We start from the raw sequence: 144,179 nt of genomic DNA on the forward strand, positions 1-144,179 counted from the left end.
GTAGCATATGCAGGACAATAGATCAAGAGAATGCATGTGAAGTGTTCACAAGCATCATAACAGTCCAAGTACAGATCACAGTGCTATCCCAGTCCTCAACTAAACTCTATTCTTTTCACAAACTGGTCTGAGTAACTAAGCCTTTTAAAAACACAATAGACTCATTAATAAGTGAGCAATGTCAGAACTCATTTCAGAGGTTATTGTGAGGAAGATTCAACGTCACCATCCAAACAAAAGTGCCCGGCATCTGTACATATAGTACCAAGTTGCAAGGTTTCTTAGTGCCCATGTATGTTGCAGTCCTATAGGCTTTGTGGTTTTAATGGATGCAGTTTGCTGATATAGCAGGATACATGATGTATTCCCAGGAAGTGATGATTTTTCACTTCCCTCTCCTTCTCCTCTTTGTTTTGTGTGTAGTTTGCCTACATTTATGTCTATGTGTGCACTTAAACACACGCATGCACATGGAGGCAAGGAATTGAGCCTTGGTGATTGATTTTTCACTTTATTGTGCCTAGGCAGGGCCTCTTGCACAATCCAGAGCTCACATACACTGATACAACTTGCCTTGTGGACCAGGTCTGTGCCTCAGAAGCTCCCCAGCTTAGAGATTGTAATCAACAAACCTTGTTTGTCAGGCTTCATGTGGGTGCTGCTGGTCTGAACTATGGTGCTCATGCTTTATCACTGAGCTACCTTCCTAGCCCGACTCCGTCTGTTGAATGGTCCAAATTGAAGACAAGAACAGACATCTTTAGCCCAAAGTGCACTTTAAAGAATCCTAGTCTGGTGCTCATTGGAAGGTGTGTCACAGACTTCAGCCTTAGACACAGTCTCATTGAACATTATGCTGGGTCTGCCACTCGGCAGTCAGGTCTAAGCTGTTAGCATTTGACAGAACCAGAACAAACCAACAGTCTTCAGTTTTACACTTAGTGCCAGTTTTGCCTGGAGCATTAAATATTTGACAAAGGCATTCTTCATTGTATTCACTTGCTTCCTCTAAGCCTTATTAAATGATACCAAGGTTCTCTCCATCAAATAGAAGGCTCCAGTGGCTCTCCTAGAAATCTGACTATTTTTGGGGAAATTCATAAGGAAGAAAATTTTCATGGAGTTGTTGTTTTATTTTCTCTCTGACTACATTCAAGTGTCTTTGCAAAGTTTATTTCACATTTCCTAGTGACTCTCAGCATCATAATTAGGGCTCAGATTGATTGATTTTCTCAAATGGTATTTTGCCTGCTTCAGTTAACAGTTAACATGAGAAACAATTTTAAAATATTTTTGATACGAGATCTCTGTCTTCCCCAAGATAAATTAGCAAAAGGCCACATTTTCATTGAAACATTTTTGAAAAAGGGAATTGATTACAAAATATATATGCTTGATGACATGAGCAAGCCTCTGGAATATTTGGGACTCAAGAGGAAATGTCTTGAGGAAAAAGTAAATCCAATGAGGTGTGCACAACAGTCCATGGTCAGTCCGTTCCTTTGAAGTATTCCAGAAGCTGCAGGAAAGATGCTGAAGTAGACAAGAATGTGCAGAATTCCTAAAGAAAGGAAGAGCTGGGTACATACCTTAGCAATACCTATGGATTGAGAACACAAAGGTCAAAATTTAGAATTGCTAATAGTTGAGGGTTGAGACATGTGCTATCGGCAATTCATCTCAAAAATTTTAACTGTGATTTCTCTAGACAGTAACCCATAATCCAACGGATACCCTACCAAAAAGCACACAAAAACCTGAGATTTCAGCAACTATGGTAACGAGGAGACAAAGCTTGATATTTAGGGTTTGGCAATTTGGAACCCCTGGCCCTGAAGAATATTACTTATGTGGTTAGTTTCTTTCAGTTTGTGAAAATGCTTCCATCAGATTGGCCTGGAGGGATGTCTAAGGATGCTTTAATGTTTAATGATTGATATTGGAAAGACCAGGCCACTGTGGTTGGTGCCACCCCCAGACAGGTGACACTGAATTCTGTAAGAAAGCCATGGCGATCAAGCCAGTAAGGAGATTTTCTTCAAGGTCTCTGCCTCAGTTTCTCCCTTTAGGTTTCTATTTTGAGTTTCTGCCCCAACTTCCACTAATGATGGACTATAAACTTAAAGCTGAAACAAAGCCTTTTCCTGTTCAAGTTGCTTTTCTTATGGTATTTATCAGGACAATAGAAGCAAACTAGAACATTACCTTCCAGTGTGGACCAATATAGAGCTACATCCCAGAATGGCAGGATATGGGAGCAGCTATAAACATTTTAGTGATTAACAGTGAACAGAGAAACATGCTAGATTCTGTTAGAAAATTCAAGTTAAAAACCATAATGAATTAAATACCTATGGATCAGAATAGCTTAGCCCAAAACACAACAGCAAACAACACTGAAAAACTGAAATCAGTGGAAATGCAGAGCAGCTAGCAATCTGCTCTGATAGAGTGTGAAGCAGCTCAACCACTTTGCAGAATGGGTTGGAAGCAGCTAGTGATGCTAAACAGACATATGACTGCAATTCAGTAAACGAATTCCTATTCAGACACCACACAATATACATATTCATGTTCACCAGAAAGACACATAAGAAAAACATAACAGTAACAGAAAGTGTATTTCTATCAGTAATAGAAAGGATAAATCATTAGGAATTTGTGTGATGGACATGATACAATAACAAGAGGATAAAGGCTGGGCTTCTTAAACACGAGAAAGAACAAAGAAAGCCTCTGTTCTCCCATTTGGTTGCTTCTCCAGGGAATTTCCCCATGAAGTATACACTAACTAAAATACCACTTCTAAAGCTGATCTAACATTTACTTATCCAGTTGCAACTGATCTCATATTGTGAGATGTTTATTTTTATTTCATCATTTGAAATCATTTTGTGTATTCCTTTAAAAATGGTTTTAAAGTGAATTTATGTAAAATGGAAAAATGAGAACACAACAGTACAAAATCAACTCCAATATGCAGCATGGAACTTAACCCCATGGTCTCACCAGCACTAAGGACTATCTCACTAAGCTATGTCAAATTGATTTTAAGAATTATGTCTTACATTAAATCATAATCGATTGGTTTCTGGTGTATTTGCTGTTTAAAATTACATCTGCATTCAGCTTCCTATGAGTTATTGTTTTTTTGCTTTCTTCGAGATGTCAGTTTTTCTTAATGTTTTCTAAAGTATTTTTATATAATAAAGATATTGTATTTTGCTGTTGCAATTGTAATGTTAGCCAGTTAACAACTAGTGGTGGGAGGGGCACATAACTAAGTAGTAGGAATTGAACCTAGGTCCTCACCAGTCTAGTCAAGCACCCTATCCATAAACCACACTACTGAGCCAGGACAACTCAATTTTCAGGTCATTTATGATGTTGGTGACAAGAAAATTTTCTATGTTTATTAATCTGAAAAATTTTCCCCTTAGTTTTCTTTTATTGAACTTATGCTTAGATAATGTATAGCCATTTCAAACCACCACAATATATGTTAGGGTTAGCTGTTGTGTATCAATTTTTTCTAGATCACAGACTGCTCAGATACTGTGAAAACAAGTGTGGTGTGTGTGAGAGGTTTGGGCGGAGAGAAAATGACTTTGGGGATTCTGGATGAGAGTACTTGAATTGGGAGACTGAGTAAGGTGGATCAGAGTCTCCATTGTGTGCAGTGCTCAGGAAATTCACTGAAGATATGAACAGAACAAAATTAACAAACAGGTTTTCTTCCATGCCTGCCTGTCTCTAATATGAGGCCTGCTTTCTTACTTTGGACTCAGAATCAGATTGCTATTTACTGGGTATCTAACTTGTCAATGGCAGAATTCAGGGTTCTTTACCTCCACAACAGTGTGAATTCAATCTTTATGAAAGATACATGACAGTTGATGGAGGAGGTCCTTTTGTGTATATGCTTATCTTATTGGTTGTTGAATAAAGCACTGTTGGCCAATAGAGGAGCAAGATAGGTGGGACTAGGAGTCGAGGAGGATTCTGGGAAATGTAGTAAACAGTTGTCTTGTGATCCAGGTAGGAAGTGACATAGCAGGCAGACTCAGAATATAAGCAGGGACAAGCAGAAATTCGCTCTCTTCCTCTTCCTCCTTCTCTCTTCTCTGGAGCCACCATGTGAGCCAGACAAGAGAGGATGCATGCCACCAGCGTCATTGATCAGATAAGTCTTTATAAAATATGTAGATTAAGAAATCCTAGTCATTGGCCAGCAGCATTATACCTAATATAAGTCTCTGTGTTTTGTTATTTGGGGCAAACACGTGGTGACGGGTCTCGGGTGGCTGGCAGAAAGATTTATCGTTACAGATAGATAAATGATAGATAGTCAGACAAACAGATAGATATAGATAGGCAGGCAGACAAACAGATAGATGATATATTGATATATAGATAACCAGACAGATGACAGACAGAGAGACAGATATATAGAAAAAGATACATAAGATAGATAGATTAGATAGATAGATAGATAGATAGATAGATAGATAGATAATACTGGTTCAATTTCTCTTGAGAAACCAGATTAATACAATATCCACTTAAATTTTCTTCTAAGGTTTCATTGTTGCTCCTTATTTAATTCTTAACATGACCCAGAGGTTTCAAAGCAAAGAGGACATAAATTTTGTTCCTTGTTTCACTGAATAACTGACTCTACCCTTCTGCATTTGAAAGCAAGCCATCTATTGTCTCCTCAGTGTCATCATTGCCCCTGAGTTTGTCTCTCTCCTACCCCTCTTTTCCATTGCTCAGTCCTCCTGTCTCCACCAAATATTGGCTGAGACCCTTGACCTTCTCCTAATAGTAGGTTTTCCTTTGGGTATGTATGTAAGAATCAGTGCCCGACACCTTTTCTTCTGGAAAGGCCCTGGCTGTCACATGGGGCTCACACATGGGAGATTTTATGAAGTCAGAACTGTTCTCAGCATGTGTCCATGGACAACTCCACTGCACTGATTAGGTTTATTGCCTGTTTTTAACTGTAAGTCCTTGCCTCCCTCTCTCCCAATTCTGCTCTATTGAAAAGTTCTAGGCTTATAATGGCTGTGATAATAAGCACCACTGCATAGCCAGAGGCTTTGGTACAGTCATTTAGAAGGTGTGAAAACTGCAGTAATAATTCTTAACCACATTAAAATTGTCATGCTGTTAATTTAGGAAATGGATGGAAGATAGACTTCAACAGATAAATTGCAAAACTACACAGTAAACTAAAACTTCAGGTAAATAAGGATTTGGATGCCTAGCCATCAGAACCTTGGACAATCATAAGATCAACCTAGGCACCATAGTGAGACATTTCTGTCTCATAAGAAAAATTTAAGGGTATGTTTCAGTGATCATTTGCTGGCATAGCAGGCAGGAGACCCTGGGTTCATGCTCCAGGATCAGGACTACAAAATCAAAACAACATCAACCACAAGCCCATATGTAGTTTTAAATTGCATGCCCCATTCAGTTTCTGGTAATCCAAATATGACTGTGTGTTACACCCAGAAAAGCATTTACCAAATAAAAGTAACCAACAAGATGAAAGCAGAGAGGAAAAGCATGGTTTATCATTTACCTTTTATTCTGTTTTTCTACATTGAGCTTCCATCACCTGAGTAAGCGGCAAAGGACCTTTGTTTGATATATATATATAATATATATATATATATATATATATAATATAATATGTGTGTGTGTGTGTGTGTGTGTGTGTGTGTGTGTGTGTGTGTGTGTACATGTATATTCATGAATCTAAATCTGTAAGTATATGCATATACTTTCAGATTTAGATTATTATAGATACATACATACATACATGGGAAGGATTGCATCACACAATTATAGAGGCCAAGAAACCCTACAACATGCTATCTGTATGTTGAACAACAAGGAAAGCTGATGGTATAATCCAAAGCAGTTCAAGCAGACAGCAAATTCACCTGGCCTCTGTCTTTTGTTTTATCCATCTCTTAAAGAATTGGATGGCTCCCACTCACTTTACTCCATCAGATGACTGCTACAGCTAAAATGGCCTCCACAGACACACCCAGAAGGAACATTTGACCAGTTACACCATCATCCCCTTAGCACAGTCAAGTTGGTACATACAACAGATTGACTATTACAGTTACTACCTTTCCTCCCCTCACAACCTATATCCCTCCCAAGAAATGGAGTGATGATGATAAAGGGAGTTGAAGTGGAGGAAAGGAGAGAGAAGGAATTAAATTGTCTTTCCCCCAAATTCTCAGCTGAATCTGATCTTGTGCTATCCTCTTGCTGATGGTGACAGCTGTGCTGCCCTAGGCAATGCTGATTCATTCTCAAATTAAAACAATAAAATTTACTAACAACTCTACAAGTCCTCCAGTGAAGAGATCTATAAACTGTTTTCTCTTTCCTACAACTCCCAGAAAATACTTCTCCATCTCCCTTTCCTTTTAACTACAGGATTTAAGTACTCTTCTAAAATCGCACAACTCTATTTCTTCTCCCAGTTGGCTCTTAGCTTTGGTCTTGCTCAGCTTTTATTATGATTTTTTTCCCCAAACTGCCTGATTTCCTGAGAGAAACAGAGCCTGGAACCTGACAGACATGGGCTCTGATACTGTTCTGTTTCTCACTAGCAATGTGTGTGTTAGAGACTCTCACCCAGTCCAATGTTGCTATCTGCACACAAAGACCTAACAGCATTGACATACAAATATTTTGATAATGTTGCAATCGAGGTTTTCTGGATTACTTTAGATGGGTTCAGGTTTTAGATACAGTTCTCTTTTGAAAACTAATTATCATTGAATCCTTGCATTATGGTCAGAGAGACAGAAGAAACAATCCTAGTGTTGGAGAGTGGTCAAAAGTCACAGAGTCCCGAGGGAATACAGGTACACACACACACACACACACACACACACACACACACACACACACACACACACACACACACACTCAACCACAGCAGGGCCTGCCTAGAGATGAAGTTGACAGAAAATAGGGCTTTGCACTTATCTGGAGATGGATTCTTAAAGCTACCCTTTTTGTATGACAACAGAAATCCTGTCCTAAGACACTGTGTGGTGTATTTGTAGTATTTGGCCTTTTTGATAGGCACGCACACGGATAAGTTTATAGTTAATTCATGAAGGACACTAGGAAGTACTTTTGGCCTTCTTTAACAAGTGAAATACCAGAAGCTTCAGGGAGGAAGTGTGAAAGGCAGTGTTGTTAGGAGGTAGCCAGCCCAAGAGCAAGCTCTCTGTTCACATGCACATAAAATGAATGTCACAGGTAGAATGCTGGCTCGGAAGAAACACAATTCCAGAGACGCTTGAGACTTTGTGTACTAATTAAGGGCTCTGTCCTGCCGTGATGAAATCCCCCATGGCTAACTAATATATGCCATCCATATTTAGATTAATTACTGGAAAACACTTAAATCCTTCATACATCATTCATTCATAGGAGATTAGAAGGGCAGTCTTATAAGTTAGAGCAATAATTATAGGCAGAGATGTGAAAACAGTGACTTCTTAGCCTTGCACTGCTCTTATCGGGTGTAGATAAGCTACCAAAATCCTGTAGGTCTCCTTCTTTGCTTATAATAAAAGCAAACCCAGCTTTATTATGATCACAATGAGAGCAGACACTCAATAAGCAAAATATCTCCACCAATATTTATCTACAATTCAAAAACTATTTTCCACTTGCAGTCATCCTACCCTAAATTCTGATATCCATCACCTTGTGGCATCTATGCACAATTTTAGTGAAACAGAGGTGGAAATAAATGCATATGCTTTGACCTAAAGAAACAATAAGGAAAATGGAATTCTCCGAGTCAAAGAATACAGTTGGGGATTTAACTTCTATTTTAATACCTATTGATGAATCCACTCCAAATCCACAAATACTACCATTCAACATTTATTCCTTAGATGAAGTGCCAGGCACTGGGCATGAGACACAGACTCTATTTCCAAGGTCTTTCTCAGAAGCATTAATACCTCCATGAAATTTATATCTTTCAGAGAAGGCCAGCACCAAGTATCATAGCACCATAGCAGATGAAAAGTAAAGAAGGGGAAATCCCAGAGACTCTGCCTGGAAGATTCTCTGAAGTGTGGGCTATCATGTCTTATAAAAGTTGTATTGGAAATGGGAGCCGGCAATGCAGAGTTTTGTTTGCGTAGGTGTCATAGATACTAGGTGAGCAAGATAGAGCAGAACTAAGAGTGCCTGCTTCCAAGCCTAAAAAATTTGACTTTGAATTCCTAAACCATGTGTAGTGGAGGGCAGGGGCCATTTCACTTAGGTTGTCTTCTGACCAGGACCAAACCCACTTACCATGCACAAGAAATATATAATTTGATAAATTTTTAAAAGTTAGGTACCATACCTCACACCAAAATTCCAATAGGCACTCTTCTCCAAAGAATAAACAAATAATAAACACTTGCCTGTTTATCTCTTTTCCTGGAACCTTCCACACTTCTAACTTTGGAGGATTCTTAATAGAATTGCTGTCTGCCTTTTCCATGAGAGAAGCTAGAAAATTGAGTTTTCTTGTCTCTTTTACAAGAAAGGCACAGCTGTCAACAGTGTGTGACATAAACAAAAAACACTATCACCACATGGTATATTTGTTCAACTTTTCTCTACATTGAAGTTTTACAAGTGAAATGCAAAGCAGTGAGCAAATATTGGCTAGTGATTCAATATGAGCCATATTAGCCAGTTCTTTTGTTGCTGTGACTGAAGATCTGAGAGAAATCAACTTTAAGGAAGGAAGGCTTGGTTCTAAATTTTGAGTTCTTGTTTCTTGGCTCTGTTGCATTTAGACCCATGGCAAGGCAGTTCATCACAATAGAAACACCTTCCAGGTAGACCATGCTTCTTCCAGGATGGGGGTAGCAAAGAGAAAAGGAACTTTTATAACAGAGCTCCTTTAAGTTATGATCCAGGGATGGTTCAATTACTCATAAGGGTAGGACCTTCATGATCCAATCACCAACCTAAGACCTGCATCTGAACCCTTCTGTGTTGGACATCAGGCATCAACACACAAGCTTTTGAAGAACATTTCAGATACAAATTTTAATAAGAGATCAGCCACATGAAAGAACAAGAACAGGTGGACCCAACCTTCTGGTAAAGTTAGAGGGTTGCAGCATTAAGGTTTGTTCCATCATTGATCCCAAGGGCAGAACTTGGACCCAGAAGTGGGGTGAACTTGCACTGTAGTATCCAGTGTTCAGGAGCTATGGAGTAAGAATCCCACCATCCAACCACCTCTCCAACGTGATTGTGACACTGATTAATGAACTAAATTCTTAGGGAGGCAGAGAGAGGCTGACCATTGGAGACGTGGCTTTAATGATGAAAAAAGTTGGGGGAATGCATCTCTTCCAGTTTAACTAAAGCAAAAAGGACCCCCACATAGTCTATAGGAGACTATGTACAGATCTGCTATCCATAATGACAGTGACTCCACTGTAATCCAGAGAGGAGAGGAGATCTGTTGAGACAGAAATGTGTAGAGTGTAAGGGAGGTTGAAGATGACCACACATTTACTGCAGTACAGAAAAGTGGTTTGGAAGTTCTGGAATTTCTGGAAACTGCTGAAGATTCAGAAGTATCTCCAATCTATAGGTCATATATTTTCCCAGCAGCACATGGCATCCTCAATATAGATTCAAATAATATAGATAATTAAGTTCACCTGGGATGGAGTTCTTGCCAAATGGAAGCAATGAACAGACAAGCTAGCAAGATAATTTATTTCTTAGAGGTCTGATTTTTGTCTTTTGTAAAGGTTAAAAGTAGAAAGAGCCTTCAATCTTAACATTACACTGAAAAGAAACATTACAATTTTAATTGTTCATTCCTTGAAAATCTCATAGATAATAATTGTGAAAGGCATTCATTAGTTGAGAAAAACTATATAAATTGCAACTCATGTAGCACATTAAGCAAAACTGAAGTCTGCATTTTAAATTCCTGTAGTCGGGAACAACAGTTCAAAGAATAATGAAATAAGTCATTTTCTTATATTCTTAGCACGTATTTGTTATTCTCCAACTCTTAGAGAAAGCAGCCTATGCAGGTGAATTTGAGTGCTTTTTCATTAGTATAAATAAAATGTTAAGTGGTGTAAGGAATTGCTGTAAATACTGTAGACTGAAACACTTTCAGCAATGTTTTTCGTGAACAAAAGTGGCAGTTAAAAGAATATTTCAGGACGTGTTGTGATGATGACAACAGAAGAAGCAAAATCTTTTGTCTTGGGACACACATGACTTGTACAGTTAGAAGAGGAAACTGTGAAGGGGATTTTTCATTCTTACCCAATGCCCATGGGGTCCATGTATGTTTTAAGGAAGGAGTTTTAGCATTTCTTTATCTGCTTCCCTTCGGCCACCTATGAGCCAATCTGCCTAACAGTCCTCTAGGACTTTGTTCTCTTCTTCTATGTGTTTGCTTTTTTGTTTTGTTCAGGAGATTTTTTTGTTAATCATTTGTTGTTGTTTTTTAAGTGTGTGTGTGTGTGTGTGTGTGTGTGTGTGTGTGTGTGTGTGTGTGTAAGCCAAAGGTCAACAGTCAACTTAAGCTTTGTCCAGCAGATAGAGGAGGAAACCATGGCACCTACTGTGTAGAGGTCAGCTGTATAGGCTCTGGGTAGAATTTCTGTCATTCTTCTTTCTTACTGTCTAAGGCTCAATAGCCACTCAGTTAACATTCATGAGTATAACAACACTGTCATAAGGCAAATGAAAAGGTATCAGGCATACAAATGGTCACATGACACAATTGTCCATCATACTATTAGTTAAAAAAAGCATTTGAATCCAGCTCATTACATTGTTTCATTGTTTTTTTGTTTTTGTTTTTTTTATCACAGTGGCTTAGTATTTCTGGAATTCTACATCATTTTTTAACCAATTATCAACATGGGGTATTGCGTTCTTTGTTTTGTTTATATTTTACTTATTGGAAGTTCCTGTCCCTGGGATGTCCATGGAATGGAAATACTAGCATTGTTTCCTTGTGTCCTAGCATGGAGAACAGGCTCAGTATGAGGGATATACTGAGATCACATAGATTGTGACTAGGATGTGAATGAATGGACTCTTCCTAGAACTGGAGTTACAGATTTGTCTTTCTGGGCCCACTGGTGCCTCCTGATCTCCCCATCTTCCACAGCATATATCTGTGTCTTTTACAACATAGCCTGTGAGCAGAGTCTACCATTGACTGAAGTAGTTCTGATGGCCAGGCTCTGGAGTCTAAGCAGCATGTAAGTCTCATCTAGGAGCATCCCTGCTCTAGAAATTCAGTTCAGTAACTTGGCTTTCTGAGGGTGTACAACTCTGTCAGGTGGTTTTACATTAACAGCCATTTTGAGGAAGAGACAGCTTGGCAAAGCAAAAGGAATCGAGCCCTGGGAAGAACTCATCTCTGAGATTAAATCTTCGAAGATTCTCAGATAGCCATTATTGCTCTGGCTCCCTTCCAAGTGAGAGAGTCAGCAACAAGATCAGTGACTTATCTCCCAGGTTAAGGATACTCACAGCCATTTCTTTTGGAGTATATAAAATAAAAAATTTACCGAGTGGTTACTTCCTGTGTTTGGCAGTTTGAAAGATACACAGGATATGTTTGGAACAGAGAGGAATGCCAATAGCCAGTTTTCACACACTAGAAGACCCCATGGGCTTTGTCTATAAATGTATGTATGCGCAACAATGTTTTTCTTAGTTGATGGAATTGTTGATTACATATGTGTATGCACTGGATTTCCAAAGCTAGCCCAAGTTTCTAGCTAATTTAATAACAACATCCACTAACACACTAGATGTATGGAAGATGTTCCTTTGCAATGATACTTCTAGATTAATGACAGAAATTCAACTGTTTCAAGACACATACATACATATATATCCCAATTCACTGTATTTTTACATTATATTAAACTTGAAATTATCTCTTCTTGTAGTTGAGGGGTGAACGTTGGCCTTCAGATGATTTTATTTCTCTTTCACCTTTCATTGTTTATACATAGATGATAAGTTCCTTGAAAGTAAAGTGTGAATTTAAAACTTTTCTTGTTAAAATCTGAGTTCAGGAAAGTGATCTTTTCTTTTCTCATGAAGAATTGGTAAAAGAATTAGGATTAGAAGTTGGTCTGTTGATATACTAAAACCCCCAAGATCCTCCAAATTCCATATACTAATATAGAATATATTTAGATGTATTTAGATTTCACTAAACCCCACTGGTGGCACCATCCATGAACCATCTTTGCCATGTGTCTGACATGTGCCACACACGATTGTGCCTGTATCCTTCAAAAGATTTCAAGACATCTGGTTCATGGTTTCAGTGACTATTCCTAAACTTTGTGCTATCTTATTCCAAATAAAATTACAAATAAAACTGTCTGCTTCTGGGACAGTCTTTATCACACTAGAAATATTGTCTAAAATTATTATAGTAGATTAAGGCAAAACAGTGACACAAAATAAGAGAAGTTCATTTCTGCATAGTCCTGGTGGCCAGAAATTAAAAATCAGTTTCACTGGGATGAAACCAAAGTGTTGGCAAATCCAGGATTTTTACTGAAGACTTAGGAAGGAATGTTTCTCCCTGCCTCTTGATACCATTGGCCCTGAGAATTTCTTGTGTTTGTTTACATCATCTGAATTTTGGTCATAACAATTCCTCTTCTTCTCTGGAAGACTTCATCTCCTTCCTCTTATAAAAACACCTGAGATTGCTTTCAGAGCTCACGTGGATAATCCCAAGTTGCATCTCTAGCACAATAAATCAATTGCATATGTAAAAACTCTTTTGTTCCAGTGATTATGGTCTTGAACTATTTCTGGCAATTATTTAGTACACCATACTAGACAAGAACAGATATTTCATGAGTAGACACATCACTCTTTTAGTCATGTGTTTGAATCAATCTCATCATTGGTGGAGGGTAGAAAACAGAGGTAGAGAACCATCATATTTTAGGACTAGGGGTTTACTCAGTCAGTAAATGGCTTACAGTACACTCATGGTACCTGAGTTTGAGTCTCTGCACCCAGATATAAAAGCCTAGCACAGGACGGCGTTGGTGGCGCAGCATTTAATCCCAGCACTCGGGAGCAGAGGCAGCTGGATCTTTGTGAGTTTGATGCCAGTCTGGTCTACAGTGCGAGTGCCAGGATAGGCTCCAAAGCTACACACACACACAAATAGCACAGTGACTTATGCTTCCGATCCCAGAACTGATAGAGACAGGTAGATGCTCCAGGACTCCCTGATCAGCTGGCCTAGCCTACTTGAGAAGTCCCAGACTGATGAGAGTCCTAGTTTTATAAATATATTAAGGTGATGGGGCCTGGGCAATGAGACCCTAGACTGACCTCTGATCTCCACACCAAGATGTACACACATGTTCATATATACATGTTTATTCTAGCAGTGCCATGGTTATTTTTTTCAAAGAGAACATGTTTGTGAGATGCATTTTATGCTATATAATTGTGAAAAGTACATTTTGAAAGAATTAATGTCATACATAATGTCTTCAATACTGGAAAAGGTTTGCTTTTTGAGGTATCATCAGCGATGAGTTTTTGGAAGTCACTGTGCCCAGATGTCACAAAGGATGGATGATGCAGCATCAAGAGTTACTGGCTGAGCAGCGCTAAGCAAGTGGCATTGCTAGGTGGCGGTGGTGAAGAATATCCAGTCAGAAGATTCTTTATTTCAATAAAAAAATAAAAATGACCATGAAGGATTCCTTGTCTTCCACCCTTCTGTCATGAAGAGAGCTGAAATTCTTCCCAAGTGGCACACTGGAAAACAAAAGCTTGTTAGAGATAAATAGGAAGATATGGTCCTAAATTATATAAAATGGCCCCCTTATCCACTAATTGGAACATTAAATAGTTCATTATTTTTCTATTCACTATCCCCAAACTTTATTAATATTATATAATGACTGCATGGGTTTTTTGAATTTTTATTTGAATTAGAAACAAGATTGTTTTACATGTCAATTCCAATTCTCTCTTCCTCCCCTCCTCCCCTGCCCCCCCCCCAACTAACACCCTACCTATCCCATACCCTTTCTGCTTCCCAGGGAGGCTGAGGCCTTCCATAGGGGGTCTTCCGAGTCTGTCATATCCTTTGGGATAGGGTTTTATTTTTAAATTAGTTATGATATATAGGGGCCTCAGCAAAACTTTATGTGTGGCACCACAGTTCATAGAAACAGCTCTGACCTTTCCTGTGTGTCATGTACAAGGGTAGGTGATTAGCTGGTGAAATTTAGGTAGAAAATTTTTTATCCACTTTGCTGGTTATTCCATAAGTACTAGTTTTAGTCGCTACTGCTAGATTTAAATTTACACTAAAATGTAAAGGAGTTTGTAAGGACAAGAATTCTTTTTAAAAGGTTATGTGTGCACATTACCTTTCCAGTTGAGTTGGGCATTCTGAAAGCACTTCAATGATCTCCAGTATTACAGAATAACATCTATACAAACTGGTGTCCATATTCCTCTGTGAAAGTCTGTAAATCAGTAACACTCACATTCTGGCTTGTAAATATGTTCACATGCATCACATCCTGAAAAGGCTGAAATGTCTAATTGATCAGGGAGTTGATTTCCCTGTCCATCACTCTTTATCTAGTCATATTGTTTGCTCCAAACTTGGAAATAAGAGCACATCTGATTCTACCACTGCAAATATTGAGTTCAACATTTTCTGACAAGTTTCCACAGATTGTGGCTATAGGCATCTCCAGGAGTGGCCACTGCTGGGGAGAGCTGCTATACTTCAGAATGTGGTATAGAAACAAGTGGGCTGTCACAATAGTCACAGTGAATGATTGGCATTTGGAAAGCATGAGCCTGAAGCTTGTGACACAATGGAGAATAGTGTTGTACCCTAGATGATGTTCTTACAGGTGAAAGGAATATGCTGTAACTGATCTAAGATTGAGACCTGAATCCATCATCCATGTTACATGTAAAATTCTGTGGTTATATGACAATATAATTTTAGTCTACAGTGAGGCTTATAAGATTGTAACTTCCATGCCAATTCAAGGAAGTATTTGCTTTCCTTAAAATGTTCACAATCTGGTAAGCATTTTGGAAAATTACATCATAGAGGGAAAAATCACTTAGTGTTTGATACACACCACATGTAGCAGTTTATCTGTAGCCTCCATATCATTCATAAATCTACATAGAGAGGCAAGCATCTAGTGTCACAAACACAGCGAATCCTCTAGCATTGTTAAATCTTGCTATATTGAAACCCATAGCATGTATTATATAGTAAGTATTTCTGTTATCATTGTACTAGAATTCTGGAATCCTGCTGCTTTTATAAAATGCATTTGTAAATAAGTAGTCTGCATGACTTTCCACAGGAAAAGATGGTACTTTTGGATAGACTTGGGGAAGCATTAGTACAGACATCTACAGTGTAAGCCTCTGTCTATTGAGCCAGAGCCTAGGTTGGAAAGTTCAAGAATACTAGTAACAGTTGGTTTGCTTCACAGGAAAGAAGATACACTCAGGAAACTGGTTTCCTTTGGTGTTCATTTTTCCTTGGATGTCCTTATGGGTAACACACACCCAATAAGAAAAGCAGAGGGGAGATTCTACTAGCCATAAGGAGTTGACTAAAGAAACTCCAGTACTAAGTAACCTTTATACAGCTGAGTCTATTCAGAGCTAAGTAGGTGACACTGCTGTTAGTGAGGAAACAATCTATGTCATTTGACTTAATTTGTATCCTCTTGAACACAGATTAGATTCTGTTGAGGGGAGAGTCCTGAGACAAACAGATTCACTTCAGTAACACTGGAATGTCTGTCCTATGAAGGAGAAGTCTCTATATTCTCATAAGCATCACCTTCCAGGTTCCTAGGAGAGACCATTGGTACTGAAGCCACTAAGTATCACTTGCTAATGGATGCCCACCTTGGGTCTTAATTTTCTGAACATTTCTGTAGCATGATTACCAATTATTTTTATAGGTCTAAGCCTAAGTGAGATGTTGAACAGACTGTGTTTTGATGGTGGCAGCATCGCAGAATGAATTTTTTATAATTAAGTGTGGTTATAAAAAGCACAGTAAGGTTTTATGCATAGAAGAATTAATAACTCACCCAAAAATATGAACTGACTGGCAAGAAGGCCAGGAGGAATGCCTGAAGCAGCCTCCATCATACTGAGTTCTTGCAGGAAAGGCTCCACAGTCCAGAAGTCTGCCTCAATGGTTTCCATCAGAAGTTTATTCAGAGTCTATTTATTATTTAAATAGAAGGAAAATTCAGCCAAATCATGAATCACTATCATTAATTATTCCCTGGGATTAAGGAATCAGTTATAACCATGTCTCCCTTTAATCCTGTTTTATTAATTTATATTCTTGGCAAACTCTTCTACTAAACGGATTCCAGCTTACCACAGGGACCCAGAGGAGAACGGAGGTCCCTGGGGTCAGAGAGCAGCATTTGCTTTAATTTGATAAAATAAATTAGCATGGGATTATGGGTGCTATTAGCATAAAATCCTCACTGCTGCTGATCTGGCCTTCAGGAGAATGCTGAGTGATTGTGTTCACTCTTGTCTGGACGTCTATCAAAGACAGATTTCCAGAACAGCTGTTCTAACGTGATCAGGAGGGTGGGAAGCTCTGGGGTCTTTGGGAATGTGTGTGTTGAGAGAACAGTGTGCACCCTGGCATGTGGAGAAGTTAAGGCTGATTTTAAACTTAGAGAAACCCCCTCATCGGGTCACCAGTGGCACACCTGGCATGGCTTTTCCACTCTGGCCATGGAATGTGGAGGAACAGATTCCCTGACATAACCTCTCCAAAGGTTGGACTGAGCAGGCACGCCGTCATAGTTTATCAATCAACATTGCAATTTAGTCTTAGATTTCTCTCAGCAACAACCAAACTCTCTGTCTGTCTGTCTGTCTGTCTGTCTGTCTGTCTGTCTGTCTGTCTGTCTGTCTGTCTCTCCATTCAAAATCAAACAGGCCTTTATATGTGCCTGTGCCATAAGAAGTTTCCAATTCTTCACATGTTTACAGTGAACTCATCCTTAGTTCACTTACTAGGGGCTTCCTCCACTCCCCACAACATGTAGAATCTGGAAAACAAATGAGTCCAAATTCATTTTCTACCCTCTAAGAATGGGGCAAACTTAAGCAATGAGCTAATTAATCTCCTAGAACAGTCCATGCCTATGGTAACATAAATATCAAATAGATGCCATATAATTGACAGAGATTGTCTAAAGCAGAGTATGTAAATTTCCTGACAACATGGGAAAAGATGCATGACAAACACTTCTGAGACAGTCTTTGCCTTTGGCCCCAAACAACTTATTCCTGACCAGTCACTTTGTTCCTGGAGCAAACTGAGCTTAAGATGTGTGGCTGTGATCATCAGACCACCTACACAACAGAAACTCTAGTAGCTGAAGCATGTGCAAGGATTGGGTGAGTCTATGAAAATGACCCTCGTTTTCTGACTTCCCTGTCCTCTCTGATGGCAACTACGACATGTGGAAATAAGAAAGTCAGCATGTCAGACCCAAGAACTTTATAGAGTTAGATGTTGCTGTTATGTGCATGTTTGAGGATTGCAGTTTTCTCTACCAGTATCTTTAAAACAGATATGCAATTGAGTAAATGGAGTCATTAGAGCTTAACAGATTGCTCAAAATTAATGTTAACTGGGACATTGTTAAAGAGTATATTATATCTGAAAAATATATAGTTTGTATATATTACATATCAGAAAGTAAAGGTCCTTTATACTGTAAGGGGAAATCCTATTAAAAGGGAAGTAATGGTTATTCTTTTAATTTAATTAGAGGCATCATTCAGCCATCCATGTTTTTTTATTGTGTGTGTGTGTGTGTGTGTGTGTGTGTGTGTGTGTGTGTGTGTGTGTGTGTGTGTTCAGCTTTGCATGGGTGCAAAGATGGCATCAGGGTGTGTGTGTGTGTGTGTGTGTGTGTGTGTGTGTGTGTGTGTGTGTGTGTGTCCCCAGCTTTGCATGGGTTCTGGGGACCCAGACTTTGTTCCTGATGCCTATGTAGCAGGTACATTAACCACTGAGCCATTTCCCTAATCTCCAAAGGCAGTAACTATAATAGAATCTCATAGATTAAATGGTGGTTTTTCTTCTCTTCTTTTTCTGTGTGTCTCTCTTTTCTGCCATCCCAATATAGTTGAGCATAAGCCTTTGAACTTTGTGACACTTTGGCATGGCATGGGCTATCCTGCCCACCAACAACCTGAGAGCAATAGAGTCATGGAGTGAGGCTATCACCAATACCTTGTTACTCTGGAGCTGCTGTTATAGGTTAGCAAATGAAAATTCTAAGATTGCTCTGCAAAAGTGAGTTATTTCATTTCATGAAATTTGTATATGGGCTGTTCAAAGTTATTTGATATTAAAAATGCGAGAGGGAAACTCCACTGGGAGTCACAGTGCAGCAATAACATTTAAATAAATTACTGAACCTGACATTCAAATCGTTTATTTTAAAATACCCCACCACTCTTCATGATAATTCTCAGTCATAACCATCATGCGTTAGGTACCAGCCTGTTTATCACATGTGGGCATACTACCTGTTAGTCTTTAATCCCGTTCCAAGTGCTTTATATTAAGAACTTGAGAATGGAGGTGCAAGAAATTCTCCTGGTCCAGTCTGCTCATACTTGGCTCCTGCTCAGTGTGATGCTGCTGCAATGTTAGCTGCTCAGTCAACTTCTTCAAGGCCAGAGATGCTTTCAGTCCTCAACCCTGTAACAAAGAAAATGAAATAACTGGAACCCTGTCCTTCTTTCTTTCTTTCTTTCCTTCCTTCCTTCCTTCCTTCCTTTCTTCCTTCCTTCTTTCCTTCCTTCCTTCCTTCCTTCCTTCTTCCTTCCTTCGATCTTTCCTTCCTTCCTTCCTTCCTTCCTTCCTTCCTTCCTTTCTTCCTTCCTTCCTTCATTCCTTTCTTCCATTCTCCCTCTCTCCTTCACTCCTTTCCTTCCCCTATCCATCCATCCTTTCCTTGTTTCCATCTTTCTTTCAGACAGGGTCTTTTTATGTAGCCCAGGCTGTTCTCAAACCCACAATCCCCCTGCCTTGGTCTTTCATATGTAGAGACTACAGGCATTCACCACTACTCCCAGGATCACCCTGAAACTTGGTTCCTCTGTGTGTGCCATCTGAGAGTGGGCAACTCACCTCAAGGACTACTCTTCCTGTCAATAGTAGGTATTGATCTCAGATTCTCCTCTGAAAAACTCAGAATTATATGTCCACTCAGTTTGAATTTCAAAGTGAATAGTGACCCAACTGAGTCTGGTATGTATACTACACTCAAGACATTTACTTTTTGTACAACCTATGAATGAAATGTAGGCTGGAAATGAATAGTCTTCCATGTATCCAATTCCACCTCCATGTCCACATAAAATGTGTGTGCCAGGAGAGGAATGAGGAGCCTGTGGTCATGCTGTTTCCTCTGTCTTGGTTTCTGGAAAGAGAGTAGAATGGGGGAAGAATCTGGTCTAATAACTCAAATATTGAGGCTGCACCAAGTCCACCCTATACATTACTATTGCTTGTTTCCCTGTGTAATCCATTTCCTTATCTGTAATGTATTGTGCTTATACACACAGATCCAGGTTGCACTCAACCTTTGTCAAAGCAGCTTTATTTTGCAGTGGGCAACAGTCATCAGAGAGATGTATAACTGTCAGAGTGCTGAGAACAAGGAACTCAGTGCTCAGCTCTAAACAAGACATCTATATCAGCCCCCTCACACTAAGGCTCTGGGCAGGAACATCTCAGAGGAGGAGGTGGAAAGAATTCTAGACCTAGAGGATGGGGATGAGTGCTATGAGATGCTGCCTGATGAGACGTGACAAGACCATCACACTCATAAAGCCACAGCAGCTGTGGTTTCCTGCACAAGACTGGCACAAGATGAAGCCATCTAAAATCCCAGCATAGATATTTTAGATGATCTCCAGGCCCCACCCCTTACTGATGAGCTACTGGCAGTGGACAGTTGTTGAAGGGAGGAGATTTTGTATTTTTTGAGGGTGTGGCTGCTGGTAGCCACATGAGTGGGGGATTGTAATGGGACATAGTGGTGGATATGATCATATTTCATTGTATGCATGTATAAGATTCTCAAAAATAAAGAAAATATTTTTTAAAAAAGATTAGACTAGTCAATGTTTGTCCACTGAGGTGGACACCAATACCAATCAAACACAAATTAAAAAATACCTTCAAGTTATTATACGAATTGTGACCTCCTGGAGTTCAGCTTACCCTGACAAAAACCACATTATTGAATGTTGAATTTAATTTCTTGGGAGGGAAGAATAAACAAACACTTGAATGCACACACATGTGTGTATACTTATATACACACACACATATGCACACATACATATGTGTTTTTCCCTCATAGGAGTGACATTGGATAAAGAAAAGAGCTTGACATACACTAAGCTAGATATTCCCCGGCATCATTGGGTTCCTTGAGCTACTGGATTGAACAGGATTTGGAAATTGCTGTGTATGTTGTGACAGGGAGTGAGTTACATGAAGTGATACCTAGAGAGCTTTAAATTGCAAACCTAAAACTGGAGGTTGTGACTGAAACTGCTGTATGGCCTCTATGAGATATGTGATATTAGGGTGTCAGTGGTACCAGGAACAAGAAAAAGTGAAGTTTAGGATTTTTTTAGAAAAATGATTTCCTTCTATACCAAACTATTTTGAAATGTAAACACTTATTATTCACAAATCACATGGTGTAAAGTCAGCTTTGCATAAAGACATATAAGCACTGTCTAGATCCCAGTGTGTGTGTGCGTGTATGTGCGTGCATTCATTTGTGGAGGTCAGAGGGTAACTTTGGAGAACAGCTTGTCTCCTTCTAAGATACAGACTAGAAAACAAAGCTAGGTCTTTAGGTGCATCTCCTTGCTAAGCCAATTTTTTTTTGTGCCCGATTTAACCTTTCTTTTATCACTAAGTTTAAAAATAAGCCAAACAAACAAACAAACAAACAAACAAAACATAAATCTTCAATTTTAATGTGTATTTGGCAACACATTTAGTCCTTCATGCTGTTATGACTCCTGGATCTTTACACTTTGATAAAGCCACTGTAATCATTTTAGAGCTAAAAATCTCTCTGCCGACAGCTCATGGGTCTATGAGTTGGAAGGTATGGATTTCAGATCTCCATTCTTCAGGTACTTAATTAACTTTCCCAGTGCTTTCTTTCTTCTTTTGTCCTTCAGTTCTTTTCACAAGATGAAAGGAATTTTCTTAAATTCAGTAGAAGGCAGATGTAAAGGCCGCTTGGGAAGATGTCATGTGCTTTGTATGATAAGAGCATTTTAGACTCTTGCTCAAGTCTCTCATCTGGGGCCTTCCATTTCCATGTAAGATTTTTTTTCCCTTAAAAACAGTGTGTCAACCAACTGCACATACCATGCAGGGAACTGCTGTATAACTTGGATAAACATGGATTCTTTAAGATGGCAATTATGACTATCACATATCTCATACATGATTTGCTTCCATTGACTTTGGCTCCTAAGAGGAAAATACCCAGCTTTTGCTTCACTACAGCATTTTTGTAGTCTCTTCCTCAACAGTAAAAATGGTTTCACTCATGCCCCTTAATCATGTGACTACCATTGTTTAAAACATTCCTATACACTCTTTGCATTTAAAATCTCCTAAGTATGGGGCTGTCTAATTCTTTTCTTAGAACATCTTGGCAGAAGGTATTCAAAGGAAAAGGCATGATTAATCTATAGTTCTTATCAGGATCTTTCAAGTACCATTCAAAACACAAGATAAGCACTGTAATAATGATGGAGCTCCAGACAGCAATTGACTGGCCTGTGCATTGGCAATCTTCCATTGTGGTCAATGCAGAAGCCCCTGCACTTCTGGAAATCACTCTCGTCTCCTGAGCATTACTTTACATCATCTAAAAGCAGAAATGATCCCCTTACTCAGGCCTTTTGCTTGTTTTGCATCAGTAATGTTTAGCCTCTTCTCACTTAGAACTGTTTCTTTGAGACAGTTACACATTTCAGTGAGAGAAGTTACTGTGCTGAATTCTTTATAGAAAACTAGGACTTATTGCCATGGTGGGTGGCTGGCTAATGGAAAGATGCTACAACAGATTAGGTCTGTTAGTGTCCCACCCTACCCATCTTTGGACATTCTCTCTCTCTCTCTCTCTCTCTCTCTCTCTCTCTCTCTCTCTCTCTCTCTCTCTGTGTGTGTGTGTGTGTGTGTGTGTACTCTATTAATCCTGAATGCATTGTATCTATGTATATTTGTACTCTGACTTCTGAAGGAAGTATGTCTGTGTGTGCATGTGTTTGTGCATGTGTTTTTTCGTGTGTGTGTGTGTGTGTGTGTGTGTGTGTGTGTGTGTGTGTGTGTGCGCACTCACTCTGACTTCTGAAGGCAGTGACTTTCAATTCTTGACCTACTCAGGCCAGCTGCAAGACCACTTTCTGAGCTTGGTTTGACAATGTATTGGGTATCTTTGCAGCAATATTGACCCATATCCTCTGTATGGAACTATATGTGATGAATTTGATGGTTCGTTAAGTGACAGATTGAATTTGTATATATTCTTAGACAGATTTTTTTTTTATATAATGAGTTTCTCACTTTAATATACCTAGTGATTCTATTACCACTCTCAATGGAAAAGGGTATATACTCTCAAGGTGACCAGATTAGTCAGATGGTACTTACATTGTAAAAACATCTACTTTTGCTCCTCTTTCTGAATTTGGAAAAATATCCACTGACCTGCAGGTGCATAGGACTGTAAGAATGGAAGAAGCCTAAGATTTCAGCTAGTCCAACTTTATTATGAAAGTGAGAAAGAGGTCAAGGTGCAGAAAAGCCTGACCAGCCAGTGAGTGCTGACGCTAGGACACATGGGTGCTATTTAAACAATTACTTTCTTATCTACCTAGGTCAAGGGAGTTGATCACTGATTTGTAGTCTCCTTCATAAATAAAGGACTCAAATTCCCTTGAAAGGCTGTCAATAAGCTCCAGGTGGATTTTCTGCATAATAGCTGACTCTTTTATTTATGCACAGAATGAAACTTAATACATGCCATTCTATTGAGTTTAAGTCAAGCACGGGTGCTTCTCAATCTCTAATAGAGTCATCTGCTTACAAACTGGCTGTCTGTAACCTGCAGTCCTGCTCTCTGTTAATGTGTAGATGATCTCAGCTCATGTTGTATCAGCACACAGTCCAGAAGCAGTTCAATTCCATGTGTGTACAAAAGGATACAAATTAGATATTAGTTACAATATAATAAACACATCACCTGCCATTGCAATTAAAATATGCATAAAATAACTTGTAAAATTGGCTTGATTTATAGAAGGAAGTTGTGGCTAGAGTCTTACAAAGACACTTGTTCTTCATTCCGTGGTGATGAGAGGTGGGTGGTAGAAGGCTGAATTCACTGTGACTTTATTTCCCAGCTACCTTCTGTGTCAGCAAGATCATAGGACTAGTTCTAGTGACTGTGAGGTGAAGTGATGTGAGCTGCATGGGAGGTGGGTCCTTAGAGAATCTGTTCCACCATCTGCTTTCCATCATGCAACTGAATACAGAATCTTCAGGCCCTGGAAAGCGGCAGGGAAAGTAGCAGATACCCTAATTTCTAGATCTCCACATGGAGGAGACCTACTTCACCCTCTTTGACTACTATTCGTGTGGCAAGAAAGTTGAATCGGGTAAAGGCTATGAAAGCAAATGGTAGATGCATTCCAACACTGGAGATATTTCTATGCCAGAGTCAAACTAAAAATAACCAGATCTACTCTTAACAAAAAAAATTAAAGGAAGATACAGATTCTATAAGAGATACCCAATTGTACCAAGTGGCGTGAGTACCAAACAAAGAGTTGTGTATCTCATACTCTGTCGCTGAGTTCTATATACTTAGAGTCATGAACTGAGGATTGTAATTGAAAGGTCAGATTGATGAGACCAGCAGCAGAGATAAGATTTCCATGACAGGTTGATGGATACTCTACTATCAGGGTGTACTTTTAATCATAATCTCATTACTATACTTCTGGATGGTTGGACTCACCTTGCAAGAAGAATATAGTTCTGAGAATGGACTGCAGGGCCAAGGGAAAGGTGAGTGGGGAGAAAGAGAAAGGAAAGGTGAATGGCAGAGAAAGGGAGAGGGAGGGAGGGAAGGAGGGAGAGAGGGAGAGAGGGAGAGAGGGAGAGAGAATGAGAGAGAGAGATAGAGAGAGACACACAGAGAGAACAAATACATAGCAAAGTACTGTTAGTAGGGCAAAAGAAGATGAGGGGTTAGAAACTTAATACAGTGTCTGGTACAGTGTGTGCAGATGTCTCCATGGGACCAGGAGGAAGCCATCCCAAGCCAATAAGCATGTCATGGGGAGAAATGAGGATTTAAACTTAATAGCAAATAGATCTAGCAATGCAGCTTTGTAGAGCTGTGGGGGAGTTTGGTTCTTCGCCCAGAGAGAGCTTAATAGAAGTCAATAATGAAATCATCAAGATGCGAGCATTAAATGCTTAAATGTGCTGTCTTTGCCTGATTACAAAGGCTTTGTTTCTCTCCGAGCACAAGCACATTCTTCACTCAAAAGAAAACAAAGTACTTGCTTTACAGAAAAAAAATAGAGTCATATTGTCTTAGTGCATTATCTCTGTCTTCCTGGAAGGAAAACCAAAACCAAGGAAGCTGAAATAGTTAAGGGTTGGAGACAAGCAAGAACACTGGATATAAATAGAAATGAATGTTTAAGTAGCTTTTCTTAAATCACCATCTAGTTAGAAATATTGTTTACAGATTCCTTTCATCTGAAATTTAACAGCAGTGACATCCAGTTGTCTGGTGCTTTCAATGCAATAGCCTCAGTGCTTCACCAACATTTCTGTCTTAAATACCAATATACTCTAGATAGAAATGTAAGTATATTGCATTCACATACAGCTAAGTTCCAATGTGATTATTTAGTCACATGGCAACTCATACTGGTAGATATCACATCTGGTAGTAATTGTCTTGGGGGAGGGCCTCATGAGGAAATCCTCTCTATAAAATTAAACAGACTAAAATCATAGCCCTGAGGAGTCAGAACTATACTATTAATTTTAAGTTAGAGAAAAGGCATGCCATCCATGTACTTATTCATTCCAATACACCCTATTGTACTTTTCTGAGATGCACAATTTTTGCAATGGTTGTAGACATGAATCTAACACCATTTCTACCGTTCAGAAGGTCAAATAGGACTATTTTACTCTGTTCTTCAATTAAATTTCTAAACAAATAGGAGGGAATAGAGGTGACAGAATCATAAAGAAAGTTCGCATTGAATTTTGCAAATACAGAAAATGACTGGATATTTTTCAGTAAAAACTTAATCTGATCTGCTGTAAGTCCAAGTATCTGCTCTGCCATTAAGTCCAAGTGTTAGAAGACACGGGGTAAGTAAGAGTCTTCAAGATTCATGTTTTGTGAGTAAGATTCTTTGAGGGTCTGCCAATGGAATGTAAGCTCGTCCATCTCTTTTCTAGGCTTTCTCTTTTATGGAACACATGCAGAAAGTACATTGGAAAGGAAGCTGTGCTGTACACAAATACTCAGGATGTTGGAAATCACAATAGGAATTGTATTCTGTCCTGGGTTTCTCAGACAAACACTTCAAAATAAACATCTGGGTTCTAAACTTGGGAGTCCCTGCATGGGTCAACCCACTGGTGTCCTAATAGCTGGGCAACTAAGACAATAATGAACCTGTGCCCAGCCTGTCATGGACAGACTTAGGCAATGTGGTTTGTGAGTTGGAGGTGGGAGCCACATTCAGAAGGGGATAGAGGCACTGAGCAGATGTCTCTAGAGAAGTATAAACCATCCTCAACAACAATAATTTTAACATCCCAGAAAGTATCCTTTTCTGTCTTATCCTTTTTTTTTTCAGATCAGAGTCCACTTTGATTTCTGTCCCTTTAGCCCTCTGTTGATGATTCTAGCATTTGCTATCAATGGAGTCACATGATATGTAGTGCTTTATGCCTGTCTACATTTGCTTAGCATAACATGTTTGAGAGTCATCAATGATATTGACTATCATTTAATTGGAAAAATACCATCATTTTTCAATAGTCAGCTGTGGGTGAAATTTGTTTTGCTTTAATTTTTTTCTTTTATGATTAAATTTGATATGAAAATTCTGGTTAATTTTTTATATATACAAACATTATTACTCTCCTTGTAAGTATAATTTCTGAGTCACAAGATAGCTCTATGATCATCTGTCCATGTTAAGTAGGTAACTACGTAACAATCCTATCAACTTGGAAGTTCCAGTTCTTGGGGAGGAGACTTTCAGATCAGCTCCAGTTTAGTTCCTCCAAGTCTTATGTCTGCAGTGTGTGTCTTCAGCAATAGGGTCTTACCTTCAAGTTCTGGAAGGAAACCAAAGAACAATAGCATTATCCTATGTTTTATTTTTGTGAGTCTCTAGACTCCCATGGACAACAACTTGAGTGAGTGAGATTCCCAATGTGTTAGTCTTTTATTCTTAGAAGCAGTATTATCACCCAAGTGATATACCTTCATTAATCTGTGTATATACAAGAATATATATACACACATATATAGTTTATACATTATACACAGTGTACACACACACACACACACACACACACACACACACACATATATATATTCATAAAATGATATGTCTCCCTTTGGTGTTTTCAAGTATCCTTAGGCTTATCTCTCCAGCGTATCCCCCTTCTTCTGTAGTGCCCACCCTCCCCTTCCCAGTTGAAGTCCTCTCACCCCTGTTTCGTCCATTTTTCTCTTCATAACACCCGTGTCTTTCTACCCCCATCTCTAGAGCTCCTTCTATCACCATGGTCCCTTTTTCCTATCCTGGTATCTGTAGTCACTCCAGACTGTATACTATCATCTGAAGATTTGGAGGTAAGATCCACGAATAAGAGGGAACCTGAGCCACTTTTCTTTCTGGGTCTGAGTTACATAAATCAGTATAATATTTTTTGGTTCTGTCAATTTACCTGCATATTGTAATCTTTCATGTTTCTTTACAGGTGAATAGAATTCTATTGTGTAGTGTGCTATCGAGCTATAAAACTTACAAACCACAACAATGACTGCCCTGGCAAGAAATTCCCACTTGTGCAATGGTGTCTTATATATATCTTAGGAGTAACCAACTATTTTCTATTTAGACTAAAGGCTAACTCAATACCTGGTATTGTAAACTTACCTAAGAACCTATGACTGGTATGGTCACAGACCCTAGATGACAACCAAATATTGTCAATTTCTTTGTTTTTATTTTTGGGTGTTTTTTGTTGTTGTTGTTGATGTTGTTGTTGTTTTTGGTTTTTCATGACAGGGTTTCTCTGTATTGTTTTGGAGTCTGTCCTGGAATTCGAGCTGTAGCCCAGGCTGGCTTAGAACTCACAGAGATCCACCTGCCTCTGCCTCCCAAGGGCTAGGATTAAAGGCATGTACCACCAACGCCTGGCTTCAATATTTATTCTTATAGAACAAATAAACATGGCTCTCACTCCTCGTCAGAGAATTTTTATTTATTTACTTTTTTCCACAGATAGATATCATTTCAGAAATTTACAACTGATCAAAAATGCAAACAACTACAATACAAACCCTACACTTAAGGTTCAGAAAACATTGCAGAAGAGGGGGCAGAAAGATTGTAAAGAAGACTGGGATACATGCTGTGAGATTGTGTCTTCTAGAAATGACAGGAGTTGTAATTTTGAAATCTCAACCATGTAGCTGAGTAAACAAGAGCCACACATGGCAATACCAGGCTTCTGGGGAAAACTTCAGACAGAACCACTCCTGATGAAGAGATACAGGCTTCTAAGGTAGGAAGAATCTGTCTCCTTCAAAGATGAGTCCCTATATAGTTATCCCACCCAAATGGTTACCTCTAAACACATACATATGCACAACACGATACTAAATGGATTCAACAGATGTTTGTGTGTGTGTGTGTGTGTGTGTGTGTGTGTGTGTGTAAAACAATAGTAATAAGAGTAGAGATTGTGAATTTGAGAGAGAAAAGATCAGACATAAGAGGAAACAGCAGGAGAAGAGGAGTTATATAAATAGAGCACACACGTGAAATTCTCAAAAAATATAGATTAATCAAAATGAATATAATTTTCAGTTCCCATTCTTGCAAACATTTAGATTTGTGAATCTTTCTCATTGTAGTCCTCCATTTCTTGGGGTAGGGTGATGGGGGAAGTACTTCTGTGTATGCTTATCTTATTGATTGTTAAATAAAATACTGTTTGGCCAATGAGACAGCAGATTAGATGGGACTAGGAGTCAAAGAGGATTCTGGGAAATGTAGTAGAGAAGTGGTGATCCAGGTAGGAAGTGACATAGCAAGGAGACTCATATTTAAGTGAAGGAGAAACAGGAAGGGTCCTTTTTTCCCCCTCGGCTCCTGCTCCATCGGCACAATGTGATCTACCGGCAAGAAGGGACGCCAATAAGGCGTCTGATAAGATAAGTCTTATAAAATATATAGATTTATGATAATTAAGACTGAGCTAACAGATGAGGAATCCTAGTCACTGGCCAAGCAGCTTTGAACCTAATACAAGTTTCTGTGTATTCATTTGGGCCCTAATTCAGGTGGGTGGCTGGAGTAAAGCTCACACATGGTGGGGGGGCTCAGGCGGCTTTTGGTGGAAGATTTATCGTAACAGTAGGGCTGTAGTTGAGGCAAAGTCTCACTTCGTCCATCAACTGGCTTGCCTGAAACTCACTATGTATGGCAGGATAGCCTCAAACTTGTGACAATCCTCCTGCTTCAGCCTCCTAAATGCTGGGATTACAGCATGAGCCATATGGATTTTTAGCCTAAGTGTGAAAGGACTTGAGTAACATCCTAATTAGTATCCAATAAGTTTATGGAGACTGACAGAAAAATTGATCAACAATATGAAATATGCAAATAAGAAGATGGGTTCAGTGGCCTGGAGGGAGATAGATTTATGATACACATGCACACCTAAAAGCCTTTGTTCAAAAATGAAAATATAAGTGGGAATGTGTTGCTTAAATGGAGTAACTTAATTCCTCTCAAGTCACTAAGGTGTGAAGGTAATTCTGACTTATATCATATAGCTGCTTTTACTCTTCAATCTCTCAATCCCCCTGAAACTACTCTGGGAGGCCCATTTACCCCTTCAATCATTATTTTAAGCATGTCAATTTGATCACTAATATGGTCCCTGATGTTGCTTTGAATTTTTCTACATTTTCTTGCAGGTGGGGGAAAACACGGTGGAAGGAGTTGGTAGGCAATTCTTAAAACTGTTAACCCATCTTCATTAATCATTTGAAAAAGCACAACAGAAGAATTTGAAGACTATGAAAAGTTTCTTGAACAAAATGGAATCATTGTGACTGTTATATGACAGGGTATTCATGCTTAAGGCAGGCAGAAATGTCAGTGAAACATGAAATACAGGGGAATTGGTCTTGCTTTAGAATCTCTCAAACACTTGACCTGACAATACAGGTTATGGGTACAGTGAATTATGCTTCTCAAACATATCTAACTGAAGATCATCTTATTAACGTCTCAAGTAGCATTTGCTTCCATCTTCAGGAACAGAAGTCAGCAGGCACAGTTTGAGGAATGGTATTCTAGTTAGTATCAACCTGTTCCGTTATTTATGAGCAACTAAACCTTATGAGCCCTCATCCCCATGGATGTCTGAATCTTCTCTGATCTCGTTTTCATCATCATACAACACTAATGAGGAAAGACCCAACAACAAAGGAAGAGATTTGATGATTTTGCAGTGGAATTTGGTTGGCCTCCCGCAGCCAACTTTCCTGCTCAAACCTCATCCGGCAGCCCCTCACCTAATAGCTTGTCAAATCACGATGTAATTCATTCCTTTCTCCCCCTTGAACCTGCTGGAAGAGTTAGTATGTAAATTTCAACCTATTTTTAAGGGTTATTTTCACTCAAGTGAAATCTATCAAGGAAGGAGGGTTATTTTTACAGCATACAGCAACTGCTGATCACCATGGCAACCGGCCTGGTGAAATGCAATAAAGCATCCCTCTGTTATCGTAAACACAAAAGGGAAACACTGAAATCTAAAAGAAAGGCAATTATTGTAGGGGAAGAAACAAGATGCCAATGGGGCCTTTGCAATATTGTACGATGTGCCCACACTACACTGGACTGGATTTCCTACCCTGACCAGCCTTTGGCTCACTTGGTTTGGACTATAAAAAAATAAGGATTGGGTTAAGAGTTCTTGAAAGAACCTCAGTTGCTTTCATTTCTAATTGACAAAATCAGACATTTTTGTTAAAACCCATATAAACTTGTTTTTTTTTCTTTTTCTCATTTCTTAAATCATGAAATAGGCTTAGAAAAGAGAGACATTGGGGAGGAGGAAAAAATATGTCATTGTGATTTTCTTTAGGGGAACATTTTGTTGTTGATTGTGGAAATGTGGATAGAGAAAAGAAAGGGGAAGAACAATGCATATAGAACACATTCTTTTTTATATTTCCTCTCATAACTTAATCATCTCTTACTATGATTACTGGTATTTCTAAGTAGATAGAAGGCAGGCCTCTTTTAACAAATGCTCGGATTTTACATTTAGTAAGTTCTGAGATTCATGTAAAATCTGGGGCATCAGGAATGTTTGGAGCACACATATATATTGAGAAGAGATGAAGTATAAATTTTTGTTTCCACATTGTGGATTGAAGAGCTGGGGGCCCATAAACATTCAAGTGAATAATGAGCTAAAATAGTGGAGTGTCCAGGAATTGTGGAAAGAGCACATGGGTCAGGATTTAAGAGACTGAAGATGTCACAAGCCCCATTCATTTTTGAGGTTTTGTTTCTCTACCAGCCTGAAGCTCAAGAACCTGGCTGGATTTCTCCTTCTCATCAGAACTGTGTCCAGCTAGTATACTTAGGAATGAGAATGGACTGCCCCAAGTCTGCTCCCCAGGAGACAGCGACTTCAATTGTTGAATTCATTCTCTGTTTTAGTTCCTGCCTGAACATCACAGTGCATGCTCTGTCCTGATATGAGTCTGCCTTTCTGCTGTAAGCTCTGTAGAAGTGGGCAGAGCAATTTCCTCCAGACTAGTAGGCCGAAGTTGGGTTATTGACTTACTTCACGGTGTTTGCATAAAACGTAAGGGAAGTACATCATATAAAACAAGACAGTAAAACTGGCAGGTCATATATAACATTTATGGTCCAAGGGGATAGTGTCCCAGGTTAAAGTCTTCATGTATACAGTTCAGTTACAAAACTGGCTTTTTTGTAATTCATCCTCCCCCGCCAAAAAACCCCACTTTCCTCCTCTCTTTATCTTCTGACTTTCACTGTGCACCTCTCCATCTCATCCTCCTGTATCCATCAGTACATTCCATATTTATTAAGTGCATAGTATATAATAGACACCATCCACATGTTGGTGAAACCCAGAGGAGGAGTAGAGGTATCTATACTTTATAAAGAGAAACTGCATAACCCGATGGATGTAAATAGAAGATCCCTGGGGTTTGAGTTGAGAATATACTGCAGGAATACAGAGGCAGAGGTCCAACTTGGAGGTTATTAGAGTAACCTAGGTGAGGTGATGTGGCTATTCAAAGGTCACAGTGGATGTGAATTAATAATCTACCTATACCTAATATGCATGCATATATTTAAGATGTAGATTGTAAGAGATGGAGATGGTATTCTAAACCATGACTGTACCTAAAGTAATATCTCAATGGCTTCATAAGATAGTCTCTTTTTATGATTTTAATTTGTTTCAGGATTCCATATATGTGTAAGGTGTTTATATCATACCTTCTCTTCCTCTGCTCCCTCTAGTTCTTCCTGTGTCCCTATTATTCCTCCAGTTAGGAGTTTTTAATTATCTATTTATAACTCTTAATATGGGTATATTTGAATAAATTCAAAAATATAATCCATTTATTGTTTCTAGTTGAATCCCTTTCCTTTTTAAAAATCCAGATGACAGTGTCAATATCTCAATGATCAAGGCTGTTTTGTTATCACTTAGTTATTTAATGCTCATAGATAATATCAGTAAGAGATGTTAATTTCGACCTGTATCATCATACTTCAACATTAATGTGCAGGGATACCTTCCAGAACTCAAGCAAATGTAAGATAGAAACACTGGATGTCCAAGCCTGTCCTGGGATTGATGGCTCATATTCATATACCTTTAGATCACTGGTTCTCTCACATTCACCACAGTGGTGGGGGTACATTGTGAGAAGAGACCACAATGGTCACTTGTTGTTGCTTGGACTTCCAGAAGATACTGAAAGAACCACCAAATCCATGCTTCCTCTTTGCAATTCCCTGTAGAAACAAATTCACATTTCTTTCATTAAAGGAAGGGAAAGAAAAGTTAAAAGATTTAAAATTCTTTATTTCCAATTGGTTGAACAAACTGCTAATTTGGATTGATCTTTCACTGACTTTAACACTGTAGTGAAAATTTCTTCCTGACTTGGAGTTTAATATCAGGAAAGAGAGGCAGAAGAGGTTCTAGTGCCATTATTCTTACACTGCTTATTAAATGGTAGAGAGAGCCCATGGATTAATTTAGTACACAAACACTATCTCCATTTTTAACAACCACTTAACTGCCAACATGTAATTCAGAATTTCCCTGTTTTCCTTTTGCTATTAACATAATATCCAAGCTGGATCTATCATAAAGAAGAGGGTGTTTACTCAACCTTGTGTTTGGGAGGTCAAAATTCCATACTCCAAGCTCTGGAAACATCTTCACTGCATAAGCAGCATCAGTGTGGATGTCTTCATGTCCGGAATGAAGAGACAGGGAAAGGTTCTCAAAGTGAGGCAGGAAGCTAGAGGCCCCTATTGCTCTCCTATAATAGTCCCACGCTAACAAGAGCCCTGAGAGGACTGCTGTTACGTTTCTAAGGACGTACTTCCTGAGGTCTAACTGCCTATTACCTCTAAAGGTCCTACCACCTCTTAACATTGCAGCACTAACCATGAAGTCTCACAAAAAACACATAGAAGCACAGCCAATTTTCTCTCCAAAATAGGCTCCTGAGTGGTGGTTACCTGTAGAGATGGGCAAGTTGGTTGGCCCTTTAATTTTCTTTTCTTGGCTTATGCTCACACACACCTACTCTACTCCTCTACCCTCCCATGCCCCACAACTCTGCCTGACCTAGATTGATAATCACTAGTTAAACTAACATTCGGGAAGAGAAAGTCCATAGGGAAAGCCTTATCTCCTACCCAGGCAATAGTTTGTCCCCAGCTTCAAAGCCTCCTGGATGCACATACACTGTCTCTTGGATGTGTTCCTAGTGGGCAGTACTCCTCTGTCTATACCCTTCATGCTTCAACTCCTGTGACTCAGGCAGAGCTTTCCAGAAGGAGGCCTTTCTTCCCTCTCATCTGGTACACTGGTGACTCACTCATCTCCGTGGAAAACCATGTGGTGTTTCCAGGGATTCTTCTCAAACAAATGATAAAACACCTCAACGCTGCTTAGGGTTATGCTTGTTTGGTTTTAGCTTGCTTGGTTTTTGTTTTGTTTGTTTGTTTGTTTATTTCTACACTGAGCCACATCTATTCCTTGGAAAATATACAAGCATTCAGCCATTATAGTGAAATTTGGAATTTCACTCTTCCTTTATACATTTAGGCTAATCAAAAAGTCTTGCTTTTTACACAAAAACCCAAATGATTATTATCCCTTTTCTTTCAGATTATAATATAATTATATCGTTCTCCTCTTCCCTTTCACCCTTCTAAACTCTCCAATGTCCTCTTTATTGGCCTCTTTTTCTGAATTGTTGTGACATATGTATATATGAATGTCTCTCTCTCTCTCTCTCTCTCTCTCTCTCTCTCTCTCTGTGTGTGTGTGTGTGTGTGTGTGTGTGTGTGTGTGTGTGTGTGTGTGTGTGTGCATGGCTTTCCATTTTTCTCATTAATTCACTTCTTGGTTTTCTAAATTGATATATTCATCACACTTTTCAATCCACCCAAGTTTCTCCACACCTCTTAGCTGATGACATAACTTCTTACTTCACTCAGAAAAAGAAGCAACAGGATGGGAACTTACACACCCCCATCAGCAAGTGTACCATACAGGCTGCCTGTGTGCATGACGTGCACAAATCAAATCATTAAATATGGAAGATGTTTCAAGCTCTCTCTAAAACCAATTTTCCATTTGCTCTGGACTTCAACTTCTGTGCCTAAGGTGACACTAATTTGAAATTTCCTACCATGCTCCCTATGCCAGACATTTTCCTGCGTTTCTTAGTGACCTTTGTCGGTGTGCAGACTTGCTCTTTCATCGTCATGAACACACGTTTTTAAGCAAATGTTAAAAATACCTCTTTTGACTTCCTACTGCAATAAAATTGATTGTAAGGATTTCAGCAGCCACCAGGCATTGGTGGTGCACACCTTTAATCCCAGCACTCGGGATGCAGAGGCAGGTGGATCTCTGTGAGTTCAAGGCCAGCCTGGTCTGCAGAGCGAGTACCCGGACAGGCTCCAAAATAATACAGAGAAACCCTGTCTCGAAAATAAAATTCAGCAGCAGCCATGTCTTCAAATAATTTTGGCCTGGTCTAAAGACATTAGCCTTAGATTTCCCCCTCATCATGAGCCCATCTTCCTCGGCCCCATGACATCAGTCTGTCTCAACTTTCCCTCTTTCAGTGGCTGCTCTTTTCTCTGATCCTTGTTAGCTTTTCTCATCCCACTTGCTATGACCAAGTATAACTTATTTAACCTTTCGAACCTCCTCATTCCTAAATTTGTATTAATATAAGTACCTTATTTAGGAGTGTTAAAAAATTAAATGAACTGTTTAAGGTACTTAAAACAATGTTTAGAATATAGTAACCATTATGTGGATGATAGATTTTAGCATTATCATCATCAATAACACCGTTACCATCACTATTCACACTAGAATCATTATAACAAAATCACTGCCTCTAACACCACCATCATTACTACCAGCATCATCACCACAAACATTTACCACCACCTTCATCATCATCATCATCATCATCATCATCATCATCATCATCATCACCACCACAACCATCAATACCGCCATCCTCAACAACAACATCTCCGTCACCATCAAAAACATTACCATCATTACCACCAACACATCATCCTCATCGCCCTGTCAAATTAACAAATGCTTAGATGACTTGGCACTCAATTTCCAGTCACATCCTTAAATAATTTAATCAGTTTAGAGCAGTTAGCATCAAGAGTTTGGTAATTCCTATTTTGTCTACAATTTTATTCATTCTGTGATATGTAGATCAGTCTTTGCATTCCTACCCAGCATTCTCACCTGTTACCAAAGAGCCATTTCAAACTTCTTCCTCAAAAGCTTCATTCCCATAATATATACATTCTCAGCAAATTCCACTGATTAGGCCAAATCTTGATATTTTTTAGTGTCCTTTCCATTAACTATTTTGAAATCTATAATTGACTTTAGAATGTTACTCATAATAAGCGGGATGGCACAAATATTTAAACTACATTAATCTTGATTCTTGAATGTGGACACTGAGTATCCTACTAAAATTCTAATCCTAGGAGAGTCAACCAGCGTCTTATCAGCCAGGGCACCATTCCAGAAGTGGCCATTGGAAGCCCTTCTGTTATTCTTGTCTCATCAGACAACCAGCATTTGCTGATTAGCATGCTGGATGTCAAATTTGATTTTTATTGGTGAAACTAGCAACCTATTAATTAGCATGATGGATGCTAGAAATGGGCTGTCTTTTTATGAAATTAAAGCATTTAAGATGCAAGGATTGGCTTGAATAGCTTAGAGAGTCTCCTCACCTTTGCATTCAAATATTCTCCTGAGGCCTGTATTCTGCAGCTCTCAGGGATGGGTCCCTTGAGGTTGGACCCCTAATCAGTCTCTGTCCAGCCAGTAATTTAGGACTTCTGGTTGTGTGATCCTGGTAATTATGCAAAAATCCTTCCTCTTTCCTAGCAAAATTGCTGCATGGGGTCACAGTTCATTATTCTTACATTGTTTTAGAATCTGGCTTCATTGGAGGCACCTAGATGAGTACATGGAATGCTATGCCTGTAGCCAAAAAAAAATAAATAAATCTTGGGCAATAAATGATTCTCTGTGTCACAAACCTGGCTTGAAATCCTTGTTTATGATCATCAGATATTCTGTTTTGAGGAATTAGCTGTTGTTCATGACCAGAGGCTTCTTTCTTTCTTTCTTTTTTCTTTCTTTCTTTCTTTCTTTCTTTCTTTCTTTCTTTCTTTCTCTCTCTCTCTCTCTCTCTCTCTCTCTCTCTCTCTCTCTCTTTCTTGAGGCTATAACGATTTATAATGAGAATAATCTAAATATTGCATGTGACCAAGCTGATTTAGATCAGCTTAAAATGCTACTTTTTTCTCATATACCTCACTTATGTTGTAGGCACACTGCTTCAAAGTTTCAGAATTCAAGAGGCATTTACTTGACTTCTCTTATCCTGGTATTTAGGACTAGAGCATATAGTAAGTAAAGAGAATGTATTTTTGTTGTTAAATCAATATTTCTCATTCATACAGAATGTAACAACATTTCAAGAAATATTTTATATTTATATTTTTTACTAACTTTCAAATGATCTTGAATCAGTTTTGAAGCCTTCCCTAATATTCCTACTTGAGGTGTATGCCAGACCTCTTTTTGATGGTTCCCTAGAACCTTCACTTTGGAAAATTTGACAAACACCATAGATAAGAGACAAATTGTTCTCAAATTAACCTACAAATTGCAAGGCTGCACCTCTCATTTCTGTAATGGTATTTCCTTTTCCCAAGCAAAGTGGCATGAACTTCAGTCATCTATATCTTGGCCACAGACACACCATACCATATTTTGGCTCCTTGGGCCTGTCAGAGTCAGGAGGGAGATTTTAGCAAGCAGTATACTACACAATGTTTGCTCTCCTAGATAGTGATGACCTAGTGGAGTATGAAAAATACTTCTGTAGAGACTTGATTATTTCCTTGCATGAGGACTTTGTGTGGATTGCAGACAAAGCAGGACTTTGTGTGGACTGATGTAGAGGGGATGTCTTCAAAGGGAAGCTGATTGTTTGGAGCTCTGATAAGCCAGTAGAGTCTCCCCTCCCCTCCCCTCCCCTCCGATCCCCTCCCCTCCCTTCCCCTCCTCTTCTCTTCCGCTCTCTCCTCCAGCTCCAGTATAGTGTCAGAAACCTCAATAAAACCCCATTATAAAAATTAGTTGTTAATACAGAGCAAGTGGAAAAGGAGACTGGGAACTGAGGGTTTGGAAAATTAAAGTAGCAGTAGTGCCTTTGGCAAGTCTGGGGATGCTAAAGAAAGGTGTACATGAAGGAAAAGAAAGGAACGAATGAAGAAAGCAAGATTGAAACTTTCTAACAACCAGCTCTGTGAAACAGAGAGAAGCTGAGCTTTCCTTTAACTCTCAGCCCTGCCCAGTGCTGAGTGAGGTTGAACAACCAGAAAGTCTCGTGTTTCATTCTCTCTCTTCTCCCTCATTTGTCTGATTTCTCTGTATTTCTTTTTAATTTTTTCCAAAATATAAAGCAGGGGTTATGAAGCTTGAAAGAAGGGAGAAAGGATGGTGTGGGTGGGGTGCAGGGCGTCTACTGAATTTGCAGAATTCAGTTCTGTGGTACGAGCAGACATTGAATGAGGAATATGTCCTTCTATGCTGATTAATATCTGTCCCAGTTTTATTTCTATTTCTGAGATAGTAAAATGACTTACTGGAGAAGGGGTTTGTTAAGCTTACAAATGTGTGCAGTGGTGGTGATATCTTGTTTGTACAAAATTTTTCTGAATATCAGAGGATGGAGTTTGTCACTAGCTAACCATAGAGGTCTGGAGGTATGTCCCCTTAGTCTAAAGAAAGGCTGGGTCAAAGCACTGAATTCAAAGGAAAAGGTTCTCGGGATCCTGTAAGTTGCTGGCACTCAGTGGAGGGGAGGAGCAGAGAGTCAGGTGCTGCCACTTGACTGATTGAGCCCATGGCAGCTGGTGGCTATCTCCGGGCCAGACTGGGGCCCTCGTGGAGTGATTTGCCTTCGTCCTGCCTTAGTGTTCTGGCCATGTAGGCACCAAAATGTAAATGGTTTCTTAATTGTTCTAAATAATAAAAGCACGGAGTCAGACATAGAGGAAAATGCTGAGAGATCAGAGAGAAGAAGGAGCAAGCCAAAGCCACCTTCACCTCATTAGGCAGTCAAGGAAGGGGCTTAAAGTATCTAGTAGCATCCATAGTCAAGAGCAGAGAGAATGAATTCATGCATTCCTGCTAAAGCTCAGCTCACTTTCTCCATTTTTATATGGCCCATGACCCAAGCTCGTTAAAACACACTGCACATTTTTAGGGCAGGTCTTCCCACATGAATTAATGTAATCAAGACTGCCCCTGACATAGTGCCCAACAGGCAACCTAAAAGAATTATCACAGTGTGTATACTCAGTTTATATCTAACTCATGTGTAAGTCTGATTAGCTTTGCTGCACTTTGGAATTTAGTTACAAACTCTAGAAAGAAATGTTCCCAGGACAGAATCTTCAAAGTATAGTCCTTGTTCCTCGTTCATCTCTGGCATACCAGCTCTTTGGTTTTAGTGTATGTCACTTGCCTTAATCAAATTTCTGACTATTATTGCTCTTTTTCCATTGAATTTATTACTTTAATCTCCCTTTTCAGTTATTCTAACAGAATACACAGTATAACATCAAAGTAACAGTCTCTCTCTTTCTGTCTCTCTCCTACACACACATACACACACACACACACACACACACACACACACACACACACAAATACACACACATACACACACACAGAGAGAGACACAGAGAGAGAGAAAGACAGAGGATACTCCCTATAGTATTTTTACCAATTTCTATATGAAAATATTTATTACTTATATATTTATTTAAATATTTATTATTTATAAAATATTTATTACTCTCAAAACTATATGGGTTGGATTAGCTATCCATGCCCCCTTCCCTCTTTTTACTCCTTCTTGCATATATGTATTCTAAAGGATGTGATTTCACTAAGCTTATCTGAGTTCCTCTCCAGAATGGCTCCTTTAAGTGGTAGTTATGGTGTCAGATTACAGCTGCCAGATCTCCACTGCAGACTTCTTTAGCTCAATTGTTATTCAGCTGGTAATACCTTTCCTTTACTGGAAAAAAAAATCACAAGAGCGATGCTCTATCAGAATCAGGAGACATAATTTTTAAAAGCAACTAGGAGAGGAGGGGGAAGCTTTGGACATCCACAGCCATTGAAAGGGAATTTGACTAGCAGGAGGATTTGCTTTAGACTGTCTCACTTCTCTTTTGTATTTTTATCTAGGGGAAGGACTGTGTCCAACAAGCAAACTACAGGTCAAGCAATCACTTACTGGGTTTGCCCTGTTGAATAGATGACTTTACTGGCTAAGAAGATGACTAGTCCAGTCAAATTATGAATTAGCTTTTGATTCCAAGCGAATTCGATCTAACCTGGTTTTAAGAGAGCTTATGGTCTCATTGGGAATGTACTCAAGTTTATGATGACCTATTAGAAAACTTTTGGTAATTTTGTAGGCTTGTGTCCCTGAAAGACTATGCCTGAGATCTACGTTTGTACAATGCCAGTCACAGCTGCATTACCTGTTTGACCCAAATCCATTAAGTAAGTGAAGCCCAAGCAGCATCAGTTCCCAACTCTCTTTCCTAAGGAAATATTGAGTATTAGGTTTTAGGTCCCAAGGTAAAGTTGAATAGAATCCACTAAAATAGGAGTAGAATTGATGAAGGGTCCATTTTACATTATTTAATAATTATCCTTAAGTCTTACTTGTTGCCTATAATCTAATAATTGTCTCTATTCTACTTCACTATTCAAAATACAGAAGCAAACAGAACAAATCCTCACACTTTCTGAAGCTTTTCTTCTCATAGTCAGGAAATATGCACACAGAAAAGCAAGCTCACAGCTATTAAGCACAGGATAGCTAGAAGGATGGTAGAGATCAGTGGTGTTTGGAAACAAAACTCAAGCCACATATAAATTTTTGGTTGTTCTGGTAGCCCTTTAAAATGCTTAGAAAGTGCAGTGGATTTTAATGTTACGTTCTGAATGAGATAGTGTGGTATTTCCATACTGCCCTTGAACTCTCTTTTTTTGTTTTTGATGTTTACTTGTTTCTTTATTTTGGAGGATTTTATACATCTATACAATAAAATGTGGCCATTTATATCCCCATTATCCTGTTCTAACTTCATCCCTATCCCTGTAATGTGCTCCCTCTCAACTTCTTCCATTCTTGTTGTCATCGGTGGATAAGCCACTTATTCCGGAACCATCCACAGGAGCACAGGAAAAATACCAGTCGTCACAACTTCAAAAGAAAGTAATGTTCTACTCTGCCCAATAACTCCTTAGTAAGGATTGGGAGCTGGAAGTCACATTGTCCTGTGTGGGAATTTTGGCTGGTTTTATCTTGTTCAGGTAACTATAGCTCCAGTGAGTTACGAAATGTATCAACATAGATCCCAGACCCCCTCCCTATCCTCTGGCTCTTACATTCTTTTTTTTTTTTTTTTTTTTTTTTTTTTTGTCATTTCAATTGCTTTCCACATTTATTTTATTTTTTTGTAGATTTTTTTATTTAAATTATAATGACAATCCCAGTTCACTTTTCCCTCCTGTTCTCCCCTACTACCCACCCCCAAACTAAAACCCGACCTATCACATATCCTTTCTGCTCTCCCTGAATGGTTAGGCCTTCCATAGGATGTCATCGGAGTCTATCATATCCTTTGGGATAGGGCCTAGGCCCACCCCTGTGTGTCTTGGCTCAGGGAGTATTCTTCTGTGTGGAATGGGCTCCCAAAATCCACACCTATGCTAGCGATAGGTATTGAACTACTGTAGGAGGTCCTGTAGATTTCCAAGGTTTCCTCAATGAAATCCATGTTCCTGGGGTCTGGATCAGTTCCATGATGGTATCCCAGCTATCAGTCTGGGGAGCAAGAGTTCCCCGATGTTCAGGTCAGCTGTTTCTGTGGGTTTTACCAGGCTGGTCTGGACCCCTTTGCTCTTCACTCATTCTTCTCGGCATCTGGATTCCAGTTTAGTTCAGTGATAAGCTGTGGGTGTCGGCTTCTACTTCCACCAGCTGCTGGATGAGGGCTATCAGGTGGCATATAAGTCAGTCATCAATCTCATTATCGGGGAGGGCATTTAAGGTAGCCTCTCCTCCGTTGCTTAGATTGTTAGCTGGTGTCATCTTTGTAGATCTCCAGACATTTCCCTAGTGCCTGATTTCTCTGTAAACCTAAAATGTCTCCCTCTATTATGGGATCTCCATTCTTGTCAACTTCTATTCTTTCCCAGACTCAACCTTTCTACTCCCTCATGTCCTCTGCATCCCTCCTCGTCTCCCCTTCTCATTCTCCTAGCTCCCTCCCACCTCTTCCTGTGCTCCCAATTTGCTCAGGGGATCTTGACTTTTCCCCTTCTCCAGGGGACTATGTATGTCTCTTCAGGGTCCTCCTTGTTTACTAGCTTCTCTGGCAGTGTGGATTGTAGGCTGGTAATCCTTTCCTCTATGTCTAAAATCCACATATGAGTGAGTACCATGATTGCCTTTTTGTGATTGGGTTACCTCACTCAGAATGGATTCTTCTAGTTCTATCCATTTTCCTGCAAATTTCAAGATTCCATTGTTTTTTTCCACTGAGTAGTACTCCATTGTGTAAATGTGCCATATTTTCTCTATCCATTCTTCAGTAGAGGGGCATCTAGGTTGCTTCCAGGTTCTGGCTATTACAAATAGTGCTGCTATGAACATCGTTGAACACATGTCCTTATTGTATGAATGTGCTTCTTTTGGGTATATGCCTAGGAGTGGAATTGGTGGATCTTGTCGTAGACTGATTCCCATTTTCCTGAGGAATCGACATACTGATTTCCAAAGAGGATGTACAAGTTGGCACTCCCACCAGCAGTGGAGAAGCGTTCCCTTTCTCTACATCCTCTCCAGCATAAACTGTCATTGGTGTTTTTGATTTTGGCCATTCTGAAAGGTGTAAAATGGTATCTCAGAGTTGTTTGATTTGTATTTCCCTGATGGCTAAGGATGTTGAACATTTTCTTATGTGTGTTTCAGGCATTTTAGATTCCTCTATTGAGAATTGTCTATTTAGTTCTGTACCCCACTTTTTAATTAGATTGTTTTGTGTTTTGGAGACTAGCTCCTTGAGCTCTTTGTATATTTTGGAGATCAGACCTCTGTCAGATGTGGAGTTGGTGAATAACTTTTCCCAGGCTGCTGGCTGCTGTTTTGTCTTGCCTACAGTGTCCTTTGCCTTACAGAAGCTTCTCAGTTTCAGGAGGTCCCATTTATCAATTGTTGATCTAAGTGTCTGTGCGACTGGTGTAAAGTGCAGGAAGCAGTCTCCTGTACTGATTAATTCAAGGGTATTTCCCACTTTCTCTTCTAATATATTCAGTGGGGTGGATTTATGTTGAGGTCTTTGATCCATTTTGACTTAAGTTTTGTGCATGGCGATAGGCTTGGGTCTATCTGTAGTCTTCTACATGTCTGAATTAATTTATGCCAGCACCATTTGTTGAAGATGTTCTCTTTGTTCCATTGTAAAATTTGGATTGTTTGTCAAAAATCAAGTGTTCATAGGTGTGTGGATTAATATCAGGGTTTGCAACTCTATTCCATTGCTCTACCTGTCTATTTTTGTGCCAATACCAAGCTGTTTTCAGGACTATAGCTCTGTAATAGAGATTGAAGTCAGACATGGTGATGCCTCCAGAAGTTCCTTTATTGTACAGGGTTGTTTTGGCTATCCTGGGTCTTTTGTTTCTCCATATAAAGTTGAGAATTGTTCTTTCAAGGTCTGTAAAGTATTGTTTTGGGATTTTGATGGGCATTGCATTGAACAACGTAGATTGCTTTTGGCAAGATTGCCATTTTTACTATGTTGATTCTACCTATCCAAGAGCATGGGAGATCTTTCCATTTTCTGGTATCTTCTTTAATTTCTTTCTTTAGAGACTCAAAATTCTTATGGTACAGGTCTTTCATGTTTTTGGTTAGTGTTACCCCAAGGTATTTTATGTTGTTTGTGGCAATTGTAAAGGGTGATGTTTCTCTGATTTCTTTCTCTACCAATGTGTCACCGGTATATAGTAGGGCTACAGATTTTTTGAGTTAATCTTGTATCCTGCCACTTTGCTGAAGGTATTTTTCAGCGGTAGGAGTTCCTGGTAGAGTTTTTCGGGTCACTTATGTAGACTATCATATCATCTGCAAGTAGTGAAAGTTTGACTTCTTCCTTTCCGATTTGTATTTGCTTGATCTCCTTTTTTTGTCTTATTGCTCTAGCTAGGATTTCAAGGACAACATTGAAGAGGTATGGAGATTATGGACAGCATTGTCTTGTCACCAATTTTAGAGGAATTGCATTGAGTTTCTCTCCATTTAATTTGATGTTGGCTGTTGGCTTGCTGTATATTGCTTCTATTATGTTGAGGTATGTTCCTGTTATCCCTGATTTCTCCAAGACCTTTATTATGAAGGGGTGTTGGAGTTTGTCAAAGGCTTTTTCAGCATCTAGTCAAATGATCATGTGTTTTTTTTCCTCAGTCTGTTTATATGGTGGATTACATTGATGGATTTCATATGTTGAACCATCCTTGCATCACTGGGATGAAGCCTACTTGATCATGGTGGATGTTTTTTCTGATGTGTTCTTGGATTTGATTTGCCAGTATTTTACTGAGAATTTTTGCATCAATGTTCATGAGGGATATTGGTCTGTAGTTCTCTTTCTTAATTGTGTCTTTGTGTGGCTTGGTTATCAAGGTTATTGAAGTCTCATAAAAAGAGTTTGGCAATGACCCTTCTGCTTATATTGTGTGGAATACTTCGAGGAGAATTGGTATTAGCTGTTCCTTGAATATCTGGTAGAATTCTGCAATGAAGCCATCTGGCCCTGGGCTTTTTTGTTTGGGAGACTTCTGATGACTTCTTCAATTTCATTAGGGGTTATAGCTCTATTTAAGTTGTTTATCTGTTGTTGATTTAATTATGGTAAGTGAAATCTTTCCATAACATTGTCCATTTCCTTTAGATTTTCCAATTTTGAGGAATATAGGTTTTTGACGTATGACCTGATGATTCTCTGGATTTCCTCTGTGTCTGTTGTTATGTCCCCCTTTTCATTCCAGATTTTATTATTTTGCATGTTCACTCTTTGCTGTTTGGTATGTTTGGATAAAGGTTTGTCTATCTTGTTGATGTTCTCGAAGAACCAACTCTTCCTTATATTGATTCTTTGTATTGTTCTCCTAGTTTCCATTTTATTGATTTCAGCCCTCAATTTGATTATTTCCTGGTGTCTGCTCCTCTGGGGTGTATTGGCTTCTTTGTGATCTAAAGCTTTCAGTTGTGCTGTTAATTCTCTAGTGTGATTATTCTCCTGTTTCGTCATATGGGCACTTAGCACTATGAACTTTCCTCTTAGCAGTGCTTTCAATGTTTCCCATAGGTTTGGGTATGTTGTGTCTGCATTCTCACTGAATTCTAGGAAATCTTTAATTTCTTGTTTTATTTCTTCCACGAGCCAAGAATTGTGCAGTTGGGTGTTACTTTCCATGATATTGTAGGTTTTCTGTAATTCATGTTGTTGTTGAGTTCTAACTTTAACATGGTGGTCTGATAAGATACAGGGGGCTATTTCAATTTTTTTTTTACATGTTGAGGTTTGCTATGTTGCCAAGTATGTGGTCAATTTTAGAGACGGTTCCATGTGGCACTGAGAAGAAGGTACATTGCTTTGTATTTGGATGGAATGTTCTATAGATATCTGTTAAGTCCAATTGTGCCATAATTTCTATTAGTTCCTTTGTTTCTTTGCTCTGTTTCTTTCTGGTGTTCCTGTACAGTGGTTAGAGTCGGGTGTTGAAGTCTCCCACTATAATTGTGTGAAGTTTTATGTGTGATTTGATTTTTAGTAATGTTTCTTTTACAGACGTGGACGCCTTTGTATTTGGGGCATAAATGTTCAGAATTGAGACTTCATTCTGAAGGATTTCTCCTGTTATGAGTAGGAAGTGACCTCCTTCATCTCTTTTGATTGATTTTAGTTGAAAGTCTAATTTGTTGGATATTACGATTGCTACCCCAGGGTGTTTCTTGGATCTATTTGATTGGAAAATCTTTTCCCAACCTTTAATTCTTAGGTACCATCTGTCTTTGAAGTTGAGGTATATTTCTTGTATGCAACAGAAGGATGGATTCTGTCTTCTTATCTATTCTGTTAATCTGTGTCTCTTTACATGCAAGTTAAGACTATTAATGTTGAGGTATATTAATGATCATTGATTGTTTATTCTTGTTTCTTTTTGATTTGGTGATGGTGGTGAAATTGTGTGAGGGATTCTATCCCTTTTTCCTTTTGGCTGTTTGTAAAGTGGGATTATCTATTGCCTATATTTTTCTGTTTGTATTTAACTTCCTTGGGTTGCAGTTTTCCTTCCTGAACTTTCTGTAGGGCTGGATTTGTGGATATGTATTGTTTGAATCTGGTTTTGTCATGGAATATCTTGTTTTCTCCATCTATAATGATTGAAAGCTTTGCTGGGTATAGTAGTCTGGGTTGGCATCTGTGGTGTCTTAGTGTAGGTAGAATATCTATCCAGCACCTTCTGGCTTACAGAGTTTCCATGGAAATGTCAGGTGTAATCCTGATAGGTTTGCCTTTATATGTTACTTGACCTTTTTCCTTTGCTGCTCTTAATATTTTCTCTTCATTCTGTATGTTTGGTGTTTTGATTATTATGTGGCAAGGAGACCTTTTTTGGTTCAGTCTATTTGGTGTTCTGTAGGCTTCTTGTGTTTTCATTGGCATGTCTTTCTTTAGGTTGGGAAAGTTTTCTTCTTTGATTTTGTTGAATATGTTTTCCATGCCTTTGAGTTGGATTTCTTCACCTTCTTCTATACCTATTATTCTTAGGTTTGGTCTTTTCACTGTATTCCATATTTCCTGGATATTTTGTGTTAGGGATTTGTTGGACTTAAGATTTTCTTTGGTTGATAAATCGATTTCTCCTAGTGTATCTTCAAATCCTGAGATTCTCTCTTCTATCTCTTATATTCTGTTGGTTGTGCTTGAGTGTGTAGCTCCTGATCATTTACCCAGCTTTTCTATTTCCAGCATTTCCTCCTATTATGCTTTCTTTATTGCCTCTATTTCAGTTTTTAGGTCTTGAACTGTTTCCTTGAGTGATTTGTTGATATCTTGTATTTTTTGGTTTGTTTTTCTTCCATTTCTTTAAGGGATTTTCTCAAAGATTTCCTCTTTGAGGTCCTCTATCATTTTCATGAAGATTTTTTAAGGTCATTCTCTTCTGTTTCATCTGCATTGTGATGTTCAGGTCTTGCTGGTGTATGGTTCCTAGTCTCTGGTGGTGTCATATTAGGTTTTCTGTTGTTGAATGTGCTTTCACATTGTACTCTTCTGATCCTTTCTTCTGGTGGTTGTAGCAGGAGTCTCCTGGTAGGTATGGGACCAAGGTTCCCTTCTGGTAGATGCAAATGGTTCCAATACTCTGATGTCTGTTCTCTTGTCGCGGATGCAGGCGGAACTGTCACTGTAGCCTTGGCAGTGCCCAGGTGTGTTGGATCCTGCCACTGAGTTTGGATCCAATGAGAAAACCCCTAGTGTCAGATGTTTCTGAGCAGAGCCACTGAACCATGCCCTTAAACTCTTATGTGTGTTTTACATTTGCAGTCCATTCAAATTTAGGGCGGTCGTATTTCAAGTGGCTGGTAACTGACTTCTGTATTTGATAGTACAGATAGAGAATAACTGTTTCAGAAGCTTCTAGAAGAAGATGGCATTGGATGTAACACCTAAATTTCAAAGCAGAAGGGCCAGCCAACACAAGAGGATTGATGCCAAACTAGGAGGCTTAAAGAAAGTAGGATGGCTATATCCTGGGAATAAGAGGAGAATGGTAAGGCAAAGAGGGAAGCAAGGACTTAGGGATTGGGGCTTTGTGGGTCTACAGGGATCTTCAATTTCATTCTGTATGGATTGGGAATGCACTGGAAGATTTTCAACAAAGGAGAAGTATAATCATATTATTCCTGAAATAAAATTACTCTGGTTGGTGTATCAACTTACAGAAAGCAGTGGAGCAATGGCAGAGGACAGTTATGAGAGTGTTTCAGTGATGATAATCTAGGAAAACAAACTTAGGTATTTGTGTAGTATTTTATGGATCTGCCCATACTACATAAAATCATACATGTTGGGTCAAACAGGTAATAGAGCTGTGACTTACATTGTACAAACTTAGATCTGAGGCATGAACTTTCAGGGACACCAGGCTACAAAACTACCAAACATTTTCCTTTTTTTGTGAGAAGTCTCATTAGAAAGGGAAGGGGGGTCAGGCTGTGATGGCACATGCCTTTAATCCCAGCACTCCGGAGGCAGAGGCAGGAGGATACATGTGAGTTCAAGACCAGCCTGATCTACAGAGAATGTTCCAGGAGAGCCTCCAAAGCTCACAGAGAAACCCTGTCTCAAAAAAAAGAAAGAAAGAAAGAAAGGGAAGGGGGAAGGAAAGAGAAAAGAGGTAAAGAGACATAGAAAAGAGCTACCAAACATTTCCTAATAGGTCGCCATAAACGTGAGTGCATATCCAATGAGATTTTATGCTCTAGATCACATTAGCTTTAAGTCAACAGCTTATTTCATGATTTGACTGGACTAGTCATCTTCTAAGCCAGTAATTTACCTGTTCAAGGTACCCCCAATAAGTGATTGCTTGAACTGTGTTTTTTTGTTTGTTTGTTTGTTTGTTTTCTTTTTGTTTTTTTTTTTGATACAGCTCTTTCCCCTAATTAGGATTACTAAAAAGAAGAGAAACAGTCTACAGCTTAAATCATATATTCTAAAAGAGTGCCTGGAATATACTAACATTCATCACTTCCTGTGGGTGATGTTAAGACATTTAAATCCAGGAGCATCTTGTGTCTAAGGAAAAGCATAATTTTGAAAACCAGACAAAAATGTAACTAAGTAGCTTTGGGTTTCTTTATTTGAACAAAGAGCATAGACTCTCTGATTTTTTGTCTTTGAAAGATTCACTGTGATGTTAGGTTAGTTGTCCCTAATTAGGAAATGCAAAAATGTCAGGGAACACAGAAACTCTTTTCATCCAGCTTTCTCCTTTAGTGACTAGTAATCGTTGGCCTCAATTCCTGGGCATTGATGTTCCTGAGAGCCAGGTATATGTATCTGCCCCCCCCCCCACAGCATTCCTTCTCACCTTCACTGATTAGCTTTTCTCTTGTGTTCCATCCTAAATTTCTAGAAGTAAGGCTCCACATTGTTGAGGTAACAACACTGAAATACTCATTAGGTTAAAGCTTTTTCTTACCTTTTGAAAAAGTAGATTTATTTTATTTTATTTTATTTTTATGAGTATTCTATCTGCACACAGGACTGTATACTATGGAGGTCAGAAGGGAACATTAATCCCTTGAACTAAATGCTGTACAATAATCCTCCTTTAAATTGTGAAATGTGTTGCTCTCATTCTTAATAAAAAGCTGATTGGCCAATAGCTAGCAGAATTTTCAGGGCAGAGAGAATCCTGGGGAGAAGAAGGCATGAGAGAGAGACAGAGGAAATGGAGATCAGCACGCTGTGCTGAGAGAAGGTATGGCTACGTAGCAGAGGGCAGATAAGAAACATGGGTTAATTTAAAATGTGTGTGTTAGCTAGTAAAAAGCCCAAGCTATTAACTGAGCATTTGTAATTAATATTAAGTCTAAGAATGGTCATTTGGGAGTGGCTGCTGAGACACAGAAAAACTTTGCCTAAAACTAAATTTATAGATAAACTGCCATATGGATGCAGGTAATTGAACCCGAGTCTTCTGCAAGCGTAGTAAGTGCTCTTAATCATTCATCCATCTCTCCAGCCCCCTCAATTGGTTACTCTTGAATCATGTGTTCACCCTTGATTCAATCAATTATGGTCAAAGTGTAGGAGAGTGAAATAAATTATGTGGTCAGTATCATGGCCAGATATGTAGAAGAAACAAGTGCATATCAGTGAAGACTGTATAGAACACTTTTTTCATTAAAAGAGAAACATGAATATAATAGATATTTGGCTAATCTCACCATTGTCTTGTGTTCATTTGAAAAAGTGAAGTATAAGATATTATGTCAAGCTAGCATCGGATATAATGGGTTATTTTGTGCCATGCAATGATTTGAAATGATTTCTCTGAATATAACAGTATTATAAAATATTTTCTCCATGGGAGACACAGAAAAAAAAAAAAAAGACAAAAACAAAAGCAGAAGCCAGGAATTCAGTTTATAGGCCTCTACAATACCCAGCAAGACAGGCTGGTGCTTGGAAGGAGTGAGAAGAGTCGGATCCATCAGGGAGAGTTCCACATTAGGAAGAGCTTGGTCAGCGCCCCTGGGAGTTCTTAGTTGGATGAAGTTGGCCTATCTACCTTCTTTGTTTACCTGTAATTGCCCATCTGGACAGACTCTGGCATTATAAACCTCCACCACCTAAGGAGAATTTGGTAGCACTCCAGATAGCTGACTCAGTAAGGCATTTTGGTTCTTGATGACTTATTTCTCGAGCTGGATATGGAACGGAAGTGAATCTGAGAAAGAAGCCAAGCCCTTGGGCAGTGATCATTACAATGACCTACATAGGGCGGGTCAGTTGTTTCAAGGTCAATAGCATCCTCCATGCTTGACCTTTGTTTGTTTGTTTGTTTTTGAGGTCAATATTGGAATTGGAACCATGACGATTTGCATTTGCTGCCTTCACCTAAGTGAGCCACCCATTTGGCTTCTGGTTGCAGCCATCCTGACAGAGGGCACCTGCCCACCCATGGTGAGTGCAATCAGATGGAAGGTGCATTCCCCACCCAGCTGCCCAAGGCCCATGGCAACCATCTGGAGTCACTAGAGCATGACTGCTCCAGCTGGGGTGGGTGAGCAAGCACTCTGCTGAAGAGCTGCAGAGTTAAGGAATCCATGCCGCTCAATAATAAGAACCGGCTCCACTTTTAACCAGTAGGTCTGAAATATGTTTCCTACTCTTTTGCAGGAAATGCAGAGTGTACATGAATTGTTTCAATGAATGCATATTTCCCATGTGTCAGGAGCATACTAGAACCACAAGGATAAATAACACCCCCCCAATTTAAATAACTCATTCATTTCAAGGAAATGAACACATCAATGCAGATCTTAAAATGATATGGCAAGTATTATAAAAATGTAAATACAAATGTTATGGGGACAGATTTAGGTGGAAGTGATTATGGCCCAAAAAAGTAAATATGGCTATGTTTTGAAGAGACAAAGTTTATCAGTGAATACAAGAAAGAAATATATTCCCGACTATAGCTGTGAGAGCACACAGGAAAGACAAAATGCCAGGTATATTTGGCAAATGATGAATAAAGATACTTTAACCAGAACACTGCATGTAGGCAGACTAGAGACATAGGAGGCAAGTTGTTAACAGGTTGTAAATGGTTATTTTATTAGGTACAAAATATAAAACCATAAAACATGTCTTGTTTTTCCTTTCTTTATCAAGAGAATAACAAGATGATTTTATAAAGCAGCCATAAATGTCTTCATAAGATGAACTTGAACCTTCTCCTCTGACTCAGATATCTGCACTTTATGTTTTTTATTTCATTTCTGGCTGTGTACTCTGCCCCCAGTTTTTCTTTTTACATTCTGCTCCACATTTTCATCCATATTCTTCCACCATGACAAAAATAATGAGACAATGGACATCAGTGAAAGTAATAAAATACTGAAGAAAAGAAAACCAGAAAAGGCCTTTCTTATACATCCAATAAATACGTAAGAGTTAGTTTTTCCCAAACATACAGTGACACTAAAATTATTTTCTGGCTTTAGATACAACCATAAATCACAACATGTTTTCATTTTCAGCCCAGTCACATGAAAATATCAGTTAATTTGCTTGAAAATTAAAGGCTGTGGAGCTATGATTCGCCCTTCACAGAGACACAATCTACATGCCTGTATTGCTTTTTTGAATGATTTTTTTGAGGCATTTCTATATGTGAAGAAATCCTTTTCCTTATTTTTTTATTATTTCAATTTCTACTAGCAAAAGACTATCACACATAAACAAAAACTCAGTAATTTTTTGGTGATAGGAAAAAATGGAAACAAGTCTACCTTTAAATTTAATGACCTTTAAATGTGTCCAATAAGAACACATCTTTGTATTTGTCATCTCACCATCCTAGGAGCAAAGTATTAGAATACCTAGCTGGTACCGACTTGCTTTGGGATGTTTGATAATGTGCTTCAGTCTTTCTATTGAAACATAATAAGTGAGGCCTATATTTAGATCTCCCTGTTTTTTGAACATTCAGTGACTATAATCTTCAATGGGGAAATCTTTACGGTTACTACCCACAAAGTATACTCTTACGGAAAGTCAGTAAAATGCATTCCAGAAGCTCACTTGCCCACCACACTTTCCTGTTATTTATCGGTCTGACCATGTTAACAGACTTTAGTAATTTTTGGATCATTCATCAGCTTACATAAGCAAACCCATAAATCACCATGCATGAATTTCTATTCGTTGAGATTATGGTTTTGAAAAGCTAATGAGGGGAGAGAGAAGAGTAGAAAGATAAGTGATAGAGAACTAAAGATCTAAAAAGGAGATAATCCGCACTTCACTATGGAAGTTTGCTTTTTCATAATTTCCCTTAATGGTTTATCCAAGCATTGAAAAAGGTCAGAGATTCTTATCTCCCAGCCAAGTGACATATCCATTTATCACACTTGAGCTAACACAAATGCTTTGGCTATAACTTCAAAAGGACTGGTAGAGTGATTTTTCTATTCTAGTTTCTTCTCTAAAAATACCATTTTGTTTAAATTTTTTTCTGTTTAACATAGATGTTAGTGACCATGCTAGTCAGGAATTATGGGCAAGCTCAAAAGTGATAAGTTTCACAATGAAATATTAACTAGTCAGCTGATAGAGAACCAGTCTCCTCCATCTCTTGCTGGATGGAGATGAATACATTAGCAAGTAGATGTGACTCCCTGAATTATATGAGTCAGAGGAGTTTGGTTTACAGATATTAGTCACTATAAATGATCAACAACCTACAATCCATTGTGGTTTGGTAGAGGACATATAGATCCTCTGGGTAGGGGGAATTGAATAGATGTTATGGGTGGACTAAGGCAGGTTCAGGCAAGAACTCGATGGCCAGATGGGGAAGGGGAGGGGAAATAGGGTAGAGAGAGAGATTGCTGGGAAAGATCCTTGCAATTAAGGGGAATTTGAGGGATGATATGGAAACCTAGTGAAGTGGAAACTTTCTAAAATACATTAAGGTATAATGAGTTCTCCTAATAATGGGAGATAGAGTCCCAACTAGTCATCTCTTGTTACCTAAGAAGGCTTCCAGCAGCAGGACTGGGTTGTATTCAATTGAGTTGTTGGCCAAGGGGGTGGGGAGGTCCTATGAAAATCCCCAAACAACTTAGCCTGTTACTAAGACAATGGTTTGCTCTTTGCAAAATAACATCAGGGCCCATTGTGGAGCAAAACACCTACACAATTCATGAAAAATGGACAAATTGAGCTAGTGCCTATATGGAGCCTTCATTCCTACATTCTAGTATCTTTTTTTCTCTCCATTTTTTAAATTTGAATTAGAAACAATATTGTTCTACATTTCAATCCCAGTTCCCTCTCCCTCCCTTCCTCTCCTGCCACCCCCCCAACACCCTACCTATCCCATACCCTTTCTGCTCCCCAGGGAGGATGAAGCCTTCCATAGGGGGTCTTCAGAGTCTGTCATACTCTTTGGAATAGGGCCTAGGCCCAACCCCGTGTGGCTCAAGGAGTATCCCTCTAAGTGGAATGGGCTCCCAAAGTCCATTCCTATGCTAGGGATAAGTACTGATCTACTACAAGAGGCCCCATAGGTTTCTGAGGTCTCCTCACTGACACCTACATTCATGGGGTCTGGATCAGTCCCATGCTAGTTTCCAAGCTATCAGTCTGGGGACCAAGAGCTTTCCCTTGTTCAGGTCAGCGGTTTCTGTGGGTTTCACCAGCCTGGTCTTTATCCCTTTGCTCATCAGTCCTCCTTCTCTGCAACTGGATTCTAGTTCAGTTCAGTGTTTAGATGTGGGTGTATGCTTCTACTTCCACCAGCTGCTGGATGAAGGCTATAGGATGGCATATAATCTCATTATCAGGAGAGGGCATTTAAGGTAGCCTCTCCTCTGTTGCTTAGATTGTTAATTGATGTCATCTTTGTAGATCTCCAGACATTTCCCTGGTGCCTGATTTTTACTTAAACCTATAATGTTTCCCTCTATTTTGGTATCTCTCATCTTTCTGTCCTCTATTGAGTCTAAAATGGCCGAAAGACAAATAAGAAAGTGTTCAACATGCTTAGCCATCAGGAAAATGCAAATCAAAACAACTCTGAGATACCATCTTACTCCTGTCAAAAAAGGCTAAAATCAAAAGCACCAATGACAGTCTATGCTGGAGAGGATGTGGAGAAAGGGGTGGGAGTGCTAACTTGTACAGACACTTTGGAAATCAGTATGGAGATTCCTCAGGAAAATGGGAATCATTCTACCACAAGATCCAGCAATTCCACTCCTAGGCATAAACCCAAAAGAAGAACATTCATACAACAAGGACATCTGTTCAACCGTGTTCATAGCAGCATTATTTGTAATAGCCAGAACCTGGAAACAACCTAGATGCCCCTCAACTGAAGAATGGATAGAGAAAATGTGGTACATTTACATAATGGAGTACTACTCAGCAGAAAAAAACAATGGAATCTTGAAATTCTCAGCAAATGGATGGAACTAGAAGAAACCATTCTGAGCTTGGGAACCCAGTCACAAAAAGACAAACATGGTATATACTCACTCATATATAGATTTTACACATAGAGCAAAGGATTACTAGCCTACAATCCACACTGCTAGAGAAACTAGGAAACATGGAGGACTCAAAGAGAGACAGACATGGTCCCCTGGAGAAGGGGAAAGGGACAAGATCTCCTGAGCAAACTGGGAGCATGGGGACAGGGGAGAGGGAGCTAGCAGAAAGAGAAGGGGAGAAGAGGAGGGGTAAGGAGGACATGAGGAAGCATTCTAGTGCCTTTATTGTGGGGATAAATACTCTGAAGGCTACCAAAGAAGAAACAATAACACCTACCTAGCTACAAAACCTTTGGCCTCTGTCCTTGCTGCACAATATGCTTGGGTAATGGAGGTACTAGGCTTGAAGCAGTAGCCAACCAATGTCTGATTTGACTTAAAGCCCACTCCATGAGCTGTAACCCATAACCAACACTGTGTGGATGACCAAGAACCAGAGACTATATAGCTCAAAGAGCTAGGGTGAACCCAACACTACTGAATCAATAAAATAACTCCTAATGATATCTGCAACACTCATATATCATCACCTCATCTAGCCATCATCAAAGAGGCTTTCTCCAGCAGCAGATTGGGATAAATATAGAGACCCACAGCCAGACATTATGTGGAGAGAGAGAGAGAGAGACAGAGAGAGAGAGAGAGAGAGAGAGAGAGAGAGAGAGAGAGACCTTGAAACATGCAGCTTTAAATGGGGTATCTCCATCAAATCCTTCTCCTCAGAGCACAGTGAACCCAAAAGAAGACAATGAAGAGAGAGTGTAAGAGCTAAAGGGGTTGGAGGACACCAGGAGAGTAAGGTCCTGTGAATCAGCTCAGCAAAGCTCATATGAACTCACAGCTACTGATGCAGCAAGCACAGGGCCTATGGGAGTCTGCACCAGGTCCTCTGTGTACATGGTACAGATTTCAGCTCAGTACTTTTATGGGACACCTGAGCATGTGTATGAGTGGGTCTCTGATTCTTGTGCCTGTTCTCGGGGCTCTTTTCCTTCTGTTGGTTTTTCTTGTGTAGCCTCTGTAATTTTTTGTTTTATCTTATAATATTTTGTTTTGTCATATTTGGGGGGTTTTTTGTTTTTTGGTTTTTTTGAGACAGGGTTTCTCTGTGTAGCTTTGGAGCATATCCTGGCACTCGCTTTGGAGAGCAGGCTGGCCTGGAACTCACAGAGAGCTGCCTGCCTCTGCCTCCCAAGTGCTGGGATTAAAGGTGTGAGCCACCAACACCTGGCTGTCATATTTGGTTATTATATCTTAGTAGTCTGTTTTTTTCTAATGAGAGACAGAAGGGGGGGTGAATCTGGAAGAGGTAAGAAGAGGGACTGGAAGGAATAGAGGAGAAAAAACTAAGTAGGATATAGTATATGAGAAAATAATATTTTTCCAATAAAAGGAAAAATGGGGGGAGTAAGAAAGAAAGCATCTGTTACATTTCCAAATAATCTTTCTAGCTAGTCTCATATACCTCATTTAATTAGGCCCTAACATCCCCCCTTGAACTCTGCTCCTATACACCCAAGATGGCACAATTCTTAGATCATAGTGCTCTGACCTCAGTGATTATTTTAAAACTCACCTGGAATTTCAAGTAAGAGAAATTTCAAAGAATAAATCTATTTTGAAACAAGTTAAATAAAATCTCAACTGATTACATGCTAAATTTTTCCTTTACTATGACTTCTTTTGTATATCCCAAGTTTATATCAGAAAAGGAAGCAAGAATATTTCTGTCAGTAGGAGGTGACTTTAGCACCTTTGGCTGAGTCCATGCTTGCTTTCACGTCCCATGTACTCTGTCTGACCCCATTTGTGTAACAGAGACCTGGTAAGAATTAACATCATCATAATTAGGTCACACACACTCGCCCTGTGTTTTCTGAGTACTTATTCTGAGTACTTGATTTGATTTCTCACTCAACTCCTATAATAAAGTATAGGAATAATAACTCAACAGTTCCCACTTAGTAGGTATTTTATATGTACCAAAATTATGCTGAGAATACTACAGATGATATAACACCCAGGATTGAAAACTATCATTTGAAACAGATACTATCACTTTAATTTTATTTGTGAGAAAACTAAGACTCCTGAAATTTAAAAATTCTGTCTGGATTACAAAGCCTATCAATAGTAGAGCTGGAAACTTAATTCCATTCTCTCTGACTCCAAATACTATTATTATTATTATTATTATTATTATTATTATTATTATTATTATTATCTATTCCATAGTTTTTTTAAACTCTGGACTGAGGAATTATTTGTGATTCATAAAATTTTGAGACATGAAACAGAAAATATCTGCAAGGCAAGAATGTAGATTGTCTTATGAACCTTTGATTTTAGTCTTCCTATTTGTGAGTTTGTGTGTGCATGTGCACACACTAAAATGTGAGTTAAACTATCTCACAGAGAAAGGATTTTGAAAGCTGCTCTATTGTGCTTTCTGAATTCCATATTAATCACTAAAGGTAGAGACCTTGCTTTGTTTACTCTCATAACTCATGCATATAGTCAATGTTTAAAATACTCCCTGCTGAATATGGATAACATGGCTATTTTGTAATTAAAACATCACTCCAATATGAAGACTGTGGTCAGGGTCTGGTTCCATCTGAAGAGTGAGGCAGAGGTGATGGGGGAAGTACTTCTGTGTATGTTTATCTTATTGATTGCTGAATAAAATAATGTTTGGCCAATGAGACAGCAAGTTAGACAGGGCTAGGAGTCAAAGAGGATTCTGGAAAATATAGTAGAGAAGTGGTGGTCCAGGCAGGAAGTGACATAGTAAGGAGACTCATATTTAGCAAGGAGAAACAGGAAGTGTTCCCCCTTTCCCCTTCGCCTCCTCCAGTGGCACAATGTGAGCCACCAGCAAGGAGGGACGCCAATAAGGTGTCCGATAAGATAAGTCTTATAAAATATATAGATTTATGATAATTAAGATTGAGCTAACAGATGAGAATCCTAGTCATTGGCCAAGCAGCTTTGCACCTAATACAAGTCTCTCTGTGCATTAATTTGGGCTCTAACTTGGGCGGGCAGCTGGCGTAAAGCACACATGTGGCGGTGGGGCTCAGCAGCTTATGGCAGAAAGATTTATCGTAACACAGAGGTGTGAATGAAGGGGGAGTCTCAGACTGTTCACTCCGGATTTCTTTTCTGGATCAAAACTGTCAGAGAAGTCAAGGTTTCCCAGGTGGGCTTCTGAACTAGGGAATCCTTTGCCCACATTCCTCACTTGGAGTCAACCAGTAGCTAGGAAATATAAAGTCAAGGTAAGGAATTGTAAAGAACGCAGATCATGGGGATAGAACATAAACATTTCCTAACAACAGTGATCGAGACAGGGCTTGACAGCTCTAGGAGCTAAACTCTTGTACTTTATTAAGTAGCCTGTATTTCTGAGATTCTTTGATTTTCTAAGTTCACTGTCATTTTCTCATCAGCCTCTGTCCACCACTGGAAATTTCCAGCATGTCAACTTAGCTCTAGGAAGCAAGAGAAGGGATGGAAGAAATTGTGGTTCCCATGTTTGGCCAGTTTTCAATCAAATTAATGTCAATTGTTTATTTTTCCATTTTTCAAGGAAGTTATTTTTAATTTCGAAAATGCACAAAATTATAAAGAAAACATTCGAGCTAATAGAGTCTGCACATTTAGGAAACACTGCTGTTGACATGCTAACATTGGATTGTCTGGATGGAGTTTTAGCTGCTTTGTGAGAACACTTTGAATGTAGTCATACTTCACATAAAAGTTTTATCCTAATTCCCCCATTTAACTTTCCATTGAAGTTTCTTTTGACTTTAGGTAATTTAAATGTGTGATTTTAATTATGTACATTATATCATTTTCTATGTTTACATCATAGTTTTTTAGATAAATCTGATTTTCCAATACACCACTTTGGGAATCATACAATTCTGTCAACATTCTGTGCATTCTTACACTTTTTGTAAGAATTTTTTTTTTTACATACCAATTGCAATTTCCCCTCCATCTTCTCCTCCAGCTCCCATCCCCCAAATACCCACCACTCCTCTTCTCTCTCCACTTAGTTGGAGTAAGGCCTTCCATAAGAATCAACAAAGCATGGCACAGCAAGCTGAGGCAGGACCAAGTATCCCTCTCCTTGCATCAAGGCAGAACAAGGCATCCCACCATAGGGAATAGGTGCCAAAGAGCCAGATCATGCATCAGTAACAGGACCTGGTCCCATTGCCAAGGGCAGCAGATAAGACCAAGCTACAATTGTCATCCAAATGCAGAGGGCCTAGGTTGGTCCCATGCCAGCTCCATAGCTGTCTGTCCAGTGTCCGTGAGCTTCCACAGGCTCAGGTCACCTGTCTCTGCAGGTTTCCCCATCAGGATCTGGAAACCCCTTGATCATACAATCCCTCTGCCCTCTCTTCAACTAGACTCCCAGAGCTTGGCCCAGCCTTTGTTGGAGAGGATGTAGAACAACAGGAACACTCCTCCACTTGGTGAGAGTGCAACCTTGTACAGGCACTTTGGAAATCAGTATAGTGGTTTCTCAGAAAACTGGGAATCAATCTACCTCAAGACCCAGCAATACTACCCTAAGGCATATACCCAAAGGATGCTCAACCATACCCCAAGGACACTTGCTCACTATGTTCATTGAAGCATTATTCATAATAGCCAGAACCTGGAAACAACCTAGATGCCCCTCAACCAAAGAATGGATAAAAATAATGTGGAATAGCTAGCTACACAATGGAGTATTGCTTAATTGAAAAAAAAACAAAACAAAACAATGACATCATGAGATTTGCAGGCAAATGAATGGAACTAGTAAAAAGGCATCTTGAGTGAGATAACCTATACCCAGAAAGACAAACATAGTATTACTGACTCATAAGTAGATATTAGAGGTAAAGCAAAGGATAACCAGGCTACAATCCTCAGCTCTAGAGAAACTAGGTAATAAGGGACACATGGATCTCCTTGGGAGAGGAAGTAGATGAAATGCCCTGTATAACTGGGGGTGGGTGGGCAATCAGAGGCGCAGGGATGGAGGGCTGACAACATGGGGGATCAGGATGGTACAGTCGTGGGAAGGACAGGGCAGGAGAGTGTGGGGGGGGAGATAACTTGATGGAGCCGGCCATTGTGGGCTTAGGGAGAAACCTGGTGCCAGTGAGGGTCACCAAATGCACAACGATGACTTTAGCTAAGACTTCTAGCAATAGTGGAGAGGGTCCTTGAACTAGCCTTAACCTGTAATTGGTGACTGCCTTGGTTGTCATCATAGAGCCTTCAGCCAGTAGCTGATGGAAGCAGATGCAGAGATCCACAGCCATCCACCTTGTTTTTGAAAAAAAGTCTCATCATTGAACCTGGAGTTTGCCATTTCAGCTAGACTGACTGGCCAGTGAGCCCTTGGGGTTCATTTATCTCTGTCCCAGTAATAGGATTACAGGTGCATACAGCCATGCCTGGCTTTTATGTTGGTGTTTGGGGATTTAAACTCATATACTTATGTTTGTGTAATAAGCATTTTAGCCCTTGAGCAATCTCCCTATACCTGCTATTACAGAATTTTGTTTTAACTTTAAACTCTTCTTTACTTCATGTGTAAGATCACTTATTTTCTTGACTATAGGAAGATATGCTCCTAGCCATTCTCCCTGGACTGTTACATTATATATTTTTAATTTTTCCCAATCAGAAGAATGCAATTATTTATATTCTATAGATGGGGAAGTGGAAGCTAAGTGAATTCTGATTTTCATCTTACCCTCACTTTGTTGTTGTCTCTTTCCCTGACTACATTTTTTTAGTTTTTGATGAATAATAATCATGTTTACAATCTGGAGGTTTGAGACTATATAACAATATTAATTTATGTACATTGTCATTCAGCTGTATTGACACCTTCTAGGTCAGCTCAGCTGTTTTCTTCTAGATTCATTTGTGGACCCACTGATAACAGGCAGAGAAGCTAATGACTGGATGATGTGGGATGATCCCAGTTATAGGCCTGTCTTCCAGACAGGCTGGTGGCCAAGGGAACCTTGATAATTCTTCTTCTCGGGTCTCCTGCTCTCATGTAGGCTGGGAATTTTATGCCTCTGTCTATTCACACTGTTAATGTGCCTTTCAAAATAAGCCCTGTTACAAAATAAAAGTTTTATTCAGAAACATAAGCAGCAGTAAGACAGGTAGAATAGGAAGAGATTCTGACAATCAGCAGGCTTCCTTAAAGGTATCTGCAGTTAACACCTCACTTTAGTAGCCTTACTCCTAGATGTTATAAAAGTAATCTTTAAGGTAGTAGCTCCTGATGTATCTCAGGCTAGCCTCAAACCCACAACCCTATGCATCACATCCTAAGTGCCATGATGGTGTGTGCTCTCATGCTCAGTGACAATATTTTAATGTATACTAGATATCTTGAATATTATCTTTTGCCTTATCTGAATTACAAGACCAAACTGAAGCTATCAATTAGAGATATATCACTGAACCTAGCAGAAAATGGATTTGTTGCCTATGGATGTTGTGATCTGTTGTCAACCAAAGAGAATGTCTATGATAACATCACAATATCCTCTGAGCTGGGAGGCAATGGCCCACAGGTACTGGTAGTAGCTGGCTTCCAAGCACAGAGAATAACAACTGATGACAGAATCCTTGCACTAAATGTAATTGATCCCATGGAGCTCCATCATCATGGGAGCACTCCACAGCTCTCAGTTCTCCTTCAGATTAGCTTTTTGTCAAGGATTATGCAATAACATCTTCTATTCTCTCAGACAGTCAACCTCAAAAAGACAGTGAGGCTAATTAAAGGCTTAGAGAAGAACAAAAGTGAAACCAAGCACAAGAGACTTTTCATTAACATCAGCAACCTTATAGAAGTGGGGAAAAGAGAGGAAAAAGCTGAAGTAGTACACACTTATGGAGGTAAAAACTACGGGAGGGAGAAGATGGTAAAGCCTTTGTAATAGTTTTGTGTTTAGAGTCTAGAATTGGAATCTAGCACAATTCATTGAGAAATGTAAGCAAAGGGTGGCATGGTCTGAACTATTTGTTCAAGCAGAGTCACTATAGGGTGAGAATATTGGATGTGAAGACCAACAGGATAGAGAAAGTCACTGCTTGTTACCCTTAAGTAGAGAAAAAGATTGAAGAAAGCCGGGCCTTCAGAGTAAGGGTCAATGCTTGCTTATTTAATCCAGTTTTGTCTTCTCCCCGTAATAATCTGGCTACCAAGAGCCCTTCAAATCTCCATGAGAAACTCATCTAGACTCTGAAGTGAGATGGGCCCCAAAATAGAGTAAAAGTGATTAGAGTCTGATTCTAGTTTCTATAATTTAATATTTGTATGAATTTGAGCATTAAATTATACTTTTTTGTGCTTAGTCCCCTTTCTATCCAATAGACATACTCATACATACTTTGATAGATAATTGTCAAGATTAAACTCAATGCATGTGTGTGCCTCTGTGTGTGTGTGTGTGTGTGTGTGTGTGTGTGTGTGTGTGAGAGAGAGAGAGAGAGAGAGAGAGAGAGAGAGAGAGAGAGAGAGAGAGAGAGAGAGAGAGTTTCAGTACTGAAATCGACAGTTAGATCACATGGACTCACTTGCTATCTGTTAGCCTATTTTGTAACTTAGTTAACTTACTAGTATCTTTTGACCTCAGTTTTATTTTCTGTAAAATAAGGCCACTGCCAATTTGCAAGGTTGCAAGAGTTCTCCAAATCCTTTTCAATTATCTATAGATATTATAATTAGGATATGCAGCACATCTTTCTACTATGCCCTTGAGAAGCTTAGAAATTGGTTATTAATGAACCCGGACTTTCCCTTAGATAGTGGTAATAATTCTACTGGAGTAGAGTTGGAGCTTTTGAACTGGGGTGAAGAAGGGGAGATATGTACAGCTGGAATGTATTCCTGATGCACTGTAACTGCCCCCTGTGAATCCGCTCGTGAATTTTGCACAGATGTCTCTTTGTTTCCAAACGGGAAACTAATTGCCTTTCTGGTTTCAGTCTCGGTTTTCCCATACTGCTCTTCAAATAACAGAAGATATTTCTCAAACTTTTCGAAACTCCTCATCAGTGGTGTCTCTAACCAGATGCCTCTCTAGCAACCCATATCACAAGAGGGGACCTCATCTTTTAAGCTGAAAAATCACCTTAGATCTGTTATATTATGATTATGGTTTGCCAATTATTTGCACAGTTACACATCTTGCTGGCGTGCATGTGTGTGTGTGTGTGTGTGTGTGTGTGTGTGTGTGTGTGTGTGTGTGTGTGTGTGTAAGTGCTTTGGGGCTTCATACTAAACTGAAAACTTTTCTTTTTTTCTTCCTTATTGTTTGTTTGCATCTGGTGAATCCCAGGAAGATGAAAATCCAGAACCCAGGATTCAGAAATGCTCTTCCCAGAAGACTAGAGGGGAGGACCTCACAGGCAGCAATAACACATGAAGCTCAGCTTCCTCAGTGCCCCTAGTGACTGTTTCCCTGGCAACCAGCAGGAGCCTGGAGTATCCCTGAAAGTCCTGCACAGTTGCTACAGAAACCCCAAGGCTTTCCTAATTAGAGCCAGGTGGAGCTGTAGCTGGTCAGGATAGGCCAGCTTGCTTCCTTTGGGAAAACGCCATTGAAAGGCCGATCATGGCATTCCTGATCCATTCACAGTTTGCTTCCTACCTTTGTGAATTCATGTTCACTTGATTTGCCTCATTCTGTGGTTGAACAATATTGGGCCTTAAGGCATTAGCTAAGTCTTCAAAATCCTTAGTGTAATGCAGAGTCTCATAGCCAGAGAAAATGTAGCTACCCAGATGTTCTGGGACAGGCCTCATTTCAAATACTCTGTCCTTTGTTTCCATCAGTATGGATATATTTGACAGTTTATTGTGTGACCCGATTTTCATCTGTAATTAGGGTGACAACAATGTGGAGATTTTCATAGAGCAGCTTGGCTAGCAAAGGAGATGAAATTAGAACATAAAGTGTATAACATATATGAACCATATCCAGAGGTGTAAACACACTCCTTTTTGTAAAGTCAATAATCTCTGTATTAAAAATCCTTGTTTCAACACTATAAAGCCTTAGCTTTCATGGTGTAGAATGCAGGTTTGCTCAATTGAATCCTTCTCCCACCATACTTTCTCACTTTCCATCTTTCTCATTTTCAAATGCATTATTCCTCTTTGATTCTTTTGTCCTATCCATAAAATTACAACTTTTCTTGCACCACATAGAGACTTTGCCCCTTAATTTCACGATGGCACAACTAAGGAGGCTTGGATGGTGTGGTTTGGTGCCATCCCAACCCTCACTATTGAAGCCATCCATATCCTTCTCACAGTTCTCCTGGTTCAATCTCCCTTTCCATTTTCTTCAATGACTATCTTGAACCTTCATATTCTTTCTCTGGCTCCCTGCCTATCATTTATTTTGTGGTCTCAGTATAGGAGAGCTCCATAACTTCATGCAGAAGCTTGGAGCTATCGGCAGGGAACACCTTTGACCTCTGAGTAGCAATTTAAGAGTTTAATCTGCACTTTAAGGAGGTCCTTGTTTTACAAGCTTCCCTTCTACTTCACATGAGGATTGCTTACTTCCACATGTTCAACCTGTAATTCGGTACTGGATGTGAAGCCTCAAATTGCTAACACAGTCACACACACACACACACACAAAAATACCAACAGAAAACAATCTCATGTCTTACCTCTCACTTTACTGTGTCAATTATCATGAAGTGATAACACATTCATACATGATAATTCATACAATATACAAATTAAATACACACTTTGGCTTCTTTTTGCCTCTGTGCTTCATAGGTAAATAGAGAAAATGAAAATTTTCACTTTTGTCCGAGGATGTATTAATGAAAGATCACAAATATTGCTAAATAAACAAATAATATAGTGTGTTGTAGACAATAAGAACTCTGATGGAAAAATAAAGCTGAGAGATTGTCTTAACAGTGAAATTTTAAAGAGCAAGCTGCATTTAGAGTGGTACTGGAGAAATCAGAAACAACTATATAAAGATATGTAAGACTTCCACAGAGAAATCTATGAAATATTACTGATAGAAATTAATAATGGGACACACTAAATACGTCTATTAGAATGTCACATTATAATATGTCATTTGTCTTCAATTTTCTAGTATCTTAATAGCAACTTAAATGGAAAATTTCCAAAAGAGCTAAGAAAACCATGAAAAACATTTGAGGGTATCAGGTAATTACAATGTTACATAAGGGTAGATGAATGAAATGAAAAAGAAAGTACAGCTATTCATTGATAGATAAAAGGCCACTTTGTATATAAGAAATGTGTTATAGAAGTGCAGGGGAAGCTTGAGTGTTTCAATCTTTTTGGCAAGGTCAGTTTATTTTATACACATGTGTATAAACAGACAGACAACCTAATATGGTTCCAAGGGATCTGATGTCCTCATGCTTGTACAACCAGGCTCTACTCACAGAACAATCTCCCTAGCTGTTTCTAGAGTGATTTTTAAAAAATTTCAAAATTATAGGAGAAAGATAAGAGGAACATTTCTATGTCATAAATTAAAAAAATATATTTGTTCAACTAAAATAATTGGCACCACCAACAAAAATATAATTTTTCTCTTTTATATTTAGCATGTGTATGTGTAGCTCACACTCATTCATTCCACAGAACATGTGTAGCATTGAGACATCTGCCTGTGTTCCAGGGACTGCACTCAATCTCCAAGCACCTTTACCTGCTCAGACATCTCACTGGCTCAAGGAAAATATTATAAAATAAGAGCATATAGAAATTACAAAAGTTGCTGGGCAGTGGCAGTGCACACCTTTAGCCCCAACACTCAGGAGGCAAAGGCAGGCAGATCTCTGTGAGTTTCGGACCAGCCTGATCTACAAGAGATAGTTCCAGGACAGCCTCCAAAGCCACAGAGAAACCCTGTATCAAAAAACCAAAAGAGAAAAAGAAAATAAAAACAAATTACAAAATTGATGAATTTAAAAATAAGAGAGTCATATAGTTTCCCTCTTGTTGAGTAGGTCCTAAATCCAATTGAAAGGCTGTTGGATACCACAAGGTTATGCATGCTACTATTGCAATTTTTAAATGGTCAAAACACTTGAGCGGCTCTTCATAAAATATCTAGACAACTATATGAAAGTCAAAAAACTCCTAGCATAATTAATTAATAACTTTAAAATGTTTAATGAGATACTTTAACACATCCACGAGAAAGATTATCCATGCCAAATAGTGGTGAGTATTTGAAATGAATGTATCCTTCATTTATGGGAAGGGTGTGAATTGGTACAGCAACCACACAAAACTATTTTGTGGAATGTATTAAATCTGTATGTAAGAATAACTATTTAACTTGCAACTGCAGCTACAACTGAATTTTATCCTGTGTACTCTAACAATAACCACAACAACACATATGCCAGCATTCTTCCTAACAGCCAAATCCCAGAAATAATCCAAGTATTTATTGACACTGGAACTTATAAATGCTATAGTAGTCTCATTCCTTGCAGACTTCTCATCTGATGCAGCCAACATCTTGTGATGAGTGCTTGTCTGAAGCAATGAAGGAACCAAAGGGACTGGACAGTGGGGCAGCATGGGTAGAGAGTGAGGAGCAGCATGGGTCAAGAAGCTGTGGAAGTCCTGGGGATGACAGGCTAGGTGGTGCAGGCCTGTGGAAAGGTCATAGCTTTTAACCAGAGGAAAGGTGGGAGGACTTTGTAGTATTGATGACAAAGAAATGAGATGATAAGAGTAGGTGCTGTTTTAAGGATAGAATATGAGTGTGTAAGTGTGGAAATGGAGAGGTGGCTGTAGGAGGAGAAGTAGTAAGAACCTAGACAAGATGCACTTTAAAGGTATGATTAAGATTGCAGTTTTTCATGTGAAGTCTGGAGTGTGTGTTAGACATGAGTCTCTCTATTGCTAACTCCTCAGTCATTTATCAGTGTTCTAGAGTATTGTGAAACTTATTAAACACTTTTCAGGCTTTTTCTGACTGGATATCTCTGCTCCATGTGAATATTTAAAACATTCATTTTAAAAACATATTTACTTCTCGTGCTTCTCCTGAGCTATGCATGCAACAATCACAAGGGCATAATAAAACTGTTGCTTTACTCATCAGTGAGATATTCCTTCTAGTTTTCAACTTACCATTAAAACATCCCTATTTCAAATTTTTATAGCCTTCTACTCTACCTCCTATTGAATTATGGCTCAATGAGTAAAGCATTTGTCTCTCAAGTATGAGGAACCTACATATATTCACTCCAAAAAAGTATCTCAAACAATAGCAATAGTTTTATTATGCCCTTGTGATTGTTGCATGCATAGCTCATGAGAAGTGCTTTCCCTTTATCTCTGTGGTTTCAGCAAGGCAGAGATAGGGCAAGAAGAATAGAAGAATGAGATTTAAACATGAAAAAGCCATTGAGAATATTTCTCTTCATGTAGTCTTGGATCCTCCCTGTGTATCCTTTATATATCTTTATTAGATTTAGTCACAATAAAATAAAATGAGGACCACCAGACAATATGTTACCCATTGAATTAAAAAGGAGTCTTGGGCTGGGAGTGGTGACTCAGTGTTTAAGATCATTTGCTGCTCTTCCAGTGGATCGAGGTATGGTTCACAGCACCCACATGGAGGCTCACAGCCATCCAAAACTCCGTTTCCAGAGGATCCAGTGATTTCTTGTGACCTGAAGGGCCACCAGGAAAGTATGCAGCGCAACTGAATAAATGCAGGCAGAAAAAGAGTATTCTGCAAAGAAGCATCTGCAAACAGTTCACTGACTATATAGTGTCTCCTGTAACAGTATTGTTTCTGTCATGGTTTTAAGTTAGTTGATTTCTGAGAATAGAAGAAGCACTGGCATCACATTATAAGAGCATGTGGGATATGTAGTATCACTATATTATTTTTGGAAAATGTAAACACATACACCATACACTCACTCACACTCCACTACTACCAACACAGATACCACACACAAAAGTTTTTACCACAGGAAAGCTGCATGTGAAGTATCTAGACAATCATTTAAAAGGAATGGGAGAACCAGGGTTGGAGATAGTGGAGATTGTGTGGTCAGCACTTTCCTTACTGATCTTACAAACCTAAATGTTGGGATAATCTTTTTGTACACTGTGTATCTGTCTTCTTCACCTGCCTAAGGCACCTTCTGATCTGTTTAATAAAGATCTAAATGGCCAATAGCTAGTAATGAGAGGATAGATAGGATTTCTGGGGACTGATAGAAAATCTGGGAAAGAATATGAGGCACTCAGAATTCACCAGCCAGACATGAAGGAGTCAGGTGTGTGGTACTGAGGAGAGGTAACAAGCCAGGTGGCAGAACATAGATTAATATAAATAGATCAATTGTAGTTTTAAGATCTAGTTTGGAAAAAGCCTAAGCTAAGGCCAAGTTTTCATAATTTATAAAAAGTCTCCCTGTCATTATTCTGGAGCTGGCAGTCCAAAGAAAAACTAGGTATACCTAAATATATAAATGATGACATAGTTGATCAGTCTCCTTAAATGACAAAATGAATGCTGTATATTCACAGCTACAGAGAATATTCTATCCTAAATGGAAGAATAAATTTCTATAAACCTTGAAATAATATAATAAAGAATATGATGAACAAAATGACACAGATTGATTCAATGTGTTATATTTAATGAACAAAATCACAAATGGTTGAATAGATTGATGTGGAAAATAGACAAATTTCCCACCTGGGAGAGTTCTAAGTAATAGGCATAGAGGTAACTGTCTCAAGGAGAGAGAACTTCCCTCCACTGTAAAGAATGGCTTCCAAATAATAATGGCTTCCAGTAAAAGTAAAAAGGATACAATATGGAGGAAGCTAGGAAAAAATGCCACCTCTGGGGTAATATCAGGTCCATCATGAGCAGTTAAAAACCTTATGGATACCAAGTCCCACTGGTGCGAACTCTCTGTAGCAAAAGGAGAATGGAACTTTACCTCTGTGCTCATCCTTATGAAACTCATGAAACTCTAAAGAACTAATCAGGAAAATCACAACTGGAGGAAAAAATTTCAACATACTCATGAATTTACTTTTTTGAAATTGCCAAGGTCATCAAGACTAACAAAAGACCCAGAAATTTACAAAGCCCAGAGCAGTTTAAAGAGACAATTGGATGAAACATCATATACAGGATAGGATTTGGGATGGGGGAAAGCACAAAGTGTAAAAGGTAAGAACATATGAATAAATTCTGGATTTTAGTTTAAAATTATGTACTAATCTGGCACGTTACTTGCAGCAAATGTACCATCCTAATGTAATGTTCATCATTGTTTATCATCATGGAAAACATAGTAAAACCATAATGAGATGTGACAGCATACCTGTTAGAATGGCTGTTAACAAATGTTATCAAAACATAAGAGCCAGAAGAAGGCATTGGTAAAAATGTGTGAAAATTAGAACCCAATGTGTTATTTTCATGAACTAATATAAATTAGTCCAGGCATTGGGAAAAACAACGAGTATGTTACTTAAAGTCCCCAAACAGAACTATGCTAGATCTAGAACTCCAAGGGAAATGGAATATTGTGTTGAAGATAAATCTATAATTGCAAAAGTACAGAATCAACTGACTTGATCATCAGTCTGAGAATGGATAAAGAAACATAGCATATACGAACAATGGGTTACCATTCAACTTACAAAACAAGAAAAGATTATCTACAGCACTGTGGACAAAAACCCAAGATATTATATATAATTCAATAGGACAGGTACAGGATGACGATCACACAGTCTCATTACATATAGTATCTAATAATGTCAAATCTATAAAAGAATACAAAAGAATTGTTACTACCCTACTTGGTAGTCCTGCTCATTCCTATCCCATAGATGTCCAGGCCTCCTCCAGGAATCCTTCCCCTTGCTACAAGCTAGGTCAGCTTCTTCTTACTTCATTGAACTGGTAGTCTTCTCTAGGATTCCCTTTGTCTTTACCAGCAAGAATCCCATCCTATTAGCATCCTAAGAGCTTTCTACCCTATGCTACCATCTAGATCCACTCTTTCTTATCCCAAAGGCCTGCTCTCAGCTCTTTAGGAACTCACTTTTCCTATGTCTGCAACCAGAGTCCCTCCTTTACATTCCATAGGCTTGTCTATCTCATCTGGCGTTTTCCTTCCCTGTGTTGGCTCTCCTTAACCCATACACATGCCTCCTAGGGGAACCTTCTTTACCCATTAGGTAGACTTTGTTCCTTTCCACCATATAGTCAGTTCATCTCTTCTGTGATCTGTCTTCTCTAAGTTACTGGGTAGGCATCACTCAGCCTCACTACTTAAGGGTCTTGGCTCCTCTGAACTCCTTTGTCTAAATGTTGCCTGGCCAACTTTTCCTCCAATATATGCTATACCCATGTCTCAGACTAAACCTAGCTCTTCCTATGCTATAAGCTACCTGATTGTCTAGAAGTTTGTTTTTCCACATAGCAAGATATGTTCTGACTCCTAGGATCCACAATCTTTCTACTTATGTATCCAGATTCACAAGTCATCTGTCCTCAACCAACTGCAAACAAGACCTTACTCAAGGTAGAGCAACCAGAGTGATGCATCAGAAGGCAGCAGAAGAGAGGATCTTCAAGAGGTGGGTGGGCCATTAGGTAGTGTCTGTTAATTCAGACAGTAGTAAACTCTCAAAAGAAGATAAGGGATAGAACCCACACCTCTCAGTATCAGCCCCATAAAAGAATACAATGTTTTAACACTCTTAAGACTTAATCATTTACTGAACATTATAAACACCTACACTGAAAGAAAAAAGATGATTTGAGGACAAAGAAAATCTAACTGACAATATACTTCAGATATGCGAGTCCCAATGCAGAAACAAAAGTAACATAAAAAACGACAATGTACCCATCCCAATTAATAATCCCATGATGAACCCCAATGGTATTGAAATGGTTTATCTTCCAGCCATGAAAATAAACAGAATTACTTTAACTATTTCAAAACTACTCAAAGAGGATACAACTATACTCAAAGAGAATAAAAAATACTGAAAGAAATTAAAAAATCAATCCAAGATATGAAAATAGTATTCAATAAAGAAATAGAATTGCCAAAAATAAAAAATAAATAAAGAAAGAAATTGTGCTGGAATTTTGATGGGGATTGCATTGAATCTGTAGATTGCTTTTGGCAAGATTGCCATTTTTACTATGTTGATCCTACCTATCTAAGAACATGGGAGATCCTTCCATTTTCTGGTATCTTCTTTAATTTTTTTCTTTAAAGACTCAAAATTCTTATGATACAGGTCTTTCACATTTTTGGTTAGCATTACTCAAAGGTATTTTATGTTGTTTGTGGCAATTGTAAAGGGTGATGTTTCTCTGATTTCTTTCTCAGCACATTTATTGTCCATATAGAGTAGGGCTACAGATTTTCTTAAGTTAATCTTGTATCCTGCCACTTTGCTGAAGGTGCTTATCAGCTGTAGGAGTTCCCTGGTAGAGTTTTTCAGGTCACTTATGTAGACTATCACATCATCTGCAAATTGTGAAAGCTTGACTTCTTCCTTTCCAATTTGTATCCCCTTGATCTCCTTTTGTTGTCTTATTGCTCTAGCTAGAACTTCAAGGACCATATTGAAGAGATATGGAGAGAGTGGATAGCCTTGTCTTGTTCCTGATTTTAGAGGAATAGCTTTGAGTTTCTCTCCATTTAGCTTGATGTTGGCTGTTGGCTTACTGTATAATGACTTTATTGTGTTCAAGCATGTTCCTGTTATTCCTGATCTCTCCAGGACCTTTATCATGAAGGGGTGTTGGATTCTGTCAAAGGCTTTTTCAGCAGCCTACAACCCACACTGCCAGAGAAGCTAGCAAACAAGGAGACCCTAAGAGAGACATACATGGTCCCCTGGAGAAGAGGAAAAGGACAATATCTCCTGAGCAAATTGGGAGCATGGGGGAAGGGGAGAGGGAACTAGGAGAATGAGAAGGGGAGTTGAGGCGTGAGGAAGACATGATGGGGCAGGGAGGCTGAGTTGGAGGAAGAACAGAAGAGAGCAAGATAAGAGATAATATAATAGAGGGAGACATTATAAGTTTAAAGAGAAATCAGGCACTAGGGAAATGTCTGGAGACCTACAAAGATGACACCAACTAACAATCTCAGCAACAGAGGAGAGGCTACCTTAAATGCCCTCACCTGATAATGAGATTGATGATTAATTCATATGCCATCATATAGCCTCATCCAGCAGCTGGTGGAAGGAGAAGCAGACACCCACAGCTAAAACTTGAACTGAACTGAAATACAGTTGCAGAGAAGGAGGACAGATGAGCATAGGGGTCCATGCCAGGCTCATGAAACCCACAGAAACAGCTGACCTGTACAAGGGAGAGCTCTTGGTCCCCAGATTGATAGCTGGGAAACCAGCATGGAACAGATCCAGCCACTCTGAATGTGGGTGTCAGTGAGGAGACCTTGGAAATCTATGGGGCCCCTTGTAGTGGATCAGTACTTATCCCTCGAATAGGAATGGACATGGAGGGATACTCCCTGAGCCTAGACACAAGGGGGTTGGCCTAGGCCCCTATCTCAAAGGATATGACAGACTTTGAAGACCCCCTTTGGAAGGCCTCACCTTCCCTGGGGAGCAGAAAGGGTATGGAATAGGTAGGGTGTTACTTGTGGGGGTGGGGGAGGAGCAGGGGAGTAGGGGAAGGAGAGGGAACTGGAATTAACACGTAAAATAATCTTGTTTCTAATAAAAAAAATAAAAAACTTAAGAATTGTTCATTCAAAAAGCTAATAAAATTCTGAAGGCCTTGGATAAACAAGAATGAGTAACAAGTTAAAGTGGAGATCAAAGAAATAATCAAAATCAAAGCTGATATTAATGAGATAGAAATGAGAAAAGCAATACAAAGAATTACTCTGAAGAGTTTTGAAGAATCGTGAAGGAAATACTTTAAAAGTTTACATTTCGTAAAACTGGAAAATCTTACAGAAATGTAAGAATTTCCATATGCATGTGACCTATGTAAGTTAAACCAAAATGAACTAAATGATTTTAAAAGATCTATAACAACCAATGAGATATATGCTCAAATTAGAACCTTCCAATGGCCCAGAATTTTTAGAATCTAAAGAAGCCCAAGATGATTTCAGCACAGAGTCTACCAGACCTTCAAATAAGAACCAGTATTACTCTTCCACATAATAGAAAGGGGGAACCTCTTCCAAGATCTTTTCCCAAAATCAGTGTTACACACACACACACACACACACACACACACACACACACAGAGAGAGAGAGAGAGAGAGAGAGAGAGAGAGAGAGAGAGAGAGAGAGAGAGAGAGAGAGAGAGGAGCAAATAATTCTCAATAAAATACTTGCAAGTCCACGTGAAAAATCACATCAAAAGTATCATTCATCATGATCATTTTGGTTTCATACCAGAAATGCAGAAATGGTCAGCACGCATAGAACAATAACTATAATTCACTACATGAATAGTATCAAGGACAGAAAAGGATTTGACAAATTTTCCAGAATTGTATAGATACATTCATAATAAATTCCTGGAAAATCTAGAAATTCAAGTGATAAGTTGCAAAATAATAAATGCAATATACAATAAGACCACAGCAAAAACCATGCTAAATGGAGAAAAACCTCAAAACGTTTCCACTAAAATGGGAGAAAGAGAAAAAGTGAATATAAATCAGAAAGGAGGTAGTCAATATATACTTATCTCTCATGCTGCACTGAATTCAAAGTGGATCAAGAACAGCAATGTAACACACCTGAAACCTTTGATTTCATATAAAAGAAAATAGGAGATACTCTTGAATTTGTAGGCACAGGGAAAGATTTTCTAAACAGGATCTCAGTAGTCCAAGCATTAAGATTAACAGCTGATAAATGGGACTTAATGAAACTCAAAATCTCTGTACAGCACAGGACACTGCAAGTGAAGAGAAACCCTAGAAAATGGGGAGAAGTCTTTACCATCTATAAATCCTACAGATAGTTAGTATCTAGAATTCACCAAGTACTCAAAAAGTTAAACACCAAGAAAACAATGCCATTAAAATTGGGGGCATAAAACTAAACAGAAGGTTCTCAGTAGGAGAAATACAAATGGCTGGGAAATATTTTTCAAAACATTCAATATCTTTAGCCATGAGAGAAAAAATGCAAATTAAAACTACTTTGAGATTTCATATTCCCCAAGTCAGAATGGCCAAGAGTTTTAAAATGAGAACAAACATGGACACTGATACAGGAAAAAGAAACACTTATTATTGATAGGAATACAAACTCATACAGCAACTACAGCACATACCCATCAACTGATGAATGGATAATGAACCATATACACAATGGGGTATCTTTCAACTTTAAAGAAAAATGAAATACACAGGCAAATGGAAAGAGCTAGAAGTAGACAGTTCTAAGTGAGGTAATCCAGACCCAGAAAGACAAGTGTTATGTATTCTCTTTCATAGGTGGATACTAGCTTTAAATCTTTAGTTATGTGTGTTTAAATTGGAGTACACATACAAGTAAAATAATTAGTAAGATATTGCGGGAGGTGGATTTCAAGGGAAGAGGTACAGAATGCAGGTAGTATAAATAAATGCATAAAGTTGAATAATTGAACATGAAGAGTTAAATGGGGCAGGTAATAGGAAGACAAAGATAAAGAAGTGAGTATAGGAAGGATAACAGACACTAAAGTCCTTTGAAAGTGCCATATATAAAGCCAATACTGTAGAGACATATACATATATATCATAAACATAGGGTAAGCAGAGTTACCATATAATGATGGGTTAACAATGTCTTCCAAAATGTCTCCAAAAATTGTTGGTCGGTGGGGCTTCATAGGCCCCTCCACAAAATATTATAAGCTATGGTCATTGCTGTTTGGTTGCCATCCAGAACTTGATTTCTAAAGATATCATATACTTGAGTTCTAGGGCATGGACAAATCAATTTGGTTCTAACTTAGAAACAGCTTCACTCCCACTGACTAGTTTTCATAGTGCTAGAATGTTCTTTGCATGCTACAAAACGAGAAATGTAATCAACAATTTGTGAAAGCTGTGAACTAGAGAAACTACATGGTTGGAGAGATATGACCCTGGTGCAACAATGATAAAGATGTTACAGAAATAACCATCCACCTTCTGATTGAAATATGTCCATTTATCTATATAACCATATTAGTATCTCCTCTGGGTCCTATGACCTAGCCAACCACGAATGTTTTTGAGCTAGTTAATGGTGATAGGCATAAGTCCCATCTAGGGGGGTGGACTTTAAATATTTCAGCTGCTAACTGCTATACTCCCAAGCAAAGATGTCCTTGTTCCATTTTAAAGAACCTTAAGACATATTCCAGACTATTACATGTATTCAAAACATTCATATGTATCCATAAAACAGCAGATTTTAAAATCATTGGAAACAAAACTATATTAGCATATCTATATTTGACCTCATGAAACTTATCAGGTGTGTAAAACAATGAGATGAAACTTTATGACACATGGTGATTTCTTCACTCTTGATTTTACTGTTTCTGAAGCTGTTCCATTCAATGTTAACATTGCCTGTGGTGATCTTTTCTGCAGCATCTTGTATCTCATATTTTATCTAAGGTTTTGGTATGTGTACAGCAATGATATTTTATAAAAATACTCCAATAGAAAGCAAAGTTCTACCCTACAGCGAAGGATGAGGAGGGGGAAGGAGGAGGAGAAGGAGAAGGAGAAGGAGAAGAAGAAGGAGAAGAAGAAGGAGAAGAAGAAGGAGAAGAAGAAGAAGAAGAAGAAGAAGAAGAAGAAGAAGAAGAAGAAGAAGAAGAAGAAGAAGAAGAAGAAGAAGAAGAGAGAAAGAAAGAAAGAAAGAAAGAAAGAAAGAAAGAAAGAAAGAAAGAAAGAAAGAAAGAACAAGGGTGTTTACCATGAGGTGGGCACAGGGAGAAGCTGGTCAAAGGGTGCAGATTTTCAGGCCTAGGTTCAGTATGTTTTATAGAGAGCAGATGTTCAATGTAGTGCTTGATTTTAGATTCGATAGCCCTGTATGTTAACCCATGCCAAAGGGGGGGGGTGTCAGTAGTTCTACTACATGAGCGATCCTAGTCCTAGGTATTTAGAATAAAGGGATCTATCTGTAAATCTTGATTGGATATTGATTTTTAAATGTATACAGACTCATCTGAAATCAACACTGAAATATACAGTAGTTTAACCTGTGAAATTACTTGTGTGTAAAATAAACAGCAAGAAAGAAGAAAGGTCAATACCAAAAACAAAACAAGCGTTCTTTCTAAGATTTCAATATTCCAAGTAGTATTTTACCTGAAAGAAAAATAAATTTGTGGCCTCTTTGTCATAACTAGCTAACAAGTCATGGAAAATGTGGACAGATCCATTTTTTAACCATTGTCTTTCCTAAACACTTAGTGTTGTTATAAGAGACGCAAGAGGTAATAGTTGAACTAAAATAAGTATTTACATATAGAAGACTTATAAGATATTTACAGAAATTACTAACATGAAAAGTTAATCTATTCTGGAAGCCTTGATGCTGAAACTGATCCATATAAGTATCCTTAAAATAAGCCCTAGAGGAAACATGAATTTATTTTCTTGTATTCGTTAGAAATAAATAGCATGAGGGGACCTTCTTGTTATAATTTATTTTGTGTACTTCCAGTTTAGTACCTATTTTTCCTTTGTGTGAGAAAGGAAAGATTTCCTTAGAGTAAATATGAAAATGCCCTGAATATGGTGACAGGAAGGGAAGCTTTCAGAGCATGATGGATTGTACATTGTTAAATTTTAGAACTTTCTGAGTTCATCATCTCAGACATTCACCAAGTTATTTCTGTACAATTGCACAATCACCAGGCAGTTTTCCTAGGAGTATGTGCCACAGTCAAGCTGTGTGACGACACTTCATATTGCATTTGATTCTTATGAAGAGTGGAAGACATGAACCTATATATTCACTTTAAATCACAGCTATTTCCACACAAGGATGGTGTTAAGCAAGAACAAGAGCTCAGAAAAAATAAAGCTTCTACCAAGAAGCATACTCTCCCCGAGAATAAAATCCTTTTGTTCTGAATCTTATTGGCTTTTATTCTGATTGGCTTTTCATCTTGCTGGTAAGTACATCAAACCATTATTTCAGGTAAGTATGATATATGTGTGGACTAGATTGCACTTGTGCAATCGTGAAGACCAGTGTTCATATCTCAACACCACTGTTGCAATCTGAGCTTCTGGCAAACACCTGTAAACTCTAACATCCTGAAAACTCCATTCACTCTAGCTCTGAGGATCCAATGCCCTCTTCTGGCCTCTCCATGTGCTCTCATGCACACATAAATAACTAAAATAAGCATTTCTGTAAAGGCTTATATAGGCACTAACTACATTTCTTATATGTACTCCTCTTTCACCTAGTCCATCTCTTTTAAATTGACATGTCTAATCCTGTCTCATCACAAAAGGCCTGGCTGTATGCCTCAAACCAACATTCTTCATGTGTTAAGTGGAAATAAACACGCACAACATCAACACTAGTAGTATTGCTTTTATTCCCACTCTATGTACCTGGACCCCTATCTTATTCCAGGGAACCACTGTCTTCCATGAGTTCAGGATCCATAACTAGATGCTAAATCCTGATACTCCATGACTAAGATTCTATCTTGATGCATTTTTCAATTTCTTGGTGAGTTCAAGCACCTGCCTTACTTTCACCTTTTTATTTGCTTCCTACTATTCACTGCTATATACTGCTGGATCATAAGTCAAATATCCGAGGCAGCCCATCCACCATAGAAAACAGTGCCTTCACTTTGCAAGCACTCTCTTCCCAAGTCTCCCATTGCCATCGATTGGGTTATGTTGATGCCCAGTTATTCCATGTGACTCTTCCTTAAAACAATAATTCCATAGGTATGCCCCTTCTGATTTACATCTCTTGTAAGACTTTATTCTCGCTAAAAGGTGGATGTGATTCCCAGACTCCTCTGAACATCACTTCTCATTAGAAAACCTGGCCTGCTTGAACTTACATAATTTCACTCAAAGTGACCCACCTTCTCGAACTTTTCAAATGCGTGCTATAGCATTCATTTTAATTCAGTATTTAAGTTTGGGTGCTTATGTATCATTTTAGCTCATGAGCCAAAATAAAGATTAATTTTATCAAAGCTTCTTTTAAGATTAATAACTCTCTTATTTTTAGATTCTCTTTTATTCTGAAATATAGATTTGACACTTTTAATCTTATAATAGTGCTAACCTTATCTGTATCATATTTTTAATTTCTAAGTCAATTTTCTAACTTTAGTTCACTTAATCTGCATAAATACTTCTTAAATTTTTTGTTAAAGCAATTGTAATCAAAGCTCTCCAAATTCATCCAGTACACTGTGAAAGAACTATCTTGTAAAAGCCAGAATTTGAAATGAATTCACATCTTCTGCATTAAAGGGGAGCACATTTTTTTTAAGTAAAATCAAATTCTCACATGCAAAATAGTTTTGTACACGAAATTAAAGATTGGGAAAATCACTTCACCCTTCATCACTTGGTCAAAAAGAATAAGAGGGCAGTGAGCTTGGGTGTGTGTCAGGTTCTCTTAAATGTCAGCAGAGTCATCTGTGAATATGTGAATACTGTGCACTTAGTGCCAGAGAGACTATGACGAGCATTCTGCTCAGTCACTGAAAGTCCTTTTACTTACAGCAATCTGATAAGTTGATAATAAAATCTGAATGCAGTCAAGAATCAATGGACAAGCTGTGATATACACCTCCTAAACAAGGCATTGAGTGAGAATGTCCTTTGTATGCTTGTTTTTGTACCTACAGTAAAGTCACAATGATGACAGTTTACTAAGACAGCCATGTCTTTGCCAGGTAATTATGATTGGGAGCTAGTGTTAGTCATAAAGTGTCAGAAAGAGAGAACATTAGTTAGAGAGATGTGTTTTATAGTATTACTGTGACAATAGGACCATCTGCAAAGTATATTCTATATTACACATTCTGAAGATTGAGGTTAGAGCCGTGCAGACTTTCATAGTGAAAATTAAATGTGTCCAAATGATCTGAAGGAAGGCATCCTAGTCAGGCTGCTGTAACAGAATACCGAAGATTATGTAGTTTAAACAACAAACATTTACTTACTATAGATCTGGAAGCTGGGAAGGACAAGGTTAAAGAATTAAGAAACCAAGTCCAGTGACTAGTGAAGGGCCTGTCTCTGGTTTTCAAATAGCTTTTTGTCATAGCCTTATAGGTGTAGAGAACGTAAAAAGCACAAATTCTCTCTCTCTCTCTCTCTCTCTCTCTCTCTCTCTCTCTCTCTCTCTGTGTGTGTGTGTGTGTGTGTGTGTGTGTGTGTGTGTGTGTGTGTGTATGTGTTGATCAATCCAAGGTCTCACAGAGGCTACACAAGTTTTCTACCACTGACCTATATCCCCAACCATGTATCTCTCTTTATAGTTTTCCTTCCTCTTTTTAGATTTTGTTCACAAAAGTTTCATACTGAGAGCCTTTCCAAAGGCCCCTCCTTTCAATGTTATCATAATGAAGGTTTTTTTTTTTTCAACACAGGAAATTGGGTGCCACACAATACTTGGCCCTTAGAAGACTAGCATATCTAGAGAATATGAGCTTTCTCGAGTATTTTGTTACTAGAATTCTTTTTATTTAAATAACATTTTTCATTTATTTTACGTCCCAACCAGTCTCCCATCCCTCCTCTTCTCCCACCCCACCTTTCCCATCTATCCGCCTCCCCATCGACTCCTACTTCATCTCCGTGTAGCAAGGGACAGGCCTCCTATGGGTTTCACAAAGCCTGGCACATCGAAGAATATTTTTGAGCCATTTTTGGATATCAAATCCTGTACTACAGTTAATTAGGACATATTCAACAAAAATCAAATTAGATACATCAACTCTCAGGTTATACGAGCAAAATGTGTGTGTCATACATGTATATACATACATATACACACAATATCTCTACGAAAGGGAACATATCAATGACCATAGATACTAGATTTGTATTTGAACGGAGAGTACAGATAAATAATCAGAATTAAATAGGATGAAATCAGAGAAATTTCTAGAGAAATGTATTTCAAACTGGGCCTGTAAAATATCAGTAGAGGTCAGAAAAGAGCGACTTGTAGTTGAGGTGAATTGAATTAGGAAAGATATACACAGTTTAAAAAATGAGAAATGACAAAGCAGTTAGCTTGGTTCCTGTAGAAGGGAGGTACTGACAGACAATGAGAAATCCTATTGGCATATAATGATGGCATTTTAAAATGTAAGAATGATGTCTATCTAAAGTCAAAATCCGACCAGGCCTAAATCAATCTTACAGCAATATTTGGATCATATTGATCTCTGACTCAAAGCATTTGTTCACTCATTAAGCAAAATGGTGACATCAACATAGTGAGCTCCACAGGCTGACATGGTCTGTGTCCTATAATCCCAGCTGGCATTCTCAAGACTCACCTTCCAATTATTGCCTTCCAACTCCCTGCTTCTTATTTTCTACAGCTGAATTGTTTTTCGTTAATAATGTCTCACTTACCTCTTCTCCTTTTCCTTGCAATGTTGTATCTACCTCTCTGCCTTTTAAAGAATCATTGAGATGTGATTACATAGCATTAAAGTTACCCACTAAAATCTATAATGCAGTATTATGCAATGCTATCACAACAATGTCTACAACATTCTCATTACTCTCAAGGAAGCTCCAAAACAATACCAGTTCATTCTCATTCCTGTGTTTTCTGACTTGGACATCCATAAATGTAGTTTTAATATCTACATGTGCACCCACCTAAAGGTAGATGAGGATGGGTGAACCATCCCATAAGAGCCATGTAAATGTTTTGCATTGGGCAGAATGTTTAGGAATGCATAACTCTGTTTGCCTGCCTTGATAAGACAAGGTCAGATATATAATTATATGTGATCATGCTGTGTAGCATGTTTTACATTTGTTATTTCTTCATATTGTAGAAGAATGAACTGCTAACCCAACCGTAAGTAAAGTTTCTACTTGGGAACAAGGCATCAGTCTTGCTGCTGTTGCCTATAATCTAGCCAAGAATGGAAATTCACGTTGTATAACTTACATCACTTCTGTCATGGTCAGTGCTCTCATGAGCTCATTGATCAATGACATAGGCAGCTAGGCAAAGCAAATAAGTAATATCTACAGAATGAATCATTCTCTTCAATTGATTGTTAAGGCCTTCTGCAAAGTTTCATTTTCCTTGTGCAGGCAGTCTCTCTAAATACTTTTTTATAAATAACCTTATTGGTAAATTTCCAAATTTGTTCTGTTTTCAAAATTCTTGATGATTTTGTCAGATCATATGTAATTACACATCAGACTATGCTGTATAAAAAAAAGTGAACAAATCTATGTATTGCCTGACTTGATACCCAATCCAAGGCATTTACATTGCCACTGCTCATCTGGAATGGGCCAGCAAGGAACTACAGTACCATAGATGCTCACTGAGAATACCTAGATATCTGTTTGGACTATCTGTCAGTCAGTTCTGAGCCTTCTTTTCCTATGTACTGATCATGAGCACATGAGAGCCAGCTTGGAGAGAAAAAGTAATAGAGAGGATATGTAACATATTTTTCTACCACAGTTTGCTTGTACACAATCCCACATGCCCCACTTCTGTTTTTGTGTTGGAGTGTTACTGTATGGTTTGAAGTACAAAATGCCCAATTCATAGGCACACTCTGATGTTACGATAAATCTTTCCACCAAAAGCCGCCCAAGCCCTACCGCCACGTGGGTAGTCTCCGCCAGCCACCTGAGTTCTGCTCACCACGTGGATGGACAAAATAATACAGAGACTTATATTAGGTACAAATGCTGCTTGGCCAATGACAAGGATTTTTCATCTGCTAGCTTAGTCTTAATTATCATAAATCTATATATTTTATAAGACTTATCTGGAGAAAGAGCAGAGGGGAAAAAGGGCCCACTTCCTACTTCTCTTTCCTTAAATATGAGTCTCCTTGCTATGTCACTTCCTACCTGGATCACATTTCTTTACTACATTTCCCAAAATCCTCCTAGTCCTGCCTAACTTGCTGCCTCATTGGCCAAACAGTACTTTATCATCCAGTAAGACAAACACATACACAGAAGCACTTCCCTCATCACACTGACTCTCCTACAGGGGTCCACAGGATCTTGAACAGCATCTCCACCTAAATTCAGGCTTGAATTTGCTAGCTCCAGCAACTCCAGCACCAGACAAGCTTCCACAGTGGATTGGGCCTAAGTTTTACCTTGTTCTGGACCTCACTCAAAAGAGAATTGCATGCCCAGATGGCAAATACATTCTTATAAATTCCTAGGTATTATAACAACCATTGTAACAGTTTCCTGGTAAAGGAAACTGAAAGGACTGAGGAAGAAAACCCAACTTATCCCTTGCCTTTAAAATGTTAGACCAGCTGGACAGTGGCGGTGCTCGCCTTTAGTCTCAACACTTGGGAGGCAGAGGCAGGCAGATCTCTGTGAGTTGGAGACCAGCCTGGTCTACAAGAGATAGTTCCAGGACAGGCTCCAATGCTACACAGAGAAATCCTGTCTGGAAAGAACAAACAAACAAAAAATGATAGACCTTCTCCCCCCCCCCCACACACACAATGGGAACCCTAGAAATGTCAGTGAGAATGTGCCTACACTTGAAATTTATTTCTCTATCATCTTACACACAGGTGTCTCAGGAACAAGTTCAAAACAGTAGTTACCTTTTGCTCACTGGATCTAATGAGAATAATACCATAAATCAAAGAAACCAGTGTGATCTGTTGTAGACAGGAGAGATAGTCAGAGTTCCTGCAAAGTAATTGATGACATTGGTCCAGAGAGTTGATATCCCACTGTGGCAGAAGAGTGGAGGTAAATTGCTGGCTTCGCCACCTGAGAGCAAATCGCTTCTGGTAGTGTTCACAAGCGAGTAGCTGAAAAACACAAAGCTCATCTGCCAGCCTCGTAATTCCCTGCCAGATACAATAATATGCATTAAACTGCTCAGAAGAGGAAGCCATATCTTGTACAGAAAACTGTGGTCTGGAGTCACTAGTTCTTTAAGTTTCTGAAAATTCACTGTCATTCTTCAAGATCAGGCCTTCTCCTGCACAAGTCAAGTCGGGAAGTTGAATATAGATATGGAAAAAAATTTATCTACATCCTTCCATTTCTTAGTGATGGAATGAATCACTGCAATTCCTAGAGGGATGGGACATTGATGTTGGTTTATTGTTTCCTAAGGATAGCCAGTTCTAATTGCTTCCATTTCTAGAATGGCCTTCCTCCATTGATCAGAGAAACACTGGTAATTCTGCCAGTTTATCTGTCAATTCATATACAGAGGAAGTAATTTGAGATGAAATAGGTCACCCAGTAGGACCTCTGGAGATACACTTGAGATGAAAAAAAATCTATTGGTCACCCAAACTTTATAATTCCTTTCTTTACCTGGAGGGCCCTTGGCATTAATTACCTCTATTTACTTAACACAGAGCTACTCTGGAAAAAATCTAGAGGTCCCTTTGAGATGTTTTAGGGCATCAATCAACAATAAAAAGATCTTTTGTTATTTACTCAACATCCTTCTTGCATTGCATCTAGTCACTTTTATTCAATGATATTGAAGTTAAAATGTGGTATTTCCCTCATAAAACCACAAGTTTGAACACTTCATTCTCAAGAGATAGTGTTGTTTGGGGAGATGTTGGAGGCTTTAGAGGGGAAAGCGTGACTGGCAGAGGTCGGGAACTGAGGGTGGGAGCTCACAGGGTTACGGCTGGCCCTCCTGAGCTGGGCTCTCAGCTTCCTGTCTCCCACTGCAATGTGGTTCATTCTACTCTAGTCATCCTTGGACTTCCCTCTGTACAAAATGGAAAATTTTGGTCTTTCTCTTTTGGCCTTTAGCACACTTTCTCATTAATCATACATTGTCTTTTACTACTAGTGGCAACTTAGACTTGAGTCTTGGAAAAAGGCAGGCGAGGTTGGATTTAGAACCTAAGAGAAGTGTTTTCAGTTATAGCACTTGGAGGGTTATTTCACAATACAATAGAAATGAAAAGTAATGTAGGTAAACAGATGTTGGGTCTGTTTATTGTATGATAACCTGCATTTCTTCTTTTATCCTTATCAAGTAAGGTTTATTTCCTTACTTTGATACAAATCTGTTCCCAGTCCTGGACTGTTTACTCTTAGGACAAGGGCTTGTTTAGCTTTGTCATATATTACATCTATTTCTATTGTTTTGATGAACTAATTGTACTAATTTAGAGAGTGTCTGCAGCTATTTATTTACTCTCCCACCAGCAGTGCATGGGGGTACCCTGTTCCCTGCATCCTCAATTAAGAGAATGAATTATTTCCTCTTGCAGTCTCTAGTGGTGATTGAAAGACTTGAAACCACTGTGGATGTAAAGACCTTTCCCTTGAGAAGAAAGGCATGTGAACTGAGGCCTTGGTAAGTCCAGCTTCTACAGGACCTCTCCACATATACATGCCAACTTTAACATCTGTTCCTCCTCCAATCATTTTTCTCCATAAGAATACACATTTCACAATAATGGAGGGTTGGCTTTGTAATTTATCTAATTGCAAATTGGAAGCTTAAATTTCATTCCTATCACTCTCAGCCCTGCAACTACAGGGCATGAGGCAATGCATTCAGGTTCAACACATGGTTCTCAATCTGGGAATTTATATTTCTGAGTTCATCCTTTTTTTTCAGTTTTTCTATATTTGAAGCAAGGCTAGTGTTATTATACTTTTTTCTTTCCTAAAATGACAACAATTATTAAATGCATAGTCATCTAACTTCTTATTTTTATATGTAGTTGATTTTTATCTGATCTAATCCAGCAATGGAGAGAGAGAGAGAGAGAGAGAGAAAGAGAGAGAGAGAGAGAGAGAGATGAAGAGTTCTGATAAGTAAATGACCCATTATTATAGAGGCTGAGAAAGCTCTTATTTGCAATTTGAAGGATCAAGAAGTCTAATGAAATAAAGCACTAATTTCAAAAAATCAAAGTTCTAAGAACCATATCAAAATGATAAAAATCACATTTAATAAAGGGAAGGAGAAGAATGTTTGATCAGCCTATTCTTGAGGCAGAGACAACCCAACCCTCCTCTGACTTTCTGCTCTTCTGGGATGCTTCATGGTAAAAGGTCCACACCCATGCTGGAAGGCTCAGAGTCTCTGGGGGGTAGATGCTGCACACCTACAATGGAACAGAACTCTGCTTCACTCTATTCACCAATTCAAACACTAATCATCTTCTGGAAACACCTTTGCAGACACACCTAGAAATAATGTTTACCAGATATACTTACATCCCTGGCTCCATCAAGTTGACACAAAATTAAACAATCCATGTGGTAACTATTTTAATGTTTTGACGAACTGCCAAACTATTCCCCAATAGCTAAATCATATATTGCCAATAATAGCCTGTGATGGTATCAATTTCTACCCACCCTTAAGAACATTAGTAAGATTGCACTATGTGTTTTATATTTGCTTATTAATAATGACTGCCATAGTATATGTGAAGTGATACTTCATTGTGATTTGTACAATCCCTTAGAAGCATGTTTGTTTTCTTATCAGAGTCCAAAAGGGGATGGATCTGGATGTAAGGGGAGACAGTAGAAACTAGAAGGAGTAGAGGGAGGGAAAACCATAATAAGGATATATTACATGAGTAAAATAGGTATTTTCAATAAAAGGGGAAAAAAGGTGTAACCCTGGTAGGTCAAACATCTTCCAGTGAATGTTCCCCCACCTAGGAGTACATGGCCAGCATAAGCTCAATATGGTGAATTATTTCAAAGGAAAAGGACATTGTTCCATTCCATTGTAGGTGTGCATCTGAGAAGAGCTTAGTGAAAGAGTTTGTAGTAACTATGATCAAAATATACTATAATAAATTCTCAAAAAATAATAAAAATATTATAATAAGGCTCGTTATCTTGTATCTTTTTGTAATTTCCATCTTAAAAAGTGGAATTGTCATATATGGCCTTTATTATGTTGAGGTAAAATTCTTAAATAGTTAACTTTAAGAGATTTTGTGTATACATACTTTATTTCATACTTTTCATATATCCATTGAGATTATCATATTATTTTTATCCTCTATTCAGTAAGAGGATGTCACACAGTGATTAATTATATTATATTAAACCATTTTTACCTGTAAAGGATAAAATGTGCCTAATTATGGAATGTGATCATCTTAATATGACATTGCACTTAACTTGCTAGTTTTGCTTAGGACTTTTACATCCATGTTCATTAAGGACATTGAATGGTAATTTTCATTTCCTTCAGGGTCTTTATTTGGCTTTAGTATGAAGATAATGCAGGCTCTCTAAGACAAGCCTGGAAAGGTTCCTTTTCCTCATCCCTGTGTAAGATTTTAAGAATATCATTAATTATTCTATAAATGCTTGGTAGAATTCATCCTCCAGGCCAGCTGGTTTAAAGCTTTTTTTTGATAGGAGATGTTTTATGCTCAGTCTTCTGATTTATTGTTAATCATTCCATCTTTGTGGTTTGTTTGTATGTTTAGGAATTTATCCATTTTTCTAGACATGTTATGCCATAGCATATAACAATTCATTGTAGTGAAGTTGCTCACAGCTATACCCAATATCCTTTAAATTCACACGTGTAATGTTCTTTCATTTCTGATTCTACTTGCTTGAGAGTTGTCAATTTTTTAAAAATATTTATAAGTAACATCTCATTTGTTGGCATTTTCCTCTTGTTACTTTACTCTTTATTTCATTTATCTCTTCTCTATTCTGTTAAATTTGTGCCTAGGCTTTGTTTTCCTGTTTCTTGAGTTGTAACATTAGGTTGTGTGAGAGCTTTCTTTTTATCTTTCTCTGTGTGTGTCTGTGTGTCTCTGTCTGTGTCTATTTGTTTATGCATGTGCATATGATGGTGTGTATATCCATGTATACATGTGTGTGAGGAGGTCAGAAGGCAACCTTGGGTGTCATTCCTCAGGCACCATCCACCTCTTTTTAATGGCAGAACTTCTCACATTCCTGGAACTTGTTGATTAGGCTACACTAGCTGGTCAATGAGCCCCTGGGACTCACAAGTCTCATTGTACAAAGTCCTGGGATTACAAAAATTCCTGCTGCCTTTTTTATTTATAAAAGGGTTCTTGGAATCAAACTTTGATCCTTGTGACCAAAACCAAATATTTTACTGACCAAACTACAATCCCAGTCACCTTTTCTCTTTTTTTATATCATCATTTATTATTATAAACTTACCTCTCAAAATCCTTTTATTGTATTCTCTATGTTTCTGATCACCTGTAGATTCGGTGTTTTCCCTTTTCAAGTTTCTGATTCACAAGTTGATTAGGGATGTCATTTATTCTCTATCCTTGTGGGTCTTTCAAAATTTTATTGTTACTGGTCTCTAGTCCCATACTGTTGTCATTAAAACTATTTGATATGATTTAATCTTTATGAATTAAAAAGATTTGTTTTGTAGCTGACCATGTGAGCAATACTGGATAATATCAGATATGTGTTCAGAGAAATGTGTTTCCTGTTAGTGCTGGTGGTGTGTTCTATGTATGTCTGTCAGGTCCATTTAGTCTATAGTATAATACAAGTTTTTGGTTTTTCTATAGATTTTCTGACTAGATAATTGATCAATTACATTATCTTCTATAATTGCCTACATACTTATTTTAATGATAGAGTTTGTCAGGGGATGGATTGAAAGTACTGTCTGATATCATTGACACTCAACCTGAAGAACCCCCTTCTTTTAAGACAGGTCTATAAAGAACAAATTCTCTCAGTTTTTATGTATCTTGGAATTTCTTTATTCTGCCTTCATTTTTGACAGGTGACTTTTTTCTGGAAAAAGTTTTGGTTGACAATTTTCACTTTTATAATTCTGAATATGTCATCCCACTACCTCCAACTTCCATTGTTTCTAATGAGACATCTGCCGTTAAAATAGTCTCACTTGGGCTCCCTTGTCCTTGTCATTTTTATCTTGCTGCCTTCTGGATTTTTCTTTGTCTTTTGCTATCATTGTTTTTGTTGTAATTTTTCTAGCTATAGATTCAGACGCACTTATTCTATTTGGAGTTTTTAAAGTTTTGCATGGACAAAGTAATGGTTTTCATCAACTTCAGCATATTTTCACTTACTTTGACCAGACTTTTCCTTTATTGTTTCTTCTCTTCCCTTTCCCTTCCTTTTTCTTTCTACTCACTTTTACTGAAACCCCGTGTCAGTTGTTATGCTTTTTAATTCGAAAGTTGCCTTGTCTTTTTTTTTTTTTTTTTTTTTTTTTTTTTTTTTTTTTTTTTTTTTTTTAGTTGTTTGTTACTGATTCTTTATGTAAGGTAATACTGTTGGTGGCATGTCATCTTTATCTCCATGTGGTCTAGTGTAATTCTCTGAATATGTTTTATAAATTCTGGTCACAATTTCTGGTTTGATCACTTTTAATAAGCTTTGCTTAATATCTTGCATTTCAGATAATTTATTATAATAAGTCAAAAATCCTTATTCCCTTCCCTCACCCCATAGTTGATAATATTATTTTCTTTGTTCATTTACTCATTAATTTAATGGAATGGTTGAATTGGGTCTGAAATGTACCTCAGACATCATGTGTAACCTCTAGCATCTCTATTCAGACATTATCCATTTTATCTTTTCACCTGGATATCAGATTAGAACCTGGGTCAGCATTAAAAAATGTTGTTGTTGTTAAAGCTTGCAATTAATCTGGTTTAGTAAGCCATTTTTCTTTTCTTATTTTACTATTATATGCATGTATGGCTTTGGAAAATCTTTCTCACTTTAGGGAACTTACTTATCCCCTTTCATTAGCCAGGAATTTAGTTTGCATTTTTCCTAAAGATAATTCTTCTGATAGACAACAACTTCTGGTAGGCATGAGTACTAAAGAATACCAAAGGTGTGTGTGATTTTATTTTTCATTTGGCTTGCTAGGAGTGTGCCTTTGACCTGACAAGATTATTGTTCAACCAGATGATATATTTAATTTCCTGGGGATGCTGGGGCTTTTGCTCTCTGCCAGTTGTTGAGTGTGTGCCTTGGGAAATATTTTCAAACCTTCCTTGTGTCCCAATCCGATTGTTCTTTTTCAGGTGCACACCTTGCTTGCTCTGAATGCTCCTCTTCTTTGTACATACCCTTCCCATCATCCCCTGACTGTGATTCCTGCATAGTCTATTTTGGCTTTTCCTTTGATTCCTCTGGTTGACTTTGGATTGTTATGAAGTTTTGATTTCTATTAGTTTTCATCACAAAGCTCTGAGAACTCACATGGTTTCAACCAATACCCCAGTTGCTTTTAACCTGTGAATTTTTCTACAAATTGCTCCAAGGTTACTTCTTTTAGGCAGAGATGAGGAACTGCTCATCATTAGTGCTCATCTCTAAGGCATGCTTTCTTCTGGGGCAAAGCTGTGGTAGGGAAGGATGCACAGTTCTCTTGCTTTGTTGTGCTTATTCTGAATATTGTGTCTTTAACTCAGCGTTGAGGTAAGTAAGAAATATTAATAGCCTGACCTTCCCTAGTTACTATGTATCCAACATTTGAACATGGAAAAAGAGTATGATCCATTTTCTTGCCCATTTCCAGTAGGAATAGATTTCCCTTAGTAGTTTCCATAAGAAATACGTTAGGTCATATCACAGATTCCATAGATTCTCTTTCTTCTTAGGAAGACTTAGACTTTCTTGAATGAATCCTTATCTTTTACTTGATGCTTTTACTAGAATTTGGAGAGACTTGAATAGTAGTATATGTAGGGATATGTTAAATAATTCTCTTCAGTTACATGGTTAGTTGTTGAGGGAGGAGTCCAATTATGGAAAATAGCTGAGTATTTTCTTTCATGGTAATCTATCTTTCCACTACAATGACTCCTAAACTGTTGCTCTATCCACAGCCCTCCCTGCTATGCAGGTCAATTCAGGGATACTTTCTTAGGAGTGTATCCGACTTTGCTTTAAGGGTGTCTGTTTCCCTGACAAACATAGCACAATGATTAAGCTCTTTATCTTGTCATTATAAACCATTTATGAAACTTTCTTTCCCTGTGATTCATTTTTAATTCCATTGCTGTATCCTAAAATACTATATTGACGTAGAAACCAATTAAAAATGTTATCTGTCATGGCTATATGCACTATAGTAGATATTTGGATATCAAAGTTGAATAAGATATGTTCAGTACACTTGACAAATCTTTAATAAACTATAGATGGTAGATATTTCTTAAATATTATTGTAATGTATTCACTACCATATGGAAACATGGAAATATAAATGTGAGAATTTATTTATGCACAGGGCTTTTGCTTAAAACAATAACTACAACTCATTTCTAACTCCCATTATTCCCTTTGTTACCTTCATTCTTCCAACCAAAGATTTCACATCTATTTTTCTTAGGAACAATTCATGCTTGCCAAACTACATCCCTTATGTCTAAATCTATCTTAAAACTAAGGCAACCTGACATGTAGCTTCATTGTTCTACAGATAAGTACTTTGCCATAGCCATTCCCAGCATCACATTGCTGTACTCTGAGAACACTCTTCTGTTACCACCTTAATTGAATATTTCATACCCTTAGACATAGCAAAGACTGCTCGCACTTGAAATGCATCCCCGCTTGGATTCTGTCACACTACTTGTGGTGCCTCTTCTACACTTCCATCTGTTTCTCATCCCCTCCTATTGTTCTTTCTTCTTTTCTTTTCTGAAAGGTTAGTTCACTTTTCAGCTCTCATCAGATGATGTCACAATTTTCATGTATTCACCTTTCTGGTACTAACTAAATGTCTCATGTCTTACACATCTCACAATTTTGTTTACTAGTTCTACATTAACATTTTTTCCTTAACCATCTGGTAGACCTCAGTACTTTCATAAACAAATTGTTTATGGGGAAGTCACTGTAAAACTACATATTCTAGCAAATTCACTCTTCTCTAGTCTTTTTGCAAATGCTCAAGATAATTTGAAGTGCATGTAATTAAATTATATACTCCTTAGCTGAAATCATTTACTGATTTTAGCATCTGGCACAACATATTTTCTGCTTCTAATCCAAACTTGAGGTTTGATAGTTCCAATAACCATTTAATTAAAGCAGTCCATCCAATCTTCTGGCTCCTCACTTCCTTGAATGAGTTCTCTGCCCCTTTCACTTATTCAAGTCCACATCATGTCCAATTGCACTACTTTTGAGACATGAATTTCGGTTCTCTTTCTCTGTCCTGCCTTCCTCCACCTTACACTTAGGGCTCACTTTAATAACTTCAGGAAAGCAGTTTCTTTCTCATCTGAAGACCTCTATCTGTATATATGCCTTTACTCATTCATCATCCTTCATGTTTATCCTATGACAGAATATCATAATCAAATACCTGGAAGCACCATTGATTACTCCATTCTCCTTTAACCTTTTAGCACTAGGTTAATAAAAATAAAACCTGGATAAATCTTAACAAAATTGATTTTTACTTGTATTTATTCAAAAGAATATTACTCCTCTCTTCCTTCCCCAGATCTCCCCGTATTCATTCTCAGCCCTTAGGCTCAGTTGATAATTTGTCTCATAATTCTTTGAGAGGAAATGGTAGGAGTTAGGAGGGAGCAACCTTATAAAAATCACTACCAAATACATCACTCAACTAGGCATTTTTAACTTCATTCTTCTTTTTGGTATCCTACTTTCTCATTCCCTTAAACTCAAAATATTTTACATAGTAGTAAACTGTTCCACTATTTTCTTATTGATGTCAGAATAAAATTGAAATTCCTTACTTTAACCCTCTCACTTTTACACTCTTGGTAACATTTGAGTTTTGTGAGTATGTTGTCTCCCATTCCCTCCACTCACCTGGTCACTCTAATAACTCAGAACATTTGTTGCTGGAATATAAGTAGTTTCCTCATACTTTAGACCAATGGCTCTCAATAATTCTGATGCTGCAACACTTTAATACAGTTCCTCATGCTGTGATGATCCCCTCAACCATAAGCCTGTTTCATTGCTACTTCATAACTCTAATTTCCCTACTGTTATGAATCATAATGTAAATACATAATGTGTTACCCTTATGGGAATCATGACCCATAGGTTGAGAATCACTGCCTTAGACCTTCTGGCCTATTTCCTTTGACGAAAAGGCAGAGTTCCTGGACATTCATAAGACTCTGTCCACCTCACCAGTCTCCCCATATAACACATTCTAAGAAAGATGTGCTGAAGCATCTCACCTCCATATTCTCTTATCTCCCGTTACTGTTTATCACATCCTTATCATTTTCTTCATGTCAACTTAGTACTTCACACTTGGACGTAAAGTATAGTTTATGATACTATATGATTAACATGCTTAAACATTCAACAATTTGTTTCCTCCTACTTCCCCCGCTTGCTCTTCACTGTGTCTCCAGGACCAGGGGCAACATGGAGCCAATAATTGTGTTCAATTTTATTTATATGATTTATAATAGCTCTTGTGTTTTACTCTCCCAAATAATGTTCCTAACACCACACTATCTAACTGTGTTAAAAAAAAAAACACTAGCTTGAAATTTAGTGTCTCTTTCTTACTTGTCAGACCCCAAAATCAAAATCCTGCCAAATTTGCCTCCCAATTTTCTCCCAAATGTATCTGCCTTTTAAAATCTCCATGTCTGATATCAAGCCCTCTGCATTTCATCCCTGAGTCACAGTAAGGACACCAGTCATATCTTCCCTCTTCATGCTGCCCTTTCTAATCCAGAGTCCACAGACAGAAAACATTTTGAGTTGTAAAGCTACAATTGAACCTACCATTAATTTAGCAAATGAAATGTACATAAAAGGTTATTCATGGTTTCAAAATAATTTCTCTTTACCATTTTCAACACCAACCTAGTGATCAGGCATGTATTTAAAACTATTTCCATACCAAAGCCCCTAGAATGTAAGGGCAAAGTTCTATGTGGGCCACAGCTTGACCTCTTTGTGTTCAGATACTTGTGTGGGTGTTGTCGTCAGCAATAAGGACTTGCTGACAGTTTTCAGAGAGCAACCTGCAGTCTTGAATGTGGCCACTGCATGTCTGTGTGGGTCTGGTCTTGAATGTATGAGTTTCTTGTGTTTTATGTGACCTTGGTTACAGCTCAGCTGTTACTGTTGCAGCTAGCCACCTGGGCTTGGAATTTATTTCTTGGCTTTCTGGTCATTAATGTAATAAGGATAGAAATATTAATTGGATATGAAGAATATTAAAGTTGTTTTGCCATGTTCTGTTTTATTGAAGGGCTGGCCTTGGAATTGGGTTATGGTCCACCCTTTTTTGGACCCAGACTTGCTTGTAAAGTTTCTGTGTCTGGGATCAAAAATTGGTGAGCAGAAGAGGCAAGAACAGGACAGCTAAGAAATCATTGGCTTATAAATTACTGGGTATGGTTAAAACTCTATAATACATGTGATTAAAAAGTTAACTTAAGACTTTAACAGTAGGTTAATAATCAGAAGGTTACATAGCTAATCTTAAAACAAAGACCTAATCCATCAATGTCTATGGTTCTGGGCAAATGTTCAAACATGCTAACCTTGCCTTTTAACCCCTTTAGTGCTGCTTCTGACTAACTGTTTATTTCAACTAAAATATGTCAACCCCAAACATGGTTTTTGATGCTTAAAGGCAAACACCGAGAAAGGATCATGGCTGCACACTACCAGTCTAGTCCAGTGTACACACAATATGGTTACTGGCCAACTAAAGTTAGAGTCACAACCTCCAAGCAACAGAAACTGATATATTTCAAACTTACGATGCATTTAAACAGTGACCTTAAACAGTCTGGAAAAAAAAAAAAAAAAAAAAAAAAAAAAAAAAAAAAAAAAAAAAAAAAAAAAAAACAAGGGCAGCTTGACTTAAGTCCTCAAAATGCCAGATAGTTGCTGAATATGGCATTTAAGATATTTAAACTTTTATGACACATAGAGACTCTCAGACCCTAGTAGTGACTCCCAATGCTTCGAAGAAGACAATGGACACAGCAACAGACAATTACACCTGGATGATGGTAATGTTAACCAGCTAACCACTGGGCAAGACTACCCCAATAGCTTGCCTGCTGCCAGGGCTCAGCCTGAACTGTGGACAAGCAGAACTCTGGAGAGTTGATTGCCCCAATTTGCCTAGGCAAGGCAAGGTCAGTACCCTTATGTTCCTCCTCCACAGGAAAGCTCGTCTTCTTCTGATCCTGGCAGCCAGGACTGCTGTCCTGGAAACTCTGGCCCCAACATCATGGGACGATGGGAGCCTTTGATGATTATTTGGTATGGAATAGTCTCTGTAATTTTGGTTAACAACCTTCTCAGATTTCTGACTTTGATGGCTAAACAAACAGTAGCTTTGTTAGCTGGGCAACAGCTGACAATCAGCTCCTTCCCTCAAGACTACAGCCACCTTGTTGGTTCATTAGTCAATTCAATACTTAGTTAAAGCTACTAGGTCTCTTGTTAAGAAAAGGCAAAACAGGTTTGTCTTGCTCACAGACTTCATAATATGCACTTAGAAATTATAAGAAAAACAATGAAGTTTAGATTTCCAAGCCCAAGGGGTACTGAGAACCTTCCAATAGCTGACCTACCTCCTCCCTAAACCATAGAAATACTTGTTATGCATCTTTAGAAACATTATCGATGTTCCAAACAACTGAAGCAACAAATGAATCTGTTTGGTTGGACTGAAAACCTTGCATTGTGTATCAATTTGACAATGATGGAACTTTCAAAGAAGCCCCCAATCTCTAAATACTGATTGATGAAAATTATAACTATAATTTGGCAACAAATTTTTATGAACTTTATTCTTCTGCCCTGCTTGGTGCTATCAGGAGAAACCTGTCTCTTAAGTCCTTGTCCAGAAACCCTGATCCATCAGTGATCTGCTTATGTGGTGATTTAATAAAACCTTTGGAACCCATAAGTGTTGTCTCTCTCCTTTTTGGTGCATAACCAGCTGGATACAACATTCGGAGATTCCACCGAAATGTCTCACTGAGGAATGGGTTAGAGGTATTCCATGGGCAGAGGCCTTACTCAGCCAGCATCAGGGAAGGTTTCTTATGCAAGAGACAGAAACAAATCCTCACAGCCCATATTTTATGCAGTGAGAGAGACCTTGGTGAATACAGCTCCAACTGGGATGTCTCCATCAAATCCCTCCCCTCAGAGCTCAGGGAGACAAAAGGAGTTTAAGAGCCAGAGAGGATGGAGGGCACCAGGAGAACAAGACCCTCTAAATCAATGAGCAAAGCTCATATGAATTCCCAGAGACTGCAGCAGTAAACACAGGACTGACATGGGCCTGCAGCAAGTCCATGTGTATATATTATAGGCTTAAGTTTAGTGTGAACAAGTGGTTCTCTGATTCTTATGACTTCTCTTGAGACTCTTTTCATTTTGTTGGTTTGCTTTGTCTAACTTCAATGTGATGGTTTTTGTTTTTATCTTATTGTATTTTATTTTGTCATAAAAGAAATTTGATATACTTGATATACATACATACTTATATCATAAGTATGGAGAAAACAGCTCTTTTTAGATATGTAAAACATCTCTATACTTGCCTGTATAGCAAGTCTCATCAAATTTCTATTTCAATGAGAGATCAAGTTTTTATTTTAGCTATACAGGATTTAAATAGGTAACATTACATGAGAAATACTGAGTCCAAAAATATTTTTCAGAATAACTCATTTCAGTCACTTACAAACTACGTTTCCTAATCAATGAGCATAATACCTGCTAGGTCTTTCATTTCCATGAATGTTTTCTAGTTTCTACATGTAATTATAATCAATAAATCTTAAGGATGATGCTTTGAAAAATATAACTATTTCTACTAGAAAAGGCTTTTATTGGTGTGTAATGATTTTATTGTATCCTGGGTTTCCTTATAATCTACTCCATATGTGTGTGTAAAATAATATTTGATCATTATTATACCACTGTTGTCCATGTTTGTCCTTCTCCTTCCTTTGGGTCCCTTTCATAATTATTAATAATCTTTCTTAAATTCTTATACATTTTTTTCCTTCAGATTCCACATGCAGGAGAAAAAAGTTCTTTAGAAAAATATATCATTTCTACTATGTAAAAATACACAATTCTTAATAATCATTTGGGTGAAGAAACTCTCTAGACGTAGCTCTTTTGAGGAATTTACCCTTTGTTCTGTTTAGTAACACTATCATAAGCTTTTTCCTCTGGAGTCATTTTCTGTCCCACCAGCCAAATCCCAAATAATGACACAGAGACTTCTTAGTAACTATTATGCTCTGCCTATAGCTTAGGCTTGTTCATAGCTAGCTCTTATAACTTAAATTAATATTAATCTACATTCTATCATGTTGTATTACCTCTCTTCCATTTTGCATCTCCTGTTTCCTCTCCATCTCTCCTGGGGTCTCCTACGCACATAGATTCCTACTCCCAGTCTCTCTCTCTCTCTCTCTCTCTCTCTCTCTCTCTCTCTCTCTCTCTCTCTCTATCTCTCTCTCTATCTCTCTCTCTCTCTCCTCAGAAGTTCCATCTATTTTCCTGCCTAGCTATTGGCCATTTAGCTATTGGCCAATCAAACCAATCAGAAGGTGCCTTAGGCAGAAACACGTCTTTACAGTCTAAACAAATACTTTGCCACACTCCTCTATATATTGATGTACATGTATAGAAATGACACAAATATCAGTCAATACTTTTAACACACTTAAAAAGGAAATGCTTCAATCTTCCAGTTAATATACTCACCCTCCAATAAATATGTTTAAATGTGGTTAGAAAACATGCAAAAATTATCCACAAAAGCGTGACACCTCTGCAAAAGCCACAGCTGAAGCTATTATCCGTATGTTGTTCATCACTAGAACCATCTTAATTTCTATGACACTGAACTCTTTTATTCCTTCATTTTCTAAGAACAATTGACTCTGCCTGCCTGGCCTGAGGAGGGCTCTTGGGTATCATTGCTCTGGCAGGTGGTTTTCATTTGCCTGCCTAGAGATGCTGGCATTCCTGCATCTCCTTCACAGCCAGGTGCCCAGTGCTGCCTGCATCTGACACAATGGCTTACTACTTCCTGGAATATGTGGTCCTAAGAGCACAACACAGTCTTCTTTTCCTTCAACAACTTTCAGATCTATGGTTTCTTGAATGTAAATTATATTTTTAAGTACAATTAAGCACACTAGTTTAAAAATGCTTAACTGGAATAATATGTGTTACCCATTTAACCTCTGACAAAGGAACTGAATTGGAATGGGACCTCTTTGCAAAACCCTGACAGCTGCTGCCTAGGTTTAGTTTCCTAAGCAACCTGGAAACTTAATTATATCCCAACAACAAGGATGGGCATTTAGAAAAGGAGAGATTTAGTAGAATTACTATCATCAAGGATCTATGAACTAAGATTATTGATGGGGGGGGGAAGGAAATATGAGAAAATGCAATATGATGATCAGGAAAAATAGCTTTGAATAGATTTGAAAACAGTGTTCTTGAAGTTTAGAATTTTAAATCTTTGGTTGTTTTCAGTAAGAGTTGAGATGGCAAACATTTAAGTTTTCAGCTTCAATAATATTGCCTCAGACAGCATGGCACCTAACACCTGTTGAAAGTTCTGGAGGCATTCCTCTGAGAAATACCCCTGGATCTGTCCTGCGAACAATGGGCTGAGTTTAGATAGGAAGAAGTTAACCGACATTTATGATCAGTCATTTTTTTATGTATATTTCATTCAGTTGCCGTCACTGTTTGTTTTACCCTTCCTGCTGTTCCCAACATCATGCCGTCTCCCCACAATCTCTATGAACACTAGTTCTGGGTAGAGTTAGGAAATTATGAACAATCTGGATCCTCATTTGATTATAAATATGTTTAAGGCAACCTCAAGCCATTACTCTTTTTATGCTCAGATTAAAAAAAAAAAACCCTTGGAGATTAGACTCTCAAATAGACTTCCAACTAATTTATTACACTTGCAGTACCATATTGTTGTGTTGTTCGGTGATCAAAAGGTTCTGCTTCACCACATCCTACAGAAAGGACTTTGGCCACCTCATTAGGATATTTCCGTATTAGGCAACTCTGAAAATCTCCTTAATGTGAACCAGAATCCCTGAATATCCAACTCTTTTTCCTAGCTATTTCTCTTTCTTTTAGAACTTTTAACGTTTTAAATAGATGTCACTTTCCTCATTTTCGGATATTCTCTGGAATAATTATCTGTGTTTCTCTGATCAGGTTTTAGCTTCTGTGGAATAAGATGTTTGAAAAACAGTTTTATCTCCTCCACTGTCACATTTGCCCTTCTTGTGGTTTTTAGTCTTTCCTTCAATTTGCTTCCAATTGTGGTCTAAAAGTGCTCACTATTTTTTATTTGATAAAATCCCCAAATACAAAAGGTCCACTCATTATTGCCATATACTTCGAAGTAATACATACCTTTGCCATTTTAGTCGATTAATTTCACCACTCGGAAAACAATATGGCTTGGGACTTAAGTAGCTCAAGAGCATCTGAACTCTGTTCCATTTGGGTACAACCTGCACCTGCTTACTCTTCTTAGCAACCTGGAGGAAGAATAGTAGGGCTGTGCTGTCCACATCTACTTTACTTAAAATAAAATTGAAGAATGATTAATCAAGTATTTGTTCATATATGACTATATAACCAAGATAATTGGCTTATTGAGGCCATCAAGCACACTCTGTCAACTGTCATATCTTTTCAACTTCCAAGTTTTTGTTTACAGAATTTATTTTTATTTATTTATTTATTTATTTATTTATTTATTTATTTATTTGGTGTTTCAAGACAGGGTTTCTCTGTGTAGCTTTGGAGCCTATCCTGGCACTCGCTCTGGAGACCAGGCTGGCCTCGAACTCACAGAGATCCACCTGCCTCTGCCTCCCGAGTGCTGGGATTAGTGTGTGCCACCAATGCCCAGCTCCAGAATTTATTTTTTGCTTTTATTTTTTTGTTTTTTTTAATCTTTCTTTCCTCTGTGGAGATTTTTAGAGAGATACAACTGTTATAATGATAGATTTATTCCTGAAGTACCCTTGAGTACTTTATGTGGATCTTCTTGAAATACCCAGGTATTTTATAAAATAATAACATAGTCATCTACTTCTGATGAAAATGTCCATGTTCTTCCCCCTTTTATTGGTCTACATAGATAAAATCCTTCTCAAAATTATTATTTTCTTTATTTCTTCTCTAATTTAGAGGCTAGTGTAGAAATTCTAAAGGCTTACCATATGGTTGATGAAAGAGCTGAATATTTATAAAGTATCTAAATTTGCTGATGTTTTAAAAATCAAATACATAGAAGATCTCCATATTTGTATTGTCAACAGAACTATCTTAGGAGGAAGCTATTATGAATATGTAAAAATAAATAAGAATTACATAAAGTGTTACCAACAAATGTAATATTTAAAAGCACATTTAGAATGAGAATGCTGAAAACAGGAGGAATTTCAGTCAGATGTTTTCTGAATGTAACTGACTCTGGAAGGACAAAGATGTTGGAAAGACAACAAAATCACAGCATGCACACTGTTGGTGCATTAGTTTGCACCTTAGTTTGTCTTCCCTGGGCTCCCATATCTGGTTTTTACTTCATCCACTGTGTCTATGCACACTGAAAATGGTTTATTTCAAAACCTTTCTAAGAATCAGATGCAGGGCATAAAGTTATTGAGGCATGAGTCCACAAAGCTTCACTTAGTGGACAGACACGGTGATGTTCCAAATCGCATTACTACTAAGTGAGAGTAATGTCTTTTCTCTCTGTTATCAAATTAGGGAGCCTATGTTTGGGCCTACTGAGCATTCAGGCATCCAAGTTCTCTACATTTAGAAATGTCAGAATGTAAGGTTACAGCAGAGTTTACCTGGTCCAAGCTCTCATTATTTTGAGGACAAAGAGAAATAGGTGGATCCAGTATGAAATATCTTCATTTTAGATTTTTATTTTTCCTCTAACACATTAGCCTTACTAATATCAATAACTCCTCTTTCTTTTCCCTGTAAATAAGGAATGTGGTGTTATGAGAATGGCCTCAAAGACTTTCCTCCAATATCTATTAACATTAGGGCTGTTAACCTGCCTCCTTGAAGCTGTATGGTCCTAATTTAGAGAGACATTTTGTGGGTTGTCTTCTTACCATACAACCACATTCCTGACAAGCAACATTAGGGAAGAATAATTTATTTTAGCTTGTGGTTTGATAGAATACAGTCCATTGTGGTAGGAGAGGCATGGAAGCAGGGGATTCCATGGCGACAAGAGCATGCTGCTTTGATTTTTAACCTCCACACATCTTCGTGGAACAGGAAACAGAGAGGATATAAGAAGTAGTTGGATTATAAACCTCAAGGTCTATCCACCTCCAGTCTTCTAACTATATACCATCTCCTAAAGGTTTCACAACCTTCTCAAACACTACTACCAGATGGGAACCAAATTTCAAACACATGAGCATGTGGGGCACATGCTATAACCAAACCATATGAGCAGTCATAATACCACTATTATGGAGTTGTGATGAACATTAAATTGGATAACTAATGATAATTTTAGCAAAGTACATATACGTAATAAAATAAGCATTCAAAAATGTTAACATATTATCATTTCCATAAGCTGAGCTTGCTTAGTATGGAAATTTAGCAATGATGGAAAAAAATAAGGGGATGTATTAAGACAGTCAAAAGTTTCTTTAGCTTCAGATGGTATGATGGTATACATAAGAAAACCCACAAATTTGACCAGGAAATTCCTACAGCTGATAAACACCTTCAGTAAAGTGGCTGGATACAAGATAAAACCAAAGCAATCAGTAGCCCTCTTGTATACAAATAACAAGCAGACTGAGAAAGAAATCAGGGACAAAACCCTTCACAATAGCCATAAATAATACAAATACCTTGGAGTAACTTTAACCAAGAAAGTGAAAGACTTATATGATAAAGACTTTAAGTTTTTGAAAAAGATATCAGAGATGGAAAAATCTCCCATTCTCATGGGTCTGTAGGATTAACATAGGAAAAATGGTCATTTTACCAAAAGCAATTTACACATTCAGTGTAATATCCATAAAAATTCCAACACAATTTTTAACAGACTTTTAAAGGACAAAACTCAACTTCATATGGAAAAATAAAATCCCAAGATAGCTAAAACAATCCCAAACAATAAATAAAAGAACTCCCAGAATTATCACCATCCCTGACTGTAAGCTATACCACAGGGCCACAGTAATAAAAACTGCATAGTATTGGCATAAAAACAGAAAGATTGATGAATGGAATTAAATCAAAGATTCACATATAAATCCACACACCTATGGGCACTGATATTTGATAAAGAAGCCAGAAAAACACAATGGAAAAAAAGAGAAGGGATCTTCAACAAATAGTGCTGATCTAACTGAATATCTGCATGCAGAAGAATTTACAGGTCCATATTTATTTCTCTGCACAAAACTCAAGTCCAAGTGGCTCAATGACCTCAAAATAAAACCAGATACACTGAATCTAAAAGAAGCCGAAATGGGAAATAGCCTTGAATGTATTGGATCAGAAGACCACTTCCAGAACAGAACAGCAATACCATAGGCACTAAGATCAACAATTGATAAATGAGACCTCATGAAACTGAAAAGCTTCTGTAAGGCAAAGGACACTGTCAATAGAACAAAATGGGAAAAGATTTTTTTCACCAACTCCACATCCAATAGAGAGCTAATATCCAAAATATATAAAGAATTCAAGAAACTAGACATTAACAAACAAAACAATACAGTTAAGTATATGGGGTACAGATCTAAACACAAACTTCTTTTTTTCAACTTTTTAAAATTTGAATTAGAAACAGCATTCATTTATATGACTTCTCAACAGAGGAATTTCAAATGGCTGAGAAACATTTAAGGAAATGTTAAACATCCTTAGCCATCAGGGAAATGCAAATAAAAACTACTTTGAGATTCCCTCTCACCCCTGTCATAATTGTTAAGATCAATAGCACAAGTGACAGCTTGTGCTTGTGCGGATGTGGAGCAAAGGGAACACTCCTCCACTGCTGGTGGGAATACACACTTGTTCAACCACTATGGAAATCAATATGGCCATTCCTCAGATACTCATGCTGCAATCCACAGACCCAGAAAGTATAACTAACTAACAAGGAGGAATCTAAGGAGAACTCATGGATCTCCCTGGGAAGGGTAAGTGGAATAGATTTTCTGGATGGGCTGGGAGTAGGTGGGAATGGGAACAGCAGTGATGGATGGGATGAAGGGAGAGAGAATAGGAAGAGAAGACTAGAACTGGAGGGCATTTGAGGGGGCACATGGAAACCTAGTGCAGTAGAAAGCCCCAGGATTCTATGAAGGTGACCCTAGCTAGGACTCCTAGTAATGGAGGACACAAAGCCCAAGCCAGCCATCTTTTGTGAGCAGGCAACTTCTAGTCATGGAACTGGGAAGCCAGCTTCTCTACAAAACCTTCGACCTACAATCTATGCTGCCTTCAGGATCTGTTAGGGGCAATGGAGGCACAGAACTTTGGGAATGGCCAACCAATGACTGGTCTAACTTGAGGTTCATGACATGAAGGTGATCCCATGCCTGACACTGCCTGGATGACCAAGGACAAGAGGCTGGATGGCCCAAAGACTTAGGGTTAAAAAAATAAATGAAATGATTTCTAATGGTATTCTGCTATACTCACAGCTCAGTGCCTAACCCAATCGTCATCAGAGAGGCTTCCTCTGGCAGCTGATGGGAGCAGATTCAGAGACTCACAGCTAAACATTAGGCAGAGAGGGAAACCAAATTGGAGATCTCCATTGGGTCCCTCCACACAAAGCTCTGGGAATCCCGAAGAAGAAGAAGAGAAAGAATTGTAGGAGCCAGAGGGTGAAGGATGCTGGGAGACCACAGCTCACAGAATCAACTAATCAGGGTTTGTAGGGACTCACAGATACTGAGGCATCAACACATAGCCTGCATGTGTCTGTGTAGGTCCTTGGCAAACACGTTATGGCTGTTTAATGGGGATTTTGTGGGTCTCCTAATAGTGGGAGTGGGGTGACTCTGTCCCTTTTGCCTGACCTTAGTAACTTTTTCTTCTACTGGGTTGCCTCATCTAGCCTTGATATGAGGGTTTGTGCCTAGCCTATTGTAACTTGTTATGCTGTGTTTAGTTGATATTCCTGTGAGGCCTGCTCTTTTCTGAAGGGAAATGTAGGAGCGGTCTATCTCAGGGAGAGGGGAAGTGTGTGTATATGAGTGTGTGTGTGTGTGTGTGTGTGTGTGTGTGTGTGTGTGTGTGTGTGTGTGTGTGTGTGTATGAGAGAGAGAGAGATAGAGGGGGGGGGAGTGGAAAGGGGTCAGGGTATATTGTATGAAAAATTTTAAAAATAAATTTAAAAGAAAGGTAGCTAGAAGTAACTCAATTTCAATGTCTACTCAATATTTATATACACAGGAAATGTCTCATGCCCTTATGAGGAACCCTATTGCTTATACTTTGTTATTTCATGTAATATAATTAATAAAATAGAGTGGACTAACCTCCAACTTATTTGCAAATATTTACCAGCTTGTCTGTTTCCAATACTATCTTCATCTTGAAGAATACAAAAAGAATCAAGCTTACATATGGTGGCTGTGTTATCAGTTTTCAGTTAAATATCATTTAAAGGAAACAATAAGAGAAGTAATTATCCTTTAGCATTGAGTTGTGCATCTTGCAAGGATTTTCAAGCCTTTTATAATCACAATGTGTCATTAACCTTTTCCAGAGACCTGTACTATCATGGGATGAATCATCAGTATACTGTAAAATCAGTCCAACGCATGAAAACACCTGAAATCTGTAATCTTAAGCAAAAGACACACTAGGGAAGGCAGGTGAGTATGGAGTGGCTGTGTAGTGTTGATGGTTATAGACCCTTCCCTAAATATATCCAGTGGATTTGTCTCTGTAACAATGACATTGTTTGAATGTCCCTTCTTCTACTCCTTAATTCATTCATATATTTACTCATTCAGTCTTTAATCCCATACCACTATGCCCCATCACACTAAAGGAACAATGGGAAACAGATATTAATAAGTTGATATCACAGTTTTAAAGGATTCATTTTTATCACAGGGAATTGGCTAAAGAGAAAGTTTCATTCCACAGTGATAAAGAATAGAGAACAGGAAGGGTGCATGCTCCAGAAACATGAATGTAAGTGACCTGTCTGTACTCATCCTGGAAGTGGCCAAAGAAAGACCTTTAAAAAGACATGGTATCCAGTTAAATTGACTCTTACCATGAAGTTTCTTACTAGAGCTCCATATGAATTTGTATATGTGTGGAGCTTGCTTCAGTTTCTGTACATACTTGTTGCTACAATTAACACAAATGCCTGTCTATGCTTGATACTAGGAGAAAGTTACCTTCTCTTTACAGCATTGACTTTGACTTTATTCTGTACCTATAAGTGCCTTTTCTTCTTCACTCAATCTGCAAGTGACTTTTTTTTCCTTAATGACTTTACTTTGCAACCTCTGAGCTGGAGCCTATTTGTAGCTAAGGCATACATTTAATAACCCTCAAAGAACTGTCTTCACATGGTCACAGCAGAAAGCTGGGAACATTCCAGCCATTGATGAGGAAGTAGACAGTAAGTCTAGTATGCCGCTCTCTCCAGATGTTCCCCTGGCAGAGGGGTAGTTTGTAAGTCTCCCAGCTGTAACTTGCTTCATTTAAGAAACATCCTATCCATTGTCACTTTTTAAAAATGTGTTCTTCTCTTAACTTAAAGAGTCACTGTTTTTCTGAGAATAGTGTGTTTATTACAACAGAAACAATACTGTAATAGGAAGCAATTGATGTGAGAAATCTATCAGCAGTCAGGAAAAGATGCCCTGTAGAGTCAAATATAGGAGACCTAGGGAGATACACAACATGGGAAAATCATTGCCTGATGGTCATTTCCTCTCCTGTCTTTACAAATGGCAGCACCGAGTTCTATTCAATATGGTGTGAGGGCTTTCACGGCTGTCATCAATTGCTATCACTACTGCCTTTAACTGACATGATCACTGATCGTTACAATTAGTGCCCATTAGTATAGAGTAAAATTAGAGTTTCAGTCATATAGAATTGCCCATTATGTCCATAAAATACACAAAGTTCATCACTTACGATTATCATTACCATAACGAATTCAAAAGGAATTATAAAGGACCTGTCACTTTATAATGTTGCCACGTGTGAGTATCAGAGACGATGGAGCGGCTGTCAAAACTCAGTATTCTGATACAGGCTACACTCCTGTTAAATGTGAAAGACAGAGAACTAGCATTAAATATTTAGTGCATATAGGAACTTTGAGAGGACACATAGGTAAGGAAATTGTAGAATAACAAAAATTATTAGGAATGCATTTCATAAAGTTGAGTCGTTAATAAACATATACTCCTGGGTTTTCTTTTAAATGTGCAAGCTATTCAAAGTGGCAATGCAGATTTATAAAAGGCCAGTGTGAGTGCAATTTTTACCCTGACATTTTAATTACAGGAGAAATTGGCTAATTGCAATATTCTTGTGATAATGATTGTTAACAGCAGCACTAACTGAATGTATTTTAAACTGAAGACTGAGACTGAAGAAAAAGATATGAGTGGCACAAAGCTCCATCTCCCATCTTAGATGGTGCAGTGACCTTGACCTTGGAATCTGCTAGGATGGGGACAGCACAAAGACGGAAGGGACCTAATTCATCTGTAATTGTTCAGCTTCATTTCTCCTCTTGCTCTGCCAAACACAAATCATAAGATCACTAAAAATACGTGGAATAGAAAAAAGTCCACTTTGTGGACATCAATAACTACTGAGTATCATTTATGTCTCCACAAGGTAACACCAACTCAGTATTTATTTCAGACTTTGGATAAAAGGTTTGCTCTTCAAAATCATTAGCCTAGGTATAAAAGTAGTAAAAATTATTTTTTCATCCCATTCCTTTGCGAAGTTCTTTTAACAGATCCCTGTGTCTCTTTTCCAGCATCCCCTACACATAAAAAAACCATTAATGTATTCCAATGATTCATGACTCCTTTGGAGTCCAAGCAACTCTTTGACAGAGGGGTTGCATGTCAGATATCCTGCATATCATATATCTGCCTTATAATTCATAACAGAAGCAAGATCACAGTTATGAAGTAGCAATGAAATAATTTTATGGTGGGGAATCACCACAACATGAGGATATGTATTAAAGGGTCACACCCTTAGGAAGGTTGCGAACCCTAATGTACTCTTTCTCATCATACTCACTTTGTATTTCAGGAGGGATCACATGGTTGTATTTTAGCACAGTTCCCTTTGCTCACACCGCTCATATCATATTTTCTATCTTCTTTCATATATGGCTTAGAACATATTTAATAATGTTAACAAACTTGAATCAATATTTATTAATAAGCATTTATATTATTAAATTACACTCATATTAATTAAATTCTAACATACAACGGTGATTTGTTTTCTGTTGCTACTGGTATTTTCTTTTATGTTTGTTTTATTTATTCTTCTCTAGCACATCCTGACCACAGTTTCCTCCTCCCTCCACTTCTTCCAGCCCCAACCCCAACCTCCCTTTTACCCCAGTGTTCCTCCTTTCCCTTCAGAAAAGAGCAGTCTTCCCAGGGATATCAACTGAACACAGGATAACAGGCTGCAATAAGACTGGGCACAAACCCTCATATCAAGATTGAATGAGGCAACCCAGTTGGAGAAAAGTACCTACAGCAAGGCAAGGAGTCAGAGAGACACCCGCTCTCACTGTTAGGTGCCCCACAAAAACTCTTAAACAACATAGCATATATGCCGAGGATCTAGTATAGGCCCATGCAGGCTCCGTGATTGCTGCTTCTGTTTCTGTGAGACCCTATGTGCCTTGCTTAGTTGATTCTGTGGACTGTGTTCTCCTGGTGTCCTTGACCCCTCTGGCTGCTAAAGTCATTCCACCCCCATCTTCCGCTGGATTTCCTGACCTCCACCTAATGTTTGGTTGTGGGTCATTGCATCTGCTCCCATCAGCTTCCAGAAGAAGCCTCTTTGATTACAACTAGGCTAGGCACCTGTCTATAAGAATATCAGAATATCATTAAGAATCATTTTTTTACATTTTTTTGCCATTCATATTTGCTTCTACCCTATGTCTTTGGTCTATTCAGCATACAGCTCCTGGCCATCTAGGCAGTGTCAGGCATGGGTCTCAAGTTAAACCAGTCATTGGTTGGTCGAGTCCATAAATTCTGAGATACCATTGCCCTAGCATGTCTTGTAGTGCTGTAATCCCAGCATTTGAGAGGTACAGGCAGGAAGATGAGGTGTATAATACATTCCAGTAATGATGCTTTAAATACTCATTTACATTTATCTATTTTTAGATATTTAGTATTGTGTATTTATTTGCTCAAACTGAATCCTAAAATAAATAATGCAATTTATCTTTCTGACATTATATGACAACATATTACCAAACTTAGATCCTTGCCAAAATAACTGAGAAGTGGCATTTTATTTTAATGTCTCAGTTTTGAAATCATGAGGGTAGTTTGTCCTTTCTATATAAAGGTATTAGCAATTTACATTTCTCTATCTATGTCCTTTGGACTTTAAGCTTTTCTGTCTCTGAGATGGATGACATTTCTGTTTTTCTCTTTAGCAATTTTATCAGTTACTGTGTCTAATACAATTTTTTCATCTAAAATGTGACTTCTTTAGTCTTGGTGTATTCATCATGATCTAATTCTACACTATTTTCTGTTAAAAAAAAAAAAAAAACTAGGCCCTACCCCAAATGGTGTGACTGACTTTGATGACCCCCCCAGTGGAAAGCCTCACCATCCTTGGGGAGCAGGTGGTGGGGTAAATTGGGGGAGAGTAAGAGGGGGCATGGGGGATGGGAGAGAGAGGAAATGGGGGATTGATATGTAAAATTATTGTTTCTAAATTAATAAAGAAAAACATTTTTAAAAATTATGTGTATGTCAGTGTGTGCACACGTGTGAAGATGTCTGCAGAGGCTGAAGGGAGGAGGCAGCCTGTCCCAGAGCTGTGGTTACAGGCATTTGTTAGTGGCCTGGTGGGGGTTTTGGGAAACAAACCAGGGTCTTATGTGCTCTTAATCTCTGACCTGTCTCTCCTGCCACAAACCTTATATGCGTTCAGCACCTGCCACAAGAATCACATGCACATAAATAGTCATTGCTCATGGTCCAGATGCAAATAAACACAAACCTACTTCTGCCTAGACAGATTTTCAAGCACTGCATGTCTTATATAAATGTAATCTTACCAGCTGTGGTATTGGTGATATGCTGGTGTGTGTGTGGGGGGGCACTTAATTTCTCTCAGCTGTGTTCCATTCTATAACTGTAGAATTTTGTTTATTCATTTAGCATGGGAGACACTTTATTAATCCTGATTTGTGTTGATGGACATCTATCATAGACATCCATTCATGGACATTTAAGGTATTTCCATATTGGTGCCATTGTGACTGCTGTTTTAATGAACATTGGAGTGTGGATGTTTTCTGTTTCTTGTAACTTACAGAATGGATAGATTACATTATAATTGTACAGCTAACATAATAAGCAATCATCATCTATTTTTCAAAACAACTCTACCACTTTGCACTAATACCAGTGACTGAGTGTTACAAAATTTCCAAATTGTTCTTATGGCTTGTTGCTGTGTCTTTTTAACTTTAGCTACAACAAGGGTTATGAAGAACAATTTTATACACGTCTCCTTTCCATTTGTATATGCATATTAGATAAATACCTGTGCAAAGGCTATTTTTAAGTTATCTTATTAGTGTCATTACTATTGAGTTGTAAGTGTTCTTTACATATTATGTCAAGAAAAGGAAAAAATCCTTTATAGTTTCCTTTACTACACAAGCATTTTATTCAAATACTGTTTACCTATATTCTCTTGTGCTATGCAAAGCTGAACAATCATTGCTTTACCCAGTACAGTAAAGAGTTATTGCTATGCTTTATTTAAATGATTTCATAGTATTTTTATTTTTACATTTACCTCCTAATGATCCGTGAGCTTTCCAGTGAATATCAACATTCAATGAACACCACCATTCAGTCCATAAAAGCATTTCTGGGGGAAAGTGCTCAATTATGTTGGTTGTAAGTTTCTCATGGATGTCTTTCATCAGACTGAGGCAGCTGCTTTCTTTGCCAAGCTTATTGAGTGTTTTTAACAGAAAATCATAATGGAATTGCAAATTTTCTCCATTTAGTGATATGATTATGTGGAGCTTCACTCTATGAGTGTCAAACTAAAGCAATCTTGAGTCTTTCAATCATGGTCTTTGATCTGTTACAATATTTAATCTGCCACTGATTTTTTGAAAATTGTGGTGTAAATACTCACAGTAAGTATTACTGTTTGGCTTTCTTTTACAGCAGTCTCTCTGTTTTTATTATGTAGCTAATCGCCATGACATAGAATGAACTGAAAATTTTCCCTTCTAGTACTAGCATTTGGAAGAATCTGTGAACATATAATAAATAATAGAAATCATGAGTAAAGGTGCAATAGCTTTGTCTTTTTCTGATATTTTTAATTGAATTTTAATTTATTCATTTAAATTTAATATTAATAATTTTAATTTAATTTAACTTCTTTACTTGTTATGCATCATATTAGCTGAACAAAATTTTTTAGTCAATCTTGTAGTTATTATATTTCTGGAAAATTGTTGATTTTAGTGGATTTTTAAATTCTTTTGGCAGAATTGTTCAGTGTTCTCTTATTATTCTCTTTTATTTCTGTAAATGAGAACTGCTCATTTTTATGCTTCACATGCCTGAAATTCCCAGAGTGAGACCCTTTTGCGTCTGTCTTTATAACAACATTAAATCAATGCTGCTAATTATACAGATTTTATTGAAGAATTGTGGTGAACTCTATACAGTTTGAGTTCAGACATAAAATAACTTCGATTTGAATTTCAGATAGACTTCCTATAAATGATATGGATTGGGACATCGGAGTAAAAGCTGTAGCAATCATTTACTAGCTGTGTGGTGTTAATGCTGAGTCTGGTGAGCAATCTCCACGTATCTTTGTTCAGAGTGTGTTTGTTCCCACCGCGTCACTGTTGAACACACCATTGCATATTGATTCAATTCCTTATCAAGTACAGGGAGCTTTCTTTTCTTTTCTTTCTTTTTTTTTGACTAGTTCCTATTTAGTTTCAGATTTCTTCCTTGTACCTAAAATCTTATTCCATTTCAAACTGCATGACTTTTGAACATTTAATATTTTAAGAAACAATTTGTTTTCTCTTGTACCTGTTATTTGAGTTCTTTCTTTATTCTAAGAAAACAAAGTTGGTAAGTAGATATCGACTTTCAATTTTCATTCTGATGTCATCATTTCATAACTTACAGCTCTCTTCTGTTTTGTTCTGTTTTGTTTCATATCGTTTTGCCAAGTCATATTTCACGATCTTGACTCTTTTAAACATTTATTGTAAATCTTAACTCTTCTAGCGTGTTGTTCATGTCCATAAAAAACAAAACAAAAAACACTCTTCCTTTTCATCTCCCTTCATTCCTTCCCTTTTTCCTATGCTTCCTTTTGCTTTCATTCATTTCTCCCTTCTCCCTTCTTTTGCTTTTTCTACCTTTCCTTTTCCTTGCCTCTTTCCTTTTCCACATGAAGGCATCTTTAAGAACTTAATGTTATTTGTATTTCTTCTTTAAATGAGGAAGTACACTGTATACAGCTTACTCTATACGAAATTAATGTTTTCTCATATAATTCTTTAAATAAAATGTATCTTTACCTCTCATCTGACCCCGTGGTTAAAATGAGTCTTTTGCATACGACTAATATGAGACATTGTCTTGGTTTTGATGACAAATGTCCTCCACAGGCTCCCATATCTGAACAGATAGCCTCCAATGATGGCACTGTTTGGGGAACCTAGGGAATCTTTAGGAGATGGAGCTTCCTCAGACAAGTGCATCACTGCATATGGGCTTTGTAGATTTATAGCCTCACACTACTTTTGCTGTCTTGGCTTCCTGTGCAGGTGAAATTTGATCTTGGCTTCCTGCTCCCATGTCCCTTCCCCATCATTGTGGACACTGAACCTCCGGGAGCTGTGACCCAAATTAAAATCTTCTGTAATTTGTTTTGGGTCATGATATTTTTGTCACAGCAACAAATATAAGTATCTAGTGCAGATATCTTTGGCTTATTAATATCCTTCAGGGAATGCTATGTTACCTCACCAATGGAGATGATCTGAGAAAACAAGTCAGGGAAGTCAGTATGTCTAATTCATGTAAATTAATTTTTTAATTAATTCATTTATTTTTAAATTCAAAACAAGTTTCTTTTACATGTCAATCCCAGGTCCCTCTCCCTCCTCTCCTGTCCCCACCGACCCCCTATCCCATCCAAGAAAGAAATCATGTAAATTACTTTTAAAGAAAGTAAGCCTTCAGTCTTCTAATTTTATTTCTTGGGAAATTGAACCTCCATTCTTATAAAATAGATTTTGTTTTTCTATGAGTGTGTGTGTGTGTGTGTGTGTGTGTGTGTGTGTGTGTCATAAATTTACAGAAATAATACTACTTTGTTATCCTCAAGGCACTCTTAAAATAAGACTTTTTAATACAGTATTACACAGAAATAAAATCATCCTTCCCTTATGTTGGTTGTCAGAAAATATTCATATTTGGTGGGGAGGTATCGATTTAAAATATCAAACTTTTTGCCAAGTGCCATTTGTGGAAAAAATCTCTCTTTTTCTTTTCTTTGTGAAAATATCACAGTAGGGAGTTGAAATATACTTCATCTTGCAGCCTGGCTGTGATGTGAAGTTGAGGTGTGTTAGCATGTGCAGAAACACAAATCTGAAAAGAGTTGTTTATAACTTAATGAGTCCTTCATTTTAAAGGTTAATTAATATTCCAGTCTTGCCTTCCTCTTCATTTCTTGGTTTCTCCAAGGTTTGGCTATTGCTGCATGTCAGTACGTTTCTCCTGGGGAAGTCTGGGCTTCCTTTGATGACCTTCGGCTGCTTTGTCAGAGTCCACTTTATTCAGTATTCATGCATGAAATTGTTTAGGAAGGGTCAGGAACCCCAGTCTTTGCCTGTTTGACCCAAGCCAGAGAGTTGACAGATGAAAGAAAATGATCACAGCTCCTGTATTGCCCTGGTCCAGCTTGTACAGTTCACACTTCTCTCCATAACACGTCTTCACTGCCTTGGTCCAGCGTTTACAGTTTAGCCTTCTCTCTACAGAGCATATTCACTGGCATGGCCCAGTGTTGATGGTTCATATACCTCTCCACAATGTATCTTCACTGCCCTGGTCAGGAGCTCACTGGTTAGGCTTCTCCTGGAAAAGGATCATCAGCATCAACAAGTTGTCTCCATAAATTTGCAATGTGATGGGGCACAACCAGATGTTGCCAAACGAGAACTGCCTCATAAAGCAGCTCTTTCCTGCTCTGCTTTTCTTCCCCACTCAGAGTAGCTGGGTAGCCATTTACTTCTTCACACCCACAGGGAGCTTTGGTGGTTTGGACTGACATCTGTCATGTTGGGAAACAATTCTATGTTTCACTCTGAGTACTGAAGTACTCATTATTCCCTTTCCACAGAGACATTCTGTTTCTTAGACTTCCTGTGTGGCCTAAGGAAAAAAAACTTTCATTTCTTCATTTATTTGTTATAGTACTGGATGGTGTAATGATGCTATACTCAATATATTGTGAGGAGACAACAGGATGTCCATCTCTAGTCCTTTCTCTGACCTCTGGATCTGGAGCTTGAGTTTTACATATGATTGCATTTATTTGGAATGTGTTCAACCTAGTCCAATACTGCAGGACATAGTCCATTTTCAATGAAAGCTCTTAGAGTCCCTTTGGGTTCTTGAATATACTTTTGATTTAAGTTGAATCAACTAAGTCTACAAATGACATGGACTCAGCTAATCTGCTAGTCATTCCAGATCTTGGTGTTCTTCTGCGGTGTCTTGAACCTCTCTAGGAAACCAACATACTATGCAATGTATTAATAAATGCATAATCATAACCTTGATGCTTTAGAAACAAACCCAAGCTAAATTTAAAGCAAAGCTCAATGGAAATTAGAACAGACCTCAAAAGGAAAATATAGGATATAGGACATGTTTTAGTTTGTAAAGGTCTTGCCACACAAGCATAAAGACCTAGGTTCAGATTTCCATCACATTAATAACAAGTGGGAGATGAGTGAAACGGATCTCTTAGGCTTTCTGGCTTACCAGATTAGTCAATCAATATAAACACACACACATGTACACACACACACACACACACACACACACACACACACACACACACACACACACACACACACACACGTTGTATATGATCTGTCATCATAAATAGTTCTTTTTCTGATTTTCAGCCATTTTATAAAACTGGAGTGACAGTGACAATCAGTCGCTTTATTGTGTTGTTCAGAAGACATATCAGTTAAGGCTCCTCTTAAAGATAACCTCTATATTGTCTTTGAAAAGGGCTTCAAATATTTTCTATTTTATAATTTTGCCTCAGTGTTTTCCTTCTTAATCGCTATTAGTATGAGGTGATTATTTCATCAGCTGATAATAGCAAGAAATTGGATATTCCCAAGTGACCAGCAGAGCCAGGGAAGGACACAAAAGAAGTGCAGTAACTGTGACAGGCAAGACACTTTCATTAAAAGTAAGACTTCTTTAAGATACTTCAGAGGGGAAAAATTCCCTAGAGTCTTACATGTCTTTCGTTTCTCATTGTTGCCATTAATGTATGCTGTATTTATACTTTAAAATTAAGATTCTTTCATTTTTGCAGGTAATTTTGTATTCAGGTAGTGTTAGTTTTGAGCTTTTTTCATTTTTAAATATAGAATTATATTTATTTTGTAGTTTGAATTTTCCTTATTACCTGATGTTAAACTCAAAGTTACTAGTTTGTCGTCTCAGCATCCAAACACTACAACATTTGGTTTGTTTACTAGATGCTCCTTAAAACATCATTTAGGAAACAAACTTAAGACTAGTACATTAGACCACTAGACCTTCCTGGCTTAAGCATCATTTTGGATCCTGGCCTTCAATGTATTAGGTTCATCAATTTAAAAGAATATGAGCATTTGTGTTCATTCCTAAAGACTAGGTTTTATATTACTGAGAATTAGGCTCAGGCACAGAAGTATGCTGAAGTCTCACACTGTCCCAAAACTAGTACCAGAACCAATCTCCTTCCTACTTTCTGTCTCCATACTCCCAGCCCAAAGCAGAAGGAATCTGTAATTGATTCTTGATGATATCCTGTTCCCTTGTCCAATATTGTGCACATCAAAGGTACTTCACAAAACATTTCCTAAATGGGTAAATAATTGGATGACCATCAGAAGGCTTCCTGGGTGATTTTTATTCTACAATTTCATTGAAATAATAAGACTACTCTTACCTGAATATGAAGACAAGTACTGAGTGTCAGCTTTCCTAGATACTCCACATGTTCTGTGACTTGACAGGAATACTGTCACAGTCCTTGGTCACAGACTATTTTCTGCTTAGCTCAGAAAGTAGATGGGGAAATTGACAATGCAAGGTCATCTTAGTATGGAGAGTGATGCTCAAGGGAAAGACAGAGACTAAGAACAAGTTACATGCCAGAAGGGAGGCTGTAGCTGTTCCCATAGACAAATATAGAAGTGCAGGGAGAGTCATCATTCTGAACATCAAGAATTCAAAAAGGCAGGCACTCAAAGCTCTCTGGGACCAAGGCCTGTCTATTGTGACTGCTAATCCAAGTGAGTTTGGGTTAAAAGGGGTTAACAGCCCTCTGCTGTAACACATGATTGGTCTTTATGAGGTTGAAGCTCTTGTCTGTTTGAGGCCTACAGATGATGCTAAAGAGCCAATAATGACAGCAATTCAAAGCAATCTAATTATGCAAACGGGAGGCTAAACAATTTCATCATCCTTAAATTAGATTGTCCTAATGAGATAAAGACACCAATTAATCCTGAATTAATTTCAATAGCCTATTTCAGGCAAACACTTTAATATGCAAATGTAAATGAGAAACAAAGCCTACTGTAGAATGCCAGAGTTCAGAACCTCTCTCTTCACAGCTGCAGCGGGTGTAAATAGTGCCTAATGAGTTTGCATGGAAAGACACAACCAGTTGAAAATTTTAGACTTCGTAAAGCACAGCAGGTACCTCAGGTATACTGAATATCTCTGGAGTCAGACATATGAAGACGGGAATCTTTCCAGGGGAATGCTATGGGGAGGTAGTTATACATTGCCGCAGTCATAGTCGCTTTTTTCCAACCCAAACCTGATAAGTTGTTCAGGTAAGTCTCCATCAGTTGGTCTGTATATGTATATTTACCATGTGTACCTATGTCTGTGTATGTGTGTGGTTTCATGTGTTTATACGTGTGTGTGTGTGTGTGTGTGTGTGTGTGTGTGTGTGTGTGTAAGCATGTTTGATGAAGAGAAGTTAGAGAGTAGAAATGATGGTGCAATGAGGTTAGGCAAGATGGGACATTGAGAAGACACTTTTTAATGAGTTGATGTTTACAGAGCCAAGTTACCATAACATACATCTGGACAGAAGTCTCTTCTGTACATAAAGTTGATTTTTAATTAGTGACCACTTAATCATTTTCAATTAGCCAACCCTGACCCATTTAATATTTCTAAATAACTAATTTCCTAAAGAAGACATGGGAATGGATTCAAAAATCCTAGTTGCTCAGGCGGAATCCAAAGGTCTGTGATTTTAATGATATCTGGCTGGAGGGCTCTTTGATGAGCTAATTCCTTTATAGCTAGCAGAATTTTTTCATAGGCAATCAGCAGAATCATAATCTCTCCTGCCTAGGATGGAAAGTGATCACCAATATGAGAAATGAATTCAAAGTAAAACAAAGCAAATAGTGCTCCTCATGGTGTTGTGTGTTAAACTACCTTGATCCTTGGTTAAGAGAATTAATGACGACGACCTAATTCTTTGTTTGCATAGCACTATGAGCAAAGGGGTGCAAAATAATGTCAATTGTAGGCTCAGTTCTAAACAAAACATTGACACCACTACCCTCAAGGTTCAGGAGATATGGCAGAAGAGGGACAGGAAGTATCAGGAAGACAGGGAAGGGTTGTGAAATGCCATCAATACAGTGATGACTCTATGACTGTTACCTGTGCTCAGACCTTCCAAATTGGCCCTATTAGCAATTAGTTATAGAAGGGGGAGGGGCTCTTGGAGTCCCACCTTTTATCACAGAGTTATTGGCTACTTACAGATTCTGAGAGAAGGAAATGATCTCTTTGGATGAGACCTCACTGTTGAGTTGAGGGGGCTCTGGTGAATAGTTCCAGACCTATGGGCACATAGAATGTCCTCATTAAACTCAATAGGTTCACAAAGCAAAACAAATAATTATATAAGTGTGAGAGAGACTGATGGGAGGAAGGAGCTAAGAGTAATGGTTGGGAGATGAGAGGTTGGCGTTAAGAGTGGTCAATATGCATTGTGTACACATGTGATTGCATAAGAATAAGTTTTATTTGGAAAAATTAGAAAATATAGGATGCCCATGAAATGTTTAGGGTCAAATCAAGCTAAAACATTAATTTTGAGATGTTTGTTTATTAGATAAATTTAATATAAATTTATTCTATAGTATATAATAAATAAAAATAAATTTATTATAGCATCCTTTATTATGAGTCAAGAAATCCTAATAATACCACATCATAAGTGCTCAAGAAATATTTGTTAAAGATCAGATTAATGTCAGTCATTTGGGAGTTGAAATGCCACTTGCAAACGGGATATAACAGATATATTTGGACACTAGCTTCATTTTCAGGAACTAAACTACTCTTGGACAAAAATCCTCTAAGGTATATTTTAGATCCAACCTTTCAGATATAAACATCTTATGAGTGTTTACAAAACACAAGTGTCACTGACAGAGATACCCATGTCTATTTGCTCCAGGTAGGTGTTGTCACACTGTTTCTGAATGATTCAGAATAGAGGACCAGGAACTGTATTCCTACTTACCTACACCTTGATGTCTAATGTAAAAAATGTGGGTCATGGATGTAACACAGCTACCACTGGACAAAAGGATAATCTACACTGATTCAATATTTCTTTAGTCCTGGAGTCAGACGGGCTGATGGTGAAACATTCCTGTATCAAATTCAGTGAAGTCACAGAATTCAGAGAAGTATTAGGGATGGGTTGTAGCTCAAAAGGAGAGTTCTTGCCTATTCTTCAAGATACCATCCATTCAACCACCATTATTGCCCCAACACTCCACCAAAAAGAAGGAAGGAAGGAAGGAAAAAGGAAGGAAGGGAGGGAGAGAGGGAGGGGAGGGAGGGAGGGAGAGAGGGTGGATGGGAGGAAGTTTCTCTCCTGCCTGGTCCCACAGCCATTTAGTCCCAAATAAACACACACAGTCTTATATAAACTGTTTGGCTGATGGCTAAGGCTTCTTACTGGCTAGCTCTCTCTTAATTATTAACCCATTTCTATTAATCTATGCATCTCTATGTGGTCTTGACTTACTGGAGAATGTCTGGGCGTCCTACCTTCCTAGTAGCTACATGGTGTCTCCCTGTCTCTGCCTTTACCTTTCTCTGTTTGTGTTTGAATTCCCTGCCTGGATAAATGCTGCCTATCCATTGACTGAAGAAGCTTTATTCATCAGGCAATAAGAGAAACATATTCACATCATACAGAAGGAAGAATTCAAGGAGTTCTTAAAATTTTTGAGAGCTTCAGTTGTTTCATCTGTAAAATGGGACCTTTTCATAGTGTTGTATGCATTAAACTAGTAACTATGTAATAGGGACAGAACAGGAATTTGGTAATTGATAGCAGCAATGCCACTTAGTTACCAAGTGCTGGACTCGAACATTTTAAAGACTTTCAAAAGAAGTCAATGCAAGAATCAGAAAGAAAATGCTTCAAGTTTCTACAGCTTAATTTCTCCACATCCTGAAAACAAAGCATATGGTGCCTTTAGCAACAGTGTCTTACCAACAAGAAGGATGGACAACCAAGAGCAATGGCAATAAGATCAACTGATTATAGAGTGCTTCTGTGGTCTTCCTGATCAATAGCTCATAGGGAGGAATCATTCACTTGACACTGCAATATTTGATTAATTACCTGTGGCTTCCAATGTCTTGGTGGAGGCGAGTTCTTCCTCTGTGTAACCCCCTTTCAAACTCCTTTTGTAAAGTATATCTTAATAAGCTTATAAAATACCAGGTTCCCACCCATGGGGCTTTCATATATCCTTACTGTTGGCTGTATGTCCACTCTGTCTTACCCTCCCAAATCCTCCCAACTCAAGCCTCCCTACCATCATTGCTTGCTTTACCATTTTCATTTTAACCAAAATTACATTCCTCTCCTTTAAGACCTTTCTCTTTTGTTCTCTCTCTTTCTCTGATGGTCGCCTCCTGTCTTCCTGACCTCTACACCCACTCCAAGTTAAACACACCACTCTAAGACTTCCTAGCTAGGATCTACTATGAAAGAGAATGTACTTTTTTCTTTCTGGTTCTGAGTTAACTCACTCAATATTTTCCAGTTCCATCCATTATCTAGCAAATTTTATAATTTCATTTTTCTTTATAGCTGAATAAAATTCCCCTGTCTATATACAACACAATTTTATTATCCATTCATCAACTGATGATAGCTATTTCCATTTCCTGGCAATTGTGAATAGTGCAGCAAGAAACATGGATGTGGAACTATCTCTATAAAAGAATATGGAGTCTTTTGGGTGTGTGCCCAGGAGTGGTCAGGCTGGGTCACACTGCAGGTCTATGTTCAGCTTTTTGAGGAAACTCCACACTGTTTTCCAGAGTGGCTATACCATTTTTTACTGACACTAAAAGTGACTACGGCTTTTCGTTTCCCTGCATTTTTTCTAGCATTTATCATCATTTGCTTGATGCTAGGCATTCACACTAGAGTAAGGTGGAATCTCAAAGTAGTTCTAATTGGCATTTCCCAATGACTGAGGAAGCTAAATGTATCTCTTAACCACCTGTATTTATTCTTTTGAGAAATCTCTGTTCAGTTCCACAGACCATGTTTTAAAGTTGTGTTGTTTTCTTTGTATCTAGATGTTTTGTGTTCTTTTTATACTCTAGATACTTGTCCCTGTCAGAGATAGAGCTGGCAAGGATTGTATTCATATTCTGTAGGCTGTTTCTTCTTATAGTAAGCTGTTTTCTTTGAGTGTGAATGCTTTCTAATTTCACAAGTTCATACTTGTTACTTGCAGTGCTTATTCCTTGAATGGACAGAAAGTCATTCCAGTCTGAGGCCCTACTATCCTAAAGAGGCCTGACATCATCAGAAAGTCCTTCCCTAGGCTTATATCTTCAAGTGTTTCCTTACTTTTTCCTTTAGAAATTTCAGAGATTTGGATCAAACTTTGGAGTTGTTGATCATATTGGAATTGATTATGCTAAGGATAAAGTTTCATTCTTCTATATGTAAATATCCAGTTTTCCCAGCATCACTTGTGTAAGGTTCTGTGTTTCTCTCTGTGAATTTTGGGGGGCTATAAATGTATGTATATGTATCGTTTTTTCAACTGATCTGTGTGTCTGTTTTTGTGCTTGTGTCATGCTGGTTTGATTGCTATAGCTCTAGCTCTGTAGTATACCTTGAAAACAGGTATGGTGAGACCTCTAGACATATCTAGGATCCTTTGTACTTCTATAGGAATTATAAGATTTATTTTTTCAGTTTCTGTGAAATTATATTGGAATTTTGGCTGAGAATGTATTGCCTATGTAAAATGTTTTGCTTGGGTAGGATAGCATTTTTACTGTATTAGTTCTACCACTCCATGATCATGGGAAATCTTTCTATCATCTAGTGTCTTCTTCCATTTTTTCTTCAGCATCTAATTTTTTTTCAGTGTATAGGTCTTTCAATTACTTGGTTAGATTTATTCTAAGATATTTTATGTAGGCTTTTATTTTTTTGGCTACTATAATTGGTATTATTTCCTAAAGACTACCAATTAGAGTATGTTATTTTTGTATTCTCCCAACTTTTTAACTTTGCCAAAAATGTTTGTTCATTTCTAGGAGTTTCCTTGTGGCATCTTTTGGGGTCTTTTGTATATAGAATCATATTGTCTGCAGCTAGAAAGATATATACATGCTGTGATGTTGGCAAGAATATTGTGAGAATTTCCACGTTTTGGTTGAATTCAAGGCTTGCTCCATAGGAGGAAATTCATACGTGGCCTGATAACCTGGTTGAGAGGTGGTGACTGGAAATGTCATAGTCCTAATGGGGATCCTGCTAGTAGTGTTTTGCTAAATGGATACTGCCTTCTAAATACTCACGCTTAGATCCATAGATCAGTGCTGTTCTCATGCTTATCCAAGAAGTTTCTTATTACGCTTGGCAGCACTTAAGGAGTCCTCAGACTTAAATGGGTTATTTATAGCACTCCTTCCAATGCTCAGAGAACATCATGGAAGAGAGAGTGGAAATTATGAAAGAACTGGAGGATAAGAAGGTGTGCTCCAATGTAACTGTTACAATCATGAACTAAATGCATTTGTGGTTATCTGCTCACTGCTCACGTCGTAACATAAATTTGGCCCACTCAATATTTCACTGTGGAGGGAGAGGACCTCTTGAGACTACAGGACCACTCCCAGGGCCTGTAGAGTGTTAATAGTAGCTAAAGGGAGGTTGGTATCTCCAAAGATACAGATTCTAAGTTGATCATGTTCTGTAAATAACCACCCACCCATGCTCATGTAAGGAATGCTAGTTAAACTCAGTATAATACACACACACACACACACACACACACACACACACACACACACAAGTGCCCATACACACACAAACAAACATACCCACACTATATGAAAGCAGGAGGGGATTTTTTAAGAAGAGGGGTTCAAGGGACTCATATTCACTATATATGGGTAAAACTCAAAGAATAAAAATAACTGTTAAATAAGTTCTTTATAAAGACAAATATCATCAGTGGACAGGCAGTGCCATTGACAAATTAATAATTTCTAGTTTTTCACATAAACCCACCATAGGTGGGGAAATACCTGGGGAGAGGGACTGGCAGAGCATCATTGACTTTTGGGTTTTTTCTTCCTTTTGTTTCTTTTTTCACATTTGTTTAGTATACAAACTCCTTTAATTTTGTCATTTGATGAAGTTTCAAGTTTCATTATAAGTAGGGGTGGAATGGTATGTACCACTAAACATTTTAGTTTCTTAAGAAAGAAATTTCCTGTGTTAGACAAAGAGCAAAAACTTACCTGACCTGTGCGTGTGTGAGGGTGATCCTAAGTGTAACAAAGACCCTCATTTTTAGTGATCTGGTTGATAAATGCTCTGCATCCCTTTATCTGTGGAAGCAGCCAAAACTAGCACAAGCTTAAACTTGTGGGGAAAAAATAAGTGAAAATAGTTTGTAAAATTCAAATCCTAAAATACCAAGATTTTCTTATCCTAAACAGTTTTTTGCTAGTTTCTTAGAAAAAGAGGCAATGGCTTAGAATATATTTTTATTTATTTGTTTGTTTATTTAGTTATTATTTCTTCTCTCATGTGTGTATGTGTGTGTATACATGTAAGTATGTACATGTGCTGTGGTTCCTGTGTGGAGCCAGTTTGTGGGAGTCTTTCCTTCTACTATGTGAGTTTCTGAGATCAAATTCATGTTGTTGGGCTTGGAGGCAAACACCTATACCTGCTAAGCCATCTCATTGAGCTAGTATTTAATGCCATTACTCCAAAAGGTATCAAGCCATAATATTGTTTCTTAGGTACAATGCACCATCCTGTATTGGACTTAAGGCTCTCTAAAGCTTTAATGTGCTGTCAGTCATATTTTGAGTACCACTGTGAAATGCTATTTGGGGATCACTGTTGTGAGATAAAGTGGGCCAGAGTTATCATAAGAGGTCAGCATACCCTGGCCAGCAGCCCTGCTAGACTGCTGTTTGATAAGCCTAATAAAACAGCGGAGCTTCTTGATATCTCTGCTCTACTAAGTTGGAACAGCCTGAGGTTGTCCATACTCTGGAACTGAAGCCAAAGCTAAGGTACCACAGATAGAGTCACAGCTTAGGGATGCCAGCTGTCTCAACAGCAAAGGTGGCTAGAGGCACTTATTTGATAGAATCACTAATTCATTATTTTCTGGTCTTTATTCTGAAGACGAAGATGGCCTTCTGATGAATGTTCCATGTTTGTAAAAACAATTTGTGACTTTGAGTCCTCTTTGAACTCCTAATATGTTGGTCTTGGCAGGATATTACAAAAAGGAATAAGAATGGATCACAAAGAACCCAGACCACATTAACTTAAACATACTATACTAATGGTAGTTGGAAATATCATATAAGAATTTCTTGTCTAGCCTGAAATGACTCCTTCTTCTTCTTCTTCTTCTTCTTCTTCTTCTTCTTCTTCTTCTTCTTCTTCTTCTTCTTCTTCTTCTTCTATGTAAGTGTATTAACCTTATATATCTGACTCAGTATGTTAGATTAACTTAACACCCTAGAAATAATAAGTGTATGGTAATTTAATTACTGATTCATTTATCTAGCCTTGGCAAATGTTATCCAAAAATTAAATATATATCCAATGTTTTATAGTGTAGAAGAAATTTTATTTCTATGATACTCAAACTTGTTGCTTTTCTTTGCCTATTTATATATAGTTCAATATTGTAGTTAGTTCCCCCGAACAAAACTCAAGTTGTAATCTTTGGTTCTTAGAGTCTCATAACAAAATCCTTCAAATCTTGTTAAATCAACTTCTAAATTGCCATGTGTGGCAATTTAAGTAATAAATGCTACTCTCATGGGCTTGTGTGTTTGAAAACTTGGTATCCAACTGGTTGGGAGGTTATGGAACCTTTAGGAAGTGGATGGAAGCTCATCACTGAGGATGGGCTTTAAGATTTTATAGCCTCACCCTGCTTCCTGCTGGGTCTCTCTACTTCCTGTTTGTGGATGAAAATGTGATCAGCCTAATTCTTGATATTGTGACCATGTCATGCTTTTCCTAGCATGCTGGGCTTGATCTCTCTAGAATCATGGACCACAGTAAACCCATCCCTTAAGGGGTTTTAGTCATGGTGTTTTACATCAGCAAAAGACAAGGAAACTAGAACTCCACCTGTAAGTTGCTTGTGTAAGTGGAGAAACTTTGAAGATATCAATGAAACACAAATTTATTTTCACCATGCTTTGTTCTCCCCGGATACTGGAGAGAGTCTCCTTACTTAGTCCTTCATGCTACCTTTTGTATATTTGCATGTTTAACATAGAAGCCAAAGTAATTTCCTTAAAAATATTGATCAGAAATTACTTAAAATTCCCCAGGGGTATCCCATTAGGATCATCTCCAAATTTACTTCTTACAATATAATAAAATGTCTTAATAATGTTGTGGTTGACAAAAAGAATTCCACTGTGTTTTATTTACATTAATAGTTAACTTAAATGAAGAGGGAAGTAGACATTGTCCACTTGCTAGGATTGCTTTAAAATCACAACTTCTTGGTTGGCAAATGGTTCTACATGTATTCCTACTACTCAACTCTGACAATCTGAGTTTAATCCAAGAAAATACATAAAGGTGGAAGGAGAATACTGACTCCACAAAGTTGTTCTCTGACCTCCACATGAGCACTGTGACACAGATGCCCAACACACATCATGAACATACCCACACATTAATAATAATGAATAAAATGTAGACATTTTAAATAAGCTTATTTTAAACATTTGCTGTCTATACAATATATACTCATAAAGTGATTCTTCCAAAATAACTTATTCAGAAAGTCCCATTGTTCTTAATACAAATCCAGAAATTTCTCCTTTTATACTCACTAGCTACATTTTCAATTAAGAACATGTAGCCCTTTTAGCCATTGAAATGTTTAATGGTCATTTACAACGTGACAGGACATGTGGCATTTCAAAGGGTTTACCTGAAGAAATAAGAACTGTTTTGGATGTAGGCGGTATCCTCCCATGGATTGTGGACATAGACCAAATAAAAACAGAAAGAAAAAAAAGCCAGGGGAATGCCTGCATTCTCCATTGTCTACTTCCCACAGAGATGAGAAAAGTCCCATCCTGATGCTTCAGTCACCTTGAACTCTGCCACGCCTTTCTACCACAGTAGACTGTTCTCTGTTAAACCATGAGTCAAAACTAATTACCCCCTCAAATTGTTTACATCAGGTATTTTGTAGTAGCAATTAGAATAGTCATTGATATGGCTATATTTGTACAAGTGTCACCTGTGTTTCTTTGATGACTAAGAAAAATATCAAACAGAAATCATTTCATTTGAGGTCTTATTGAAAGATGGTCTTTTAGTATTATTCTCTTGGCATAGTAAGTAATTGATATTCACAGAGTTGAAAGTATACTAACATATGGAATATTTTGTACATCTTTTAGACAGTAGGCAAAAAACATTGAACCTAATGAATGGGAAAAATCACTGACCTCAGTCTGTGTATTTAACTTCATGTATAATTCTATTATCAATATGAAAAAAATTAAAAGAGGTAGTAGATAACCGGAACATAGACTAGGAAGATAAAGTTTCAATATTGTATTGTATAGCATGAGTTAAAATGTAAACAGCAAACTTCCCCATGTTATGTTCTTTCTTGATTTCAGTTGTTTAAAAAAAAAGAAAAGAAAAAAAGGGGGAAAATAAGAGGAAAGATGATGATTGGAAAGATGAAATATGCCAAGAACCACCATAGACCCTAATTAATGAATATGTAGTAGGCAATATTTAACAGCTTCTTAATAATTCACAAAGGTGATTCTTATTTCTCCTGTTTTATAATCAGCAAGTGAACTGAGATATTTAGTATCTTCTCCAAGGTCACAATGCCACGCCAGATGGTCTAGCTGCAAAACCCTCCATCTTGACCACACTCCCATATGGCTTCACTTTGTGAAAGACTGACAGAGAATGTACCAAATAAAAGGATGTGATGAAAGGATAAGCTGAGCCTAGGAAATATGGGAATAATAACCAAAGAGCCACCATTCTAAAGCTAATTCTAAATATTTTGACTGACTCAGTTTACAATTTAATACATATTATATTGCATATTTGTTGATATTTCATTTTGACATAATTTCAAAATTAAAGAAAAAAGAGCAAACTCAAAGAACAACACAATAAACTCTTGTAGACTCTCCAAAGAGATTTGCCATTTATGCACATTAATGGGAAGTGGATTTATCCTGATTTATATCATCCATTCATCATCTTCTCCTTCTTCTGAACCATTTAAAATACATTAAAGATAGCAAAGTCCCTTGTCTCTAAATATCTAAATGTGTATTTCCTAACAAGCATACATTGTCCTACATAAACATTGAAGTATCAGGAAGATTGGGAGAATTTATACTCATACAATATCTCCTTTTATAACTGTCTATATTTAAAAGTTTCCCAAATTGTCACCTCTAGCACTATATTTTTCTGAGCCATAATTCAACTTATGTATGAGTCACTTTTAACACATAGTGGTTTTTCAATCTTGCATTTTTCTTGACCTTTAGACATAAAGATTATGAGCCCAATATTTTATAGAGTACCTCCTACTGACATTTTTCTGAATTTGCAAACAAAAGTTTAACACATTTATTTGTGTGTGTGTGTGTGTGTGTGTGTGTGTGTGTGTGTGTGTGCGCGCGCGCGTGTGCCAGTGCGCGTGCGCGCGCATGCGCGCCCACGTGCACATGCACATGCAGAGGTCAGAGAATAACTTAATGAAGCTGTTTCTCTACTTATACTTGTGGGACCCAGGTATCAAGCTCAGAGCATCATGTTTGGTGGTAAGTGCCTCTACCCACTGAGCCATCTCACCATTCTCTGAAGAATTCTTTATGTATAGATTCAAATTATATATTTCTGTATCTCATATTATAGAGTAACATGGAATACACTTTATTTTTTCTCATCAGAAGTTTTATAATGATGGCTTGTCCCAACATTCATCTTTCAAACTTTGACCATGTGCTTAAGATAGTGTCTTCTAGGTTTGACTACTATAACATTACTATTCTCCATTTTGTAATTAATAAGCAATGCTTAGCACTGTTTTGAGACTTGGATATAGGTGTTCTTGTCAAATGTTACCTTCTTAAATTTAGCTAGAGATAGTTTCGTTCCTTGATCCTTTTTGCTGGAATTCTAAAATCTAAGGGAAATTTCTTTCTACATTGTTTTCTTTTATTTTTCATCCCACACTCTTTCCCTCCTTTCTTCCTTCTATTCTGTCATGACTACATTTACTTAAAATTACTCTTAAAAGTTGCTATCCTAGAAATACATAGGAACAGGAACAGAATTCATTATCTAAAGATAGCTGGACAAATAGACTCAACACTAGGCCAAAAGATTTGTCTAATATAAGAAATGAGAAGCCTTATTTAAAACAGAGAAGAATGACTCCATCTCTATAGCTGTGGTGCAATGGACAGAGTCCAGCAGGAAGCAGAAGCTGAATCACCTGCAAGATTTTGAATTAAAGTGAAATACTTGAGAACTTAATTATTTTTAAGGTTTATGGTATCTCCGTGATATTCCTTATTATTAGAATAGAGTTAGTAACTGTTCAGTCTCTCCTTCACAGGATATCTAGATTATTATTACACTTTGTTACTCTCCAATTCTTCTTCTGTAAGCGCGTGCGGGTGCATGCGCGCGTGCGTACACACACACACACACACACACACACACACACACACACACACACACACCACAGACACACATACACCATGTGCAACATTCACACACTATACACACCAATGTACACACACAAGTACACATGCCACAGATGCATACACACCATACACACATGCCACAGACACATATATACCATGTGCAATACACATACGCACCACATACAAAAGAAACACACAACAAAGACACATACACACTATATACACACTTGCCACAGACACATTTGCACACCAACAACAACTTACCACCTTGCGCCAATATTCTAAGATCTTGTCATTGCCCAGGTCTGTAGATTTCATCAAGCTCAATATTGTAGTTTCCCAGCATTTCTTAAAAATGACTTTTGGCTTAGCATAAGTGCCTCAACTAGACAGGTACTCCAAAAAATGGACAAGAGATTTTTTAAGAGGAAGGAGGGTGGTTGCAAACAAAACATTAGACAAAACTCAAGTTTCAGTTGAGAAATGATAAAAAAGGAAGGAACAGAAGCAAAACTGGAATGTACATCATCATGGGACATAAGATAAAAGCAAAGGTACTTTGTATAAATACCTCCTTTAGTATCAGAAACTCAAAAAAAAGGAAATCATAAAAATAGGGGGAAAGTTATGTATCTTTATAAACAGAAAATTATGAGTGACCTTCAAAGTAGCATCCTTTCTTCTTGATTTGGTGACTAGGCCTCATCACTAGCCTCTTCAGGTGGTCATAAAAGATTTGTATCTGACCTGCAATAGCACCAGGATCAAAGGAGGAGAGTGTTGTCACACAACATTACCACAGAAGGTCAATTTCTCAATGCCCTTGTACATTTCATTGTCAAGATAAAATACAGTAACCGCTGCTTAATGGCCATTTTGTTTGAGGCTCCCTTTCTGAATGCATTAATCCATGACTCCCAGCTTCAGTCTTACAGTCCCTTCTTTGTAATTAAAGTAGATACTTGGTTTTGATAAGCCATTCACAGATAGCTTTGCTGTCACATACCTGCTATCTGGATCATCAATGTCTTCTGTGTGACACAAAAGTGACCCCTTTTCAAGGCTTTCTAATACTTGCTCTATGAATGCTTCTTTTTATGAACCAAATGAAAACAAGTCTTTTTTTCCCCCGCCCAAATCAGCAAATAAACTGTCAGTTCTTCTACTTGACTACAGGGAACACTGCACTTGTAATCATCCATTGTCCCTATATTTTGCATAGAGTTGACTTGTGTGTGTGTGTGTGTGTGTGTGTGTGTGTGTGTAAGAGAGAGACAGAGAGTTCACAATAGGTATACAAAGACTTATCATTGTTTGAGAATTTCATGTATTCAATGTATTTAGATCATACACACTCCTAATCTCCTCTTCCCAGACCAGCCACCTTATCCCATTCCTGAAGACCTACTCTATTCCCAACTTGGGACATTTAAAAAAATCTAAATCTAATTAGTGCTGCCTATCTGCACTTGGGTATGAGGCCGAACACTGAAGCATGGGCATGCTACCCGGAGTGATATCCCTGAATATATAAGTGACTCTCCTTGCTCTAGTAGCCAAGGACTTCTAATAGCTCCTCAGATAGATGGAGGTGGTTAACATTCCAACAGGAATGGAGGAAGGGAACAAGACTCCCTACCCCTATCTGCATTACAACTTTCAATTCAATGTCTTATTGAGGGCCTGCGTTTCATCTATAACAGCACAGAAGAGTTTCTCTGAAGCTCATGTGTTCTCTGTAAGTAATAAGTTCCAGGGTTTCATTGCAAACATCCAAATCCGATAGCCTAACTGAATTGAATTGAACACATGCTCCCATTTCATTTTAAAAATGATACACCTTCCAACATTGCTTTAAAAAGAAAGAAAGAAAACTGCCTCTGGGAAACAAGAAGTGACCCCAAAGCATTATCACCCTCATTGCATCTCTGACACTGCTATGGTAGAAGATTTGTAATCTTCTCTTACTGCAAACCAGTCATATACAGAATGCTGAAGAGAAAGCATTTCCCCTTTGAAAATGTCATGGGCCATCCAGGCAATCTCTTTTAGTTTTATCTTGGCAAACAAATGTCCACTGATCAATATAAATGAGGAACAGGCACACCAACATCAATAGGAAATGACTTTTGTGAAGTACGTTTTGATTCATGGCACGGAGTGGCCCTTCCTAAGTTCTGTTGTATTATCAGCTGGGAAGCAGGAGATATCATAAAAGGGGCCTCCCGATGACTGTCATTTTCAAGTGGGGTGCTCTTAAGTTATAGACTTCTGCCACCTCAGAGATAAATGACTGGCTGCCCTTGACTGACCCTGTCTTTAAAGAAGGGATGGCTGTCTTTGTCGACAGGGATGCAGCCTGGAAAACTTTGAACGACACAGCATTTAAAGACAATTTTATTTCTTTATCAACTGATAGTTCTCTATTTCACGTCTCCGGTTTTTATCACTTGCTGGCATGTGTGTTGAAATGAGATCATGAGGTCTCAGCACTCTTCCCTTGGCCTCTTAGAGACTCACTCTACTGAAAGTATAATCCTGTGAGATGTGAAGGTGGCAGAGATGATGTCACACCCCAAGGACAACTGACACTGTGCATGACGGGCAGCTTCAAGTGATTGGTTCTTTAACTATCATGTCAGATTTTTAACATAAGCCAGTCATGGTATTTTAGGAGTAAAGAGTGTAATAACTACTATGGGATATTTAAAGCCTGGTGGGGTAATTTAGAATGTGCCACATATTAAGAAATATTTCACGAAAATCTACTTGAAAGAATTGAAAAAAATCCTGACAAGCTGAAGGGACTTACATGAAACTGAACTACCTTTAAATAAGTTTGACAGTGGGAGTAGAGGACAAATAGTGACATCCAGATGCTGAAGCCAGAAAGTTTGGTTGGAACTCAAAGACTAACTCTGGGTCCAGGTCATGAATGTCCCAGCAGCTTCTTGTGCAGAGTGAGGCTGATGAGGACCTTTGCCTATGTGATTGTGACAATTAAATGTAAAGCAGTTGAGTACAGTTGTCAACATGTTCAGTTTTCAGAGCCCCTTCACTACTATTGCTTATCCATTTTCTCCCTTTCCATCTTCCAGAAAGGCCAAGCAGATTTTATTTTCAGATAGATCTTCCTAAAAAGTAATTAGGTGTAAACTTTATATCTATGTCTGGAGAGGTCATGTTTAACCCATGTTTTATGTCTAATATCTATGATCAGATATTGATAACTGTTGAAGAAACTGTTTTAGGTTCTGCAGATACCTGCCTCAAGTCTATTTTCTCTCCAGTGTTAGGATCCTTAATATAAGCTTTGCTTTACTGTTTTAAAATGTATAAATGAGTTAATAATATAGAATTAGTTTTTTAATTAGACATGACTCATTATGAGAAATATATTTATATAGTAACCGATCTCCGCCTTAGGATTTCTGTTGCTGTGATAAAGCACCATGCAAAAGCAGCTAGTAGAGGAAAGGGTTTATTTCAACTTAGACTTTCAGGTCACACATAATCACCAAGGAAAGTCAGAGCAGGAACACAAGTAGGGTAGGCATCTAGAGGCAAGAACTGATACTGAGGCCATGGAGGAGTGCTGTTTACAGGTTTGCTCCCATGATTTTGTTCAACCCGCATTACACCATCTAGGACTGCCTGCCTAGGGATACCACCACTCACAATGGACTGTGCCTTCCACACTTTTTCTGCCTTAAAATGTAAACAAGTTATGATCTGTGAACTATGTTTACAACTTACAATAAGGCCACTAAAGTCACATTTTAAACTACTTACACACAGTTTGTAATTTTTGTTTTCATTTTCCTCTCAACTAGGATTTTTTTTTTAGGAATCTAGCTTTTCACATAGACCTCCTAATGCTCTTCTTTTCAAATTTTGAGGCATTGTGATCAGAAATCATCATTTGTAATATCTTTTATTTTGTGCGAAAAATAACTTTTCTTTGTGAACAGTAGTTGTAATTATTACATGTGCAGCTGAGAAGTATGTTCTTTCACAGAGTTTGATATGGGCAGATACATGCCCATTCACACACACACACACACACACACACACACACACACACACACACACACAGGTATCGATGAATAAGCACACATAAGCACACACACACTCACACCCCTGCATACAAATGCATTCTCATGCACACACATATACACACACACTTATACTCAAATGCACTCATGAATGAGCACACATAATCACACACCTGGCACACAAATGCATGCACCCATACACACAAACACAGAGCTAGACTGACTGATGATGTCATTTGTGTCTTTGATATTCTTAGGTGTCATTGGTGTTCCTTTGATCTACATAAGTTGACAGTAGTGGCTGAGCCTTCTTGTGGATTTCCTCTTAAATCTCAGGCAGTTTCTGCTTTTTGTTGTTGTAAGGTTGTGGAAGAATAAACATTCATATTTGTTGCTAAGTTTCCTTGAATATTATAACTTTCAGCATCTAATATGTTACTATTTCAGTTCATGCTTTTGGCTTATTGTTCACTTTGACAACAGTGTGATAAAATCTACTTTAATATTTTTCATATCTGCCTGATACATTTATTTAAGTGCCTTTTAAATTTTCACTCTTTAGAATTATCTTAGGTGTCTCCATAGAATGGAAATTTACTTTGTTTTCCTGTCAGCTCCGCATGATTGCTCTTTTTACAAGAGCAGTTAAACCTACTTCGCTTTAAGTTTGGTCTCAAGTATTCTCGTCAATTTATACCATGATTACTGAGTACATAATATGTTTCCGGGAGATGTGCCTTTTGTTCTCGTTCTTCATATTTACAATCTGTATCTGGTTAGAATGGCTACAGCAGATCTTCACGGCTTCATAATAGATGAGGAGATGCTCTTCTGGTCTAGAATCTCCAAGTCACCTCTCTACTGGCTCTTGTTATAGAACATTCTTGGGAATCCACTCTAAACTTAACATAAAATAGAAGTCTCTCTACTTTGTCTTTATTTCACCTTTACTTGATTTTTTTGATGTTTCCTTAGGATATTTCCAATTGCATACATTGGTTGTTCCAAGTAAGGGCTTTGCTACAACATGCATTTATTTTGATTGCTTTTATTTTATCCCCTCTCTCCTAGTTATCTTCAGCTGTGAGCTTGGAACGTCCCAGAGTTATCAGAAGTAGTCTAACTTGGGAGATTGCCTCCATCAGACTGGCCTATGGGAATGCCTTGTGGGTATTTTCTTGATTTCTAGATATTGGATGAGGGAGCAGCCTGCTCTGGGTGGCACAGCCCTAGTCCAGTGGATCTGTAAGAAAGCTAGCTGGGCTCCAGGCAGGGAGACTGCAGGGAACCAGGGAGTAAACAGTGTTCCTCTCTGGCTTCCTTTTCAGTTCCTGCCCTGGTTTCCTTTGGTGATGGACTGTGACCTAGACGTAGAAGCCAAATAAACCTTCCCTTCTGACAAGTTGCTTTTGGTAGTAGCATTCCTTGAAGTAGCAGAAAAGTGACCTTGAGCACCTTTTATTTGCACGAGGTAAAGTATTCGCCTCACTCACCCCCTCTCATCTCTTAATGGAATGAATGATCAAGTTTCTGATTCCTGTCTTTAGAATTGAGAACTTTCTAAAAGCAGCTATGTCCCAGGATAGCCGATCTCTATCCATTTTCTCATTAATTCATGAGCCCTTATTAAAAGATACTTTGTAGCCAGGTGGGTTGTAGATGCCTGCAATTCAGGCTCTTGAGAAGCTGAAGAACCCTCCAGGGTTTAAGATCATTATAGGATGTATAGTGAGTACCACACCAGTCAAGGCTGCGCGCACAAGAGACTGTCTCTAAATACATAAATAAATAAATAAATAAATAAATAAATAAATAAATAGATGTTTGTTGTGATCTTTATTTCACTTCAAGAAAGTTATTCTGTGGGAGGGGAATTAGTGTTTAAAAATATTTTTTCTTCCTTACATTATCTTTCCTATTCAGGAAATATCTCAGTAAGAAGAGAGAAAAAGGGAGAAAGCATTAATGTTTTTATTTATTAAGAGAAGAACTTAAGAGGGCATACCATGCCCTGGAACTGGAGTTACGGGTGGTTGTGACCTACCATGTTGGTGCTGGGAATTGAACCCAGGTCCCCTAGAAGAAAAGCAGGTGCTCTTAGCCACTAAGCTGGCTCTCTATCCCTCACTTCCTCCTAGTAAGAAGATTGCTCTATCTACATTCCCTCCTTTATGTTTGTTTGTTTTTTTATCAATTCACTTTCCATATCATCCTTTTCTTTCTGGGTAAATTTTTCTTACTTTTTGAAGTTCTGTTATATTCATTATATTAATCAACTTCAACATTTGAAATTTGTAGTGCTAATATGACATTAGGAGGGGAAGATATATAATCAATATATTATATTCATTATATATATATATATATATATATATATATACATTCATTATAGTCATGGTTCTAGTTATACTCATTATATGTTATTGCTTAATAAATTTGCCCAACCCTACTCGCCAAATAGCCATTTTCAAAGAATTCAAGGATATGTCATGCCAATAGAATTTCCTAAGAGTCAATAATCTGAGACATACGAAAATATTCCTTGCAAGGTAATGGATAAATTGTCAGTTCTGACTCAGTCACCAGAGGTCCTCTTTGGATTTTGAGTGCATCACATTTACATGCACTCTGACCCATTAACCAGGAGACTTGAAAATTTCTCATCTTCAGAGAGGTCTAGAATACAGATAGACTTTTCAACAGGCCTGACAAGCCTCATGGGGCCATCTGATTCAGCAGACAGAGCTAACTGTGCTTGAAATGTTAGTGCAACCAGAATATAATTTATCTAAAATTTGGGAGACCAGAAATGTTTCAAATTTCTCACTGTTGTCTCAGAGTTTAGAATATTTGCAAACATATAACAAGTTGCTTTGGGAATCAAACCAATCTCTGGCCATAGAATTCATTTATGTTTTATATGCCAGCTACACACATATGCTGAAGGTAATTTTATACAATAGTTTTACTGTGAGATTGTTTTTATGTGATTCCTCTCATTGGAACTTTTCTCCTAATGTCATATTAGCACTACAAATTTCAAATGTTGACGTCATTCAGTTTTGAATTTTAGATGAAAATGTACAACCTTCAATTCTGTATGAAACATAGCTGATTTTCTCATGAATTTTCTGGTGAACTTTTAAATGTGAAGTTCTGAGTTCAGTGACACTTTCTCTGTCAATAGAATGAAATAGAGTTTCTGTCACTGTTGGCATCCTTGATTTATTAGGGGCAGATATTGCTTTTGTGTGTAACAAAACATGTTCCAGGTGGCTAGAGAGATGACTCAATAGGTGATGAGCTTGCCTTGTAAGCACAAGGCCCTGAGTTCGATCTCTGAGTATCCAAGTTCAAAATGCCCGATGTGGTGGTGCACATTCCTCAACTGTGAAGACAGATACAGGCAGATTCCAGGGAGTCACTGGCTGACTGGCCTATACTCTGTGACAAACTCCAGGCCAATGAGAGGCCTGCCTCAAACAAACAAAAAAGTAAATAAGCAAAATTGTGGGCCATGGCTAATGATCAGCACTCAAGCTTACCCTCTGGCCTCCATAACCACATACATACATTTATTTGTGTATTAATATGGAGACACTTATATACCTATATACACATAAACACACACACATGCAAAGGAATTAATAAAAACATAAATAGATGATGCAAATAAATAAGGCAAAACATAAACATTTAATGGAAATTTACTTATTCTCCATAGTCAGTGTTTGTTGTAATTCAAGTTTCTTTAGATACCTTGCATTCTTATTTCTTAAATCACACACACGCACACACACACACACACACACACACACACACACGTTCTTGTACCTTCATTTTAGTGTATACGTGAAATGATTCTCTCCTTCTCCATGGAGACTCCTCATATGCACCCAGAACACAGGAGATGATGGGCTCATCTTGCTCCCAGTTTTCCCAAGGATGCTGCATAATACCTTGTTCCAAATGCATATAAAAATTCATTGTCAGGAACTCGATTCTGAGAATAGAATATGGGATCATTCACAAGAATCTTACCTAAATGAAAACAGGATATTTTTTCTTTATTTTTTATTTTTTAGTTATATTTAGAAGAGCCTAGGCCAGTACCAGTTTATGCAATCATTTATTTAGTGTATGTGGCTGACCTTGTACTCATGTTCATGTAGGTTGGGGGTCATGTGTATGTGCCTGCATGTGGAGTGATCTCAGGTGTCATCCCCCTTGGATGCCATCCACCTTGAATTTCTGAGGCAGAATCTTGTGGAGAAGGATAGACCACCAATTAGGCTGGACTGACTGTCCAGATAGTGAGGGATCCATCTTTCTCCACTTCCCAGTGCTTGGATTATAAGCATGGATCACCTCCAGAGCTTGTTTTATGTGGGTTATGTAAACATAACGGGTCCTCCTGCTTGTGTGGCAAGCACTATGTAGACTGAGCTTGGTCCTCAGCCAATAGGAATTTTTAAATTAACACTAGAAATAGAATAAACCATTTTATAATACATTCTCACAGAGTTTTACTCTCAACAACTGTGCAGAGGGTTCTGCCTAATCCAAAGCCTCACCTTTGTGTTGGTGTCATATTTTAAAGGACCTGGGTTTTCGTCCCTGTTACAAAACACGGGCTTTTATAGCTGTTACCTCTAACAACTGTATGTTTCCTTCCTTGGACTTGGAAGTTACATTGGCCAATTTGTCAAAATTTGTATTAATGTAATATTTAGAGATTTTGTCTTTGATTGTGTTTATAGGAACTCAATTATGTTCTGAATACTAATTTTATATCTAGCCAATCTGACGAAGTCTCTTATTAAATCTCCTAATTAATAGATTATTTTGTATTTTTTGTTTGAAATCAGCTACAAATGCTAACAATTTCTTATTTCAAACATTTATAGTTTTATAAACTTATTATTTTCTTTTGCTATCAAGACTGTGAGTAAAATACTGACCCAAATTCTGTTCCTGGATTACTTTGAGAATAGTTTCACATTTGCATTATAAAATTAGACATTTTTGTAAGCATTCTTCATCAGATTAAGAACATTTACTTCTGAAAAATGTGTTTTATATTCCCACACAGTTGTTAATTCTTCTCTTCTTTGAAATAATCTTATATCTTCACTTCACAAATTAATTTGAACAAAATACATTTAGATAGTATATTTATATTCCTTTTATATTTCTAACACAAATATATTGTTTCCTATTTCTGGGTTTCATGGTGTTTGTTCTATCTTGATTTTTGGATTTATAGTGTTAATGTTTAAGATTTTAATTTTGAATTTTTTAGTCTATTTTCCAATCAGTTCAATTTTAGATCCACTTTTAGAATATAACTGGTCCATCATTTCCCATCTCTTGCAAATTTTTGTTGATTTCCATCTCCAAGTTACTCTAGTCTTACAAAAGAAGTTTCATATGTTCCCACCCATGCTTTTTCAATTAATTTCTGCATGAATTAAGAATTACCAACTCCATGAATGTTTGATGGAACTTCTAGTGGAGCTGCTTTCCCCTTAGCTACTGATGTCAAAGGAATGTTTTAATGCTAGTTGGCCTTTATACCATATGTTTTTCTGTTTCACTGATTTCTTCATTTAACTATCATTATATTATATTTATTATGTTATATTATTTTTTCTGATTCCTTTGATTACATTCTATAGTTCTTTAATGTTTTAAGTAGGAGCCTAAGAAATCCACTGCCTGCCTTTACAATATGTGGTAAAGCTGATATATTTTAATTTTTTTATACCAATTTCATCAATTCTACAACTTTTGTATATATTTTAATGTTATTTACTTTGCAATTTAATTTCCATTATAGTTTCTTGTATAATCTGTAAGCTAATTTGAAAGATTTTGCTATGACACTTTGTTCTTTGCTTTTCCTATAGACTGGAGCTTGCTATCCAGACCAAGGTAGCTTCAATCACAGAGATCTGCCTGCCTCTGCTCTGGGAATGATGGGATTAAAGGCATGGGTGACCACACTCCACTGGAATTTTTAAATTACTAAACAAGAGTTTCCCTTGCCTTTTTGTGGGTGATTTTTAACTAATTGCATTGTTTTGAGAAAACAAAGACCCTGAGACCAACTCTTCTGCCCTTTTAATCTTTCCTTTCTGTTCTAACACCAGTATAACTATTTCACACGTCTAAGTAAAATTTCTTTTCTTCTTTTATATGAAGGATTTTAAACTTTTAGTTTCATTAATGCTATTACTTGAATATATAATTGTTGTCTGATTAATCTCACTGTTACTAATAAAAATTACATTTGAGAGCTTCAACTCTGAAGCAAGTCAATTAGCTTTCTCATCTAATTTTGTCACTTTTTATTTGGCCTCATGTATGTTGCAAATATTTCATGAATAACTAAGAGGCAGATACATTGCATTTCCCAGGAAAACAGGAGCGTTTTTTCAACATCAAATATAACTGCACATCATGGTTTAGAACTAAAGTGGCTGCCACAGGCTCATGATTTTCATACTTGGTCCCCAACTGGCAGAGCTCTTTGGAGAGAAAATGGAGTCTGGGGATGCAGATTTCACTGGTAGATTTAGGGCCATAAGTGTGAGCCCTGGGGGCTATTTACTATTTCCTCTATCTACTCAAGATCCCTGCTTCCTTTTCTGCCAAGATGCAAACTAGCAGCACCACACAACTCCTGCTGCTGCAGACAAGAGCTGGTCCCAGGGCCAGGGCTTCCTCATTGTGATAGACTGGATCCCTGAACTGTGCACCAAAATAAATTTTATTTATTTATTTATTTATTTATTTATTTATTTATTTATTTATGGTCAAGTATTTAGATGTAAATAATACAAAAAATGAACTAATTACCTTTTAACTTTAAAGATAGTTAACAGCAATTATCAAAATAGTTCTGAGATCATATTAAGTTCCTTTAATTTTGATGTTTTTATAAAGAAAGAGTAGCCTACATGACAGGAAACTCAAACTTTAATATCTGATGCTGTTTGTGAAAACTCAACAAGAAATGAGCCTAGCTTGTAGGACAGTTGAAATTATCCCACTTGAAGTTCATTACTGAAAAAAGGAAAAGAAAGTACTTTTGGCTTTTTGTGTCCACAGCTGACACTCACACAGATGGGAGGCCTCAATCCCTGCCACCTGCTCTTTGAGTTATCTTCTTCTCCAGATATCACAACTATGCCAATTAAAGGATCATAAACAAAAACCAGCAGAGAAAGGAAAATGATACCTTAACTATTTGCATTTCGAAGTTATGATATGCTTACTAAAACCTAAATATGTTCAATCTGTTTAAAAATATGAGCTAGGAAATGAGGTTATAAAAATAACTTAATATATTTGAGAAAGATCCAGATTGAGTTTTTTAAAAAACTTAATTGATAGTTTTCGATAACAGATTAAATGCAGATGAAAAGACAAATCACGAACTGAAAAATACATTCAGAATGTAGCTAGAGGCACAAAGATGTGGAAAAATATGAATAGCTTACAATTCTCAGCGAAAGTGAAATTTCAACACACATTTAATGCAGCTTCCTTTAAAAACTGATGGCTAGCCTGGAGTTGAGTCATATACCTTTAAGCCCAGCACTTGGAAGGCAGAGGCGGGTAGATCTCCAAGTTTGAGGCCAGCCTGGTCTACAGAGTGAATTTCAAGACAGCCATGGCTATTACACAAGGAAGCCCCATCTCAAAAACTAGAAAAACAAAAGCAAACAAACAAGCAAAACACAAACGTGGTGCCTAGACATGAAGGAGAAGCTGCACAGATTCTAGGCAGTGTTTCTACCTAAAGAAGCCAGAGAAGACAGTGAGTGAGTCAATAACACAGCAGTGTGATTGACATAACATGGATGGGGGAAACTCATGGGTTCCCACTCTTAGATGAAGAGCTACAGACCATCAGTGGCTGCTGAGAGAATGAGAATCCGTTTCCTCCAGACATGAGCCCTCTGACAAGCTATCGAACCCAAGAGGCCCATCCTGAATTCATGTGCACATGAACATTAAGTGGACTCGTAGATTATGGAGCTTGTTAGTTTTGTTTGTGAGTAGCAGTAATAACTAAAGAAGAAGAGGCCATAAATTCAGGGGACATAGGGGAATTTGGATGGGGAGGAAGGGTTAGAAATGAAATAAATATAGAACTCATGCCTGAAATTCAAAAAAAAGTTAAAATTTTAAATTAAAAGAAAATAAATCAAAGGAAAATGTTAGCATCTTTGCTACTTTGAACGATTTATTTTTCTTTTAGAAATTGTGGCTATAAAAGTACCAAGTTGTGGGATAAGGATATGACTCAGTTGGTAGCGTGCTTGCCAAACATGCATGGAGCCTGGGGTCAAACCCAGCACTGTATGAACCTAGTGTGGTGCCGTGTGCCTGCACCACAAGAACCAGGGCCATGGAAATGGAAGGATTGGATGTTCTAGATATTCCTCTGCTGGACAGACAGTTTGGGGCCAGCCAGGGACAGATGAGAACCTGCCTAACTAACCAATTAACTGACTAACTTGATAAACAAGTAGAAAGAAAGTAAAAAAAAAATTCTGGTCTGACTTTTTCTACTTTTATCTATCTTTTGGTATTCTTCGTTTTTGAATCATACATCTGTACATACATATATTTTATATATTATATTTTCTGTTGTGTGGTCTAGAAATTTAAGGTATTTCCACATTTCATCTTTTTCATCCCTTCTAGTGTATGCTTTCCTTTTGGTCTCAAACTGCATGTAGACAAAAACGGTTGCTTTTATCCTTTAATGCTTTCATATCTTTCCTATAATTTCTGTTTTATTTCTTATGATGGAGAAATCCATTCAACTTGGCTAGTTCTAGACTGCTATTTAAATCATCTTCTAATGATAACTTAAAATTATATTTTTACCTCCAAAAATAATAGTTAATACATATAAAGGTTTGTAGTCTGGATACTATATGCTATATTGTTGTCTTTAAATTGTTTTATTGCCAAGGAAAGAGCTAGAGCTGCTAAAAGACATTTGATTATAAGTGCTGCTAAATTAGTACAACTTATATATTTTAAAAATGCTTTGACTTCTAAATTTAAATATAAGGACAGGTTACTTGGGAAAAGAGTTTTTGCTTGTGTTTCTGCAGAAAATGGAAAGCCATGGATTCCTTCCAGACTAATATGGTTTGATCAAGCAAGACCCCCTGAAGCAGTGACCCAACTGCTCCTACATCCAAAACAGCTGAGTTGATGCATTCGTAGGCCACTACAGCCAGGATTTCTGTGTTTTATCATGATCCCCATGGTATGGAAATCACCTCCAACCAGCAGGAAGCAGTTTGGAATGAACGATGCCCAAATCCCAAAATATTGTTTATAAATGTTTGTTTTCATTTAAATTAGGTTGGTTATAAATGGTAATGATCACAGTCAATCTCTTTTTAAAGTAAAAAAGGGGAATATTATATACAAATGAATACTTTGCATTGGTATGGATTTTCATTTATTTATACAAGTTTAAGGTTAATTTTGTTATATTTAAATTTCTCCTCTTGTTTAGGTAATGTGTATATACAGATCTTTTAAAATGTAATGCATAATTAAATACAGATTTATATAATCAGATATAATAGTCAAAACTTACAGTTAAGTTAGTTAGGTTTTCTAGATATTCAGAGATGTATTTGAGATGGATAGATATTCTTCAAACCTTTCAAAGACCTACAGAATATATGGAATTTAAATGGTTTAGGGTTTTTCATGATAGTGAGATACAACTTCTCCTGGCACACCAATTACGTCTGAGAAGAGGATGGGCATCGAAGAAACTCATTATGGAGTTTGTTTTCAACATGGCAAGATTAGCCATTTGGGCAAGAAACTGCTCTTGCCTGGACTGTTTGATAAACTGGACATGCAGCACCCACAGGAAAGTGACTACTGAACTTGTAAAACAAGACAGTCCTGAAGGATTACTGCTTCATGGAGAAGTCTGCTAGACACACTGTGACCTATGGGCTGAAGATGGATGCCCCAATGTTACAGAGGAACTTTGGGTGTCTGTCCAGGCAGTGAGATGTCTCTGTCAGATCTAGAGTTTATATATTATCTTTCTGTGGTCTTTGATGGAGTTGAAGACATATAGTTATGCTTATTGCTTTCTTTCGTTATTATAAAATATAAGTTACATATAAGATTTTAGACTTACAAAGAGAGTAGATGATAGAATATTTTCTTTAAATCTTGCTAAATGTTAATGGACTAAATATTGTAATAATAGTTCTTACTTGATAACTGTTTTGTTATATATTTTACTATGTTAATGTTAAAATCCTTCTTTTTATTTAGACAGAAAAGAGGAGATGATGGGGAAGGTCCTTCTGTGTATATGTTTGTCTTATTGCTTGATAAATAAAGTACTGTTGGGCAATAGGAAAGCAAGTTAGGTGGGACTAGGAGTCTTGGAGGATTCTGGGAAATGTAGTAAAGAGAAGTCTTGTGATCCAGGCAGGAAGTGACATAGCAGGCAGACTCGGAATATAAGCAGGGACAAGCAGGAAATCACACTCTTCCTCCTCCTCTCTTTTCTGTGGAGTTGCCATGTGATCCCAGCAAGCGAAGACAACTGCAGCTGGCGTCTGATAGGATAAGTTCTTATAAAATATATACATTAGTATTTATAGTTGATAATTAAGACTGAGCAAGCAAGTGAGAAATCCTAATCAGTGGCCAGGAGCATTTTATCTGATATTAATCTCTGTGTGTTGTTTTGAGTGTCCTAACATTGCAGCAGAACTTGGGCAGCAGGCAGAAATATTTATCATTACAGAGGGGAACAGAGATGAAGTTAAAATTAAGGGGAGAAGAAGACAGAAGAAGAGAAGAAGAAGAGGAGGAGGAAGACAGAAAACTGCTACCACTTTTTTTAAAAAAGGAAATCTAACAACGTTGGTCTTAACAGTGAATATTTTGGATATAGCCTTGTATATAAGCCCTGTATATAGTCTATTTCTGGTTCCCAACAGAAGAGGAAAATCCCAATCTCATTCTTACTCCTAGACACACACCAGGTTTTCTATCAGGAAAAGTAAAAGAGCATCTTCATCCACATGATGCTAACTGCCCATATTTTATGGTAATGTTTGAACTATGTTTTTTCTTCTGAAGAATACAACACAGCTCAGTGTTTAGCTGTGGGTGTCTTCTTCTGCTTCCATCAGCTACTGGGTGAAGGCTTGTTTTTATATTTTTGTGACTGGCTTACTTCACTCAGGATGGTTTCTTCTAGTTCCATCCATTTTCCTGCAAATTTCAAGATTCCATTGTTTTTTTTTTCCATGGAGTAGTACTCCATTATGTAAATGTACCACATTTTCTCCATTCATTCTTCAGTTGAGGGGCATCTGGTTTGCTTCCAGTTTCTGGCTATTACAAATAGTGCTGCTTTGAACATGTATGAACAGATGTTCTTGTTGTATGAATGTGCTTCTTTTGGGTATATGCCTAAGAGAGGAATTGCTGGGTCTTTAGGCAGACTGATTCCCATTTTCCTGAGGGATCTCCATTCTGATTTCCAAAGTGGCTGTACAAGTTGGCACTCCCACCAGCAGTGGAGGAGTGTTCTCCTTTCTCTACTTCCTCTCCGACATTGTTGTTTTTGATTTTAGTCATTCTGACAGGAGTAAGATGGTATCTCAGTGTTGCTTTGATTTGCATTTCCCTGATGGATAAGGATGTTGAGCACTTTCTTACGTGTCTTTCAGCAATTTTAGATTTCTCCATTGAGAATTCTCTCTTTAGTACTGTACCCCACTTTTTAATTGGATTAGTCTGGAATCTAGTTGCAGAGAGGGAGGAGTGATGAGCAAAAGGGTCAAGACCAGGCTGTAGAAACCCACAGAAACAGCTTACCTGAACAAGGGGGAGCTCATAGGCCCCAGACTGATCCCTGGGAAAACAGCATAGGACTGTTCCAGACCCCATAAAGGAGGATGTCAGTCTGGAGGTCTGAGCAATCTGTGCGACCTCTGGAAGTGGATCAATATTTATCCTTAGTATATGAATGGACTTTGGGATCCCATTCCACATAGAGGGAACTCTCTCAGCCTAGACACACAAGGGAGGGTCTAGGCCCTGCTCCAAATGATATGACAGACTTTGAAGACCCACCATGGAAGGCCTCAACCTCCCTGGGGAGCAGAAAGGGGTTGGGATAGGGGTGGGGGTAGGGAAGGGAGAGGAAACTTGGATTGACATGTTAAAGGAGCTTGTTTCTAATTTAAAATTGGTCTAATTACAACTATAAAAAAGAATACAGCACAGATACACTTTTCTGTGTAGCCAAAATGTAGAATGACATTTATCTAAATGTAAGAAAGCAATTATTTTCAGAAAAGATCTCCTATTTAGAAATGACGAGTGAGCCGAGCGGTGGTGACCCACACCTTTAGTCCCAGCACTCGGGAGGCAGAGGCAGGCAGATTTCTGTGAGTTCAAGACCAACCTTCTCTACAAGAGCTAGTTCTAGGGCAGCCTCCAAAGACACAGAGAAACCCTGTCTTGAAAAACCAAAAAAAAAAAAAAGAAAGAAAGAAAGAAAGAAAGAAAGAAAGAAAGAAAGAAAGAAAATGACCAGGGACCAGCAAATCTGGAATATGACATCATCCTTTTTAGACATAAGAGTTTCCAAAAGCATTTTATTCCAATCATAGACAGAAAAGTCCAACTTTATCTTCATTTCTCTTCTAGTTACATTTCTATTGCTGTGGCAAAGCATCCTGGCAGAAATGAACATAGGTGAGGAAAGGTTTCTTCTTTTGGTTTTGTTTTGTTTTTCCTTTCCACTCCAAGTACAGTTCATTATTTCAGGAAAATAAAGACAGGCACTCAAGCACCTAGTCACATTGTATCCACAGCCAGAAGCAGAGGCAAGCATCTTTGCTTGCTTGCTTGCTTGCTTGCTAGCTTCCTGCTCTTTTATCCTGTTTAGGACCCCAAGCTGTGGGCATTGTGCTGCCTACAATGTTCTGGGTCTTCCTGAGTCAATGAAAAACAAGACAATATCCCACAGACATGGCCACAGGTCAACCTGATCTTAGTGATTTTTCATTAGAATTCTCTTCCCAGGTGACTCGAGGTTGTATCAAGTTGGCAGTTAAAACTAACCACCACCAGAATCTCCATGTTGTTCTCCTCAAAATGCTTCTGTTTCTACACAGTCTTTTGTTCTACTATCCTCAGTGTTGAGTATGTGGGCACATTCTGAAAGCATTAACCAGTGACTAAAAGTGTAAGTTCCCTTTCATTTGAACTTATACATTTTTGGAAGGGTAAATAATACTTAACTCCTAAGAATATCCATGAGATGGATAAACAGAGAGAGAATGACAGACAGTGGGGAAAAAGAGAAGGGGGGATAAGAAGAGGAGGGATAAAGGGGAAGGGAAGGGAGAAAGACTGTGAATTCATGTGTATCCTTCTTATGGGGACAACAGGTTTGAATACTGATGAGGTGGAGCCTAGGATTCCATGTGTGCACCAAACTGGAGTAAGACAGAAGTACATAACAGACTCAT

Source organism: Cricetulus griseus, chromosome 5, assembly GCF_003668045.3.
Source record: "Cricetulus griseus strain 17A/GY chromosome 5, alternate assembly CriGri-PICRH-1.0, whole genome shotgun sequence".
In the NCBI taxonomy this organism is placed as follows: Eukaryota; Metazoa; Chordata; class Mammalia; order Rodentia; family Cricetidae; genus Cricetulus; species Cricetulus griseus.